This window comes from Pygocentrus nattereri, chromosome 15 (assembly GCF_015220715.1).
Source record: "Pygocentrus nattereri isolate fPygNat1 chromosome 15, fPygNat1.pri, whole genome shotgun sequence".
Lineage (NCBI taxonomy): Eukaryota > Metazoa > Chordata > Actinopteri > Characiformes > Serrasalmidae > Pygocentrus > Pygocentrus nattereri.
In genome coordinates this window covers 11361408-11505586 of record NC_051225.1, presented here as the reverse complement: position 1 = coordinate 11505586, position 144179 = coordinate 11361408, and the positions used below count along the sequence as shown (strand labels likewise).

Genomic DNA, 144179 nt, shown 5'->3' with positions numbered 1-144179 from the left:
GCAATAGATTATTTTAAACAAAGAATTTAAAATAAAGTACAATTTCTGATATTAATTGAGTAACCATAGTTATTGAACTCAATTAACTGAATTGTTCCACAGAAAGGGTACCCAATCCAGGTCCTGGAGGGCTACACCCTACAGAGTTTAGATCTAGCCCTTATATAAAACAGCTGATCCATTCATTAATAAACACAGTGTTGTTGGATTTGAACTCTTCAGGGTGGTGGATCTCCAGGACCAGTACTGGTACCCCTCTGTTCTACAGCAGTTACTTATTTAACTGTATGCATGCACCATAAAGCTTTGATTTCAATTAAAATCACACAAAAAATGAAGCAAATTTCTAATTCATAAGCACACTTTTCCAAGCCCCCAGACCCTGTGCAATAGGTTTCTTTCTGAATGTGTTTGGATAAAAGCGTCTGCTAAATGTAATGTAATGTGTCCCATTTTTACGACCTTGCATGTCTGTATTTGGTAGTTGTAAAATAATTAGTCTCATAAAATGTGTAAAGTGAATAATATATACAACATATATACAACAATAAAACTACACTTTCTGTGTTTGTATGGTTATTGGAGGAGCCTGTCCGAAACTGCTTACCAGGTGATCCAGGTTGGTTCCGTATATATGACTGTAGCTTTTCATTGTAGATAACATGCTATAGAATGGGACTTAAACAATACTTAAAATACATCATATACATTTTGTTTGTTACTTCAAAACTAGGAATATTTCACAGAGCTATATTTCACTGTGCATCATGGAAAAACAAAAATGAGTGCTGAGGAGGTAGTAAGATTGTTGCTAGAAGTCATTCCATCAGATTCTTCATGGAGTGAGAGCAGTGAACAGGATTTTGAGGGAGTTTAGGGCAGTTATGAAATCCAGGGAAATAAAACTGACAGAGGTAGTAAAAGTGACCAGGGCAGTGACCCAGGTGTAAATGCACATATTCCATAAAATGAGCAGTTTCCAAATGACAAGATGACCTTGAATGACTTCTGTTGCTCTGTGGTAACAGGTTTAATGAAGGCCAAGGCAAGTTCTAAACAGGACTGAAGACAGTCAGCTGAAAGAAGAGCAAGCCAGGTTGAGCTCCCACACTACAAAACATATATTTCAAGCAAGAAACATGAATTTGAAGCTACTCATGTATAAAGCACATCAAGTGATGTGCTGAGTGCAGTACATCTAGTGCACAGGGGTTACTCAGAAACCTCCTCAGAAATGACATTTGCACCACATAATGCAGTGTTTACTCAGGGAAACCACCTCAGACATGATCATTGAGCCTGAACCTAAAAATCTCACCCAAAATCTGTTTTAGTTGAGTGGTTTGCAACTTGGTCATATCAGTCTGGTATTTTGAAAGCAATTCTGTATTTGTGCCCACTAACTAAGACATAAGTCTTAGCCTGCAGGTTTGAGTGGGCTATTTCAATGAAGTGGCAAGTGTTATGGTGTGAGTTCAATGAGCTGCAGTGTTAGCTTGCATGCAGAAATGTTTGTATTTCAAGTCCTAAACAACCTCGTCATTCCAAGGATCCAGTACAATTTCGGGGGAAAATTACTCATTATACCTGTAAAGAAAAACTCTTAGACCTGGAGTTCCTTATATGGGCATAACACTGACTACAGAATGACAACATGACTTATGAGGTCTGTTCCCTGCAAGTAGTACTGATATCATCCGCCTTCGCAAACTTCAGCCATACAAAAAGAATAATAAGCTGGTTAGTTGTAAACTACAGTCAAGCTCATTCCATTTTTTCCAAAAGGCAACTCTGTCTATATGTGTCCAGTTGTTTTTTGTTCTCAAACTAGTATAAATGTAACTTAGTTATCTCAGTGTCTTTTGCACAAGTTGTGTCACAAAGAAATATACAAGGATCTGTATGAGGAAGCACAACGCTTCCCCAGAAAGAGGATTTCAGTGCAGTATCTCCACAACACCACAGCCTTTCATGGAGAGGAGTAAGATGAAAGAAGTTTTAGGAGGCCAGATATAATCACTGTGCCTTGTTCAAGTGATGATAGACAGACAGAGCAGAAGGAGCGAAGCTGATTAGATACAGTGGATGGGTGGTTTCCTCTTTTCAGCCATCCTTAGTCCAGCTCATAGCTAGCATGAGAATGAGCTCCTGAGAGAATCATGATTCAAAGTAAGTTCTGAATACCCTCAGCCCAGTTCATCAAGGTCAGCATTGTCAGTGAGTTTTCATTCCATGCCTACAAAACTGGAATTCATCCATTGTTTCTGTCTCACTTGGGTTCCATAAGGAGATATCCTCACACTATGGCCCCCACAGCATCAGCCTTCTCTTCTGAACTCTCCTTTTCTATTCTTTTTACATCTTTTTTATCTGAAAGCCATTAAAAAAAAACAGAATTACAGATGCCCCCTGATATACAAACATATAAGGCATCTCAGAAATGGCATAGCCTTATGTAGCAGAGAGCACAAAACACAGCTTAACCTTAAGCTCATTTCATACTCTACTCCTATAGATTCAATTTAATTCGATTTAAACTTTCAATCATTTAGCAAATTTATCACATTTGAAATTAGCTAACTAGCTCTTCACTAACATACTGTTTTAACCTACTACTGAGGCCTGAACCCTACTCACTCACACTTCTCCCCTCCCTGCCATTCTAGCAGGGTTTCATCTTCGCTTGGGGTTTGGGTCCTGTCTTCCTGCGTGGTCGTCATCGGAGCCCGGGGAATGTGCGCGTGCCACAACTGGTTTCGTTGCTCTATTGGTAAAGTGGCCAGTGAAGAACAGGGTAAAAGGGGGCTAACAAAGTATGCAGACAAACAGCTGGACTACAGTCTGTAATTGTAGAACTACAAAGTGCACCTATATAGTAATTGGAGCTGATAAAATGGACAATGAGCGTAGAAACAAGGAGGTTGACAATGTTATACCTGATCAGTGTGTGCAATGCTCTCAAATATAATAAAAACCAGCCTACTGCATAAATAATATTTACTTTAGCTACCTGTATCTAGCTATGCAAACTCAGCTTGATGGAAGATACAAGATGCAATACTGCAATATATTTAACAGAATAAATGGTGGTAAATAATAGAGGCTACTTTAAGGATGAGGCATAACAAACAGATACATTTATCAGGTTAGAACATAGAAATCAGCTGGAAAGAATATAAACATTCTTTCATGAAGGTGAAATTCGGTAGAGGGTGATGTGGCACTGGAAATTATCCATCAGTGCTGTTTATCACTTTGAATAGTTAAATGGATTGTACTGTAAATGATTTACATTTCCACCAAATTACAGCACAGAAGCTCTGCTCAGTTTGCTGTTAAGATGAACCACAGTTGCTGGAGCTCCAGGCCAATTTAATCAGCCTCTGGCAGTCTAAGAGGTGGTCTATATACCTGAAAAGCTTGAGCACTGAGATTATCTGAATGGTTATGCGTTACTGACCAAAATGAGAGCACTTAAAACCCACATGACCACCAGTCTAATGCAAGCACAAAATAGAGGTCATATAGAGGCACTGATTGCCAGTTTTGACAAGCATTTCCTATGACTTATAGGCTAAAACACAATGTGTAAATCATCACGAACAGAATGTTTAATGTGATGTCTACCTGATGATTGCTTGCCTTGATAGTCTTTAATATGTTAAGCTATTGCAAACAGACATGGAATCATATTGTTATTATAACATATCCAAACTTTTATGGAGCAGTTTACATACTGACCCCAGAGGATCATCACTATCATAAAAGTCTATGTCTGTAACCACTGAAATAGCCACTCACACTCTCCATCTGGCTTCTCCCCTTCTCCTTATTCTTATCTCTGGTGTCTACTGGCATTCGTGGCACATTCTCTTCTGCCTGTACCCACCCATTGCTTTCCTGCTGTCTTTTTGTTTCTGGAGATTGATGTGTTGGTTCAGTCACATACAGTCTCAGAGATATGACATTCCTGTGGGTTAGATTTGTGACATCTTTAGCAGACTCTTCAGTGCCCTTCAGTGCCCTCCCTCTGCCCGCTGGCATGGAGCACATTGTTTGTGTTGCTCAGGAATGCACATAAACACATGCAAAACACCTCTTCCCACAACAAATATACACTCACAGACACACACCGCTGAGAGCTGAGACGCCTATTCTCCGGCACATGTCCATCCACCCCCATCCCCTCCAAGTCTCCAGTACGTTTTATAGACCTGTTTATTTTCATCCAGCCTGCTAATGCACCCTTGTCATGCACAGCCTAGGTGAGGCCGAACCTTCTGTCCAAGCATTACGCAACATGGGCACCGCAGCGCCTAAAAACCTTCAGCACGCCCAGGTTCTTTGATATTCCAATGCTGTTCATTGTTCTAGCATCAAAGCAGGCTCAGAGAGATCCATCATCAAGCAGACATTGCATTAAACATTCGATTCATGTTTGATATCATTTACATATTTTGCTTCAGCTTGTTGCTTCATGATTTGCTGTTCCAGAACAAAACTGCTGTGGGAATCATCGGGGAAAACCAGCCTCAAAATGATCTCCATAATGATGTTGTAGTGTTGGAATGAAGGTCATGTGAATTGTAAAGGACTCATCATGGCAAAAGCAATTATTCATTGCTTTGTTAAAAGGATGAGCTTGATATCGATGCTGTCAGAAGAAAACCTTTTATCTCCATTTTTGTCCATTTTTTCCATTTTTCAGTTTTTGACATAGTTTGGAAATCCCTACTGCTCTTTACATTGTATGTTAATTTCATGAAGGATGGACCAAAACAAATGGCTGAAAATTACTTGAAAAAATGTCTGGTTCTATTGACTTACATTAAAACTAACTCAATAGAAGTAAGTAAGTTTTGTTCTTCTCTTCTGGTAAAGTTACCATTTTGGAGATACAAGGTTTTGTTCCAACAACTGTGATATGCTATGTAAACATTGTTAAGATTTTAAAGTGGATGTATGGAAATTAAGCTTTGAATTCAACATATGATGTCATAAACATGTGCATTTACATTTTATCCATTCAGCTTATAGCTGTTTATCCCATTCATTTACATTGAAGTGATAAGGAGTGTTGTAACTCCAGACATCACATTTGCTTCAGCCCAGGCATGTCACACTGATGACCTTCTGGGCCAAAGTGCTGCAGGCATTAGCGTTTGCCCTCATCTAACGTTCTTCAGTTTAAGAAAGGCTTGCCAATTAGCTGATGAGCTACATTAGACATGTTTAATTAGGTGGTGTGCTGAACTCTGCAGTGTTTTGGCCCACAAGGACTGGAGCCTGACACATGTGCTTCAGCCAGAAGGACCTAGAAAGATCCAGATATCCAAAAGAAGCGCACTGTTAGAAATAAAGGTACTGTGCTGGTACATTTTTCGTTCCTCAAGGTACCAACAATGTAAACATAAACACAACTGTGGTTTTAAGGTCCAACTGTGTACCTTAAGAAAATTTTCACAGGTGAAAAATGCATATTTGTATCTTTTCATAACCTAATATTCTAAAACAGAATAAAATAAAAAGTCTGGATTCGGGACGGGGTGTGTTGAGTCAGTACAACAAACAGTGGATTATAGTACAGTTATGTTCACTGACTAAAGTGGGGAGGGTTTTTTCAATATTTACTGCACAAACCCTCTGCATCCATTACAGCTTTCATTCTTTCTGGGACACTTGCTTTCAGTTCAGTGTTAAATAAATTTGCAGAGATATTTTTTCACACCTCCACAGTTCAGTCTTAGACGTTGGTTGCATTTTCTGACTCTCAGCAGCCAACTAATCCCGGACTCTGGTGTGGTCAGTCCATTGTTCTTAGAAGACCAGCAGCTTTCAGCAACTCCAGTTTTGTTAAATCCTGTTGTTTGACTTATTTTCATTTCCCTTTTTCAGGAGAAATGTCTCCTTTACAAATGAAAGGTGGTCACTGACTCAGTCTTGGACAGTACTGTATATATAATTGCACAGATTAAATACTATAGACATTATGCAATTCCAATGCAGGTCACTTTCTTTGTATGCTTCTGTGGAAAAAACTTTAAGTGCTCTCATTTTGGTTAAGGCCACTACCATTCAGATGATCTGTCTCTATTAAGGACAGATGGTGAGCAGCATCTATCAGTGTAATGTTCTTCTGGAGAGATCTGTACCATGTCACAGACAGGTCAGAAGTGACCCCAGATACCCTAGAGTTGCCCCTGTGTTAAGCTGGACCACACAGAACCTCCACTCCTCACTCATCCAGCTGGATCAACTATCCATCTCTACTTGTATTTCAGGGGCTGTGCAACAGCAGCACTTTCAGGTCCCATCTCTCCCTCTCTCTCTCTTTCTGCTTCATGTCAGAATGAACTTATGAACCTCCAGCAATGAAGTGCACACGTTTGCATTCACATGGCCACAAACCCTTTTTATCTTCCCACAGTTTATTCATGTCATTACTGTTTGTTCCCTTGAGAACATCATGTTCCCATAGGCCTACTTTGCCTTAATAAAACCAGTAAAAAACTGCTTTGTTCATTGGTGAAGTAATATAACACTTATTAAGTCTATTTATGTGGTTGACCTTGCCTTGACCCTATACTGAAACAGAAGTGCGACCTGCAGCAAACAAGAAGTGCAAGATAAAGCATGCTTGCTATAAATATGGACTCGCAACTCAACTCCAACTCACCCCTAACTGACACGATTTGACTCAGACCCGAGGCTGAAGACTAGAGAGCTGCACTGGGATGTAAATCTGACCCTTAACCTTACCAGACACCTGATCACAATTGATTGGTCAATTTTATGATTAACAAACAATTTCATCCACCGTGGGGATAGCAACATCTTCAAGTCTCTTGCAGTCAGCCACAGATTTGTCAAGATGATCTGGATTGAAGATTTGATTTTAATGAGCACAACACTAACTTATCTTGGGTGAGGTTTGCTGATGTCAGATCTGTGAAACTAGCACCATTTTAGCATTAAGTAGGCTAGGTATCAGCAGTTATGACAACTATGGCTTCAAATTAAGGCCAATATATTCGGAAACATTCATAAACTAGATGGCTGTCACTGAAGTCAGGGTATAAAAAAGGCCTGTAAGCATTTTAATTCTGCGGTATAAGCATTTGTTCATTTGTTGAATGTGTGCTGACTGATACATATGTGTATATATATATATATTTATATATATATATATTTATACTGATATACATATCTTTTCTTAGAGCTACATCACTTTCTAAGAAAATCCCCATGTGCTTCAAAGCTGCCCCCAATGCCCATTCATACAGTCCTCTACAGCTGATGCTATACAAACTACAGACTTACTTGCCATTTTAAAGCAACACTATATCAGATTTGGGGATTTGGAGACCTCTCTGGTGGAAATATTGCTAGCGATGTGACGAAGAACATGTTGTAATTTGCAAGTCAGTTGTGCTTCAGACTGGCACAAGCTTATGAATCTGACTTTTGTGAGTGTGTTGAAAGAGTATTCGAAGAGAACTCTGTCAAAACTTGGTGAAGGTTGGGTCTTTCGTGGATGTGAGTGCATTATCTACTACTGTCATCATGTCTTTTTCAGGATAATGTTGATATTACATCTGAGGCCTAAACATCGAGACAAACCTTCTTTTTGAGTCTATACTTATACAACGCTAATATGTAAAGACGTACGACATGGGTCGAAAATGTCCCATCAAATCTGTCCCAGTACAGTACAGACTTTTAAATGATTATTTCAGGCTTTACTGAGTGGCACACGCATGCCATATCTAAGCATGTTCTTTTTTCTCCACACTCAGGAATTTGTCTACTTGTTTCAGTTTACACTAAAAAAATGCATAGTGCTGTTAAATTGTTTTGCCTCTTTCCTTTAAACACTGCATGTAACACTGCATGTCAAATCCTAATTAAAGGCCTGCTATTTTTTGTAGGGGTTTGTACAACACAGTGCCAGCAGCGAATAACGAGACTGAACTAAAATTCCCTACTAAAGACTCAGGACCCAACTCGCATTCATACGAATCGACTCACTGCAAACATGCTGTTTTTCCCTTTTGTCTTTCAGAGAACTGTTAGGGTTTTTTCTTTTCCTGGAAGAGTCATCAGCAGGTGCTGACATCAAGTTAAAGGTCCTCCCTTAATGGCAGGAATGCATCACAGTTGCAGTAAAATGGATATTCAGCTCCGTTGTGTGCCCTGAAGTGCATGTTTCGGCTTTCTCGTGTAAATCCGTCTTGTGTAAATCTGAAACACAGGGGCCGGGGGGGAGACTTGTGTGAGAGCAATGTTCTTTCATAGAGGAACTCATCCTGTGATTCTGCTGACCTGGCTGACCCTTAGGCCACAGCGCTGCTACTGAGCTAATCACGCAACCAGAAAACCCCTTCTTTCATACTATGGCTTAATTCAGTTATATTAATAGTTGTTGATAGATTTCCCATGCCACACGTTCTGTTTAGGCTTCAGTTCTCCTTAATCATTTAGATATAATTTAAAACTCAGAGACTTAAAACGTAGAAAACATTTAGAATATTTGGTAGAAAATTACACAAAAGCTCTAATCTTAAAATATCCACAGGTGTTTCTCACCATCCTTACGCTATGTGAAGACAACACTATAGGTCAGAAAAGATTTGTAGCTGTCAGGAACCCCTTAGAAGAAAAATCAAACAAAGAAGCTGTTGCTGCTCTTAGAACTGACCACGTCAGAGTCCAGGCCTCAATACCACTGAATGTATTGGGAATACTTGAAGCTGAAAATGGAACAATATCTCTGCAGATTTCTTTAAAAAAAATGAAAGCAAGTGCATGGAGCCCCACTGGTGACATCCTGTATAAATAAAAATGATGTGTGGCCATGATTTAGTAAGGTGTGGGAATGAAATAATTAAGTCGTGGCCACGACTTGGTAAAGCGTAGGAATGAGATCCTAATGTGTGGCCATGACTTAGTAAGCCGTGATCACTGAAAAATGACTTGAAATTTGAAGCATTTCTTCTTTTTTACAGCCTCTTAGGCTGTAATGAGGCTGTAAAATGCTAAAATAATTAATGAAATACTAAAATCATAATAAAAAACAATTTATATGCAGAAACATTTGTAGCTTACTAATAATAGTCTAGACGTCTGAACGGCGGTGTATTGCCAGAAATCGACTTTGCTGCTGGGGCCAAAAGTTCAAAGACAAAGCTAAAGGAAGGTTCTTTCCACCATTGTGGTTTGTGTGTAAATGGAGTCGAGACTGCCGGTAAAGGGAGCGTTATGGGAGCTGCTGATGCACCAGCCTCATTTACTCACAAGAGACAGGAATGAATCTTACCAGACAGTTACAACAGCAGACAACAGTGCGTGTATGTGTGTGTGCTCTCAGTGCTTACAAACAGAGGAGAAGATTACAGTAACTCTTCCATTAGCGGCCTTATTAACCTGAGGCAGTCTGGCAAGCTAATGCTTCAGCTCAGAGTATGTGTGTGTGTGTGTGTGTGTGTGTGTGTGTGTGTGTCTGTGTGTGTGTGTGTGTGTGTGTGTGTGTGTGTGGTTGGTTATGAGACGCTGTATTGCATAGTATGAGCACTAACGTTGCAGTGAGGAGGGACAAGAGAGGTCACCATCCACACTGTCTGTCTGAACATGACGGCAGTAATGAAGCATTCAAAATACACTTCCACAGTAGTCAGACAGAATATTGAACCTCAAGTACTGTAAATACCCTTAAAAGTTTGCAGCCAATATTGTAAACAATATAAATTCAATTCTGGACCATCTGTCTGAGATGGATCTCATTTGTCCACTCTTGTTCTACCCCTAAGGCCATCCATCAGAATACATTTGTTTCTTGATCAAACTTTGGAAGCGACGGCAGAGGCGTGAACCTTTAGCTGTGTCTGAAAGTAAAAGCTGTCTTGATGCCTTCCTGCTCATGCTATCTCATGAGGCAGTGCCTTGGAAGCCAGTTTGTGATGAAGGTACCTTAACTTTGAAGGCGGCAATACATCATGCCTTTGATAAGATCCCGAAAGCTCACTGCTACCTGTTAGCATTTAGCTAAGTTCAATTTAGTTGTTATTGTCTTTTACACAGAAAAATGTGCTTTAAGAAGGCCTGCAACTTGACTTTTTATCACCAAAATGTGATATTTTATATAAATTTGACATTTGCCTCACAGAATGAAGCTGTAATGCACAAAAAAGCGCCAATGTTTTGCTGGGGTCATTGGCTAGGCTAACTAGCAAAAGCTTACCTTGACCACTAGCTTACATTAGCAAAAATAGCTACAAAAATAATATGAATGATAATGCTAAAAGAGCAGCAGCTATTTAAAGATCACAACAGTCAAACTGACTACATTATTAGAAATAAACTACAGCTAAAGCTAAGCCACTGATCAGATGTTCACACAACAAAACACTCAAGCACACTTAAAATAGAAAATCTTATAGTTTAGCAATAGAGCCACGAGGCTAACACTGCTAACACTAGAAATCAATAGTCACCCAATTTATTTCTGTAAAAACATGCCTTAATCTCACCTCACTCAAACCATATCCCTGTTTGCACTAAGCTCACATAGACTTATTCATGTGGTTTAGCACATAGTATGACTTTCTGTGGACTATAAAATGAAATAAAACTTCACTGCATAGCTCAGTGCATCAGGTGTACATCTAAAAGCTTCATTTACAGTATAAAAACAATCTGATTTGTCTTACCAGTATGACTTTTGACCAGCACACAAATTAAAAATCATGGCATAAGTCATGAGTGATGTGCTATAGGTTCTCATCAGGGTGAATGATGTTTCTGCCAACATTCTGTAAGGCTTGTCCAGTCTAGCAGCAATAACTACAAAAGAAAGCAGTACATGGACAGCTCAATTACGCCATTGAGTGATATGGTTTACTTCAGCTGATCAAAATATACATTTTAGAACAGAACAATCCTGTCATTTCTACACAGAGCTACCCACACGTTTTATATATGGAGCACACAGCTGTATAAAGAAGCAGGAATATAATTCATGCATTATACATGAAACAGGCACACTTCTACATTAATTATGATGGTGATGATGACATTGATGATGCTTAGCAAATCCACATCAGGATCCGAGTCACACCACACAACCACACATTCACACTGGAAAAAAAAACATATTTCATAAGTCTGCTTGTACACCAAAAGCACATGTGTATGAGCATGCAGTCTAAACACATGTGCTGTCAGGGAGTAATGTATTGTGAAAGGGAAAAACCCATGGAGCTCATGCTCAGCTGTGTAGTCTCCCCATATAGTCTGTGTGCTCTGTACAGTATCTGCTGCAGACCTTGCTGTGGTTAGCATGTGGGTGGAGGGCACGCAGAGATGATATCATTAAACCACATGACAAAATTTAGCAGAGTTGCAAGGCAAAGAGGCCTGGCACCAGAGGATGACCTCAGAGCAGGACAGCAGGCAGGAAAATTGTGATGCCAAAGCACAGAACCAAAGACAGTTGCTGGGCCCTGTCCTAATAGATCTATCCATGCTACTCCCACAAATACAGGGAGATTCACTCGAAAGAGGCCCCGAATATACTGTGATAACTCTCGCCAGGACAAAGCAATTGGAACAAAACAACAGCAATGTGCTTCACGGTATATGGAGCTTCGATCAAGCCAGGATGCACAAAGTCTCGGTTGCGCATCATAGGCCCCATTTTCTTTGACACTGCCATGAACTCTGATGTGTACCTGGACATTTTAGAATAGTCGATGGATGATTGTTGGACATGTTGTTTCCAGTAAGATGGAACAACATGTCACACATCAGCAAGGAACATGGCAGAAATTGAGTCCTTCTTCAGCAACAGGGTAATTTCAAAGGGGCTTTGGCCACCACGGTCACCGGATCTGACACAAGCAGGCTTCTTGCTTTGGGGTACACTCTATCGGAACAAGCTTTTCAACAGAATATTGATGGCTTCTTTGGAGTGAATCTCCCTATATATTCAGAAAGCTAAAAAAAGCACCATTCAAATTAAGGAGAAATTGCAGGGTTTAAAACAGATAGTCCTAAAATCTGATTTGCTAAGCCGCATTCGGAGCCATTGTATAATCCATGATATACGCACACCCATGACTGCATCACAACAAATGAATAGTGTATCACTGCGCCATGACACATAAAACCCTTGTGCTGTTAATCAATAATCTTTGACTCTTATGCTGATCACATGGAGCACCGAGTGTACTGATGAAATAAGAACCTGTGTGTTGTTTAAACTGAGCGACAGGCATCTTACGTTCTTAACTAGAACTAGTCTGATCAGCTAGCTAACAGGCTAAAAGAGCCAACAGCCTAAACAACAATTCCATCATTAGCATCACAGGCTTAAATTAAAGCACTGATGGTGTGATTTACTGTAAAACTGCAGTATAAACGTCTAAAAATGTAGCTTGGATGGATTAAGCGCTTTAAATGTCTGTGTTTCAGTCAGAAGTCGTGTCAAAGCCAGACTGAATCCCAAACGGCCCTGTACTCCCTAAATTGTGGGCTAACTTCAAACGTTTAGAAGTTCTAGCCTCTACAGCCAAATAGTGCATCATTTCCCAAATTACTATTTCTTAGCTACATTTTGCCCTGTTAGACTGCAGGATCCAGCAGCAGGGAGCCATTTGAGGTTTAGTCCTAGCACAAGAAGAGGGGCACGGCTAAATTGGTGCTAAATAAAACTCCCAATGATAATTTGGTGATCAAAAAGTGCTCATAAACGAAGGTATTTGCATTAAACAGTGCTATGTTATCATATGTTCATTGTTATATGACAAAAAGTAGCTATATACTTTTTTTTGTACTGTGCAAAAGTTTTAGGTATCTAAGCAAATTTTTAAACAATTTACCTCAGCAGTGAGTTTATCACTATACATTAGAATAAAGTCATATTCATAATTCAAATAAATATAAAAACAATAAAAAGTAACAAGAATTTCTTGGGTCCATATTTTTCCTTGACACCTTCACAGCCACCACAGAGACTTAATGTCATCAGTTACATCATGAGCACAATTTACTGAAGCACTGATTGGTCAAACCAGGAGCTGCTCTTTAACTACATATAATACTGGGCTTCCTCGAGGAGAGGTTTGAAAATGGTTAAACAAACACACTAACATCCAGAAAATCACTATATATATATATATATATATATATATATATATATATTTCTTTGCAGCAAGCTGAGTTTGCTGACTGCTGGCTGCTTTGGGGGCATGTTGCTAAAACGCAAGCAAAGTATATACAGAGTTTTAAGCTGTTATGCACATTGGGACACTTTCTATTTGATGTATGTTATCTAAAAATATAATGAAAAAGGCATGTTTTGCATGACATTGATGTGCACACCATATAGGCTTAAACTGCTTCAAATTTTAGCTCCCTCCACTCAAAACACTCTCCTGTGTGCCTGATGATGCATGCATGGCTGTATGTCATGACACAGTATTCTGCAGGTTTGTCACATATGCATGCATTTAAACCTAGCATCCACAGGAACTAAAGCGCCATAGGCACATACGCTGTTGACGTCACCAAAGGGCTCGCTTGAAGAAGTACTGCAGGGCTTAGGGCACCATGTGCAACAATTCTCAACAGGGCTTCTCTGAGGAGGACGTTTCCAAGCCAGCGGTAAGTTCACATGGAAATCCGTGATTGTATGCGGAGTCAGGCCTTGTTAAAATTAATCCCAGGGGTACAAATTGCACGATTTGTGTCCTGGCGAATCAGGAGCTTGCGTCAGTATAGACATCGGATGGATACCAAGACCCAGGGTGCTAATGCTGGTAATGATTGCTGAATCAGTATAATCTAACACACGCGCACTCACTCACACACACACACACAAACGCTCACTGTAGGTGGTAAAAGACGGAGAACGGTAAATTACACGGTCCTGACCTCGTCCTTGTAATGGCCTATTATCGTCATCATGGCCATCATCATTACTGAGTATGATGACTGGTATGGGTTTTCCAGAATTTCGGAAGTGCGAGCCAGTCTCTCTCCCTTCTGAACATGTGGCTCTGGAGCAGGAGCACAAACCGCAGCAGGGCCAGCTGGGCTCACTGCCCGCTAATGTGAACAAAACGCCAGGACCGCGGAGCCCAGGGCTCTATTAAAGTGAATGAGAGAAGCACATCTGTGCCAGTAATGCTCCGTGAACATCCACATGCAGAACCGATCAAAAGTTTGGACACAATTACTCATAAAAAGCCTTTACTTTTTTTTTTAACTGTTATTTCTTTTAGAATAATAATGAAGATCAAAACTATGAAATTACTTCAATAAGTAATACTGGCCTGCTGCCACATAGGGCTTTTTAGACCCAGCCTTCATCATCATAACAAGTAATTGACTCAAATGCATTACAAGGACAGACAAATTAAGCTTTAACAGGGTACAAATAGTAATTAGGACAAAATAATGCATTATCCAGCCCTGAATTAGACTTTGGACATGTTTGGGCTGATCTGTGCCTAATCTTGGTGGTCACTGAGAGCAGCCAGGTGTCATCAGGGAAGGAGTTAAAAAGCTAACCATTACTGGTTGCAACCCCCCTGAGCCAGTGGCTTTCACAGCATTTACATAAGTACTTTTTTTGGGGAAAAATGTCCATTTTAATTGTGACCAGCAACACAACACATTATAAGACACTACATACTGTATGCAGTATGGCTGGTATGTGTCTATCTGGTGTAGATGTCCACACAGGTATGAAATTGAAGCTTGAAACTGACCTGTACCTAGAACTTCGAGAATCCACCGATCAGGCCCAATTGGTATTGCTAAATCTGAAACCCAAACCTGACCCAAATCTACGATGGCATTTCAGAGCCATTGTTAATAAAAATAAAAACAGTAGACTTTGAGAGAAAAATAATAATATTTCAAGAAAAGAGTCGTAATATTTTGAGAATAAAGTTGTAATATTTCGAGAACAATATTCTGACGTTCCTGGTATTAATGCCACTTTAATGTTGTATTTTTATTTTTTTGTATTTTTTTTCACGAAATATTGCGGCTTTTTTCTCAAAACAGTACAACTTTTTTTTCTCAAAATGGTATGACTTTTTTCTACTTTTTGTTTCTCTAAATAGTATAGTTTTTTTTTTCTCGAAATATTTTGACTTTATTCTCAAAGTCTACTATTTTTATTTTTAGTGGTCCTAAAACACCGTCATACAAATCTGATCACAAACACTAACAGAGCTGTATTCTTGTGGACAGGTAATTTTACAGCATTGAAAATGAAAAATAAATCTCAACGCTCTCTTATCTGAAAGCTGAGCTATTGTTGCTGGTGACACATAACCCAAAATACTATTGCAGGTTTCACATTGTCCAGTGGGCTTTTTATATGATGTAATGACCAGATCGTGAAGTTGTCCTGGACTCATTTTGAAAGTTGAACGCTTCCTCTTTAGCAAGCTTGACAAATAGTTAGTAAGACTCTCTACTGTAGTACATGAACAGAGAGAGTGAGAGTGAGAGAGAGAGAGAGAGAGAAAGTGTGTAAGAGAGAAAATGCATATGCATGAGTGCATAACATTTACAATCCCAATTCCAATGAAGTTGGGACATTGTATAAAACATAAATAAAAACAGAATACGATGATTTGTAAATCCTTAACAACCTATATTCAATTGAATACACTACAAAGACAAGATATTTAATGTTCAAACGGATAAACTTTATTGTTTTTTGCAAGTATTCACTCATTTTGAATTTGATGCCTGCAACATGTTCCAAAGAAGTTGGGACAGAGGCAACAAAAGACTGGGAAAGTTGAGGAATGCTCAAAAAAATGCCTTTGGAACATTCCACAGGTAAACAGGTTAATTAGAAACAGGTGAGTGTCATGATTGGGTATAAAGGGAGCATCCCTGAAAGGCTCAGTCATTCACAAGCAAGGATGGGGCGAGGTTCAATACTTTGTGAACAACTGCATGAGCAAATAGTCCAACAGTTTAAGAACAATGTTTCTCAACATGCAATTGCAAGGAATTTAGGGGTTTCATCATCTACAGTCCATAATATCATCAAAAGATTCAGAGAATCTGGAGAAATCTTTGCAAATAAGCGACAAGGCAGAAAACCAACATTGAATGCCCGTGACCTTCGATCCCTCAGGCAGCACTGCATTAAAAACCGACATCATTCTGTAATGGATATTAACACATGGGCTCAGCACCACTTCAAAAAAACATTGTCAGTGAACACAGTTCATCGCTCCATCTACAAGTGCAAGTTAAAACTCTGCCTGCAAAGCAAAAGCCGTATATCAACAACACCCAGAAATGCCGCCAGCTTCTCTGGGCCCAAGCTCATCTGAGATGGACTGACGCAAAGTGGAAAAGTGTCCTGTGGTCTGACGAGTCCACATTTCTAATTGTGTTAGGAAATCATGGACGTTGTGTCCTCCGGGCCAAAGAGGAAAAGGACTGTCCGGATTGTTATCAGCGCAGTTCAAAAGCCAGCATCTGTGATGGTATGGAGGAGTGTTAGTGCCCGTGGCATGGGTAACTTGCACATCTGTGAAGGCATCATTAATGCTGAACGGTACATACAGGTTTTGGAGCAACATATGCTGCCATCCAAACAACGTCTTTTTCAGGGACATACCTGCTTATTTCAGCAAGACAATGCCAAGCCACATTCTGCACATGTTACAACAGTGTGGCTTCATAGTAAAAGAGTGCGGGTACTACACTGGCCTGCCTGCAGTCCAGACCTGTCTCCCATTGAAAATGTGAGGTGCATTATGAAGCGCAAAATACGACAACAGAGACCCCGGAATGTTGAGCAACTGAAGTTGTACATCAAGCAAGAACGGGAAAGAATTCCACCTACAAAGCTTCAACAATTAATGTCCTCAGTTCCCAAATACTTACTGAGTGTTGTTAAAAGGAAAGGTGATGTAACACAGTGGTAAACATGCCCCTGTCCCACCTTCTTTGGAACGCGTTGCAGGCATCAATTCAAAATGAGTGAATATTTGCAAAAAACAAAGTTTATCTGTTTGAACATTAAATATCTTGTCTTTGTAGTGTATTTAATTTAATATAGGTTGAAAAGGATTTGCAAATCATCGTATTCTGTTTTTATTTATGTTTTACATAACGTCCCAACTTCATTGGAATTGGGGTTGTACACAGGCATATTCCCTTTAAACGAAAAAAGTCAACTCCAAAAAAAATCTGTCCCTGACCTGAGCCTGATGTATATGAATATCAGCCCAAACCCAGCCAAAATCCTCATATTTTGTCAGGCCTCATTGGGTTCAGGTTGGTTCAGGCAACATAAACCGAAATACCCCATGGTTTGGGAGGGATTCCATGTTGGCTGCTAACTCATTTAACACATACTGATACTAGCTTCAGTGGCAGCAAAGTGTCTTGTTTAACAATTCCTCTTCTGTACATGCTCTTTACAAGTTTGGGCTTTCATACGTTAATTGAGATCATGTCTTCGATTTTAACAATTCACTCTGTCCACCAACGTCTTGAGGATTTAGAGCAAGTTTTCAGATTTACAAATACAAAAATTCCTCTAGAATTTTGCTTTTGAGACATTTCGAGAGTCCAAGAGATTATTTAGGGGATCCCGGACTCCTGGGGACCTTGCATGGAACTAAATTTCACTTGAATTGCAGCTCACTTCAGCTTCTTTCTCTTCTTCTTTCGGCTGCTCCCTTTAGGGGTCGCCACAGCAGATCACCTGCCTCCATCTTGCCCTATCCATTGCCTCCACTACTTTCACACCAACCATCCCCATGCCCACCTTCACTACATCCATAAACCTTCTCTGAGGTCTACCTCTTCTCCTTCTGCTCCACCTCCAACATTCTTTGCCCAATATATCCTCCTCAACACATGTCCAAACCATGTCAACCTGGCCTCTCTGGCTTTATCTCCAAACTGCTCCACCTTCACTGTCCCTCTGATCTGCTCATTTCTAATCTTGTCCATCCTTGTCACTCCCAACGAAAATCTCAGCATCTTCATCTCCACCAACTCCAGCTCAGCCTCCTGTCTTTTAGACAGAGCCACAGTCTCCAAACCATACATCATAGCAGGATGCACTACTGTCTTGTAAACCTTCCCTTTCACTCTTGCTGCTATCCTTCTGTGACACATCAGCCCTGACATCCGTCTCCACCCACTCCATCCTGCCTGCACCCTCTTCCTCACCTCTTTTTTGCACTGTCCATTGCTCTGGATGGTTGACCCAAGATATTTGAAGTCATCCACCTTTACGACCTCTACTCCTTGCATCTTCACCTTTCCACCTGCCTCCCTCTCATTCACACACATGTATTCCGTCTTATCTCTACTGACCTTCATTCCTCTCCTCTCCAGTGCAAACCTCCACCGGTCCAGATTCTTTTCCACCTGCTCTCTACTCTCACCACAGATTACAATGTCTTCTGCAAACATCATGGTCCATGGAGCCTCCTGCCTGACCTCATCTGTCAACCCTTCCATCACCATTGCAAACAAGAAGGGGCTCAAAGCTGATCCCTGATGTAACCCTACCTTCACCTTGAAACCATTTGTCACTCCAACTGCACACCTTACCACTGTCTCACTATCCTCATACATGTCCTGCACCACCCTAACATACTTTTCAGCTACACATGACTTCCTCATACTGTACCACAGTTCCTGTCTTGGCACCCGGTTATATGCCTTCTCTAGATCCACAAAGACACAATGTAGCTCCTTCTGACCTTCTCTGTACTTCTCTACCAACACTCTCAATGCAAAAATTGCATCTGTGTTACTCTTTCTGGGCATGAAACCAAACTGCTGCTCACTGATCTGAACCTCTCGCCTTAGCCTTGCTTCAACAACTCTTTCCCATACCTTCATGGTGTGGCTCATCAACTTTATACCTCTGTAGTTACTGCAGCTCTGCACATCACCCTTGTTCTTAAAAAGAGGGACCAATACACTGCTTCTCCACTCATCAGGCATCCTCTCACTCTCCAGGATTTTGTTAAACAACCTGGTTAAAAAGTCCACTTCCTTCTCTCCTAAACATCTCCATACCTCCACAGGTATGTCATCTGGACCAACTGCCTTTCCATTCATCATCCTTTTTAAAGCTGCACCACCTTACTAATTCTCGGCACTTCCTGATCCACTATCTCTCCCCCCGTTGTCCTCCTCTCTCTCTCGTTTTCCTCATTCATTAGTTCTTCAAAGTACTCCTTCCATCTACTCAACACTCTCTGTTCATTCACTAGTACATTTCCCTCTCTGTCCTTTATCAGCCTAACCTGCTGTACATCCTTTCCAGCTCTATCTCTCTGTTTAGCCAAACGATACAAGTCCTTTACTCCTTCTTTACTGTCCAGCCTCTCATACAGCTCATCATAGGCCTGAGCCTTTGCCTTTGCCACCATTCTTTTCGCTATGCGACTAGCCTCACAGTACTCCTGCCTACTTCCTTCATCTCTCTGGTTATCCCACTTTTTCTTAGCTGCCTTCTTCTTCTGAATACTCTCCTGGACTTCCTCATTCCACCACCAACTTTCCTTGTCTTCTTTCCTCTGACCAGACGAAACACCCAACACATTCTCTCACCACCTTAGCTGTATTTTCCCAGTCCTCAGGTAGCTCCTCACTGCCCCCAAGGGCCTGTTGCAATTTTTCCCTGAACTGCCTGCAACCATCCTTCTCCTTCAGCTTCCACCATGTAATCTTTGGCTCTGTCTTCCCTCTCCTCCTCTTCTTTGTTTCTAGTCTCATTCCACAGACAACCACCCTATGCTGCCTTGCTACACTTTACAATCTCCAATCTCCTTTAGGTGGCATCTCCTGCTAAGAATATAATCCACCTGTGTGCACATCCCTCCACTCTTGTATGTCACCCTGTGTTCTTCCCTCTTCTGAAAATACGTGTTCACCACAGCCATTTCCATTCTCTTTGCAAAATCTACAACATCTGACCTTCCGCATTTCTGTCTTTCACACCATACATACCCAGCACCTCTTCATCCCCTCTGTTTCCATCACAAACATGTCCATTGAAGTCTGCACCAATCACCAATCTCTCCTCTCTAGGGACACCATCTACCACTTCATCCATCTTACTCCAAAATTCCTCTTTCTCCTCTAACTGACAACCAACCTGTGGTGCATATGAACTGACCACATTCAAAATTAACTTGCTTCCTTTCCATCTGGTCTCCTGAACACACAGAATATCTACCTTCCTTCTCTCCATCATGTCTGCAAGCTCTCTGCCTTTACCAGTCATTGTCCCCATGTTCAGAGTCCCTACTCTAACCTCCACACTCCTGCCTTTCCTTCTCTCTCGCTGCCTTCTAACCCGCCCTCCTCCTCTCCTCTTTGATGGTCTTCGACCTACAGTAGTCCAATTTCCACCGGCACCCTTGTTAACCCGGGCCTCGAGTGATCCGGTATGGCAAACATATTTGTGATCCGCATGATAGTTATGGCAGAAGTTTTACGCCGGATGCCCTTCCTGATGCAACCCTCACCATTTATCCGGGCTTGGGACCGGCACCAGAAGTACACAAAGTACACCCCTAATGGCTGGTTTTTGCAGCTCACTTCAGCTTGACTTTGTGAAACCAGCTTTATGAAACAAAACACTGATAATGCATCACATGATCATGTTTCAAACAACTAATTTAAACAAATTAGTGGACGAGAATGGACAATGGACATTTATTGGGTGGCTGTTAAGGAGACCCCTCGACTGATTGCACACAAGGTTGGTAGTTTTTTTTTATCAGTTACCAGAGTCATGACCATAAAAACATATTTATAAAAACTAGCTAGTTATTTCAGTAACCATTTGAATTTCCTAACTGGCTAACAGTAACAGCTGCTTACGTCAGCATTCAGTCCTCTTTTTTATATTGCTGTTATTGTGATCTGTAGATGATTAATTTCCTCCTCTTTTCACATACTGTAATTTTACATAAAACACATACCTTTGGGATCTAAGTGATTCTTTCAGAGGGAGACAATGAGATGCAGCCCATGATGAACTTGTGCTTCTAGGACAGGATCAGCTAGAATCAGGTATAACTGTAATGGCTACTTTAACATTCTTTTTAAAAGGCTTAACATAGAACAGATTTAAACTCAAATACAGTAAAGAACCACAGATAAATATATAGATAAAAGATGGGTATTATTGTGTGGGGGTGTGGCCATGCAGTCAGTTCGTTGTCTTTGCTGTTGTTGTCGTCACTGGGTGTTTTAGTTTGTAGTTAGTTAATGTAATTCTAATGGAGGAGGGTGGGATACAGTGTGCTGGAGTGTCTGCCCTCCTTAGATGTTGTGTCCTCCTGCGTTATCCCCCTCCCTGTGTTTTGTTTTGGGATAGCACTGGACTGGACATTGCTTGATGCCTATTGAAGTGCCTGCTCAAAATAAAAGGGTATTTGCTTTTATGTGCAATGTTATCCAACGTAGAGACTTGTGAAAATGATATTGAATCACATATTAAATGTATGTGAATGTAAACAAGTCAGATGATAATGAAACTACACAATCTATTGAAAAATACCAGCTAGATTGGCTAACTAGTCGAGCAATAGAATGTGTTGTGCGCATCTTTAATGGTTTTTGAATTGCTTAATGTAACTATCAAGTTTCAGAGAAATGAGGTTGCATGCAACATGCAACAGCTAGTTGCATGGAAGTTGCACCATGTAAAGCCAGTCTGACATGGTTATGGGTGGAGCTTCTTGTCAAAGAGGATTGAGCTGTGTTGTCATTAAGCTGTATCACTGATTGGTCAGCCCTTGGAGAGCTTGGCATGCATTACATCAAATCATGCACTGATTGATCTGCACAGGCTGAACAAGCCTTTTTTCATGTTCAAGGAAATTGCATTACAGTTGCATTTTGTTGCTGTTTTGGAAATTAATTCAGGCATATGCTTCAATTTCAGTTTTTATATTTGTCTTCGATGCAAATTTTAAATATTAAAGCATAAGCTTTCAGATTGAAATGTCTTCAAAATTACACACACACACACACACACACACACACACACACACACACACACACACACACACACACACATACACACACACACACACACACTTTCCCTGTCCCCGCTCACCTCTCTTGCATCCGCACTGTGGGGTGGGCTTCCTGCAATTATCCTTGATAATATCTAAACGCTCTTCTGAAACAAGACATGAGCAAAGCCTCGCATATTGGACCTGAACCTGACCAATCATGGAAATTACTAACATTTGAAATGGGAGGGAATGCCCAGCAAGCGCTGGTCTCTCCAAACAGTTTCTGATTGCAGCCACGGCAAACAAAAGTGCAATTTTGCCATCATGTTTGGCCTCATACTGATGAGGTCAGCTGCTAGCACCGAAAGGCAGGCTTGATGCTGCCCTGCAGAGTGCAGCTCCTGCAGATAAAGGATACCAGCATGGAAGACGTTTCAGTTCATAGACAGGTCACCACACCCCCCGTTCATATTGCACTCTTTCATATAGATTCTACACTTTCTGTTTTCTCTTCATTTATGTTTCCTCAGGAAGGCTGAAGGCAGAAAGGAAGGCTGTCTGAAGCTGTCAAAAACTGTTCTCTCTTGCGACTTCCAGGGAAATTTAATTGAATCTCAGAGCCGAGAGCACACAATTGGCCCTGTCACTGTATGTGACCTCATGATTAACGTTAAAGAGAGGGTTTTTGGAAGCAGGTCAAAGATGCCAAGCTACACAGAGACAGGTTGAACAATGTGTCAAGCTTAGCTCTGGCTTTTGTTTCCGTGTCAGACTGACACTGTCCTGGTGCTTTCTGTAAAAGCACAGTGTGATTCTTTTCTCAGCTCTGAAATGCTAAAATACATTTTAGCTGTGTAATTCAACAGAGTGTGCAGCTGGTAGATGTTTATCCTGTGCTTTTTCTTTTTGTGCAAACATCCAGCTTTTTTGTGTTTATTAGGTCTATTCCCTCTTAGCCAACTATCCGACTAATCTCAGAATTCAGGGTCAACTAAGATTCTGTCAGTAAAACTCAAAGCCACAGTTGAGGAATCAGCCATCCCTTCTTGAGGGATGTCTATTTTTTGTTTTAGAAATCACAGCCACAAAGGCCCATGTTCAAAAAGAATGGCAAGACAGGATGTTATTTAATGTCTCCTGGTACTAGTGCACAAACTAGCACAGTCACTATGAAAAGCGAACAAGTTGTCACAGAGAAGTTGACAGTGATCTTGCATGACCACAGTCATAAGAATGGTCATCTGTGTCCTTTGTCCCTCTGACCACAACACATCTAGTGTTTACATACAGCTGCCAAGAGGGAAAATCCCACAGTTGTTAGGCTAAAATGGCCCACCAACAGGAGCACGACCACAGAGGAAATTCTGTGACAAACTCAAGCACATCATAACAGAAATGAGAGGAAAGTGAGTGTGCTTATAGACGATTGTGTGAAATAATGTTTTAATACACTAGATGACAATAACACAAGAGTGATATGAATAGAGGATAGGATTTGCAGTTAATACACAACATTGAATGTAGAGAAAAAGACATGAAACCTGCTTGTCAGTGGACAGAAGTGTAGTAATTAGATTAAAAGACAGTGGGGCCCTTCACACTGAGTCATGTAGCTCATCAAGACTGTAGAGATCAGTACAAGGATAGAAAAGCTCTGACGCATCATGTCGGTTACAAAAGACCCTTGTTACCCTGCGGGCTGGACTGGACTGGACTGTCATCCGCAAACATGGCTTCATCTGGCCTCGCATGTCCTACAGCACAGCTAGCTCTTGGATCAGCCACCTGTACAATTCAAGCCAAGTTAAAATTTATTTATATAGCACTTTTTACAACAGACATTGTCACAAATCAGCTTTACAGAAAGTCCATGGAAAAGCTCCCTAAGAGCAAAAAGAAGAAACCTCGAGAGGAACCAAGACTCCTCTGGTTGACACGGGATAGCAAAACAATAACACAAGAGCAACATGAATAGAAGAGGATATGATTCACAATTTATATATAGTATTGAATATAAAGAAGAAGAAAAGAAACCAGCTTGTTAGTGGATATAAGAATTTAGATTAACCTATAATTCTGAGATCATGTCCCAAATATCCAGTATCATACATTACTGTTTTAGCATAGACTTTTTTTCTGAGATTTGTATCCAACTTTTTCCCCGTTATAATTGTTTCCAATTCCACCCTCTAGTTAGGTCTCCCCCAAGCACACAATGCTACCAGTGCTAGGAGGGCAAAGGCAAGCACAGGCTTCAGGCCAAGACCTGTGAAGCGCCACCGCATCTTTTTGCTTTTCGCAACTGCTGCTAAAGTAACATCGACTCCGGTGCTGATTAGCATTGTGTTGAGTGAGAGAGAGCGAGACCAAACTCTTTAATTTAAGAAAAATTGGAAAAACTGTATGAAAAATGAATGGTTTAGGACCTATAAATTCAAAGAATTCAAATTCTATCCAAATGAGAAGAGCCACAAGCAGCACACTCATTTACATGCAGTTCAATCTAACAAGTATCTATTACATATCATTTATTGGTGTGTAATAAATGCTCATCTTTTTCCAAACATTTTGCAGAAAAAGTATACTTTTATTAGGAAAACAAAAAAAAGCTAATTTTACATTTACTCAGCTAACAAGCACTGAAGTTGCGTAAACTTGATTGTTTTTTTAGCATACTTGAGTGAGTAGCCTGAGAATTCCTATTATGCCGCGTATTCTTCTTCATATCAGTTGGTCAGACTAACCTCTCTGCTAGAGTCAGCGGAAAGTGACAAGCAGAGCTATTATGGTACGGGTGATGACCCCAGCTACCAAGGAGGCCTCAACTGTAATGAATTCCATTAATTCTACACCTAATCCTACACTCTCACTCAGTCTCCACATATCACATTCATACCTCACCACACGCATGCTCGCTAGCGTTCAAGTCGTAAGACAAGCCAGGGGGAAATATATGGTGTTAATATACTCTCAAGTGCCATACAATATATTTTTATGTGCCTCAGTATATTTCAATAATTAGACTGTTGCCTGACTGGGACACACAAATAGTTCAGGACAAACAGAGAATATATAGGCCTATGCAAAAGCTCTGGGCTGTCCCTGAATATTTAGTGAATCAGGCCTATAAACAAATAAAACAGACCATTCAAATGACTAATAAATAAATGACATGGTATAAGAAAACACTGGACTATAGAAATTATGACTAGTTTGCACCTTAAATAGAAGCTTTCATTTCATTTTATATGTCATTAAGTACCTTTTATTACACTTTTTAAGAGTTGCTGGCTCAATTGTCATCCCACACTCTTACAGTCGCATGCAAGAGGTTGAACACCCCGAGTCAAATGACATGTTTTGGTGATTTTCTTAGTGAAAATAAGTTGATACATCCTCTACAGAGAACACATTTAAAATGGCATTTCTACAAATTTTAGTGCACAAATTATATTTAATTGCTAACTTTAACATATAAAAACATGACACATAAAATATAAACTTTTGCACAGGAAACATTTTATGTTTTTTTTTTCTTCAATATGCTAATTTCAGCAAATAAACAGTAATTGTGCAGTAAAATATGCAAAAGTGCATTCCCTGCATTAACAAAGGCTACATTCACATTACCAGGTTGAAATGGCACAAATCTTTTTTTTCACAAATGTTTTGCCCTGATATGACTCAGATCTGGATTTTTCAGGGCAGTGTGGACACAAATCTGATCTTTTCAAATCCGACTTGAGCCACTTTCATATGTAGTCCTAGATCGAATACATATCCGATCCGTGGCCATATGACCTTAATGTCCTCAAGTTATTTTTCTTGTGCTTTTTTCCACTGCGTGTGCGCCATCATTCAGCGTTACCATGACAGCAACGCCAAGTATGTAAATGGTGGAAAAACAAAACATCTCATCTTTTTAATAATGAAGCTGAGAGCAGATCAGAATTAATCATCTTCTCAGCGAAGCTCGTTCTGCTCGTGATTCATTCACATGACATTACTGAGCAGGATGTGCGCATACGGGTCATTTCAGGACACTGGTTCGCTCACATTAATGAGAGATTTGACTCACTTACTTAAGTGTCTGTACCTCCGTGTCGGAGAGATTGGATTTGAGCAATGAGGCTTGTATTGTGAACATATTTATATTACTGTTATTGTGAACTGTAGATGATTCATTTTCTCCTCTTTTCACATTTGACTAGGGCACCCAAACTTTTGCATACAACTGTACGTCTGTGTTGGAGAAATCCCTGGCTCTGTGTTAAGAGCCTGTCTATTACTATATTAGCAAATAATGTGCAAGTGAAATTTGTTAGATGACCACTTAAGCAGCAGAATGTGAACTGTGGCTGAAATCCCCTTTTCAATATGGAAAAAACTAGAAGGAAAAACAAAACTTGGAAATACTGATTATATAAAAATACACTGATTTACTAGGGATTTTTTGTACCAAACTACTCCATGTGTGGCATAAGCGCTGATACAAATTTGCTACCTCATAGTGCTAGCCTGCTAAGACAAGGACAACACAGGAAAAAAGAAAGTTGTTGCGCTATGGATCTCTTTCGAGCTCTGCTGTTTTGGCCTGTCAAAGATGTTTTTCAAGCAGTACATGTACATTTCACTGGCATTTTCCAAACACAGTTTGCATTACTAAAAAAGCTTCACGCTTGCTAATCAGCTAACGAGGCTAGCATAGCTGATGGTGCGTTTCTATTGAAGACTGCTTGTTGTTGTCCCATCCACTTGTTAGAATTAAGGATCATTTGTCACTGTGAAATTAGACCTCTGCATTTAACGCATCCATGTAGTGAAACACCCACATACATGCACACTAGTGAACACACTCAATAGGGGGCAGTGAGCAGCCCTATCCACGGCGCCCAGGGAGCAATTGGGGGTTAGGTGGCTTGCTCAAGGGCACTTCAGTCATGGACCGTCAGCTGAGGGGATCGAACCGGCAACTTTCTGGGCACAGGGTTGGTTCAACAATTATTCTATTGTAATTCCCGCTAGGATGAAGCAATCTGAGCCAAAAAACGCTACATAATTTGATGTATGTGTAATCAATTGCATTGCATGTGATGCTGGAAGTGATCTTCGTTTTCTAACAGACACATGTAGGGGTGCAGGGGGTTTGCACCCACAAGTTGCAAATGGAAGTTAAATGTTGTGACGGCTGTCCGGTGCATACTTCATCGCTCCGACACAAGAACATCCTGACTTCAAAGCTCCATATACTGAGGAGAACATTGCATCTTGTTTCATTCATATTGCTTCATTCTACAGAGAGTTACTACAGAATAATTCAGGGCCTCTTTCGAGCAAATCTCCCCATATATATATATATATATATATATATATATATATATATATGAGCGTTTTGTTTCGATAGCATCCTGTTTGGAAATCAGTCATCATATATATATATATATACATACACACACACACACACACACTGTGCATATATACATAAATACTGTATATGTGTGAAGGCTTTTTCCAACTAGTGCCGGTTGTCATGACAGTTGCAGAGGTGTAATGACATCAAAATGAACAAAAGCAATTTTTATGACGACTGATATGATGCCAGTTGTCACGCAGAAAAATGCTCTCTGATTTCCAAACAGGATGCTATCGAAACAAAACCTCATATCTGAGTTTGTCATTTTTCAGTATTTGACATAATTTGAAAATGTCCGCTGACCAGACCAAAAGAAACGGTCCAAAAGTCTGGATCCAGTGACTTACATTAAAAGTAAAGAAGTTTTTTTTCCTTCTCCTGTAAAGTTATCGTTTTGGAGATGCGAGGTTTTGTTCTGATCGCAGTCAGTTAAACTTAATTTCTATGTCAGAAAAGAAGCTTTGTTTTGACTCTCATATTAATGTTGCCCAAATGTTTTGGGTTCTGATATGCTTAATCAAGTTTGTTGGCGTAGATTTAAGTGCAAACAAATGCATTACCTTGTGGCTCCAGCCATGTGTATTGATGGGATTACAGTTCTTATTATTTACACTCTTAAGCAGCCAGCACTTATCTGTGAGTCGATAAGGCTTACTGAATAATGAGCATTAAATTATAATGAGCCTAGGATTGTAAGGGCTTAAAGGGCCCATATCATGCAAAAAACTAATTTAGCCCAGTTTTCTGTGACAATAGCATTTGAAATAGCATGTAAACATGGTTATAATTTCAAAATATAACATTAACTCCCTAGTCAACAGGCAACCCATTTTGTGTATCTGTCATTTGTTTAATGGTAATATTATCAATAGTATTGAATATGTAAGGTAAAGTAAAGGTAAGTTAAAAAGATTTTTTAGCTCAGATGTAGTGGACAGATGTGGTGATGTAACCACAGGAAGAATGAGTGAAGACAAATGACCAGCACAATTCTTGCGATGGCTAATGCTGCCACGCTTACATCAACACTCTAGTTACCAGGATGGTGGGGCCGGGGCGTGTGAAGTGGGAGCAGCACCAAAAACCCCCAGAACAATAGGCTTCCTGTTCCTGTCCCAGCGGCATCTCCTCTCATGCCCTGGAGGAAGGCAGAAAGCGAGGAAGAGAGCGAGCAAGGGAGGAAAGGGGGTCACACTCCACAGATCTGACCATCCGGTCGGAAGAGCCATGGGTGACATCACTTCTGGTTTTTTGGGAACGGGTGTGAATGACCCTGGGCCAGATAGAGGGAGGGGTCCTGAGTAAGAAGGAGTACCGTAAACTCTTATACGTCAAAAAGCACTCTATCTGTCCTCTTCACACACTTGAGGGTAGAAGTGGGGCCTGTAATGGTGTTGATAGTTTTCCTGCCAGGCAGATTTGGGTTTGAGGTCAGACAGAGGCTCTTTGAAGCTCTTATTCATTGTTGATTTGACAGGTAAAGGTCTAGATTTTTAGCCAATAAAACAAAATGTGATTTATCTGATCAAAAAATGTAAGTTAATATTAGGTAAGCAGACATAAGGCACCTACAACCAACTCCTTTCCTGAGCTGCCAATCTTGTAAAATATGTCCATAAAATTAAAGAGCCCATATCCTACATTTTTTTGTATTTCTGGTTGGTGAAACTTTATGCCGTGAAACTGCTATGCAACTAGTTGCATGTTGTAAGTTGCCTGCAACATAATTTCAGTGCAATTTGATAGTTACACAAGGTAATTCAAAAACAAAGTTTCATCCAACATTTTAAATACCTCTGGTATTACAATAGTTCGCCAGTTAGTTGCTCCTAATTTTTTTATACATCATGTGTGCATAATTTTATTGGTTTTGTATATTTTTCCTGTCTTGTTATTGCCATTCTGTTTTCTGTTCCTATAGATTTATATCTTTTACATATGTATTTATTGATACGCACTATATCGATATATGTATGAGTTTTTTAATCTCATGTATTCTGTGTATGTTAAGCCATGACTCTAAATGAGTGTTTTATCAGTGCACTCAAGTGCACTGTGCAGGTTTCACATAGGTTTCATGCAACCAAAGTTGCACTGATGTTTCATAGCATGAAGATAAGCTTAGTGGTGTCCCAGAAGTCCGCTTATGGTGTTTGCATGGGATTATGTACCACATAACTCTTCATAACTGTTTTTCTTACTGTGTGTGTTACTAATTGGCTGCCTAAAGGGGGCCTCATTCAAAAAGCACTTTGGGCTGACATGCTATTTATAACTGCAATGTGAATGTGCTATAGGCTCAATAGGTGGATATATGTGTTGGTGACATCACAAAAACAATGGATTCAAACCAGCTTTGGCTGCCACTTAGTTTACATATATGGACTGTATGGACTAGAGATTCAATAGTATATTTTAAAAGAATGTTCACAATGTTTATATACTACATCAAACTCTCAATCCTATTTTAAAAAGTTTGAGGAAATTTGGTTTTTCCATAATTATGTTCCTTAAATGAGAAGCTGCTCAACATGAAAGACTTATATTTGTCCATAGCTTTTTTACAAGGACCCGTTCACGTTCCAACGTTCCGTCCAAATCACGTTCAGTGTCTTAAGATTGGATCCTACCACAGCAAGGTCTGTAATAAAATATGTTTGAATGGCCAACTCATACAGGATTAAGTATCTGTGTAATTTCCCCATAGTCTAGATGAGCGCGTCAGCGCAATGCAACGACACGCATATCCATGTCTATTAACAGATTGTATTACATTCCTGTGTGGTCAATTTGAACAGAACTACCATTACTGAAGGAGCTCAAGTAATAGCAAGCAGTTTTCTCTGGAATTATGACTGTCAGCGCTGTAAAACGACCTACGTTGCAGATTCATACTGAATTAAAATCCCAGATCTTCTCGGTAACCACTTTAATCATAGGACCTGACCTCTAGCTCACCTCCCCCACCTACAAAGACATGCATATGCGTACATATTCTCTCACTTAAGAGAGGCGGTGAGCAGTAAAGACAGGGGAGGGGAGAATGCTGTGCTTTTGATGTGCGTGCATTTGACCTTTGCCCTGCTCTCAATAACAGCCTGCACGTGAGTCTTGGCTCTGTCTAATGGAGCAATAACACACATGCCATGCTTTGCCTGTGAGGTCACGGCCAGAGTAATGAATCTTAATGCTTCCACTCAGGCCTACAGAGCCTGTCTCTCTCTGATCCTGCTTTCAAAGGAGCCAGTCCTCTCCACCACCCCTCTCGCTACGAGCTAAAGCTAGCTGACCCTTCATAAAACAAAAAGACAAACAGAGAGGAGCCATGGCGAATTGCAAAATCCAGCTGCCGTTTGATTATGCACCCTGGGGTCCCTTCCCACGGTGGCGTGCGGTATTTACACTGAGTGGTTTTATGTCTCTTGTGCTGTGTCCACTCTGATGCTCTTTGGACCGTATCTTGTTGACCCTGGAGAGGCACAGGCTCTGCTATTGTGTGCCGAGCACAATAAAGGTCAGAAAAAAAGATCAGAAAGGTGGGAAAGAACCGAAGAGCTTCTAAAAGCCAAGCCTACATGAATTACACTGGTGGCTAATAAGACTGCACATGAGTTTGCTATTTAGTCTTTAAGTCATGCAGAAATAGATGATGTCACCGCCTAAGCTCAAAAAACGTCATTGACCGTCAGACTTGCGAATAAAAGGGGTGAGATTGACAAGCTGATCTGCAGATGAGCATGAGATACATGTTTTAGTAGCATCCAGCATGTTTTCAAAAGGTGTTAGCTTGAAGCATCTGGCCTGTTTGGGGTATACATTGTGAGCCTAGTGAACTGGTGTGTCTAGCGTTTCATAGTCCCTGTTGCTCATCCCGCAAAGGGGGAATGCAGGCCTCAGACAAGCCCCCCAGTGCAAGCCACAGACGCCAACATTAGATTGTTTGCTAGCAAGGCTGTCATTATTACCCTCTACATAACTCTGTCTGCTGTCATTCTGCTGTTTGTCCTTGCCTTAATTGAGCAAGTCAGTGTCACTCGCTGAGGCTCAAAGACGCTGGCTTCATTCTCCAAATTACACACACGCAGACATTGTCTGTACCGATAATGATACATTCCAGCGACATTGTTGTCTGCTTGTCTCTCTCTCTTTTTCTGTCTCTTCCTCTCTCTCCATCCAAGGATCCAGATTCTTCTATTGTGATCTAATGACCATAATTTCCTTTGTAGCATCGTCTCCTCTCCTTCATAGACCTTGACTCATTAAATATCAGATGTCTCGTCTCTCCAGTTCTGTTTCCATAGAGTTTTCATTAGCTCAGGTCTCTCTGCTGGGTGTCTCTTTATAGCACTACACCAGTAAATGAGCTGAGCATGCCTGGCTATCTGTTATAGCGACCCTCAGTTTCTATCACAATACATTTAAAAAATTCACTTTGAATTTCACTTTGCAGTGTCCCAATTATGATGCTTAGCGTCAGCAAATGGAATATATAGATTTATTGTGCTACCTAATCTTGTGAAAACACAAGTTCTGGTAATCCTGGAAAGCACTTTGCAAAAGCATTGATATTGATCGAGTAAAACCACAGTAAAAGTGAGCTCTTACTAAATACATGGGAAATATAAAGGATTTATCAAGACCATTTCTATCAATATGGCAAAGAGAAAAGTAATTCCTTGAAAGGTAAATGGATTTGGGTATGAGGATTGTTTGCTATCCGGTGTCGACCTGAGGAAGCTGCGTTAGCCTTCTGAGTCTTGGTTCCTCTCAAGGTTTCTTGCTCCTGCTCTTAGAGAGTTTTTCCTTGCCACTGTCACTACTGGCGACGCTCACCATTGGCAACCCAGATTTGTTTCTGTAATGCTGCTTTGTGATAATGCCTGCTGAAAAAAGCACTATATAAATAAACTTTGACTTGAAATTGTGGAAGATACCTTATGTGTATAATTCTTACACATGTAACAACCAGTAAATTTTTTTGCACATTTACATTTTTTGGCTTAATATCCTTTGTTTTACTTGCATATATCAATATACACTATATTGCCAAAAGTATTCACTTGTCTCCCTTCACTTGCATATGAATTTGAGTGATATCTCATTCTTAATCCATATGATTTAATATTATGTCGGTCCACCCTTTGCAGCTATAACAACTTCCACTCTTCTGGGAAGGCTTTCCACAAGGTTTAGGAGTGTGTTTAGGGGAATTTTGGACCATTCTTCCAGGAACGCATTTTTGAAGTCAGACCTGATGTTAGACGAGAAGGCCTGGCTCACAGTCTCTGCTCTAATTCATCCTAAAGGTGTTCTATCGGGTTGAGGTCAGGACTCCACGGACAGGACTCCAAGTTCTTCCACACCAAACTCACTCATCCATGTCTTTATGAACCTTGCTTTGTGCACTGGTTCGCAGTCATGTTGGAACAGGAAGGGGCCGTCCCCAAACTGTTCCCGCAAAGTTGGGTGCATGAAATTGTCCAAAATCTCTTGGTGAAGCGTTAAGAGTTCCTTTCACTGGAACTAAGGGGCCAAGCCCAACTCCTGAAAAACAACCCCACACCATAATCCTCCCTCCACCAAACTTTACACTTGGCAAAATGGAGTCAAACAAGTACCGTTCTCCTGGCAACCGCCAAACCCAGACTCGTCCATCAGATTGCCAGACAGAGAAATGTGATTATTCACTCCAGAGAACACGTCTCCACTGCTCTAGAGGTCAGTGGCAGCACTTTACAACAACTGTATTTGGCACTTTGTATTGCACATGGTGATGTAAGGCTTGGATGCAACTGTTCAGCCATGAAAACCCATTCCATAAAGCTCTCTACACAGTTTTTGAGCTAAAGCCACATGAAGTTTGGAGGTCTGTAGCAATTGAGTTGGCGACCTCTGCACACCATGCACCTCAGCATCCCCTCACCCTGCACTCTCATGTTACTTGGCCGACCACTTCCTGGCTGAATTGCTGTCGTTTCCATTCACTTTCACCTTGTTATAATACCACTGACAGTTGACTGTGGAATATTTAGTAATGAGGAAATTCACCTGTTGCACAGGTGGGGTCCTATCATAGTACCGCACTGGAATTCACTGAGCTCCTGATAGCAACTCAGTCTTTCACTAATGTTTGTAGAAGCAGTCTGCATACCTTGGTTTTATACACCTGTGGCCACGGAAGTGATTGGAGCACCTGAATTCAATTATTTCTCTACCACATTTACAGTTAGTGATGTGTCCAGGACTTTCAGACTTCTAGAGCAAAATTCGTCCCACCTATTGAAAATTAAACATGATTGGTTAAGTCCACTGTTCCTTCCTAATTATGTTGGTTGGTAATCTATTGTGTAAGGCCTTCAGTGGGAGAGTTAGCTTGGCTGTATCTGTCCAGATACCATGGGGAAAAAGTCTCCCTGGACAATTTTCCATTGTTTCAAGATCTTAACCCTTATGTATCCAGTCTAAACTTTGTAGTGAAATAAGGGTATTCCTATAATACTTGTAGCGAAATCATTAGGCCTTCTCTAAAGGCCTGGAAGGCCCTGAGGGTCTCCCACTGGATACATTACACATATAGATGTAAATAATATGGAAAATGAATGCTTTCAGTACAAATGATCAACAAAGCATATAAAATGAGACATAACTTTAATTTAATCAACAATTATATTGTACATTGTTGGGATAAAAATAGGTTATCTAGCAGAAGACTGTTTCGTCAGCGGCCCACCTATGCAGCCAGATTAACACACACCCGCTGACAAGAACACGGGGTCCGAAACACACAAGACCAATTTAGAAATTCCTTTTGGCAGCGAGCAGACTGTAACATGCTGTCACTCCGCCTCATTGGCGACAAATTGCCGCTCTTGCCACCCGCTGCCCCCACCTCCAGCTGCCTGTCCTCATCTCTACTATACATCCCTACTTATGAGTCCTTGTCTTTTCCTGCTGATAAAGGATAATGACCCTCCCTCCGGCCTGCCTTTACAAATGAGATAAGGACAAATGTGATTGAGTCTTTTTCTCTCTAGCTCCCTCGCTCTCTCCCTTTCATTCTTTCTTTCTTTCTCTCCCTGATGAAGGAGGAGTCATCCATAGAATGCCTTGGCTAATTTAATAAAAATCCCATCAGCCTAATGGAGTCAGCGCATGTGGACTGACCAGGCTCTTCTCTTCCCCCTCCCCCTCCTCCAATCCACTCTACTTGAGCACCATGGGAACCTATTGACATTCATCAGCATGTGCTCCCTGCTCATTTGCTCAACGAGAGAGGCGAACACTGAGAAAGCGAAAGAGAAGGAGAACGAAGAATGGAGTAGAGACGAAGAAGAAGAAAAAGAAAAAAACGGGAAGAAAGTTGGTGTGAGAGACGGAGCTGTGTCATAGAGGAACTGCACTTGGTTGCTTAAAGAAGAAATCCAGATTTCTTTTAAATTTCTGCTTAATTCAGCTGGTATGATCTAATCAAGGTCATTCAGAGTGGTGTGCAGAATGTTAATGTAAAATACTCTGTTTGAGACAAACCTACCAAACTGTTCTCAGCAGTGATGATAGGAACCAGACATCTGAAGAGTTTAATGCCTCTAAAAGCTCCCTCACAGAAAGTTATTACAAGAAATGGTTATGAGTTCTCACCATGATGCCTGAGTCATTGATTCATGATCATGATTCAACTTCACAAATAGAAACTCACACATGTAAGTTCACTTTTTCGATCAGTGGTGGACAAAGTAAACAACCATGTACTTGATTTAAAGTAGAGATACCCAAATAAAGGTAAAATACTCCAGTAAAAGTAAAAGTTCCTCCCTATAGACCTAAAATGTACTTAAGTATCAAAAGTAAAAGTACTAAAAGATTCATTTTGGCTCTAATGTCCTGTTATCATTTTTATAACAAGACTGGCTTCATGAACTCATTTTAGGTGAAAATCCTCCAGTGTCTCTCTTGGTAAACCAGTCTTTTAATAGAATGTCATTAATTAGTGACGCTGATGTTTATTAAAATGATCATAAGCACAAAACACTGAAGGTAAACAGTTTCCATCAGGGAGAACCGAGTGGCTCTGAAATCACTTTTTACACACAAGCAAAGTTTCAGTTTAAGATTTATTTACAACTTAGTTCCAAGTTTAAATTTCATAAAGCTTGCTTTAAACTCAGGATTACAAATGAGTTTCCTTTACTATGTTGATCTGTAGGTCTCTGTTCATAAACATAAACCAGCCCAAACTAATTTACTATAAAATTAAATGGTGTACGCATAAATTTATAAAAAAGCCGCGTCAGTCACGACTGCATATGTGGACATATTTCTATATTGTGCTCTATTTACACAAAGTTAGGTTAGTTTATCATTTATGTTGAAAAGATTATGCCAAAATTTTACTCTGCTGCACTGATGTGGAACCGTGTGCTTACACTGGGACAGTATGTCCAACAGGTCAAAACAAGCTCAAAACAAAGTGAGCGCTGCGCCCTGATTGGTGTTCTTGCTTTGTGCTTTTTATATACATAGAAACCAAAAAGAACGACAAGTTTTGCAAAATGTAGTGAAGTAAATTGTAAGATATTTCACTTTGAAATGCAGTGGAGTCAAAGTGAAAAGACGCCCTAAAAGGAAAAACTTTACTAAAGTACGAATACATGAAAACTACTTAAGTACAGTAATGAATTACATTTATTTAAATGTACATATATTTAAATTGTGGGGATGGAACCCAAATCCTCTGGTTTCCTTCCCTACTACTCTAAAGAAAACCATAAAGAACACTCTGAATGACTTTGTTTATACCTCAACCATTGTATTGCATAGACCTTTTGAAAAATCAGTAGAACTCCCCTTTACAAACCCTTTCAATGGATGATTTTTCTCAAAGCTTTATGAGTGCAACGAACCTTTTTAAATATTAAAGTACTCAAAAATAACTCAAAATAGTGTAATGTGTCTACAGTATAACTGTATATTCAAGTCAAGAATTTTGAGGAACCTTAGGTTCTAAGAGTGTAGCATAAAATCAAATGATGACTAATTTCTGGTCCTCCTTCTGTGTTCCTCATATGATGAAATGTCAGTTTACTCTTGACTGCTGGTGAAGACTTGTAACACAGTAAGAGGAAATGCAGATATTCTGGGAGCATGTCAACCGTCCGAGTAGGATGTGTCCTCATCATGTTCTTCATGCATTTCCGCACCTTTCCTGCTTTCACTTATATCTATCATTTCATGTTCTGGTAGACAGCCTGAAGGAACCTCTATCACACTGACTTCCTTCCTTGTCTTAACATAATTTGTCATTTGGTCCCGTAGTGATTTATATACAGTGGTGTGAAAAAGTGTTTGCCCCCTTCCTCATTTCCTGTTTTTTTGCATGTTTGTCACACTTAAGTGTTTCGGAACATCAAACCAATTTAAGCAATAGTCAAGGACAACACAAGTAAACACAAAATGCAATTTGTAAATGAAGGTGTTTATTATTAAAGGAGAAAAAATATCCAAACCATCATGGCCCTGTGTGAAAAAGTGATTGCCCCCCTCGTTAAAACATACTATAACTGTGGTTTTTAACACCTGAGTTCAATTTCTCTAGCCACACCCAGGCCTGATTATTGCCACACCTGTTCTCAATCAAGACATCACTTAAATAGGAGCTGCCTGACACAGTAAAGTCCACCAAAAGATCCTTAAAAGCTACACATCATGCCGAGATCCAAAGAAATTCAGGAACAATTGAGAAAGAAAGTAATTGAGATCTATCAGTCTGGAAAGGGTTATAAAGCCATTTCCAAAGCTTTGGGAATCCAGCGAACCACAGTGAGAGCCCTTATCCACAAATGGCGAAGACATGGAACAGTGGTGAACCTTCCCAGGAGTGGCCGGCCGCCCAAAATTACCCCAAGAGCGCAGCGACGACTCATCCAAGAGGTCACAAAAGACCCCACAACAACGTCCAAAGAACTGCAGGCCTCACTTGCCTCAGTTAAGGTCAGCGTTCATGCCTCCACCATCAGAAAAAGACTGGGCAAAAATGGCCTGCATGGCAGAGTTCCAAGAAGAAAACCACTGCTGAGCAAAAAGAACATTAAAGCTCGTCTCAATTTTTCCAAAACACATCTTGATGATCCCCATCACTTTTGGGAAAACATTCTGTGGACCAAATTCTGTGGAGACAAAAGTGGAACTCTTTGGAAGGTGTGTGTCCCATTACATCTGGCGTAAAAGGAACACTGCATTTCAGATAAAGAACATTATACCAACAGTAAAATATGGTGGTGGTAGTGTGATGGTCTGGGCCTGTTTTGCTGCATCAGGACCTGGAAGACTTGCTGTGATAAATGGAACTATGAATTCTGCTGTCTACCAAAAGATCCTGAAAGAGAATGTCCGACCATCTGTTCGTGAACTCAAGCTGAAACGAACTTGGGTTCTGCAGCAGGACAATGATCCTAAACACACCAGCAAGTCCACCACTGAATGGCTGAAGAAAAACAAAATGAAGACTTTGGAGTGGCCTAGCCAAAGTCCTGACCTGAATCCTATTGAGATGTTGTGGTATGACCTTAAAAAGGCTGTTCATGCTCGAAAACCCTCTAATGTAACTGAATTAGAACAATTCTGCAAAGATGAGTGGGCCAAAATTCCTCCAGAACGCTGTAAAAGACTCATTGCAAGTTATCGCAAACGCTTGGTTCCAGTTGTTGCTGCTAAGGGTGGCCCAACCAGTTATTAGGTTTAGGGGGCAATCACTTTTTCACACAGGGCCATGATGGTTTGGATTTTTTTTCTCCTTTAATAATAAACACCTTCATTTACAAATTGCATTTTGTGTTTACTTGTGTTGTCCTTGACTATTGTTTAAATTGGTTTGATGTTCCAAAACACTTAAGTGTGACAAACATGCAAAAAAACAGGAAATGAGGAAGGGGGCAAACACTTTTTCACACCACTGTAAGCTCTGCTTATCCCGAGCTTAACAGATAGCACATAGAAAGCACTTAGTAATTAGTGCTGAGGGGATCACTCACTGTTGGTCTTTAAGTGCTATGTGTGAATGATGTAGGCTGGTTCTGTCCAGTACTTGTGTCACTGAATTGCTGCCAAGTCTTGAATACACCTAGAATACAGCTCCACTTACTATATAGGAGCACTTTGTAGTTCTACAGTTACAGACTGTAGTCCATCTGTTTCTCCGGTACTTTGTTATCCCCCTTTTACCCTGTTCTTCAGTGGTCAGGACCCCCATGGACCCTCACAGAGCAGGTGCTATTTGGTTGGTGGATCATTCTCAGCACTGCAGTAACACTGATGTGGTGGTGGTGTGTTAGTATGTGTTGTGCTGGTCTGAGTGGATCAGACACAGCAGTGCTGCTGGAGTTTTTAAACACCTTAGTGTCACTGCTGGACTGAGAATAGTCCCTCAACCAAAAATATTCAGACAACAGCATCGTGTGACCACTGATAAAGGACTAGAGGATGACCAGCACAAACTGTGCAGCAGCAGATGAGCTTTCGTCTCTGACTTTACATCTACAAGGTGGACTGACAAGGAGTGTCTAATAGAGTGGACAGTGAGTGGACACAGTGTTTAAAAACTCCAGCAGCACTGCTGTGTCTGATCCACTCTTACCAGCACAACACACACTAACACACCACCACCACATCAGTGTTACTGCAGTGCTGAGAATGATCCACCACCCAAATAGTACCTGCTCTGTGAGGGTCCATGGGGGTCCTGACCACTGACGAATAGGGTAAAAGGTGGCTAACAAAGTATCAGAGAAACAGATGGACTACAGTCCATCTACAAAGTGTACCTAGGAGGTGGTTATGCCTGATACACACATCGATATTCACACACATATATATCCTATATGGTTCTATATAGAACCCTTTTGCTTCTACAAAGCACCAGAAAGGGTTTTCCTGTAGTTAAAGCTTGACATTGAAACAATAGAACCATTTTTGGTGCCATATAAAACCATCTATGACACATTTTCCATCAATCTGAGACAGAAGCTTTAACAATCAAATTTAATATCACTTTTTGCATATTTCGTCTGTCTCTACATTTTCGAACACCTTCAAAGCTCAGAGTTAGACGTTGGATGTATTTTCTGCTTCTCTTAATCAAACTAATGTCAAACACAAAGTTACACTCAAAATAAATTACAGACAGATTTGTTATATTAACCTGTTAAATGGGTATGTTTTCTGCTTTTTGCCTCTTACACTGAAAGATAGATAGATAGGTTGTGCTCAATGGCCATTTTATCTGGAATGTATAAATGAAAGAGTGGCTTCTTTTGCACATTACTAGTAATGTTTGTGTTTCCTAACAATTTATGCTGAAAGAAGAAATGAAAACAGCAATGCTCCAAAAATCCCAGAGCAGAGAAAGGGTCACACACATTCTGTACAAAATCAGAGCTGTGCAATGAAACACATGGAGAGAGCACATAATTTAGGTATTTTCTAATACATTTCTAATTTCTAATACATCCCACTGATTTACCAGAATTGATGACATCTGTGATTAGTCTCAAGAAGGAGTTTTCCAGTCGTGGAAGATTAGGAACCTGCGTCATATATTATCTGATGGACTGTCATTTTTACTGGGTTAAACGTTTATAGGGCATTGCTGCTCCTTAATTTGTAAGTGTAAATTTTTACATGTAAACTTGGCCAACTTGGTCCTTAACTGTAGTGCATATGTTAAAAAATAAATGAAGACGAACCACTTTTTGGTTTTCTATTTTCAGTATTTCTTAAAAAAAGGGATTTGAAACCACTCAGCTGAATGTTTCTTTAGGGAACTAAAACTTATGTAGCATCACCCCAAGGAGCTCTTTTTGCTCCTTTATTTTTAAAGAAATTTGTAAAAAAAAACAGATACATCCTCTAAGTCGCTTCTTCTTCTGGGTCGCGGGGGGTGCTGGAGCCTATCCCAGCTGTCATTGGGCGAAAGGCAGGATACACCCTGGACAGGTTGCCAGTCCATCTCAGAGCGAAATTTGTAAAAAAAAAAAGAAAACCTGCACAATTTTCTACCTCAAATGTAGTCAATCAGCCAAGACATGGTAGATGTTGGAGTTATGGGGCTATCCATTTTTGGCACAACACCTTTCATCTCAATTGGCTGACCACAGTTTTACAGCAACTATGCTGTAAAATTTTATGTTTATAGTTCACAGTAAGTCTTAACACACTGCCAAATATGCACAACCCTAAAAACTCCAGTGCTAAACTAAGGAAGCATATTTTTGACAACAAACATGTCACCAAACCCTTCTGTTAAGAGTAAATTTGTAAAAACATTACAGAGTTGTTTGCTGCATTATTTTTATTACCTTATATTTGTATCTTTGTTCTTGACATACAGATTTGTGTTAAATATACACTATATTTCCAAAAGTATTCGCTCATTTTCCTTCACACGCATATGAACTTGAGTGACATCCCAGTAAAGTTCTTTCACACCAAACTCGCTCATCCACGTCTTTATGGACTTTGCTTTGTGCACTGGTGCGCAGTCATGTTGGAACAGGAAGGGGCCGTCCCCAAACTGTTCCCACAATGTTGGGAGCATGAAATTGTCCAAAATCTCTTGGTTTTCTGAAGCATTAAGAGTTCCTTTCACTGGAACTAAGGGGCCAAGCCCAACTCCTGAAAAACAACCCCACACCATAATCCCCCCTCCACCAAACTTTACACTTGGCAAAATGCAGTCAAACAAGTACCGTTCTCCTGGAAACCCAAACCCAGACATCGTCCATCAGATTGCCAGACAGAGAAATGTGATTAGTCACTCCAGAGAACACGTCTCCACTGCTCTAGAGGCCAGTGGCGGCACTTTACACCATTGCATTCAACGCTTTGTATTGTGCTTGGTGATGTAGGGCTTGGATGCAGCTGCTCGGCCTTGGAAACACATTCCATGAAGCTCTCTACGCTGTTCTTGAGCTGATCTGAAGGCCACATGAAGTTTAGTGATTGACTCTACAGAAAGATGGCAACCTCTGCGCACTATGTGCCTCAGCATCCACTGACTCCACTCTGTCATTTTACGTGACCTACCACTTCGTGGCTGAGTTGCTGTCGTTCCCGATCACTTCCACTTTGTTATAATCCCACTGACAGTTGACTGTGGAATATTTAGTAGCGAGGAAATTTCATGACTGGACTTGTTGCACAGGTGGCGTCCGATCACAGTACCACGCTGGAATTCACTGAGCTCCTGAGAGCGACCCATTCTTTCACTAATGTTTGTAGAAGCAGTCTGCAGGCCTAGGTGCTTGGTTTTATACACCTGTGGTCATGGAAGTGATTGGAACACCTGAATTCAGTGATTTGGATGGGTGACTGAAAACTTTCAGCAATTATAGTGTATTTTGTTTTTGATAAACCACCTTATTTGGTTGTATGTTAATTTATTGATGAATATGGCATATTCTGATAAGACATGAGTCTCACTGTCATAAATGACAACATGATCATGCAAAACATTCAAAGTGTAAGAAACCGTAATGGCTATTAGGTCTGAGATGGTTAACCTCTCAACATTCATGTGCTTGCTTGCAGGTTCAGACTTCCAGTCCTCACTCCTGTAAGTTTTTGCAGTGTTTTCAATTTAGCCATTTTCCATTTTGCTGTTGATCATCTTTCTTTTCAACATTGGTGCTCCATGTTTGCTCAAACCATTACTGACAATGGCCTTCAACTCTCAAGAGACGCAGCATTCAACATGTTAAATGCCTGGACCAGTTCTGATGAGCTTCAGCAAGTTGGAGAGCTCATTTCCTCAAGCAGTGTGATGCACTAAGGGAGAACTGAGGTCAGCATCAATGTCCCTGTCCAGTTGAGGAACGAGGACACACACAGAGACCACAGGCTCCTGGAGACAGAGGTGACAGACAGAAAGCCTGCACCACTGGAGTCAGAGGGCTGACGTGCTTTAGCTAGAAGGCACAAAGGCAATCCCCATTGCCTTTGTGCCGCTCTTCTGCAGAGTCAGCTGGGGAATGTCAAGCAGCGGCTTGGAAAAGCTACGCAAAAGCTCTCTGCTGAATAACTCTGGCACTAATCTGTTTGTTAGGCCATGGGTGACCCTGGTAACAAACCGTCGCTCCGTTTCTCTTCATGAGGCAGTCCTTCCAGTCAATGTGCAGCCAAGTTTAGAGCATCAAAGATATATACTAATAGGCCCATATATACACATGCACAGGCACACATGAGAGAAATCTGCCTCTGCTATTTGCCGCTAGGTTACTGTTGTTAATGATGGCAGTGGTGTTCTCAACAAACAAACACAGCAGTGTTCATATAGCAACTGACAGGGTCACTCAAGGCTGGGATCAAATTTCGGGGCAATAAAATGGGTCCATTGGAAACTGGGTAGATCGAGCATAAAGCGTATAAAAAGCTCCCTCCTCCCTGACACCAGCGTTGGCAGACATGCAAAGCTCACTGCTGAAGAGACAGAGGGATATTAGGGTATATTTGATGAGGGAGAGATCATTGGGGGAAGAGAGGGACAGAGTGACTCAGGGGAAGAGTGCCACTCTGCTGTGGTGAGTGATAGATTATGCAGTCACTATAGTGGCACTAGTGCCATGACTAGACCCTTTTTTTGTGCTCTTGCACAAAAGCAGCACTCGACTCAGTAGGAAAGAGTGGTGCAGAACCTGAATTGTGGTGTAAAATGTCACACAAATGTTCATATAGTTAAACCGGTTCAAATAAAATGTGTTTTTAGACATCTTTCTGTATTTTACCCAGCAACCTCATCTGCAAATGTATAGAGTTACAGTTATAGTTATGTTTTGTTTAGTTGTAAATTTGGGCATCCCTGGTCATTTTTCTGATGATTTACTACATAAATTTAACACATTTATGGGGGGAAAAAACATAAAACGTGTGTGCTACATGTGCATAGGTTTGGATACCCTTTCAGTTAGTATCCCTTCAGCTGAGTTCAGTCTCCAAATGTTTCTACGGTACTTCATAAATATTCACAGGTTGTCTTGCATGCACACCATGTTCAAGATCTACTCACTCTTTTCAGTGGTATTTTTAAACCTCTATCATTTGCTTTTTTTTGCTTTTTTGAAGGAGTCCAAGGTTGATTTTGATGTACGTTTTGGATCATTATCTTCAGTTTTTTCGCTGACTGTGGGATATTAGCTTCTGGGATGTGCTGAGATTTAGAAGAATCCCTTCTTCCTTCTATCCCCACAACATTTCCTGTGCCATAACACAAATGTTTATATAGTTAAACCAGTTTTTATATGTGCCTTAACACAAATGTTTATATAGTTAAACCGTTTTTTATATGTGCCTTAAAACAAATGTTTATATAGTTAAACCGGTTTTTATATGTGCCTTAACACAAATGTTTATATAGTTAAACCGTTTTTTATATGTGCCTTAACACAAATGTTTATATAGTTAAACCGTTTTTTATATGTGCCTTAACACAAATGTTTATATAGTTAAACCGTTTTTTATATGTGCCTTAACACAAATGTTTATATAGTTAAACCGTTTTTTATATGTGCCTTAACACAAATGTTTATATAGTTAAACCGTTTTTTATATGTGCCTTAACACAAATGTTTATATAGTTAAACCGTTTTTTATATGTGCCTTAACACAAATGTTTATATAGTTAAACCGTTTTTTATATGTGCCTTAACACAAATGTTTATATAGTTAAACCGGTTTTTATATGTGCCTTAACACAAATGTTTATATAGTTAAACCGGTTTTTATATGTGCCTTAACACAAATGTTTATATAGTTAAACCAGTTTTTATATGTGCCTTAACACAAATGTTTATATAGTTAAACCAGATTTTATATGTGCCTTAACACAAATGTTTATATAGTTAAACCGTTTTTTATATGTGCCTTAACACAAATGTTTATATAGTTAAACCGGTTTTTATATGTGCCTTAACACAAATGTTTATATAGTTAAACCGGTTTTTATATGTGCCTTAACACAAATGTTTATATAGTTAAACCGGTTTTTATATGTGCCTTAACACAAATGTTTATATAGTTAAACCAGTTTTTATATGTGCCTTAACACAAATGTTTATATAGTTAAACCAGATTTTATATGTGCCTTAACACAAATGTTTATATAGTTAAACCGTTTTTTATATGTGCCTTAACACAAATGTTTATATAGTTAAACCGGTTTTTATATGTGCCTTAACACAAATGTTTATATAGTTAAACCAGATTTTATATGTGCCTTAAAACAAATGTTTATATAGTTAAACCAGTTTTTATATGTGCCTTAACACAAATGTTTATATAGTTAAACCAGTTTTTATATGTGCCTTAACACAAATGTTTATATAGTTAAACCGTTTTTATATGTGCCTTAACACAAATGTTTATATAGTTAAACCGGTTTTTATATGTGCCTTAACACAAATGTTTATATAGTTAAACCAGATTTTATATGTGCCTTAAAACAAATGTTTATATAGTTAAACCAGTTTTTATATGTGCCTTAACACAAATGTTTATATAGTTAAACCGTTTTTATATGTGCCTTAACCCAAATGTTTATATAGTTAAACCGGTTTTTATATGTGCCTTAACACAAATGTTTATATAGTTAAACCGGTTTTTATATGTGCCTTAACACAAATGTTTATATAGTTAAACCGGTTTTTATATGTGCCTTAACACAAATGTTTATATAGTTAAACCGGTTTTTATATGTGCCTTAACACAAATGTTTATATAGTTAAACCAGTTTTTATATGTGCCTTAACACAAATGTTTATATAGTTAAACCAGATTTTATATGTGCCTTAACACAAATGTTTATATAGTTAAACCGTTTTTTATATGTGCCTTAACACAAATGTTTATATAGTTAAACCGGTTTTTATATGTGCCTTAACACAAATGTTTATATAGTTAAACCAGATTTTATATGTGCCTTAAAACAAATGTTTATATAGTTAAACCAGTTTTTATATGTGCCTTAACACAAATGTTTATATAGTTAAACCGGTTTTTATATGTGCCTTAACACAAATGTTTATATAGTTAAACCGGTTTTTATATGTGCCTTAACACAAATGTTTATATAGTTAAACCGGTTTTTATATGTGCCTTAACACAAATGTTTATATAGTTAAACCGGTTTTTATATGTGCCTTAACACAAATGTTTATATAGTTAAACCAGTTTTTATATGTGCCTTAACACAAATGTTTATATAGTTAAACCAGATTTTATATGTGCCTTAACACAAATGTTTATATAGTTAAACCGTTTTTTATATGTGCCTTAACACAAATGTTTATATAGTTAAACCGGTTTTTATATGTGCCTTAACACAAATGTTTATATAGTTAAACCGTTTTTTATATGTGCCTTAACACAAATGTTTATATAGTTAAACCGGTTTTTATATGTGCCTTAACACAAATGTTTATATAGTTAAACCGGTTTTTATATGTGCCTTAACACAAATGTTTATATAGTTAAACCAGTTTTTATATGTGCCTTAACACAAATGTTTATATAGTTAAACCGGTTTTTATATGTGCCTTAACACAAATGTTTATATAGTTAAACCGGTTTTTATATGTGCCTTAACACAAATGTTTATATAGTTAAACCAGATTTTATATGTGCCTTAAAACAAATGTTTATATAGTTAAACCAGTTTTTATATGTGCCTTAACACAAATGTTTATATAGTTAAACCAGTTTTTATATGTGCCTTAACACAAATGTTTATATAGTTAAACCAGATTTTATATGTGCCTTAAAACAAATGTTTATATAGTTAAACCAGTTTTTATATGTGCCTTAACACAAATGTTTATATAGTTAAACCGTTTTTATATGTGCCTTAACCCAAATGTTTATATAGTTAAACCGGTTTTTATATGTGCCTTAAAACAAATGTTTATATAGTTAAACCGTTTTTTATATGTGCCTTAACACAAATGTTTATATAGTTAAACCGGTTTTTATATGTGCCTTAACACAAATGTTTATATAGTTAAACCGTTTTTTATATGTGCCTTAACACAAATGTTTATATAGTTAAACCGGTTTTTATATGTGCCTTAACACAAATGTTTATATAGTTAAACCAGATTTTATATGTGCCTTAAAACAAATGTTTATATAGTTAAACCAGTTTTTATATGTGCCTTAACACAAATGTTTATATAGTTAAACCGTTTTTTATATGTGCCTTAACACAAATGTTTATATAGTTAAACCGTTTTTATATGTGCCTTAACCCAAATGTTTATATAGTTAAACCGGTTTTTATATGTGCCTTAACACAAATGTTTATATAGTTAAACCGTTTTTTATATGTGCCTTAAAACAAATGTTTATATAGTTAAACCGTTTTTTATATGTGCCTTAACACAAATGTTTATATAGTTAAACCGTTTTTTATATGTGCCTTAACACAAATGTTTATATAGTTAAACCGTTTTTTATATGTGCCTTAACACAAATGTTTATATAGTTAAACCGTTTTTTATATGTGCCTTAACACAAATGTTTATATAGTTAAACCGGTTTTTATATGTGCCTTAACACAAATGTTTATATGGTTAAACCGGTTTTTATATGTGTCTTCACACAAATGTTTATATAGTTAAACCGGTTTTTATATGTGCCTTAACACAAATGTTTATATGGTTAAACCGGTTTTTATATGTGTCTTCACACAAATGTTTATATAGTTAAACCGGTTTTTATATGTGCCTTAACACAAATGTTTATATGGTTAAACCGGTTTTTATATGTGTCTTCACACAAATGTTTATATAGTTAAACCGTTTTTTATATGTGCCTTAACCCAAATGTTTATATAGTTAAACCGTTTTTTATATGTGCCTTAACACAAATGTTTATATAGTTAAACCGGTTTTTATATGTGCCTTAACACAAATGTTTATATAGTTAAACTGGTTAACAGTTGGCAAGGTGTCCTATTCATCAAATGCTGCTTTTTTGCTGGCTTATCTGGATGTTGTTTTACATACTTCAGATACTGACATTTTTGATGAGATCACAGACGGCTAGCAACACTGTACTGTTGAGCATGTGCATGGCTATTCCAATGCCTGCCAAAAATTTCTTTAGGTCCTTGCCAGTGATGTGGGGGTTTTGCTTTGTACCTGACCAGTTTCTAAATAGTTTTTTTTAGAGATTTTACTTGGTCTTCCAGACTTTGTCACAACTTCAATAGTTCTTAATGACATTTTGGACATTCCTTAGGATAAACACCATTAAACAAAAGGGAGACTAAAGATACAGGTGAGACAAAGGAAAGGTGACTGTTTAGATGGAAATGAAGATGAGTGTTATTATTGAGTGGGTAGCGCTGTCGCCTCACAGCAAGGAGGGCCTGGGTTCAAGTCCCCAGCTGGGCGACTGGGGTTCTCTCTGCGACCCAGAAGGAGATTTAAGCAAATGTGTCCTTTGTCTTTTCATCTGATGTCATGGTTGTCTAGAAGAAACATGTCTAGAAGAAACAGGAAAACTGGGTTTTTTGTTTCTTTGTTTGTTGATTTTCATATGGGGTACACTTTTCTTCCCTGGGCCTATGACATCTAGTTTCACCATTGTATCAAAATATCAGATCACACTCATAGACATGCACTTCACTGTAGCACAAAGAGTGAGTTATTCTGTGTTATGGTGAGGAGGAGGTGGCTTTTTACTCACCCTTAGTCAGCTGCACTGGCGTGCAATTGGATACTAAAGGTGTGCAGAGGCAGTCAGGCCATTCTTTTACCCTGTCAGCACTCCCCACCCCCCACCCCGAGAACACACACATGCTCACGGATGTTGTTTATCCTTTAGCATCTGCTAATTTAGGGACTGATAATTCTATTAACGTATATAAATCAGGATTGCTTGTCACAAAAGAGGTGACAGACAGAGGGTGTAAAAATGAAGCTTTCAGCACCTGGGTCTATGATTAAAGTTGCTGTCCCACTTCATGGGAGCAGCCAAAATTAATTTGAACAGTCCATTTAAAGGCACTGCTTAGACATTTTAAAGAGGAAAAATAAAGGAATGTGATCTTTCATGAGTTATAGTGTGTTGAAGTAATAGCACTTCCAGACCCACCATAAAGGTCAGTATAAGTAAGGGCATAGTTTTGGCTTCAGCTGCTGGGAGACACCATATGAAGTTGGACCCCACAAATGCACACTAACATAATTCATGAACACATTAGTGAAGCTTATATAATTTCAAACTCTGTGGGAGCTTTGTGCTCTGCTACTGCACCTAATATAAAAGACTATATCGATTAACAGTAACAGTAGATTCCAGCTGATTTTTAAGGTGCACTTCCATGCTGTCTCCCATTCTACCACATCCCTAAGGTGGATTCTGATCCAGTGACTGGGAAGGCCACTGAGCTCATTGCCATGCATATAAAACAGTTTGACTTTTTGCTTTGTGACATTAGAAGATTGGTAAACTGTGGCCATTAAGGAATGCATACAATCAGCAATACTATTTAAATAGGCAGTGGCATTCAAGCAATGACTGATTGGTATTAGCAGGCCCAAAGTACTCCAAGAGCATGGACTTTTGACACAAGCCTGGTTGGATTCATTCTGTTGGCACCAAATTCACCATTTGTGTGCCTTAGCAGAAACCCACTACAGCCTCAGTTTCCTGTTTTTGGCTGATGGAAATGGAATTTGACATGGTCTTCTGCTGTTGTAGCCCATCCTCCTCATATTGTGCATTCTGAGATGATCACCACAATTGTATAGAGTGGTTATCCGAGTTTCTGTAGCCATTCTGTCAGCTCAAACCAGTTTGGCCATTGACCTTTCTCATCAACAAGGTGTTTCCATCTGCAGAACTGCTGTTCACTGGCTGTTTTTTCTTTATTGCATCATTTGGAATATACTCTAGACACTGTTGTTTACGAAAATTCCAAGAGATCAGCAGTTATGAAATTACTCAAACAAGCCTGTCTGGCACCAACACTCACGCCACGGTCAATATCACTGAGATCACAGTTTTTCCCTCTTCCGATTGTTGAGTGTTCTTCATTGCCTGAAGCTGCTGACTCAAATCTGCACTTCTGCTACATGACTGGCTGAATAGATAACAGCATGAATGAGTAGGTGTCCAGGTGTTCAGAGTAGCTACAGTATGTCTGTTTCCCAACTCATAACAGAACTGTAAAAGTAGGTGCAGCCCTCTTTAGCTTGTGTGGTCACGTGATTTATTACACAACTCAGTAAACACAAGCAACAGTACTGACAATGGAGGAGCTTCAAGCTCTGATTTACCTTTTACTTGCTGTTTATTTTATGTCAGAGACACTGACAGCAATTCTGGTAGCAGTCATCAGCAGGTAGCACAAAACTTTGTAGCAGTCATCTATCACCAGTGACAGTGGTTCTATGATGATTATGACCAATCTGTAGTCACGAAACATGATTAGCTCCACCCATATTCAACTCGGCATGCTTTGTACCTTAGTGAGGCGGGTAACCAAATACAGGATCAGGAATCAGTGCTAAGGTATGGTACAGTTAACTTGCCAGAAAACAATAACAAAATGCATCACTACCTACACTATATTTCCAAAAGTATTCCGCCTTCACACACATATGAACTTGAGTGACATCTCATTCTTAATCCACAGGGTTTAATACGATGTTGGCCCACCCTTTGTAGCTATAACAGCATCTACTCTTATGGAAAGTCTTTCCACAAAGATTAGGAATGTGTTTATGGGAATTTTTGACCATTCTTCCAGAAGTGCATTGTGAGGTCAGACACTGATGTTGGACGAGAAGGCCTGGCTCGCAGCCTCTGCTCAAATTCATCCCAAAGGTGTTCTATCAGATTGAGGTCAGGACTCTGTGCAGGTCAGTCAAGTTCTTTCACAGCAAACTCTCTCATTCATGCCTTGGACATTGCTTTGTGCGCTGGTGTGCAGTGATGCTGGAACAGTGGAATAGTGGCAAACAGTGGAAACTATGCCTATGGGTATTGGTACAAAATAGTGACTGCTAGCCACCTTGACTGAGCTGTTAATGTGCTTTCTGGGTTTTAGTCTTTGCTCCTGTCTTTGGTGTCTCACCATGCCTGGTTATTAGTTGTCTGTTGCTGTTATGTATAATTCTCTCTGATGTTCTTGACAGTGCCATAAAAATTCGAACAATGTAAACTTGAAAGGAGCTCGGAGGGAGTTTTACTCACCAAACATTTATTCCCCTGCCAAGCTTTTCATTTACCCCTCCTTCACAGCTCACTTTTGTCCAAACCCGTTCTGTTTATGGAAACATGCTGCACTGCATGGAACTCCAGCCAGGCACCACTGACACCAGAACAAACCTGCTTTCTAAACTAACAGCAGCGTCACACTTCATCAATGAGGATTAGCCCTGTCATCAGACGAGAGGCTTTGGAGGTGTATGGGGGTGATCACACACCCACACACATACATGCTAACACCTTTGTATTCCTGTTCTTGTGGGGTGTTTCCATTGACTTCTGCAATGCTGTGGCTAAATGTTACAAAATTGTTGGAATACTTTTTACTTGGCATGCATTCATTTGGCATTGGCATTGTGTTAAGGAAATACTTGGGCTCTTTAATGTTTTAAGTCAAAGCTGCATTCATTTGGTCCCCATAAAGAACTAAAAATATGGCCCCACACACACATTCTGGCTTATAACGTTAGATCTCAGGGACTACATTTTTAAAAATAGCCTGTTAGTACATGTACCTTTGTCATGTTGAGTAATATGCTCTGTCCCTGATAAATAACTGAGCATGCACACATTTAAAGCATACATGCTGGGCCAGCATTCTTCAGTCAGACACATACATGCTGACAGTAAACTATGGAAATGCAATGATGAAACAGAAGGAATGCAGTGGCAGCATTAGTGTGCCACATTTGGAGGAAGTGTGGAAGGACAGCAGGAAGTGAACTGTAATCTGAAACAATGCAGTCGAGGGGCTATGTGTGTATGGGGACAGGCAGAGGAAGGCCTCAACATTAGTGTGTGAGCACCTGGGGGCCTGGAGGGGTCTGGAACCCTGAGAGAAGCTATCTGCCTCTGAATCAGCAACACCAAACTGGTCCTGCGAAATATCTGGTTTAAAAATATTTACTACATAGTTTTCCTGATCTTCTCACTGGATTATTATTTGTATTTTCTTTTCCAATTCTATTTTACTTCTTTTACTGGATGTCCACTCAATTATATATTTTTTGTAAGTTCAGACTATGCCATTAATGTATGACTGAAGGCTAAGGCTGTGACTGTAGGAGGGGAGTAAACTCTGACAAGACAAGGTGGTGGTAGGCTTCAAAAACACAGGTCACAGGTAATGCAAGGTAAAGAAATGTATGGGTATTATATTGAAAGGAGGAGGAGCTTTAAGCATGGACCTCCTCCCAAACTTGGTCTACTGTTTTAGTTATTTAGTTATTTTCTTTCTTACTGTTGCAGTTGGAGGCCCAGTCAGTTTCCAATACCGCTGTAAAAATCTGCCAGCTAGTGGCCTAGTCAGACTCCAGGCTGAACTATGAACTACGCCAAAACGGCTTCCTGGACCAAGGCCCGGTCAAACTTCAGTACTATACTGAAAAGTATCTTAGCCCGAGGCCCAGTTAAACTTCATTATTATGCTGAAAAGTCTCCCAATGTAAGGCCTAGTCAAACTGTTACTGTAGTCAAAAGGCCCAGTCAGTCTTCAGGCCCAAGGTCTGATCATTCTCTGCTACCACCATGAAAAGTCTCCCTCCCCAAAGCTCAGTCAAGTATCCTGACCTACCATGGTGAAAAGTCTCGGCTTGTGGCCCAGTCAATCTCTGCTACTATAGTAAAAAGTCTCCCAGCTCCTGTCCCAGTTAAACTCCAATTCCCCAGTAAAAGTCTCCCAACCTGAGGCTCAATCAAACTCCACTGCTATGCTGAGAAGTCTCAGTTAGCAGCCCAGTCAAATTCTATTGCCAGGGTGAAAAGTCAGCTGGCTCATGACAGACCTAGTCAAACTCTGCTACCATGGTGAAAAGTCTCCTGGCCTAAGGTCCAGTCAAACTGCGCTACCACAGTGAAAAGTCTTCCAGCTCACAGCCCAGTCAAACTATACTAGCATAGTGAAAATCTCACAGCTTGCAGCCCAGTCAAACTGTGCTACTGCATTGCTACTGCAATCGACACAGACACACACAATAAAAACATAACTATAAATTCAACTTGAAATTTCAACATTTGAAATCAAACCTAACGTAAGATAGCATAGTTAGAGTCTTACAACAGATATGTTTAAAAATGTCACCCACTAAGTCACACACAGTAATGCTATAGCCTACTACATGTATGGCAAAGGATAAGGATACATTTAGCTTCCTAATTTATTTTTGTTACAGTATGGTTATTCTATTTGCCCTCGCTGAGATAAAGGCTTGGCTTCTTTATTAGAGTTTCAAAGGTTAAGAGTTGGCCTTGGGCCATGATTCAAAGTTGCAGCTGGCACTGGAAGGCCCTGGGCAGTGGGGTAAAGCATGGAGACACTGTCCAGTAAGAGGCTGTTTAAGAATGGACCTCACGTATGCCTCTGTAAAGCTCACAGACCCAGTCCTGACTGATCGATGTGCCGCTTGCTCATCAGCAGACACAGGGATGTTTTATTTCTAGCTCATGTTGAATAAATCGTCCGGTCTGCTTGTCCTTCCAAGGGCCTACAGCACAGAGCAGGCCTGGCTGCTCATAAAGCAAACGAAGCATCTCTGCTTGGAGCTCTCTTCTGAGCTCTGCTGACAACGATAAATTCCCCAGCACTGAGATTTAATCACCGTGTCTAATGTTACTTTGTGTACCTCCTAGCCACATTGCATTTAACCCCTTTAACTGCAGGCTTTTTAGCCAGTTATTAATCTACTGATTATTAAGTAACTTCAAGGGGTTAAATGAGGCCAAAACGAACCAGAACAACACTCCACCATGAATGAAGGGCCAAAATGAAGGGCCAATCATGTTTCATTGTTCCCTTCCATTGCCCATTGTGTGGTGTCTGATTGCTTGAAGTCAAGTTGATTCTGACCATGATCTGAGCTCACTGTCAGGAGTCCATCTAACCAAACTTTGACAATATTATAAATATATATTTGGTATATATTTTGGTAATCCTCCCTTTAACTCAAACTGCACAATCCATAGATTTGTGCCTGATTATGTGTAAATGGAATTAGCTAACAAGCTAGTGATATGTACATGGTGTTGGGTAACTAAGTTAGGTGATTAGCTAGCTAAGTCAATTTTATACAGCTAAACATACACCTTTAGCAAACTTAGCAAACATTTTCCTTGCTTCTCAATTCCAATTGTATCTCTTATAACTACTGTAGATATTAAGGCAGTCAAAATTATTGGTTAATAATGTGTTAATGCTGTACACTATAACTGTACATTTCTAACTGCAAATAATAGAAAATACCTTCTGTCCTTTATATTATTTGTCAATTTCATCACCATGGAATTGACCATGGTCATGACCATGGACCGTGTATCAATAGAAATGTCCCAAAATTACTTGGAAAATTTCTGGTTCCATTGACTTGCATTAAAAGTATGTTTTTGCCTTCTTCTGTAAACTGACCATTTTGTACAAGGTTTTGGTCCAACAGCAGTGATATGTGACACTACATTCACATGCACAAACATTCTGACAATTGCGCTTTGAATGTAGCTAAAACATAGCCACCACTTTTCAAAAACTAGCTGAAAAGTAGCCACTACCTTTTCTGGAAAAGTAGCAAAAAGTAACTAGCTAATTTGGGAAATTAGCTAAAAATTTAAATCTACATACTGCATGAATATCATCAGAGAGCACATATATTTGTCATATCCATGTGCTTTCGATCTTTTGTGTAGTCGGTTTTAGGCCATTTACTTCTTCTTTCTAATACTTCTGTTTCATTTTCATTCTTTTTTTTGTGTTTGCAAATGCAAACTCAGCTAGATGACCTGACCCCATTCTCTCTCTCTCTCTCTCTCTCTCTCTCTCTCTGTTTTCAGGCCCTTTAGAAGTAGGTCAAATGAAGATACTGTGAAATAGATGGAACATATTGTAGGCATTCTCATGGTTATGGACTCTCAGACTTCTCATCAAGTACTCGCAATGTGGAGTTGCTATGGTGAAAAACAGCCCTGTAAAGGAAAGCACTGTGGGAGTGAAGATGATGATGGTAAAAGGACTGAGAAAGAGCCATGTAAAAGCCATGAAGGCTGAGTAAGGGGAAATGTAGGGGATCTCCAGGGTTTCTGCAGTTATGGATGTGTAATGGGTTCCTAGTGTGGCGATCTAATGGCTTGGCTTGGGCCGCAGAGGTACAGAGTTTGTGGGACGTCAGTGTTTTAACGAGTATTCTGGGGAAGGAATCTTATGGGATTTGAGATGATTGTGCTGATGGTGTGAATGTTTCTGCTGTGCATTTAACTTTTGGTTCATGTTTTGTTTTTATGTGTTGGGGTGAGAGAGAAAATAGAGAACAAGGGAGAAAGAGAGAGAAAAGAGAAAAAACACTGTTGATTAAGCCATCATGGCTTCACAGTGAGGAATTGTGAAATTTAAAGAATTGTTTTTCATTCTGGTAAATCTGTTTACCCTTATTAGTGTAGACTTATTGTCATTTTGCTAATAATTAAATTTATATCTCATCATTTTTATATATAATTACCTAATTGTACTAATTACATACACCCTTTAAAAAGATGGTTCTTCAAGGGTTCTTTAGTAAACAAAAAGATCATATATAGATCATATATGCCCATGAACACTCAAAGATCTCTTTATTAAAGGGATTAAAGGGTTCTTTCCATTTCTTAGCGTTCTTCAGGTTGACTGAGAATGTGCTGTAGATGGTTCTCTATATAGAACTTTTTTGAAAAGGGTTCTATATAGCACCAAAAAGGGTTCTTCTAGTGTTTCGATATCAAGCTTGTAACAATAGAAGAACCTTTTTAGGCCCTATATAGAACCTTTTTCAAAAGGTTTCTACAAAGAACTGTTTACAGCACATTCTCAATCACTCTGAAGAACACTTTCACAATGCAAAAAACACTTCAGTTAAACCAGAGGGTTCTTTGAGTGTTTGTGGTTCTATATAGAACCATTTTTTGCACAAATACCCTTGAAGAACCATCTTTTTTAGGTGTGTACATACAATACATGTAACACAATGAATTACATTCACGTTCAATTTGCATGTTATACATTTCCATGTTTGAGTCTGTAAATCTGTCTTTTGTTTTTGTTTTGATGTCAGAAAATTGCAAAAACACAACAAAACTGTAAAGAATGGATTTTCTTTTCACAAAGCAAGGAAAAAAAAATGAAATTCCAAAATCAGAATTACAAAAAAATATATTAGAAAACTAATAAGGCTCCTAAAAACCATGCAAGACCTGGTGGATCATCAAAAACTACCACCATCAGGTAAAAACCATGTGTTAAACACAGATCAGGCCCGTGGCACAAGCCACTCTGGCCCTCTAAAATATTTTGATTTTCTATTAATATTTGCCACAAGCTAAATTGCCCCTAGGTGTGTGTGTGTGTGTGTGTGTGTGTGTGTGTGTGTGTGTGTGTGTGTGTGTGTGTGTGTGTGTGTGTGTGTGTGTGTGGATGTATGTCTGTCTCTCTGCCTTGCAATGGATTGATGACGTGTGCAGGATGACTTCCACCCAGTGACTACTTGGATAGGCTGCAGCTCCCCCCAGGACCCAGAATGAGAAGCAGCTTAGAATATATGTGTGTGTGTGTGTGTGTGTGTGTGTGTGTGTGTGTGTGTGTGTGTGTGTGTGTGGATGTATGTCTGTCTCTCTGCCTTGCAATGGATTGATGACGGTGCAGGATGACTTCCACCCAGTGACTACTTGGATAGGCTGCAGCTCCCCCCAGGACCCAGAATGATAAGCGGCTTAGAATATGTGTGTGTGTGTGTGTGTGTGTGTGTGTGTGTGTGTGTGTGTGTGTGTGTGTGTGTGTGTGTGTGTGTGAATGTATGTCTGTCTCTCTGCCTTGCAATGGATTGATGACCCGTGCAGGATGACTTCCACCCAGTGACTACTTGGATAGGCTGCAGCTCCCCCCAGGACCCAGAATGAGAAGCAGCTTAGAATATGTGTGTGTGTGTGTGTGTGTGTGTGTGTGTGTGTGTGTGTGTGTGTGTGTGTGTGTGTGTGTGTGTTATTATTTGCTCATTTTACAATCAGCAGTGCAACAATCCCCACCATCCCCACCATAAACACTATAAAGCAGCTCTGAAAATTAGTAAGAAGTAATGAACTCATGTAATGAGTAATGAACACCCTGCATCCTGGGGTCATTTAAAGAGATTAACAGTTAACAGTAGCTAATGTAGCCTAAATATAAGAAGTAGTCAAAAGTGGACTACAAGTGGCTATATTGTGCTGTTGACGTTTTGCAGTATTAAAATATGAACACTGTCAGGACCTCGGATGTGTAGACATTTTCTAATATGGCCCTTAGTGGTTGAGTTTGATGCCCCTGAAATAAACAGTACTTAAAGCTCCACTCTTGCCTCAGATCTGAAAAACTCCACTGGTGCTTCTGTCAATCCTTCAACTTTGAGAAGACAACACAATGCTGTGGGTCTGAATGGATGTGTCACTGTCAGGAAGCCTCACTGAGAAAAGAAAGCAGACCAAGAACACTTGCAAATCAAGCAAAAAAGCTGCTGGTTTTCTCAGAAATATAGACTGACCACTTCAGAGTCCAGACTGCAGCATTACTGAACACGTTTGGGATCATTTAGACTGTGAGAAGCAGAAAATGCAGCCATATTCTAAGACTGAACTTTGTAGGTGTGGAAAAATATCCCTGCTGATTTCAAGTCTCCCAAAAAGAAAGGAGTATACCAAAGTCTTTCGACGTCTCTGCTTGTTTTAATGAGTTCCCTTTGAAAAATGAATGAGGGAAATGTGAGGAGGGGTGTTTTGTGGCGTCTACCACAGGGGGACCTGCTAGGGTTAGTGTTGGTGTGTGTAGCTGTGCTCTGTCAGTGACAAGTTCCAGGCCTTTGCCAAAGCCGCTGCTATTCTGGGCTGAGAGGTGTGCTGGCCCAAGCTGCGCTGACCTTTTTACGCCCGCTTTCTCTGCCAAGTTTGACAGGCGGTCCGGGTGGGTTTTGTGCTCCGTTTTCTTTCACTAGCCCTGTGAACAGCTGGCCATCGCCCCCTCACACTCCACCCCACCACACGCCCATTCCAAACAAATCTGTCTGTCAGTCGCTATGGAACCTGGAAGACATGTGTCTGTCCACCACCTCCCTCAGGAACCTTCACACCTGTTCCCTACTGAGATAGAGAGAGAGAGAGAGAGAGAGAGAGAGAGAGAGAGAGAGAGAGAGAAATAAATAGGGTGAGAAAAGGAGATGAAAAGAAAGTCTTAGAGAAAGAGAGAGAGGGAGAAGGATGAAGGAGAAAGATGGATGATGATAGAGGAAAGAGAGAGTAAGTGATGTTGAGAAGGAAGATGGAGAGGAAGACGGGCGAGAGAGACAAAGTATGAGAAGGGGAGAGAGGGAAGAAAGAGACAAAGTTAGGAAAAGAGAAAGAGAGGGGCAGAAAGAGACAGAACAAGATAGAGATGGGTAAAACATGGAGACCAAAGATGGAGAAAGAGAGATAAGAGGGAAAGAGAGAGAAATAAAGAGAGTAAAAGGAGAGGGAGAGGGAGATGAAAAGAAAGTCTGAGAGAAACAGAGAGAAGGAAGAAGGGAGAAGGAGATGCGCGAGAGAGATCAAGAACAAGAAGGGGGGAGAGAGGGAAGATAGAGACAAAGGACAAAGAAAAAGGGTGAGAGAGAGAAAGAAGAGAGAAACAGAGTGACAAGTAAAAGAAGGAGAAAAACAGCGAAAGCGTCTGAGAGAAAGAGAGAGAAAGACAGCAAGAGAAATAGAGGTTAAAAGATGAAAATAAAGTCTGAAAGAACAAAGAGAGAGTAAGTGATGTTGAGGGGGAAGATGAGAGTGAGAGAGAGAGCGAAAGAAGAGTGATGGATGAACAGTGGGGGAGGGAGTTGTTAAAGAGAAAGAGGGGAAGACGATGGGAGAAAGATGGATAAATAGAGGAGAGAAAGAGAGATAAAGAAAATAAAAGTGGAAAAGATGGAGAGGAGAATGGACACAGAGATAGAGAGAGAAAAGAGCAACAGAGAAAAAGAGTGAGGATAAGAGGAAGAAAAGGAGGGGGTGACAGAGAGAGATGGATGGACAGAGATAAAGACTGAATGAGTGAAACAGGGAGAGAAAGGGCAAGTGAGAAGATAGAGGGATAAAGAGAGAGAGAAAGAGAGCGAGATAAAGAGAGGGAGGGATGGAATAAGCAGGAATAACCCGAGCTTGCGTGAGAACACACCCTATCCTCTGCAGCACAGTGAATGAGGTGGGCTGTGGTGGGCTGTTGAGGCAGCTGATAGTGCTCTGTGAAAGGTTACAGTCAGGGCAGTCAGTGTGAACATGTGTAATGGAATGTGTGCTGGAGGGAGGGGTGTATAAATGTGCGTAGGAGTGTGTGGGGGGGCGTGTGAATGAACATATGTTCATGCCGTGGGGAAAACCAAAATAAATCAGCCATTGACGTGTGTTTAGACATATGCCTTTGATCTGTCTGTCATCCTTTGCATCACCTAATAAACCCCCACATCTTCATTTCCACTCTGTTATATACAGCGGGGTGTAAAAATGAGGGTGGTGCTTAATTAATAATCTAATAATCGGTTAGAACTTTCAATAATGGTTGGCCTGAAATAACATTTTCAGCTAATTTCAATGTGTTTATATGGTCTTCATTCTACTACTGTGCGAATCCAGTTAAACTCAAAGATGTCTATAGTTTACAAGAATTTCTATGATTTTGCGACAATAGCAGAACTCTTTTTTGATCCACGGTAGTTTCTTTGAAAATGTTCAGTATGTATTTAAGTAACAATCAACTTAATAGTCATTAAATGCCACTGAACCTGAAGTTGAATGTAAGTTGATGGTTCTCTGTAGATGCTTTGTAAATGCTCAGTCTGCCATTCAGTAACATTCAACTAAATATCCATTGAATTCAACTAAACTAAATGTTCAGTGTGGAAAAAGTTTATTAAATCTAACCCTAAACCCTAAACCTAACCTTAACCTCAAGGCAAAACCTACAGCTACTCCTAACCCTAATCATAATGTTGTTAATAATCCATTCTGAGGATCACCAGAAAGTTTGTTAATGATTTACGCAGCCGTAGAGCATCTATAAGGGACCAACCAAATAAAGTGTGACCCTTTTTGGTGCTACTCAGAAGCTTAAAAGGTTCTTTAACCCCTTAAATATCCAGGGTTATTTCATGCAAAGGCTTATTATTCAGTTCCCTCAGGGACATCAATGCAAACCAATTGAGCTATTCTTAGGTTATGGAAGTATGTCATAAAACTAAGGGGTTAAAGTAGCACATACATTTGAACATATACATGAAAAAGGACCTTTTAAGTTTTCAAATGGTTCTTTAACTGGTGATGATACTATATAAAGTCTCCGCCTGTTGTAAAGAACCCTTGAAGAATCCCTTTTTAAGGGGTTTAGTCAGTGTGGAGCCCTCAGGCCTTCTAGACCTTCAGAGAAGGCCTAATAAGTTCTGTAAAGTCAAAAGGAAACAGAAAGGTCTGCCATTTTTAATTCATTTTTGGTTAATTTTTATGTAGCTTAAACCTCATGTTGGCTGCATTTGATCTTAGTAATACTCCCATTTTGTTGCGTAGCAAAAGGGTTTAACAAGCAGTGTGAAATTATCGTACCTAGATAGATAAAGCCAAGGTAGCTCTCCTATTGGTTGAGATTGACCGCTAACAAACTTAGGCACTGACAAATGAATCAACCAGTGTTTTCATTTTCAGTAGGTGGGACAAATTTTGTGAGGAAGTCTTACATACATCACTGACTGTGTATGAGAACCAGTCTAACCAAAGTGTTCCAGTCCGTTTTAGAGATTTAAAACAGCAGCAGTGAACATCTTTTACCAGCATCAAGTGTCTACATTCTGACCAGAACAGTCAAAAGTGTTCATGCTAATTGCTGCTAGCTTAGCGCTAACATATTACTTGAATTCGATAGGGACGCTAGCCAACGTTAGCATTTCTGTTGTTTGTTTTTTTCCCCTTGTTTATGACATGAACTGAAGGCCTAGCTCTTTGTTTAAGGCAATGACAGAACACATGGCTGCTGTCGGAAGAAAACCTCGTATCTCCGTTTTCAACGTTTTTGACATAGTTTAAAAATGCCTCATGTTGTTTACATTGTATTTAAATTTAATGATGAACCAGAAGAAATGGCCCAAAATCATTTGGAACAAAATCTGGTTACACTGACTTACATTAAACTAAAGTATGTCACCATTTTGGAGATACAAGGTTTTGTTATACATTGTTTTATGGAGGGTGGGCTACGGTTGGAATGGCCCAGTGACCTCTGGGGTAACATGGTCAGGGAAGAAAGAGAGAGGGGGAGAGAGAGGGAAAGAAAAGGAGAGAGAGACATAGAGACAGAGAGGGAGGGGAGGGAGGGAGGGAACGAGAGAAAGAGAGACAGAGAGGGAGAGAGACAGAGGGAGGGGAGAGAGGGAGGGAATGAGAGAGAAAGAGACAGAGAGGGAGAGAGAGAGAGAGACAGAGAGGGAAAGAGAGAGAAAGAGAGAGGGGCGAGAGAGGGAAAGAAAGGGAGAGAGAGAGAGAAAGGGAGAGAGAGCGAGAGATGGAGGTAGAGAGAGAAAGAGAGAGGGGAGTAGAGAGGGAGAGAGGGAGGGAGCGAAAGAGAGAGAGAGAGAGAGAGAGAGAGAGGGAGAGCAAGAGAGAGAAGGAAAGAGAGAGAGGGAGGGGGAGAGAGGGAGGGAGCGAGAGAGAGAGAGAAAGAGAGACAGAGAGAGAGAGAAAGAGAGAGGTTGAATGAGATAAAAAGGGAGAGATAGAGAGGGGGAGAGAGGGGTGCAAGAGAGAAAGGGAAAGAGAGAGAGGGAGGGAGCAAGAGAGAGAGAGACAGAGAGAGAAAGAGAGGGAGAGAGAGATAAAAAGGGAGAGAGATAGAGAGGGGGAGAGAGAGTGAGAGAGGGAGGTAGAGAGAAAGAGAGGGGTAGAGAGGGAGAGGGAAGGAAAGGGAGAGAGAGAGACAGAGAGGAGGGGGAGAGTGAGAGAGAGAGGGAGAGAGGGAGAGAGAGGGGGGGCAAGAGAGAGAGGGAAAGAGAGACAGGGAGGGGGAGAGAGGGAGGGAGCGAGAGAGAGAGAGAGAAAGAGAGCGACAGAGAGAGGGAGAGAGAGAGGTAAAAAGGGAGAGAGAGAGAGAAAGAAAGAGAAAGAGAGAGGGGGAGGGGGAGAGAGGGAGGGAGCGAGAGAGAGAGAGAGAAAGAGAGCGACAGAGAGAGGGAGAGAGAGAGGTAAAAAGGGAGAGAGAGAGAGAAAGAAAGAGAAAGAGAGAGGGGGAGAAAGAGAGGGGGGAGAGAGAGAGAGAGAGAAAGAAAGAGAAAGAGAGAGTAGAGAGAGAGAGAGATAAAAAGGGAGAGAGATGGAGAGAGGGGGAGGAGAGAGTGAGAGAGAGAGAGGGAAAGAAAGAGGGAGGGGGGAAAAAGGGAGGGAGGGAGCGAGAGAGAGAGAAAGAGAGAGGGGGAGAGAGAGAGAGAAAGGGAGAGAGGTAAAAAGGGAGAGCGAGTAGAGAGAGAGAGATAAAAAGGGAGAGAGATGGAGAGAGGGGGAGGAGAGAGTGAGAGAGAGAGAGGGAAAGAAAGAGGGAGGGGGAAAAAGGGAGGGAGGGAGGGAGCGAAAGAGAGAGAGGGAAAGAGAGACAGGGAGGGGGAGAGAGGGAGGGAGCGAGAGAGAGAGAGAGAAAGAGAGCGACAGAGAGAGGGAGAGAGAGAGGTAAAAAGGGAGAGAGAGAGAGAAAGAAAGAGAAAGAGAGAGGGGGAGAAAGAGAGGGGGGAGAGAGAGAGAGAGAGAAAGAAAGAGAAAGAGAGAGTAGAGAGAGAGAGAGATAAAAAGGGAGAGAGATGGAGAGAGGGGGAGGAGAGAGTGAGAGAGAGAGAGAGGGAAAGAAAGAGGGAGGGGGGAAAAAGGGAGGGAGGGAGCGAGAGAGAGAGAAAGAGAGAGGGGGAGAGAGAGAGAGAAAGGGAGAGAGATAAAAAGGGAGAGCGAGTAGAGAGAGAGAGATAAAAAGGGAGAGAGATGGAGAGAGGGGGAGGAGAGAGTGAGAGAGAGAGAGGGAAAGAAAGAGGGAGGGGGAAAAAGGGAGGGAGGGAGGGAGCGAGAGAGAGAGAGAGAGAGAGAGAGGGAGAGAGAGAGAGATGTAGTATCAGGGAGGGTCTCTGAGCTGACAGAATGTTTGTCTTGACGATAGGTGGGAGTGGTGGGAGAGGGAAGTGAAACAGAATGCTGTTAGTTAATATTATGCTCCTGCTCGCTGATGCACAGTGACATAATCAAAACACTGAAGAGTTTTGCTTATTAAGTGGTGTGATATGATGAATGGTGCTCTAGGTGACTAATAAGGTCGAAAAGGCCTTTGATTTCAATGGTCAGTGCTGGTGAAGCTCCGTTGAGCTGAAAGTCTCTTTCTAGCAGATCAGTCAGTCGTCTCATCCACACAGAGACTTTACAAAGAGTGGATTACACTGAGAGAGGGCATGCTTCCCCCCTCTCTCTATCTCTCTCTCTCTCTCTCTCTCTCTCTCTCTGTCTCTCTCTCTCTCTATCTCTCTCTCTCTGTGTGTGTTGACATACCAAGGTCACTCACCTCCACCAGAGTAGAGTAGAGCCCCCTCTCTGCCCTCACACACAATGGCCTCATGGGAATGCACTCAGAAAGCCTGCACAACACCGTCCAGAACTTTTATTGAATCCTCAATTTTTTCCTTTTCTTTGCTTCTTTCCTTTTTGGAATCCAGCCAAACTGTGAAGATTTTACAACCTTACATGCACTTTTAAAAACAAAAATCAAGTTCTTTGGGGTCTGTCTATTTTCTCTCCTTTGCTCTCTTTCTTTCTCTCTGTCTTTTTTCTCTCTTTCACTCTTTCTCACTCTCACTTTCTCTCTTTCTATTGCCTTTTCTCTCTTTCACTGTATTTCTCTCTCTCTCTCTCTCTCTCTCTCTCTCTCTCTCTCTCTCTCACTTTCTCTGTCTTTCTATTGCCTTTCTCTCTTTCACTGTATTTCTCTTTCTCACTCTCTCTGTCTCTCTTTCTATTGTCTTTTCTTTCTTTCACTGTTTTTCACTCTCTTTCTCACTCTCTCTCTATTGCCTTTTCTTTTTCACTGTCTTTCTCTCTCTCTTTCTCACTCTCTCTTTCTTTCTATTGCCTTTTCTCTTGAAGTGTCTTTCTCTCTCTCTCTCACTCGCTCTGTCTCTCTTTCTATTGCCTTTTCTCTCTTTCACTGTCTTTCTCTCGCTCTCTCTGTCTCTTTCTATTGCCTTTTCTCTCTTTCACTATCTTTCTCTTTCTCTCTCTCTGTCTCTCTTTCTATTGCCTTTTCTCTCTCACTGTCTTTCTCTCTCTCTGTCTCTCTCTGTCATTCTGTCTTTCTCTCTCTCCAGTGTCTCTCTGTCTTTCACTTTTTTACTGTATCCCTCTCTTCTTCTGCATCTCCTTCTCTCTCTCTTTCTCTCTCTTTCTCTGTCTCTCTGTTTCTCTTTCTTTTGCTCTCTGTCTCTCCTTCCCTCTGCCTTTCTGTCTCTCTCTGTCTCCCTCACTCTTTCTTTGTTATTCTATTTTTCTCTCTTTTTCTCTGCCTGTCTCTCTCAATCTGTCTTTCTCTCATCTCTCTCTCTCTCTATTTTTTCTCTCTTCCTTTATTTCTCTCCTACTCTTTTTTGTGATTTCTCTCTTACACTGCATCTCTCTCTCTTTCTCTCTCTCTGTCTCTCTTACTTACTCTTTCTTCTTCTTTTGCTCTTTCTGTCTCTCTCTGTCTCTCGCACTCTGTTTCTCTCATTCTGTTTTTTATCTCATCTGTCTATTTCTCTTTCTCCCTCTCTCTCCTTCTGCTTTCCTGTCTCTCTTACACTGCATATCTCCCTCCCTTCTTTCACTTTTTCTTTTTCTTTTGTTGTGTCTTTCCCTCACTCTATCTCTCTGTCTCTCTCTCACAGTCTGTCTCTTGCTCTGTCCCTCCCTTGCTCTGTCTCTCTGTGTCTGCCTCGCTTTCTCTCATTCAGTCTCTCTCTCTCTCTCTCTCTCTCTCTCTCATTTGATCTCTCCTCTCCTAAGTAAACATGTGTTGAGTAGCATGTTTGATTAAGCTGAAAAAAAGGCAGATAAAATAGAAAGGAGGAAGCAAGTGGAGGAAAAACAACAGTGACCTTTGCCCTCTTCTACTGTATGTTGGTGTAGTGTGTCAGTTAATAACTCACTCACATCGAAACCACTGCCAGGCACAGGAACCTGGTAAACTAACCAGTGACTGTGGACATGAACAGATTTAGTGATAAAGTATGTAAAGTATGACCGGCTACTTCATCACACATCCCTGTAGCTACACTCAATGTCCATTTTATCAGCTCCACTTTTCATGTAGCTGAATTATGTTGTTCTACAATTACAGACTGTAGTCCATCCGTTTCTCTGCATTCTTTGTTAGCCCCCTATTACCCTGTTCTTCAAATATCAGGACCCCACAGGACCACCACAGAGCAGGTACTATTTGGGTGGTGGATCATTCTCAGCACTCTTGTGACACTGACGTGGTGGCAGTGTGTTAGTGCGTGTTGCGCTGGTATGAGTGGATGAGATGCAGCAATGCAGTTGGAGTTTTAAATACTATGTCCACTTGCTGTCCACTCTATTAGATGCACCTACCTTGTTGGTCCACCTTGTATATGAAGTTAGAGACAGTAGCTCATCTGATGTGGCACAGTTTGTGTTGGTTATCCTCTAGTCCTTCAGAACATGGAATAAAAGTATGTTACATTAATGTACATTGAAGATAAACACGTTTATTCATTTTCCCATGAAGAACCATTTCGGAGACAAAGTTTTGTTACGACAGCCACAGTGTCAACTCATAGCATCACCCAGCTGACCAAAATGAAGACACACTTAATTTTAGCATTTGTCTCCCTTTTTCACTCATTCCATTCACAATCATGAAAGTCCAGACAGCCATTTGGAGTAATGCAGCATAGTGAGAAGGATTTGCTACATTTAGCATTAGTTTGTAAAAAAAATGGGGTGAATCAATACATATTCTATTACCATAACCCACTTATGTCCATTATGGTCAGTGTGAAGCATCTTATCAGTGGTTTGGCCTGGTCAGAAGCTGCTCACTGACAGGGAGTAATGGAGAGTTAAGACGTGTTCCTTGGCTGATCAAGTGCAGGTTTTACTCTGGTTTTGCAGTAGGGACAAAAAGAAGTATTGTGATTATTTATGAAAGATGAAAGTGAGTTCTCATGAATGACTTATTTGCAATAACACACCATTTTAAATGTTCTTATATACAACAGATCTGCAAAGTAAGAAAAAGCAAAGCAAAAAAAGCCCCAAATGTTCAACCAAATTTATTTGCTAAGTTGCAGCTCCTTCTGCCAAAAAAAGTAGTACCCTTTTGCATTACAGATAGAATCATAAAACTGTTGCAGTATCACATTCAGCTCAGCTTTTTCAGTACTTGCCAGATCAACCTTGTTCTGCAGGCCCTCTAGAAGCCATTGGAGATTGACTTGAATAAGATGCCCCTGTTACTCTGTTATCAGCTTATCAGACACTGTTAGCTCTCTATGTGAAGTGCTAAGACTCTATGTTGAGCTGCTAATGAGCATTGAGCTGCAAAAGCAAAACGTCAATGGACAGCTTCAACACACTTGGAGGAGAACACTAACTGCCAGTACTATGTCAGTTTGCATATGTCTATGCTGGCTTGCACTGAGCTGAGTAATGGGGTAGAGAGTGCTGTGCCATCAAAACCAGCTGTTTGCATAGAAATTGTTATATACTGCAATTGTGTAATTGACTGGCGACCTGTCCAGGGTGTATCCTGCCTTCCGCCCGAAGACTGCTGGGATAGGCTCCAGCACCCCCCGCGACCCTGACGGAGAAGCAGCTTAGAAAATGGATGGATGGATGGATGGATGTGTAACAGCTTGCAGTACATTAAAATGCACTGGCAAATGAATGAGATGTGATAAAATGGCATACCAGGTAAGGGGAAAGGAGCCCACCTGCCTCAGGTGGAGGAGTTTAAGTATTTCAGGGTCTTGTTCATGGGTGATGGGAGGAGGGATGGTAGAATCTGTAGTGGTGAAGAGGGAGCTGAGCCATAAGGCAAAGCTCTCTGTTTACCGGTTGGTCTACATCCTGACTGTCACCTATGCTCATGAGCTTTGGGCAATGACCGAAAGAATGAGATTATGAACTCAAGCAGTGGAAATGAGCTTGCTTTGCAGGGTGGTGGGCTACATTCACACTACTTGATAGGGAAACAAGCTCGGTCATCTGGAAGGAGCTTGGAGTAGAGCTGCTACTCCTCCACATTGAGAGAAGCATAGTTGAGGTGGTCCGGGCATCTGATCTGGGTGCCTCCTGTCCACCTCCCAATGGAGGTTTATCTACTGAGACGAGGCCCCAAAGTTGTATTATGACCCACTGGAATGATTATATATCCAAGTTTGCCCAGAAGCACCTTGAATGAGCAGGAGGAAGTTGCAGGGGACAGGTTCATCTGGGATTCTCTGCTCTCCTGACTGCTACTGCAACTCCATCGGGATTAAATGGTTTGAGATGATGATGAAGATGATGATGATAATTAAAAGTTGGCTTACATTTTTTTGACCAGAATACATTTGTCGAATTATATGAAGACCTTCAGCATCAAAACACCCAAAGAAACCTTCATCTAGAACTGCACTATGAATATTGTAAGCCAATATCACTATAACTATTAACAAAGGATACATTATGCAGCCCTACTTTGCTGTATGCCTAGTTAGTGCTGTCCATCATTTAGCTTGGCAATGCATCAGGGACCTGCGGTAAGTGCTTCCCTGTTGTCCTAGAAAAGGAGGCAGAGTGAAACTGCAGGCTGTTGATTTATAATCTGATCGGTCATGCATTGTAGCCAGTACACACATGCTTATTTATGAGAGTTGGGCAGTGCTGGAGAGCATATTTATGTGTGATGAGGGAGTCGTGGATCTTGAACACTGTTTGTGTGAGTGTCTAAGTGGTGCACCGTGTGTCTGCTTTAGTGAGAAAGGGAATATGTTGTATATTACCCAGTGCTCATTGAGTTAAAATGAAAATATTTGTCCATATGTTCAAAATTTCAAGGAACAGTTTCTGAAAAAAGCAACCTTTTTCACTGGAGGCTGACAGCTAAAAACAGTAGTCCATAAACAACAACTAGCATTGTGTTAACTGCATTCCTGAATCATCACACTTGCCTCAAGCATCTACTGTTACAAATAACAGCATAAGAAAAAACATAAGCAAGTCTTGTTTACCACATGCAGCAAAAGTGACGATTTTCAAAAATGCTATACATGTTTGTCTTAAGCCAGGCTTATACTACACGACTTTTACCCCTATTTTAGTGCTGAATCTCAGTCTGGCCAGGTCTGCGTTAGCTGGCTCTAGTTGTCCGAGTCGACGGTTGGAGAGAGAGTTGAGTCGTGTGTGAGGGGCGCAGACTCGCATTTCATACCAGTCAGAGTTTATCAAATGTTTGATTTTTTCACCTTGACTAATCTAGTGTAAACTGGTCAATGACTTAATCTAATGAATTCCTACAACAGCCAATGAAAACAGAGCACAAAAGAAGAAAATACAGCAAATAGTCAAAAAAGAAAAACGGTCAAGTCTCTCATGTGTGGAGCGAAGCTTTTTAAAGAGTTTCAGGCACGAGCCCAGTCGAGTTTATGTACGTTTACACACACACAAACATTTTCTAAGCCACTTCTCCCTCAGGGTCGCGGGGGGGATGCTGGAGCTCATCCCAGCGGTCATCGGGCGGAAGGCTATTTACGTTTAAAAGTCTAACAATACCAAACTGATCTTTCAATCCATGATCCTCACTTAAACATGTTTACTTGCTTCTTTACTGCATCAGTGCAAATAGCCACAGAAGCTCCATGTTCATATTTTGGTCTCCTAGTAATTTGTGTTCCGTTCGGTTCACCAGCTGAAAAGTTGAGTAGTATGTGACCCCTAATTGTTTAGTGTGTGATCCCCTGTATTTCAGTTGGCCAAAAAAAAATCTGCAAAAGCTAGTGGAACAGCGTGAGATGCATTTTTATAATCTTCTCAGGCTCTAAAAGGCATGTAGTGAACCCAAGGCTTTAGTGAGCCAGCGCTCCTAAGCTGGGCATGACACTGACCACAGAATGCCGAAACAGTTTCAGAGGTCTATAGTAGGTTAAGCTAATCAAAACTATCAAGATTCACCAGATGCATTGTGATTGGCTATCCACACGTCCATGTATAGGCACTTCTGTGTAGTAGGTGTTACTAGTCCAATGAGAAACAAACTTTTGCGAGTAGTTGCCCGCTCTGCACAGCATGACTGAGCCTTCTGGAGCACAATGGAGTCGATGGATTGAAAAACCTCACAGCATCTTGTATTTATAAGTTCTTCAAGAATTTTCCTTGAAGCATTTAGCAGCTTTCATGCAAGATATCCTTGGATGTTCTGCCAACAAGGAAAGACCAAAATGACTATCTTTTGGGAGATCAAAATTTAATAAACAGAATTATTATTGTTCTTGCATGTTTAAAGTTCATCACTTTTAACTTTTTCCTGCAATATTATGTGACCTCATCGGAAATGTACAGTGGATACAGAAAAAAAGCTCCACTTATAACATTGTCCTGTACCATTTTGTGAATAAGCAGTAAGGCAGAGTGGATAGAGCTAAAAAAAAAAGGTCTACTTTTAACTTTGCCCTGCGCTGTTATGTGACTTAAGCAGTAATGTAGAGTGGATACAGATAAAAAAGTTCTACTTTTAACTTTGTCCTGTGCTGATATATGACTTAAGCAGTAATGTAGAGTGGATACAGATAAAAAAGTTCTACTTTTAACTTTGCCATGTGCTGTTATGTGACTTAAGCAGTAATGTAGATTGGATACAGATAAAAAAGTTCTACTTTTAACTTTGTCCTGTGCTGATATATGACTTAAGCAGTAATGTAGAGTGGATACAGATAAAAAAGTTCTACTTTTAACTTTGCCCTGTGCTGATATATGACTTAAGCAGTAATGTAGAGTGGATACAGATAAAAAAGTTCTACTTTTAACTTTGCCATGTGCTGTTATGTGACTTAAGCAGTAATGTAGAGTGGATACAGATAAAAAAGTTCTACTTTTAACTTTGGCATGTGCTGTTATGTGACTTAAGCAGTAATGTAGAGTGGATACAGATAAAAAAGTTCTACTTTTAACTTTGCCATGTGCTGTTATGTGACTTAAGCAGTAATGTAGAGTGGATACAGATAAAAAAGTTTTACTTTTAACTTTGCCATGTGCTGTTATGTGACTTAAGCAGTAATGTAGAGTGGGTACAGATAAAAAGTTCTACTTTTAACTTTGTCCTGTGCTGTTATGTGACTTAAGCAGTAATGTAGAGTGGATATAGATAAAAAACTTCTACTTTTAACTTTGCCCTGTGCTGATATATGACTTAAGCAGTAATGTAGAGTGGATACAGATAAAAAAGTTCTACTTTTAACTTTGCCATGTGCTGTTATGTGACTTAAGCAGTAATGTAGAGTGGATATAGATAAAAAAGTTCTACTTTTAACCTTGTCCAGCACTGTTTTGTGACTTAAGCAGTAATGTAGAGTGGATACAGATAAAAAGGTTCTACTTTTAACCTTGTCCTGTGCTGTTATGTGACTTAAGCAGTAATGTAGAGTGGATATAGATAAAAAACTTCTACTTTTAACTTTGCCCTGTGCTGATATATGACTTAAGCAGTAATGTAGAGTGGATACAGATAAAAAAGTTCTACTTTTAACTTTGCCATGTGCTGTTATGTGACTTAAGCAGTAATGTAGAGTGGATATAGATAAAAAAGTTCTACTTTTAACCTTGTCCAGCACTGTTTTGTGACTTAAGCAGTAATGTAGAGTGGATACAGATAAAAAAGTTCTACTTTTAACCTTGTCCTGTGCTGTTATGTGACTTAAGCAGTAATGTAGAGTGGGTACAGATAAAAAAGTTCTACTTTTAACTTTGCCCTGTGCTGATATATGACTTAAGCAGTAATGTAGAGTGGATACAGATAAAAAAGTTCTACTTTTAACTTTGCCATGTGCTGTTATGTGACTTAAGCAGTAATGTAGAGTGGGTACAGATAAAAAAGTTCTACTTTTAACTTTGTCCTGTGCTGTTATGTGACTTAAGCAGTAATGTAGAGTGGATATAGATAAAAAACTTCTACTTTTAACTTTGCCCTGTGCTGATATATGACTTAAGCAGTAATGTAGAGTGGATACAGATAAAAAAGTTCTACTTTTAACTTTGCCATGTGCTGTTATGTGACTTAAGCAGTAATGTAGAGTGGGTACAGATAAAAAAGTTCTACTTTTAACTTTGTCCTGTGCTGTTATGTGACTTAAGCAGTAATGTAGAGTGGATATAGATAAAAAACTTCTACTTTTAACTTTGCCCTGTGCTGATATATGACTTAAGCAGTAATGTAGAGTGGGTACAGATAAAAAAGTTCTACTTTTAACTTTGCCATGTGCTGTTATGTGACTTAAGCAGTAATGTAGAGTGGGTACAGATAAAAAAGTTCTACTTTTAACTTTGTCCTGTGCTGTTATGTGACTTAAGCAGTAATGTAGAGTGGATACAGATAAAAAAGTTCTACTTTTAACCTTGTCCAGCACTGTTTTGTGACTTAAGTGGTAAAGCAGAGTGGATAGAGGTAAAAAACGTTTTACTTTTAACTTTGCCCTGTGCTGTTATGTGACTTAAGCAGTAATGTAGAGTGGATACAGATAAAAAAGTTCTACTTTTAACCTTGTCCTGTGCTGTTATGTGACTTAAGCAGTAATGTAGAGTGGATACAGATAAAAAAGTTCTACTTTTAATCTTGTCCTGCACTGTTATGTGACTTAAGCAGTAAAGCAGAGTGGATAGAGGTAAAAAATATTTTACTTTTAACTTTGCCCTGTGCTGTTATATGACTTAAGTGGTAATGTAGGGTAAATAGAGGTAAAAATGCTCTACTTTTGACCTTTTCCTGTGCTGTTACAAGCAGTAATACAGAGTGGACAGAGGTAAAAAAAAAAGCAGCTTTTTTAAAAGAGTGGCTTTTTTACAGGTAAGGAAAAAAAACTCTTCTAGATGACCTAACAACTTTTGACTCTGGCCAGACTGAGATCATTGAATTAGATCAGGTTTTATAAGTTGGACCTTTCTGCCACCTGCTGGCAATATCTGGTAAAACTCATCACTCAAGAAATGAAACCAGAAGAGGCAAGGCCGGAGAAAGAAACTTTAAAATAAGATTTGTTTAAGATCTTGGAACCAGCTTATAGATTTATTGTTTAAACACACAAAAGTAGCAAATGCAAAATGTTCACAGCCTGGAAACTCTCTGTTCAGGTGTTATAAAATAGCAACTCTACAATATGTAAAAATAAAGGATACATACAAAGTGAGTTTTGCCCTGTAGAATGTTTACATCCCTTGTGGCCACAAAGGTGGGGAATATTTCAGATGAATGATAGAAAAGGTGAAAAAGGTCTAGTTAAATTAAAAAGTTCTTCAATGCATTTTCAGAAAATTTGAGCATCCATTCACCAGTGAAGAAGTGGCAGTATGTATGCAAGCTGTGTGTATAAAACGGCAATTTGCCTTTAAGTGCCAAGCATCACGTTGATAAGCATGTAATGAACATATGCACACATACTACAAAGTAATCATAAAAATATGTCATTTAAGTTTGACTCTGACATATCGTCAGTTATTTTCCATGAAAGCTTGAAAAGGTAGTGTAATGAGGTAGACAGCTTTAAACAAAACTGCACTAAAACCATAAACACCTAAATAAAAGTCATTCTGATTGCTACTGAGCAACTCACAATAATTCACTCAGCAGCATCAATTCCAGGGCAAACAAAAGGCAAATATTCACTGATACTCTTCTGTAAGGGTGTCCAGTGTCCACCACAGTTAAGTGATTTCCCTGTGTAAACACTAAATCTGGTCATTAACTAATGAGTTGACTTTGTTAGTGTGGGGAAATCACTAAAACTGTGCTGAACCTTGTGACTTAAATGGCGATACCACTGACTTTCTTTTTGATCCAATACAGAGTGATATGATTGCTAGCATCTACATACCCCATACTGATTAGTGTTAAAAGTCTTCTTGTGCACATTAAAGGGGAAATAGTTGTTATTATTAAAGCATAAATTGTTAAACGACGACATCAATAAAAGCAAATTTGTATTCGTTTTAAATAAGCTCTCTAATCTAAGCCCCTGTTTGTGCCCGTTCTTCAACATGCTATTGTAAAACTGTGCTCTTCCAGAAATGACAGGTGTGGTTCAAGACATTTCTGGTGTTAAGTAAATAAAATAATCTAATATTTGTGATAATATTATCACTACACACCTGGATGATGCATTAGATTGATATCTTATACAATTACCTGCTACAATCTTTTTTTTCTTTTTCATTTTTGCAGCATCAAATTCATTGAAACAAACTTGTGAAAGGCAACATTGTTATATGCATCTGCATATAGTTAACCTGATCCTCTATGATTGTGGTTCGGCCATCCCTAATTTTCTACAGCAATCTGAAAAAGAAAACGTTTCAGAAGAAAGTAAGCACCCCCACACCTCCTTTTCCATTTCCACTGTTTCTAAAAGATGCCTGGGAGGAGGCGCTGGGGCACAGCATCTGTGTAGCGTCTCCAGTCCTTGCCGTACTTGTTGCTGCAGCGGTGCTCATCTCGGATGCAGCGGTGCACCAGCAGGATGGTCATGTAGACGATGTAGAAGTAGGGCAGCAGTTGCTGGCCACCACAGGCCAGGCAGTAAGCCAGAGAACCCATCAGGTCACCTGTGTAGTTCATGTGGCGGGTCACCCCCCAGAAACCCGAGGTCAGCAGCTTGCTCTTATGGATGGTGCTGTCTGCCGAGCGGTACGAACACTCGATGTAGCTGGGCTTACGGCCCCAGATTTTACAATTGCCATCAGAGCGGCGGAACAGGTCCTTCTGGTGGTTGGAGGAACGGAAGATGTAGTAGCCTACCAAGCCGAGGATGAGGACCCCTGCAGTGTGAGGGGTGGAGAGCTGGACGGGGTTGTAGACCAAGTATAGGCCCTGCAGAACCAAAGCAAAACTCATATATTACTGTATAGTTCCAAAGGATAGTTTTGAAAATGATCATATTTACAGTTTTAACCCTTAGCACAAATGATGTCAATCAGACAAGATATGGTTGGTGTCCAAAGTTTCTTTGGACACCAACTTAGGTGGCACTGAAGGCTAATGAAGCTAACAAGTAATGCAAACCTATACGTCACCAATTAGCATTGTGCAAATTGAACATCTAAATATCTCACCAGGGCCGGCGCAGGGGTAGAATGAATGGGATGAATGATTGAGTCATACTTTGTAACTACCCAGGTGACCTGACTGGAATCATTTATATCAGTCGCATGAAATGGTAATATAGCATTGGCTATAAATGAATCCAGGTTTCAAGTTATTGTGGCTACTATTAACATACTGTCAATTTTACATTAGCTTCATAGCAAAACTAAAGAAGCATATGATCAACTACGAGTGGAGGAAAACTGTGTACATTCGTTTTTTTGTGCTGTTGCTTTATGGCTTTAAAACGTTTAGCAGAGCAAGACCTGTAGCGTGTAAAGGAATGGCAGCCACACACAGTCGCCCCAGCCCAGGTACCAGCCGAAGTGGTCATGGCAGATATCAATAGTCTTCAAATACCAGGCTTCATTCCAGAAGAAATCCAACACATAGATGGCCTGTTGTAGGAGAGAGATTCATTTGAGATAAGAAAAAGGCCAATAAATATTCCAGGAGTCATCATGGTGACATTACTGATGCATATTATATAATGCACCTCGTCCAATCAATTAAAATCTCCTGTATGAATGACTTACACAGAACACTGCTGTCATTACAGTACCCACAGTGTGGGGTAAAGTCAGTTCAACTGAATACACACTGCCATCTAGTGGCAGAATGGCTCACCTGCAGCACATTGACCAGGATCATAGAGTTGGTCACATAGCCATAGAGCTCCTGCTGTTTGGCAGCATAAGACAAATTAATCAAAGTCCAGGCTACAATACCAGGCCGACCATTGAAGAAGAGCTTGAAGTCGAACCACTTTCCGATACGTGGATTGAACTCAATCCCCATCATGTAGTTGTAGAAGATATTTCCTGTGAATTTGCTGCAAAAGGCCAGATAGCAGATTAGTCAGTCATTACAGGGGAATTATGGCAATTTATTTGAGCATTTCCATATCACAGAGTCATTGTTATATAGTTAACTGTATAGAATCTTGCTGACACATATTTTCTGAGTGAAAAGTGCTATTTTTTTTGTTATTTTGCCATGCAATGCCTTTGATGCACCTGTTGATTTACATTTTATGGCATTTTTGACAGACGTTCTTATACAGAGCGACTTACAGTTTGATTATTTTACATAGGTAGGCGAAGGTAGTGTTAGGAGTCTTGCCCAAGGACTCTTATTGGTTTAGTGTTGGGTGCTTACCCAGGTGGGGATTGAACCCCAGTCTACAGCGTAGAAGGCAGAAGTGTTACCCACTACAGTAACCAACCCCCTTTCGATCATAAAATCTCAAGTATCTGACAGTGTATTCATAACCATCATGCTATAACTTTATGTAAGACAGCTCATAGAGACATTAAATGCTTCAGACGTCTGGTTCCCATCACCAACTCTGACTCGAAGTTTCTCTATGATCACACCCCTCCACTTTTTAATGAAGCAGAAATTTTGAAAAATTGGTGGAATTCCTCTCCATTGACATAGTAACTGGATGGCGCCATCTACAGTAAAACAACATCCTGAATTCTCACCAGTCCTCTGGATTGGTGGGGAACAAGTAGGCCTTGACAAAAGCGAAAGTGGACACAGCATAGCCAAGGATGTTGGTGCACCACAGCAGCGGGATCCAGTTGTCGAAGATAATGGTCGGAGGGAACCAGTGGAAGTAGTAAGCATTGGCCGCCCATAAAGCATGAGTTATGATCCAGCACTGCAGACCATTAATCTCATACTTATTTACGAGGCCTGAAAGAAAGCAATACAGGAGATGTAAGTTTCAGTTTTAACTTCGAACCTAAGCAGACTGAGTAGCCTTACAACCAATCAGATGAAAACCAACCCCAGCCTGTTAATTCTCTCATGTCTGCATCTGGCACTGGTATTGAGGATGTACTTAAAGTGACAGTACAGCAAAAAAAATGGCACTGTTTTTCTTTTAGACTGCTAGGATTGGCTCCAGCATCGCCCCCGCGACCCTGAGGGAGAAGCGGCTAAGAAAACATGTGTGTGTGTGTGTGTGTGTGTGTGTGTTCGCGTGTGTGTGTGTGTGTGTGTTTTTTCTTTTAGTTCAAACATAATCAATCAGATCTGCAATGGAGCAAAAAGGCTATTTGGCTATAAAGTTATGGAAGCTTATATATTATAAATTAACTGTCACATATTATTAACTATAAAAATGGACAAAATTCTGTTGCCTTAAAACAGCAGCAGCAACCTTCTTGAAGCTTTTTTGTATGGTGCTGTATAAGATAAACATGACAATGCTAACCTGTGGGGTCTTTTTTTTTTATTTTTTTTTTACGTCAATTACGCCAAATTATGTCTTTAAGCCCTCTAGGTAAGTGTGGACATCGCCTCATGATACGTCCATTGCAGAACCAGCCTAAAAACAGACCATTTCCACATTTTCTTACTGTTTTATTCCCAAACTTGTTAGAAAATGATACTACTAAACCCTCCACCTGCTGGTGTACGTGCTCCCTCCTGAACCCCTCCTACATAGCCTGGCAGGAACTTATGGGTAACATCTGGAATGCACATATACAGCACCACCTAGAGGAGAGAGGCCAGATTCAAAGTTTCAGATTCCAGTCATTTTTCATTGACAACATCATAGTGGTATTTCCCATAATTCTACTATACCTGGAAAGTAACCCAGGAAGCGTAGATTTTGGCAGCAGTCCAGGTGAAGGAAGGGGCTCGGCTCCAGATGCTCAGTGGGGAGGCGTCTCCGTTGTATATGTCCAGGAGAACGTGGCTGATGGAGCACTGGTACTGGTCACAGGTCATAACGAAGAAGAAAACGATGAAGGGGGCAAAGCAAAGCAGCAGAACCACCCCAGTCAGAGAGAACCAGTCCACCTCCCTGGCATGTAAAGAAAACAATGATGAAAGAGGCTTAAATGAGATGCAACGAGCACTTTGTGTAATAGAGACATTTCAAATTGCACAACCGTTCCAGCTTGAGTTTGTGTCTCGTCTTTTAAAACGTATTTAGTGAACCTTTTCCCGATACTTTTTCCATGAACAAGAACTGCAAATATTCTCATACTAATTCTAAGTTCTATAACATCATTGGGGCAATCATGGGCTGGAGGTTAGGGATCCAGCCTCGTGACCGGAAGGCCGCCGGTTCGATCCCCAGAGCCGACAGCACGTGACTGAGGTGTCCTTGAGCAAGACACCTAACCCCCAACTGCTCCCCGGGCGCTGCGGATTGGGCTGCCCACCGCTCTGGGCAAGTGTGCTCACTGCCCCCTAGTGTGTATGTGGTGGTTCACTTCACGGATGGGTAAAATGAGGAGGTGAAATTTCCCTGTTGTGGGACTAATAAGGGTCACTTAATCATTTGTAATGGATGTTACTGACCAGGTCATATAGGATAATATGTCTGTGTAATTTTCCCAAATTCCCAGATTGCAAGTTGTTCGCGTCTATGATGGACAGAACATTCAATAACAACTACACAGCATGCTGCTGTGTCTATCACTAGGTTTTGTTATTACATTGCCGTGGGGTTGGCTCAAGACAGGACTGTTAGTACTGATGGTATTAACACCTGTCTCAAGTGACTTGATTGCATATGTGTCATGAGACAAATAGCTGCTTACACCTGCCATTTATCTGCATCTCAAACACAATTCCAGGGAACGCTTATACTCAGATTTCATGTCTGGAGGAATGGTGCCACACATACAGCAATCACTCGCGGCATTTGGTGTCAATCAAAAATACCCAAGTAATCATTTCTGTACACTCTCCAAAAGCACTTTGCCATAGAAGAACCACTTTTACTGCCCTATAAACCATTCAGTGTACGGTTCTTTAGGGGACTATTTTTTATAAACTACATGTACGAGGGCGAAGAAGCTTTCTGAAGTTTAAAGAACCTCTGCACAATGTAAAGGCCTTAGGAAGACCCCTTAAATGGGTGCAGTACCTTTATATTACTTGAAAGTTCTTCAGACCTTATTAAAGGTGCATAATCTCATCTTAATATAAAATGTAATTTATTATTAATATATGTTACCATGATTGAGATGTTAACATCAAAGTAAGTATGTAAGCTGCGTGTAAATCTGAATCAAAAATAATTAAATAAATAAAAAGACAGTTCTTCCTTTAAAGGTCTCGTCATACGTCCGATCAAAAATGACTCTTTGGGATTCTTCTATGGTGCTGCTCAAAAAAACCCACTACCCGCCACACCGGTATCCATTAGTATTCCTCTACAAACTGGTGGACCTGTGCAGTTCGGATCAGGTCACAGTGCATCTCCAAGACACACTGGACCCCATTCACACCCTGCAGTGCTGTCCACTTGCGGCAGCATCACCCTAGACATACGTCAGTGGCAGGCGTGAGCGAGGCCTGAGGGTGCTCCTGGTTCAGTGAATTTCGGAAGGTCATTCATTCCATGATGATTACTGTTAGACTATGGACATTGCAGGTTTATAAGACATTTGTGTACTTTGGTTGGCTCCTCCCACTACTCCATGTGCTGTTTCTGTTTACCCACTGACCCTCCACCTGCCCCTTTGTTTTGATCTTCCACGTGCATTTGTTTTTCAACTAGTCCGGCCCCTTGCTTCGTGACTCCGCCCTTGATTGTTTCCACCTGTCCCTCATCATCCCTGTTGTATTTAAGCCCTGTGTTTGCCCCTTGTCTTTGCTGGTCTTTGTTGCTAGGATGTTTGTAGTGTTCGATTCTTGTTTGAGGTTCTGTGTTTCTGTTTGTCATGTCTGATCTGCATTCTTTCCGTGTTGGCTGTTTGAACCTGGACCGTCTCGACTATGAACCTGGATTTGCCCTTAATAAAAGTCCCTTATCTCAGCACATGCGTCCGCCTCGTCGCTCCGCACCATTACAATCAGGGCATGGCTTGTAAAGTCATACGGGAGCAGCAGTGGACTAAAGCAGGCCAGGCGATGCAAAATAATGTTGAGAACTTTGTAATTTCATTAAAGTAAGTTGATTTTTATTAAACATATGGACAGAAGAATTACATGAAGAAAAGTGCCATCAGGAACAGTGAGGATCAGTGTGAATTTGATCAAAATTACAACAGCAGAGGTTTTCCATTATTATAACATGTATTATCAATGTATTCTGAATATCCCTGCTGTCGGAACACCCTCGTATCTCTATTTTTGTCGTTTTTCTGTTTTTCACATAATTTGAAAATACCTGTGGCCCTTTACACTGTATGGAAATTTCATGATGAATGGACCAAAATAAACAGGCCACAATGACTGGGAAAATGTCTGATTCCATTGACTTACATTCAAATGAAAGAACTGTACTTCTGTACAGTTACTATTTTGGAGATACGAGGTTTTGTTCCCACAACAGCGATATGTAACTTTGTGTATTGTACTGGAATATGTTAATGAAACATTTAGAATAGTGTGTTCAGTATTTCATCCCTGAATTCTGCCCAACACTGTGACTTACCATGCCCTTCCCCACTTTCCAAGCTCCTCTCTCTTCCCTTTCGGACCAGTGTCGGCGCCATTGGACCTCGCCTTATTGCGCTTCCTAACGGACTCCACAGTAGTCATGGCTGTCTAGTGGAGAAAGAATGAGAGAAGCGCAGAGAGAGTTATCTGTCTTGGGGTAACTTTTATAACACCCTCCGGGGTAAAGAGACATCAAAGGGCATTGCGTGGACTTGAGAATTGAAGAGAACACATCAGCCTGTTACAACATGTTAATATACAGCTATACAGCTAATATATAGCATGCAGCTAATGACACTAGCTTAAGAGCTATGGCAAAGCCAGGAACCAGAACGTAAGATTGTAAAGTATTCTGATGTATTACACACAATACAGTGAAATATCAGTCTGTCCAGCTTCACAATTTCCAATCCCCTGACCTTTGACCAAGTTTTGTCCTGTGGACACTGTGCACTGTGGACACTGCTGTTTTGTAAGGTTTTGGCACCTGGCCACAACGAGAGCAAGTGAGTCCGAAAGCAAATCTTCCTTTGAGATACTGCATCAGCTTGTTCATTAAGACCACAGACACACCACCACCACGTCATGCCGAGAACAATCCACCACTTAAATAATACCTGCTCTTTGGTGGTCCTGTGGGGGTCCTGACCACTGAAGAACAGGGTGAAATCACATTTACATCCACACCTAAACTAAATAAGAGAAAACAACCTATTTAAGCTTCTTAAAGTGCTGGCTTAGTCAAATTTCATTTCAATTGAGGTCCAAGCTTCAACTAACATGCTGCATCCCCCTTGCCTATCATTGATACATTGGATCCAGCCAATCGAGATCAAGGCAAATTGTGGAATCTGTAGGAAGGTCCTGCGATGGACTGGTGACTGGTGGGGATAGGAAGGTCAAACTTCAGGTGTAAGGTTTGTGACGACTGCTTGAAACATAGTTCGATCAGCCAAGATATGTTCGGTGTCTGAAACTCTTGTAGCCGTCTTGCAAAACTACTGCAGCAAACTACATACACCAAACATGTCTTGGCTGAGTGACTGGGTTTGGGGTACAAGTAAATTGGGAGAATGTGCTTCTTCAGTGAGACATTCCTTTAACGCTGTCTATTTAATGTATCTGAAGTGCATCCACCGGTCAGCCATAACTTTTAAGAAGGTCATCACTGCTCGCTCTGGGACAGTTTCTGTGGGCATAACATTATGACCACCTCCTTGTTTCTACACTCACTGTCCATTTTATCAGCTCTACTTACTATATAGGTGCACTTTGTAGCCCTACAGTTACAGACTGTAGTCCATCTGTTTCTCTACATACTTTACTGGCCTCCTTTCACCTTCAGGAGTTTTTTAACACTGTGTCCAGAGATGATAGCTCACCCATTGCTGCACTGGTTGTATTGCTCATCCTCTGCTGCTTCATCAGTGGTCGCAGGACACTGCTGGCTGGATAGTTTTGGCTGGTGGACTATTCTCTGTCCAGCAGTGACACTGAGGTGTTTAAAAACTCCAGCAGCACTGCTGTGTCTGATCCACTCAGACCAGCGCAACACACATTAACACACCACCACCACATCAGTGTTGCTGCAGTGCTACGAATGATCCACCAACCAAATAGTACCTGCTCTGTGGTGGTCCTGTGGGGGTCCTGACCACTGAAGAACAGGGTAAAAGGGGGCCCAGAACGAGCAGTGATGAACTTTTAACTATTTAAACCTATCGACTAAGAAATAAACGTATATTTGAGGAGGAAAAATTCCAGACTGTGCAGGAATCTAGTCTTCCAGGATCGGAGTTCCGCATGCTGCTGTAAGGTTACAGCGTACTCTGACAGCATTTACTGCAACCTCCATTCATGGTCATGTCACCAGTCGTGAGGAATCTACCATGATACACAGTCTCTAATCAGTCCACTCGAGCATTACGGCTCCCCTTCGCTCTCAGTGCAGGGACTGGAAAAACGTTACCTGCCAAATCAGCGCAGATCAGCAGCACAAAGCATTACAACAGTGTCATTTCACCCTTATTTAGTTAATATACTCTAATGATCTCGATAATGCGAGGTTTATAATCTCACTTGATTTAACTCACTGTGATGTAGTAGCGTCGGGCTGCACGTCCTTCGATGTCAGTGTTGCCCAGATGTTGACGATGTAGCGCAAAAAAGGACTGGACACAAATTCCAGCTTCGCACTTACGCAGTGTAGGAGGGCTTTTTAGTCCAATCAGGATTGAGCGCAGCTGACATCGACATCAGTGATTGGACAGCGGTGGCCTGAAGCCATAAGCACCTGATGAGGCTTTTGCGGTGCTTCATCATGAGCGCACATCTGCGCTAGATTTACGCAGAGAAATAATAATAAAAAGTTAGGCTAAAGAAGCGGCTTAGAAAATGGATGGATGGATGGATGGATGGATGGATGGATGGGCTTGAAGGCTATGCTAATTGATGTGTGTGTGTGTGTGTGTGTGTGTGTTTGTCTGTGTGTGTGTGTGTGTGTGTGTATATATATATATATATATATATATATATATATATATATATATATATATATATATATATATATATATATTTATATATATAATTACCCTTCAACATCAGTATTGAGTGATAAAGAAGTGAGAGAAAAGTCCCTAAATAAAATATAATTAAAAGTCTTTTTCTTATCCTCATTATACAGTAACGTTAAGTCCTTAGTGGATTTAAAAGAATGAATTTAGAATGAAAGCCTACAATAAAATATATATTTTTATTGTTGGAAGTAAAATGTTAAAAATGCTTTATTTATTCATGATGATGATTACTTTGTTTGTTTGTTTGTTTTGTACACCCTATTCTGAGACCGGAGCTGGTGGTGCTGGGAGGGAAGGCTTCTCTCATATGGAATTAGCCTCACGTGAAAATAATAATACAGAGCATAAAAAAGACCCTCCATAAACATTTTTCTTCAATGTGTGCAAACGTTTAGCTCACTCAGTAGTTGTGCTGACTTGGGAACATTTTGAACAATCTGTTTTAAATTGGAACATTCATTCATTCGTTCATTCATTCATTCATTTATTTATTTATGATGTCTTTGGTCAGGGTTAAGGTGACGTCAGTGGCTCGGCTAAGTTTGAAAATGTAGCAGCTCTAATGTTTTGTTTGCATATATGCACCTTATTCAAACGTTATTCAAACAATAGCGTCCCAAATATCATAAAACGCGCCTAAGCGCTAATAGCATTTCAATTGCACACAGAAAATCAAATCTTCTGAAGATCTTAGACAAACTTTAATGATATTTCAGGGCGAATTCCACCATTTTTTCAACTTGTCCCTTAAATCTGTCCCTCAGGTGTAAACAGAGACATTCAGAGTGGTTTGATGTAAAAAAAAAAAAGGTTCAATGTAGGGAATCCTATAGACTGATGATGTCCATTTTATTGACATATCTACAAATCTGAAAAAAAAATAAAGACATTTAATTTAGGAACTTTTTTGCCATATAACGCCCTGCCTGTACACCTCCGCCATAAATGAGTCGATTAAAATATATTTTACGCCAAAACAATGTATCAGGCAGAAATCAGGCAGTGTATACCTAACCATGTAATGTAATAACTTTCTGTGAAGGTGCTTTGGCATTTAACTCCGGTTCCTATCACCACCACTATCAACGGACGTGTTAGTGTGTGTTGCACTGGTACGAGTATATCAGACACAGCAGCGCTACTTCGGACATTTCTCTAAAACGGAGCTTTTCACAAATCTCAAGCATTTAATTATGTAGTTTTTTTAAACTACAAGCTATCTTTAAACCAGCCGAAGGACTTTTACTGTGGCGTTCAGATGAGGGAAGCGGAGGGCGGAGAAGCGGTTGTTGCTGGTACAGGGAGGAGGTCTGAGCGTTGCTCTGTGTGTTTCAGGCTCCGCTTTAAATCTTTCTAAACTGCCAATTTTTCGACAGCATGGGTCGCAAGGTTACAGTGGCCACTTGCTCCTTAAATCAGTGGGCTTTAGATTTTGACGGCAATGTGTTGAGAATACTGAAAAGTAAGTTTTCAAAGCTCGTAAGTTTATGTTTGCGAGGAAAAGACGAGGACTGGTTCGGTTTGCATGCTGCACGTTTATATGGCTGCTTTATTGTAAGAGGACCTTTTTCGAGCTGTGGGAATATAATATAGCACCCTGACCTGATTCACATGGCTAACTTGGACCTTGCTCTCCATAAACAGGTATTGAGATAGCCAAAGCCAGTGGGGCCAAGTACAGACTGGGACCAGAACTGGAAATCTGGTAGTTTCCTTATTATCTAACTTAGTAGCATATGATCACACCGATTATCCACAGGTCTGATTTACAGTAAGCTCCTGTTCACTCCTGCTTGTGTGATTAAATGATGCATGTATCATGTATATCTTTCGACCAGCTGCATGTTTCATTATTAACAGAGCAAAATTAGCCCTGTTTAACTGGATTTAGTTCAACATAATGTGCCAAATGTTGAATAAAAATCACTGTGTACCTGCTTTTGATAGCATTTTTAAATTGTAGCACTGCTGATCCTTTTTCTTCTGTTCCAAATGACCAAATGTGTGAAAAATAAATATGGCATATCATGTGTCGTGAGAATTTCTTGAAGTACTGCAGCATATTTTTGCCATATCGCCCACTTCTATGTCCAATAACTACATTTAGTATAATAATAATAATAGTAATAGCAAAAAATCCCTTTCCTGATTGCACTTAAGTGACATTTTGTGAAGTTATGTCTCGGCTGAGTTTCTAACAGTGCCCGTTTGAAAGGGGAGCTCCACCGATTTTTCCAAATGTCTTCCTAATTAAATGGTTAAGATGGAAACAAAGTCATTGAGAGTGGTTTGGTGTGAAATGCCCCGTTCTAGAGAAACTTGTAGGGTCAGACATGCTCACAGCGGTGGTGATAGGAGCCAGACATCTGCCTCTAAAAGCTTGCACGCAGGAAGTCATTACCTGAGATGGTTATGAATGCTCAGCCTGATGTCAGAGAAATTGTTTTACTATAGTTTTGTGATAAAGATTTGTATTGTAATCAATTTATTTCATTCTATTTATGGTGGAAGAATGTTCTAAGGCTAAATAGTGCCCAAAGAAAACTTCACCCTTATTTTACCGTCAAAAATACATATAAAATCTCAGTTTTCACGTGTAGGTTCATTGGTTGTTTTGGATAATAAATAAAATGGTTATACTTGTGTTGTGGACAATGGGACCCCTGGTTCCTATCACCACCACTATAAAGAAATCAGAGCCTTGAGGTTTCTCTACAAAGGAACCATTTCACATCAAACCACTTTGAATTCATTTGTTTATGTCTCAGCCTCTGAATTATGCAGACATTTTGAGAAATTGGTGGTATTTCCCTTTAAATTTGATGCAGTTAATCTCATATGATCAAAAATCAAATGCAATATGGTATATTAAGTTTTAAATATTTGTGTGGTATTTCTATTATATGTTAGATTTGTGCTTAGGCAAGTCCAGAGAACATAATATAGGACATGTTGACATTAATGGGTTGAGTGCTCAGCTCTGTTCTTTAGCTTAGTTTTAGCTTAGTTTATTTAATTTATGCTATTCATGCATTCATGTTAGAAGTGACTGCAGACTGATCCTTTTTTTCTGAGCACAGTTTGCATTTAATCACAGTTTAAATCAGTGGTCACTAGTCCTGGTCCTGGAGATCTACTTTCCTGCAGAGTCCAGCACCAACCATGATGTGCTACGTGTTCTCCAGCTAATTAACTTCTTTAGAAGGCCTTGATTGGCTGGATCAGATGCATTGGTATCAGGTAAAAAGGAGGGGTGTCATGTTAGATGCAGGTTGAAACTAAACCCTGCAGTAAAGTAGGTCTCCAGGACCAGGGTTGGTGACCAGTGGTTTAAACAGTTTTGCTGGACATAGCCTTTCATTGATGACCATCTGTTTGGAATATCTAGAATAGACTTAAACGCAAGTCTAATTGCCTGTTTTGTTGACAGTGAATTGCACCATTTCTGTTTTTTTATTGTTTTGTTCTGTTTTTTAGTGGATACGGATGTGCTGACCACTTCTATGAATCAGATACGCTCCTCCACTGCTTCCAAGTTCTCAAACAGCTGCTGGAGTCCCCAGTGACTCAGGATATTATATGTGATGTTGGCATGTGAGTCTCAAACCTATACTAATATGTTGATTGAGTCTAAGGTTGTTACTGTATATTAATGAACGTGGAACCTCCCAGTTATTTTGTAGTTAATTTGCTAATTTATTAGTTTTTAAGACCAAATGATGAAAAGAACTGAAAAGTAACAAACCATGCATAGCCTTGGAAAATTCCAGAAGATATTATCAGCAAAATGGTTCTCTCTTTTAGGGTGTTTCTTACTGTAAAAGTAGTTCGTAGAATTTAAGATATAGATATTATTAATATACAGACAGCCAGATAGTCACTGCCTCTTCACCAAGAAGGTCAATTTGATGCTCTGGGGTCTACAAACTCGCCTATGCATCAAAAATTGTGTTTGTCTAATAATCCAGTGAATAAATACAGTTCAAACAAATGAATCTGTTGCCCTTTTGCGAGATCTTATCTGACTTACATCAGGAGTTATGAGCCTATGAAGAGGGGTTCAGAAAAACCCCAGTGGACTAAGGACTGACCCATCATGTCAGAACCCCTTCATTCTTCATTCAGTTAACATTGGAGACACATGAAATAGTGTGTTAAAAGTTTACAGCTATTAAAATGGTTGCAAAGTAGCGACAAAGAAAACAATGCACTTTGATTTGAAACATATGGGTATCGTGTTTAGAGCAAGTGCCTTTAAAGGTGAATTTAAGAACATATGCACAGATTGAGAAAAAGCAGAAGTGGCATTCATTATCGTTTTTAGGAATTAAAGTAAGTGATCGACTTGATCCGTGATTATTCGTGATTAATCGTGAAAACCCTATAACACCTTTTAATGCAGCACTGATTTGATTACATATCAATGCAAAGTAATGCTTATTTCTTCTCTTTGCAGGCCTGTTATGCACCACAATGTCCGCTATAACTGCAGAGTCCTTTTCCTGAACAAGTTAGTCTTTGGTATTGACAAATCAAATAAGTGTCAGTTCTCTGTATTTTTTTGTACTAAAAAAATGTCACCGTATCTCATTGATTGCTTAACTTATAACCCTAAGCCGATACAGGTCAAGCTTTACACAAGGTAAACTGTACTTTTGCTGTTGTGACAGGAAGATCCTACTGATTCGGCCAAAAATGCTTCTGGCTAATCATGGAAACAACAGGGAATTCCGCTGGTTTTCAGCGTGGAGTCAGCCCAGGTACATAAAATAATGAGTGTTATGCACTGATTATTTTTACACAGCACTTTTTTAAGGCGGCATTGCATAGCATAACCCATGTACAGAGGACTCTTAAAGAATAATCCAGCATGAGCAATGGGCCTATCTTTTATTTTCACAGACATATTGAGGAGTACTTTTTGCCTAGAATGATCCAGGATGTGACTGGACAGGTAAAGTATGCCATTCCACCGTAGGCAATGTGGTTACAGTAAAGTGCATTGTGCAGTTAATAATGCCAGTAGCAAAGCCTGCTTGAGGATCGTCTGTTTTCCACACTGAAATAACTTGCAGCATTTCAGCAAAACAAAAGACTGGTAATATGTGGCTCATTTGTGAAAAGGGATTGAAAGTGAAGGCTTTAAAATGGACTCAATCAGCCAAGCCGTGTGTGCTGTCCAATGTTTGCCTCTTGTTTTGCACTGGAGCTACATGGCTAATGTACATGCTACATATTGATTGAAGCACATACCACATCAAATAGAAAAAAATAGTAATAGTAATCATTAGTATTGTTGTTATTATTATCGTCATCATAATTATATAAAATTTTTAAAAATTTGGTCTGACAACATTGGTTGTTAGTAAAAACTGTTAGCAGTTGCATCTCTTTATTTTATTCGAAGGCGACCTAAATAGAATTAGAATAGAATAGAATTCAACTTTATTGTCATTGCGTATGTCGCAGGTACAAAGCAACGAAATGCAGTTTGCATCCATCCAGAAGTGCTTAGCAGCAATATAAATATGTATGTTACAATGTACAGTAAGTATAGTATATACATGTTAAAAAAATATGAGGGGGTATGAACATGAAGGGGGTTATACAGTTTATAAGCAAGAATGTACAGATTATAAATATGAAGGGGTATAAATTACTATGAACAGGTTATAAATATGAAGGGGGATAAGTATGTACTTATGAACAGGTAGAGTATTTACACAGTATATACAATAATGGGCAGTATATACAGCAGATGTAAGTGCCGGTAAGTGGTGTTGAGTGGTGTGTAAGTCTGTGTGTTATTGGTGTGTGTTAGGGTACAGTCCATTGTTATTTGTTTAGATGTCAGGAGGCAGAGTTCAGGAGCGTGACAGCTGTTGGAAAGAAGCTGTTCCGGTACCTGGTGGTCTTAGTCCGGAGGCTCCTGTAGCGCCTCCCAGAGGGCAGGGGGGTGAAGAGTCTACAGAACAGTAGTAATACAGAAACAATACAGAAATCATAACGCATTAGCACTGACTAAAATATTTTCAAAGCAGTACTTGGATATTTATCAGTAGAATACGCCTTTAATCAAGAGACTTCTTCTTCTTCTTCTTTTGGCTGCTCCCTTTAGGGGTCGCCACAGTGGATCATCTGCCTCAATCTTGCCCTATCCACTGCCTCCTCTACTTTTACAAGAGACGTCATAAGATATTAAATGAATGACGTTATATTGACAAGTGCCTTTAAACTAAACTAACAGACATTTGTTCCATGTAAACCATCACTACCATGTAGCGGAACTTATGAGAGTTGAATAGAATATTTATAAAGCAATATTTAGATATTTATGAACAACTTAAGCCAGTGATCACAAGATGACACAAGAGGTTTTATGTAGAAAATGACACTATATTGTCATAAGGGGCCATAAACCAAAGTGACGGATATTTGTTCGGTTTATACCACTGTTATCACTCTCATGTATTAAAACTGGTCCAATTACAAGCTCCATGTATTGGTGGTATTGAAGATTCTGATTGACCTTTGTGATGATTTTTTCATACATGTTTTTTTTTTGTGTGTCATGTATAAATAGACAAGTTAGTGTACAAAAATCAAGTACTTGAATGGATGAGAAATACTCTCGGTAAAATACTGCTTAAAACTGCACTATGTATGATTTGAAGATTTGGAGACCTCTCTGGTGGAAACGTGTAATTGCATGCAGCGTACTGAAGAGCATTTTGTAATGTTAGTTGTGTTTCGGATCCATTTTTACGAGTGAATGAATCTGATGATTGCAAGCGGGCTGAAAGAGTGTTCAAAGCGAAAGAAGGATGTGTCTTCTGAGGATGCAAGTGAATTATCTACTAATATCATCAAATCTTCACCAGCACAATCTTGATTTTTGCATTTTTGAGCCTGGACGTATGACGTAAATGTGTGAAGACGTATGACATCGTTCGAAAAACTCTGACATCGGCTCTACACGGTGACTTGCACCATGTTTCATGTGTTTTTTTTCCCTTGACTCATGCAAATGCTACTTCTTTCAATTTTTTAAAAAACTAAATCTTACATAGTGCGGCTTTAAGGGCCCTTATATTAATATAATAGCGTTTTATTTAAGTCTTCAAATTAAGTGTTACCTCCATCTTAGAAACAATCAAATCAGTTTTTGAATCTGTATGTCTTTAGAGCTAAATGGTACAAGTATAGGTGCAAGTTGACAGCGGGGATTTGTTTCTTTTCCATTTCTTTCAATATCAATGTGACTGACTGAAGCCCCATCCCAGACTATGACTTCCACTATGAGCTGATGCATGAGTATGTCAGAGATCTCAGGTCTTTTTTAACAGACAACAGAGCATGATTTTCATAAAAAGAAATTACACAAATGCAGCCTAATGTTGATAACAAGTGATGAATGCTTATACTGCACCTATTAGTAGCCTCCAACATGCAACTTCCAAACATAAAAATGGACGAAACAGTATTGATTTGATCCACGCTAAGCTACCATTACTTTCTAGCTGCACTGGCCTCGGTGTAAAACTAAGGAAGGAATCTTCAGAGACCAACTGAAAGTCTAGGCTGAATGACTAAAGGGGAAATTGTGTTCATTTGATTTGACAGTGTTTTTAAGGAGATTGTTGGTTTACAGTTAACAGCCTCATGAAGTAATCAGTTATTATCTTTATTGAAATGGTGAGATTTCTGTCAAATTATGCTCTCCTTCAGGTCACAGTGCCGTTTGGAGATGCAGTTCTCTCCACCAAGGACACCTGTATAGGAAGTGAGATCTGTGCTGAGCTGTGGAACGCAAGGAGGTACTGTAGCATGCCGAAACTCATGTGCTGTGCACACATGAAACCTAGAATCTTGCACCTTCTAATGATTAATTATGCTAATTAATATCGCTGTTGTCAGAACAAAACCTTGTATCTCCATTTTTGTCTTTTTTCAGTTCTTGCCATAATTTGAAAATACCTGTTGTCCATTACATGTTGTGTAAAGTTGATGATAAACGCAGCAAAAGAATCAACCCAAAATGACTTGGAAAAAATTCTGGTTCCATTGACTTACATTAAAAGTAAGGTAGGTTTTTTCCTTCTCCTGTAAAGTTAGCCATTTGGAGATATGAGGTTGTTCTGACAGCAGTGATATACTTAAATGGTGCAAAACATGTTTATGTATGTATGTAACGTTATAGCAGCTGTTGCTGTAGTGTTGCTTTTGGTGTGTGTTTTTCAGTCCTCACGTTGACATGGGTTTAGATGGCGTCGAGATCTTTACGAACTCCTCTGCCAGCTATCACGAACTTCGCAAGGCTGACCAGAGGGTCAACTTGGTGAAATCAGCCACCACAAAGGTCAGTTCCACATGCATACGGCTGCTTTAGTAGAGAGAAATGTGTTTTTACTTTGTCACCACTAGCTGGCTCTGCTGACCACACAAAGAACAGCTTTAACTATATTTTACAGTCAAACTGTCCTTTTCAGCTAATGGAAATGATGTATTATTGAGCTTATTTGTTCCAGAGTGGAGGGATCTACCTGTTTGCTAATCAGAAAGGCTGTGATGGAGATCGCCTGTACTATGATGGATGCTCTATGATTGCCATAAATGGAGACATTGTGGCTCAGGGCAAGCAGTTCTCCCTTGATGATGTGGTAAGATCAAGTTTTGTAAGTTTTGGTTGAGTTGACTTGTTGAGTGTTGATCTACTGAGCTGCTTTTTTAAAAATATTGACACAATATTGGCCGTGATCTGTATGTTTTTCTCTATTTTATATACAACTACCATCAAATGATTCTAGCCAAAATTTTATATCATTACATAATTCAATTTTCTGAAGGTTTTGGGATGTATATTTTTGAATAAAACAATTTTAGGTGCTCAGTAACTTATTATTTTGGGATATCCTTTTATTTTTAACCACTAAAGTGCATCTGAAATATGTTATCATGCGATAATGTGATTGGGGGCAGCTTTTTTGAATTAGTTTGAATCTTCTGTTCCACCTTAAATGGAGCAGCCGTTACATTCTAGCATTCGTACAGGCACCTGCATGTCACTGCTGTACCATTTAAGGTGGAACAGGAATTTCAAATGAAATCCCAACTTTCAGCTTTGTTGAATTTCTCAAGTTATTTTTCTCATTCGTGCATCCCACACATTTGTGCCTTGACCGCAGCCTCGTCTGATGCAGCGGACCAAGACAGGTGACTTCTCAGGCGATACAAGAGGAACCACAGCAGTTGCTGTGGTGTTAGGCTGTGTTAGGCTGGGGCTAACCTTTAAAGTCTGGCCATTCATTTAGGTCCGCTGCCTGAAAAGAAAGTGGACTGCTTCAGATGCATTAGACTTGACAGTAGGGGGTGATTGAAAGTTTGTGTGTTTTTTTTTTTTTCTTCATTTGAAATGTGAATGAAACCTTATATGTTATATGTGATTATTTGTAGCATACTTATGTAACGGCTCTGACAAAACACATACCTGTGGAAAAATTTCAGCTGGTATAGCATATGAACCAGTAGCTGTGGCCTGATATCTATTATAGTTTATAGACAACCCCAATTCCAAAAAAGTTGGAACGCTGTGTAAAATGTAAATAAATGTCATTTATGATTTACAAATGTCATAGACCCATATTTCATTCACAATAGAACATAGAAAACCTATTAGATGTTGGAAGTGAGACATTTTACTATTTCATGAAAATACATTTACTCATATATATATTATAACTTGATGACAACAACACATCTCCAAAAAGTTGGGATAGGGGCAACAAAAGGCTGGAAAAGTAAGTGGTACTAATAAAAAACAGCTGAAGGGGCAATTTGCAACTAACTCACATGACTGGGTATAAAAAGAGTGTTTTAGAGAAGCAGAGTCTCTCAGAAGCCAAGATGGGCAGAGGTTCACCAATCTGAAAAAACTGATCACCATCTACAGTACATTATATCATCAAAAGATTCAGAGAATCTGGAAAAGTCCCTGTACGCAAGGGGCAAGGCCTGGTTTGTACTAGGCTTGTTCAAAATCTAGTTAGAAGGTGCTTTATTCATTTGTTTCTGATGTTCAGGAGGTCATCACAGCTACTCTTGACCTGGAGGATGTGCGCAGCTATCGAGGAGAGAGATGTCACCCACACATGGTGAGGCCCTGTGGGGAGCATTTCAAAGTTCACACATTATTGTCAGATGTTACAGTAATTCTGTGCTCTCTCGTGCTCTCTCTCTCTCTCTCTCTCTCTCTCTCTCTCTCTCTCTCTCTCTCTCTATCTCTATCTCTCTCTATCTCTATCTCTCCTCTCCCCTCTCCTCTCTCTCTCTCTCTCTCTCTCTCTCCTCTCCTCTCTCTCCTCTCCCCTCTCCCCTTTCTCCCTCTCTCTTCTCTCCTCTCTCTCCTCTCCCCTCTCTCTCTCCTTCCTCTCCTCTCTCTCTCTCTCTCTCTCTCTCTCTCTCTCTCTCTCTCTCTCTCTCCTCTCCCCTCTCCCCTTTCTCTCCCTCTCCTCTCCCCTCTCCCCTTTCTCTTTCTCTCTCTCCCTCTCTCTTCTCTCCTCTCTCTCCTCTCCCCTCTCTCTCTCTCCTTCCTCTCCTCTCTCTCTCTCTCTCCTCTCCCCTCTCCCCTTTCTCTCCCTCTCCTCTCCCCTCTCCCTTTCTCTCTCTCCCTCTCTCTTCTCTCCTCTCTCTCCTCTCCCCTCTCTCTCCTCTCCCCTCTCTCTCTCTCCTTCCTCTCCTCTCTCTCTCTCTCTCTCTCTCTATCTCCTCTCCCCTCTCCCCTTTCTCTCCCTCTCCTCTCCCCTCTCCCCTTTCTCTTTCTCTCTCCCTCTCTCTTCTCTCCTCTCTCCCCTCTCCCCCTCTCTCTCTCTCCTCCCCTTTCTCTCTTTCTCTCTCTCTCCTCCCCTTTCTCTCTCTCTCTCTCTCTCTCTCTCTCTCTCTCTCTCTCTCTCTCCCCTTTCTCCCTCTCTCTCCTCTCCCCTCTCCCCTTTCTCTCCCTCTCCTCTCCCCTCTCCCCTTTCTCTTTCTCTCTCTCCCTCTCTCTTCTCTCCTCTCTCTCTCTCTCTCCTTCCTCTCCTCTCTCTCTCTCTCTCTCTCTCTCCTCTCCCCTCTCCCCTTTCTCTCCCTCTCCTCTCCCCTCTCCCTTTCTCTCTCTCCCTCTCTCTTCTCTCCTCTCTCTTCTCTCCTCTCTCTCCTCTCCCCTCTCTCTCTCTCCTTCCTCTCCTCTCTCTCTCTCTCTCTCTCTCTCTCTCTCTCCCCTTTCTCCCTCTCTCTCCTCTCCCCTCTCCCCTTTCTCTCCCTCTCCTCTCCCCTCTCCCCTTTCTCTTTCTCTCTCTCCCTCTCTCTTCTCTCCTCTCTCTCCTCTCCCCTCTCTCTCTCTCCTTCCTCTCCTCTCTCTCTCTCTCTCTCCTCTCCCCTCTCCCCTTTCTCTCCCTCTCCTCTCCCTTTCTCTCTCTCCCTCTCTCTTCTCTCCTCTCTCTCCTCTCCCCTCTCTCTCTCCTTCCTCTCCTCTCTCTCTCTCTCTCTCTCTCTCTCTCTCTCCTCTCCCCTCTCCCCTTTCTCTCCCTCTCCTCTCCCCTCTCCCCTTTCTCTTTCTCTCTCTCCCTCTCTCTTCTCTCCTCTCTCTCCTCTCCCCTCTCTCTCTCTCCTTCCTCTCCTCTCTCTCTCTCTCTCTCTCTCTCCTCTCCCCTCTCCCCTTTCTCTCCCTCTCCTCTCCCCTCTCCCTTTCTCTCTCTCCCTCTCTCTTCTCTCCTCTCTCTTCTCTCCTCTCTCTCCTCTCCCCTCTCTCTCTCTCCTTCCTCTCCTCTCTCTCTCTCTCTCTCTCTCTCTCCCCTTTCTCCCTCTCTCTCCTCTCCCCTCTCCCCTTTCTCTCCCTCTCCTCTCCCCTCTCCCCTTTCTCTTTCTCTCTCTCCCTCTCTCTTCTCTCCTCTCTCTCCTCTCCCCTCTCTCTCTCTCCTTCCTCTCCTCTCTCTCTCTCTCTCTCCTCTCCCCTCTCCCCTTTCTCTCCCTCTCCTCTCCCTTTCTCTCTCTCCCTCTCTCTTCTCTCCTCTCTCTCCTCTCCCCTCTCTCTCTCCTTCCTCTCCTCTCTCTCTCTCTCTCTCTCTCTCTCTCTCTCTCTCTCTCTCTCCTCTCCCCTCTCCCCTTTCTCTCCCTCTCCTCTCCCCTCTCCCCTTTCTCTTTCTCTCTCTCCCTCTCTCTTCTCTCCTCTCCCCTCTCCCCCTCTCTCTCTCTCCTCCCCTTTCTCTCTTTCTCTCTCTCTCCTCCCCTTTCTCTCTCTCTCTCTCTCTCTCTCTCTCCCCTCTCCTCTCTCTCCCCTGCCCTCTCCCCTCTCTCTCTCTCTCCTCTCCCCTTTCTCCCTCTCTCTTCTCTCCTCTCTCTCCTCTCCCCTCTCTCTCTCTCTCTCTCTCTCTCTCTCCTCTCCCCTGTCCTCTTTCTCTCCCTCTCCTCTCCCCTCTCCCCTTTCTCTCTCTCTCTCTCCCTCTCTCTTCTCTCCTCTCTCTCCTCTCCCCTCTCTCTCTCTCTCTCTCTCTCTCCTCTCCCCTCTCCCCTTTCTCTCCCTCTCCTCTCCCCTCTCCCCTTTCTCTCTCTCTCTCTCCCTCTCTCTTCTCTCCTGTCCCCTCTCTCTCTCCTCCCCTTTCTCTCTCTCATTCTCTCTCTCCTCTCCTCTCTCTCCCCCTCTCTCTCTCCTCTCCTCTCTTTCTCTCTCCCCTTTCTCTCTTTTCTCCTCTCCCCTCTCTCTCTGTCCTCTCTCCTCTCTCTCTCCACTCCTCTCACTCTCTCCTCTCCCCTCTCTCTCCCCTCTCTGCCCCCCCCCTCCCCCCCTCCCCTCTCCCCCCCTCCCCTCTCCCCTCTCTGCCCCCCCCCTCTCTATTTGTCTCTCCTCTCTCTATGACTTCACTCTCTATCTGCAGGAGTATGAACACAAACCATATCAAAGGATCAAGGTCGATTTCTCCTTGTCAGACTGCAAAGACATCTTCCTGCCCACCCATCAGCTTGTAGAGTGGGTCTTCCATTCCCCTGAAGAAGAGATCAGGTGCTCCAGCCTTCATTCCTCTAGATCAGAGGTGTCAATCTCAACCACTGAAAGGGCCTTATTAAAAAATCTCAGCAGATCCGTGGGCCAGCTGTGTTTTTATTTCATTTTTACTTATCTTTTTGCCATGACCGGAACAGGCCATTTTTTATTCAAAATATGCCAAACAGTAAAATAGGCATTAAGTACTTATTCAGAAATAATTCTACATAATAAAAATTAATTGTTTATTTAAAACTGCCTTCTAGTTTCTAGTTGGGGGAAGGGGGGCAGATTGCACACTATGTTGCAATGCATGCTGGGGATTGTAGTGCATCTCAGGGTGAAACGGGCTACAGAGAACACACACACACACACACACACATTTTCTAAGGCAGGATACACCCCGGACAGGTTGCCAGTCCATTGCAGGGCAGGCTACAAAGAATACAAAATTCTAATTATTTTGTGGTCTAAATAGGCCTGTGTTACAGGCCTGACCTGTATTTGACACATGGGCTCTAGTGTATAACTGACATGCCAAAAATTGTATCATTTTTCTATAACATCCAAAAAGATGTATAAACGTGATGTTTTTTTGTTTATGGATCTAGAACAAACATACACAAAATGCAAATGATAAATTATCATGCTGAAAGTGTCATTTTGCATTTTGGTTAACCGTCTAATACACAGTGTAATCTCACATATTACTCAGTGCTAGAGTTGTTATTTTAGGACCTCTGTGTCTGTCACTGCCATTAGACATTTTCAGTGATCTTGCTTTTGATGTGCAATTTGGATTAAACCTGCCTAATAATGATGAAATAGTTTGGCAGGGTTGTTTCACTGTAGTATTAATCTCTAGTTTTGCACCTGAGCTGTGAGGCTAATGTTGCTAATGAGTGACTGAAACAATAAACCCCAAGAAAACTACATACCTAAATTATCATTTAGTTGCCTCAAACTGTGACAAGGTGTGAAGTAGGATAAAATGTATGTGCATATTCTGCAAAAGTAGAGACAAAATGCAGGCTTCATAATTAGCTTACTTTGAAGTAAGGGACCTGTCCTATAAAGTATTGCTTTAAGATATCTACCACTGCCCATGCCAAATGATTATTTCCCCTAAAGGGGAACCACTTTTTTCTGCATAATTAAATGTTTAAGATGTAAACAAAGTTATTTGTGGTTTGATGTGAAATACAGCGTTCTACAGAAACTTTCCGAGTTAGAATTGTTCACAGTGGTGGTGATAGGAACCAGACATCTGAAGCGTTTAACGCCTCTAACAGCTGCTCTACAAAAAATAATGTCACAAAATGGTTATAAATTCGCTGTCTGGTTTTTGAGATGTTATTGTGCGATAGTTTTTTGATTAAGTTTTTGCCTAAAACATCTTGTTGATCCATTTATTTTAATTTTAATAGTCATGAAGAATCTATAGAAAACAAGATTTTCCACTATTTTACTATCGTGAGCATTTACATATAAGACTTAGGACGTGTGGGTTCACTGGTGGGTTAGAATAGAAAATAAAATGGCTGTATTTGTGCTGTAGATGCCGTTACCCTTGGTTCCTATCGCCACCACTGTAAAGAATTCTGAGTCTGTAAGTTTCTCTACAATGAACCATTGATTTCAATGAACCATCACTCAAATCACTCTGAATGACCTTGTTTACATTATGGTGATGGAATTATGCAAAAAATTTGAAAAATCACTGGAATTCCCCTTTAATGTTCTTCATGAGTACTTAGTCTATATTTGTCACTTGAAGGCAAATTAGAGGTTCAGGACTTGCCGTGTGACACTTATTTCCCCCTGACTGCCTTTTTTGTATGTTGTATGGGTTGAAGAGGATTTCAGACAGACAGGTAATGGGAGATCAATGTAAGAGAGGGGAAGTGGTGTTTTATATGGGGCACAAACAGCTACATACAGTGTACTTGAATTACACTGTCAAAGCAAGATAAATAGTTGTGTATGGGTTGTTGTGTGCAGTGATTGCATGCCTGTATTTATTGTTTCATTTTTTCTTTAGTCTTGGTCCTGCTTGCTGGTTATGGGACTATTTAAGGAGGAGTGGTCAGGTGAGTGTCTGTGTGTGTGTGTGTGTGTGTGTGTGTGTGTGTGTGTGTGTGTGTGTGTGTGCGCGTGTGTGTGTCTGTGTATATGCATTGATATGTGCGTGAAAGCCTCTGCAAGAGCATTTCTAGGTGGGTACAGTATTGTGCAAAAGTCAGAGGCCACCCTTTATTCATTTAATTAGATTATGACCATCTTTTTATATTGGTTTTAGATATAAGTTAATCGACTTGCACAAGGAAGGAGAAAGTCAAAGGATAGTAAATGAAATAAATGAAGGTAGGTCAAAAAAAATACAGAGAAACCAGGACACCTAACTAGACCTGGTAGACCACCAAAAGAGAGAGAGAGAGAGAGAGAGAGAGGAGAAAATCAAGCTTCTTCAGATCTGAAAACATCCACAGGTGTTTCTGTCCATCCTTCTACTGTGAGATGACAACTCAACGCTGTGGGTCTGAAAGGATATGGAGCTGTCAAGAAGCTATTCCTAAGAAAAGGAGATAAACCAAAAAGAAGAACAATTGCACATCAAGCAAAACACTGTTGGACTTCTCAGACTCACCACCCCAGAGTCCAGACCCCAGCATCATTAAATGTGTTTGGGTTTACTTGGATCATGAGAAACATAAAACACAACCAACTTCTAAGACTGAACTTTGGAGGTTTGGAACAATATCCCTTTGTTTGAGGTAAAACTAAAAGCAAGCTGGAAGCTGTAGGGATGAAGGGAGGACACAGTGAATGCTAATAATAAGCTTATTATCCATTTTGCCATTAGGTCTCTGACTTTTGCACAGTGTTGTAGATGAACAGATAAAGGATGAGTAGATATTTTGAAATGCTTGAGGGAAAATTAGTTAGAACTTAACAGACACTGTTGTAAGACCCTAGACAAGAAAGGCAGCCAGAACAATATAGTAGCAGAACAACTTTCTGAAAAGTAGATGTGAAACTGAATAGGTAGTAATTAACCAAAATGTATAAAACACTTGTATAAGAACAGACACAAAGCCCATGCTAAGAGTAAAGTACCTACACAGTTTTTCCGCAAGTTTTTAGGAATAGAGTACCTATGCAGTTTCTTACAGTTTTTAGGAGTACCTACACAGTTTTTTGCACAATTTTTTAGGAGCACCTATACAGTTTATATGCATTTTTTTGGAGTAGAGTACCTATGCATTTTTTTACAAAGTTTTTTAGGAGTAGAGTACCTACACAGTTTTTATTCAGTCTTTTAGGAGTAGAGTACTTATGCATTTTTTACGCAGCTTTTAGGAGTACATATGCATTTTTATGCAGTTTTTCAGGATTAGAGTACCTCCACATTTTTACGCAGTTTTTAGGAGTATCTATGCATTTTTTCAGGAGTAGAGTACCTACTCAGTTTTTATGCAGTTTTCTTGGAAGTAGAGTACCAGTTTTTTGCGAGTACCTATGCATTTTTTACTCAGTTTTTAGTAGTAGAGTACCTGCGCAGTTTTTACACTGTTTTTTGGAGTACCTACTCATTTTATAGTTTTTTAGGAGAAGAATACCTAGGCAGTTTTTATGCATTTTTTTATTATTACCCATGCATTTTTTTAAAGCAGTTTTTTAGGAATAGAGTACCTGCACAGCTTTTTAGGAGTAGAGCACCTATGCGTTTTTTCTTCCGAATTCTAATATATGTTGTTTAGTCTCCTGAGAGTCATAAAGCTTGCTGGCTTCAAGGATCAATTCTTTATCTGTTTGTGCTTTTAGGCTGGCTTCCTTCTTCCTCTCAGCGGTGGAGTAGACAGCTCCTCCTCAGCATGCATCGTCTACTCCATGTGTGTGCAGGTCTGTCAAGCTGTCAGAGATGGCAGTAAGTAAGATGTCAAGCTTACACACTCATAGGCCCTGTTTATACTGTCTAGGGTTATCTGATCACAAGTGGACAAAACATTTAAGTGTTTATACCGCATGTAAATTTCTTGAAGAATGGACCAACATAAATGGCCCAAAATGTCTGTAAAAAGTCTGGTTCCATTGACTAACATTAAAAGTAAAGTAGGTTTATTTATTCTCCTGTACAGTCGTCATTTTGGAGATACAAGGTTTTGTTCCAACAGCAGCGACATGCTTCTTCAGTTTCTTGTTACATTTGTTGAAACAAATTATTCTGCAAGTCCGTGTTCATATAAGGCCATAGACATTGTCTTTGAACATGAACATTTAGAAAACACCCATTTGGAACAATTTGGAAAGTATCTTTTACTATGCCTTTTGTTATAAGCATTTCCCTATTTTGGAAAGTAATTCATTACAGTTTACAATACTTAAAGTATAAAGTATTTTGGTAAAGTATAGATAGTATAGGCCTGACTATTTAAAACAACTATATCAAAGTAAAAAAAAAATCTTAACGTCTAACCTGAAAAATGAAGGTAGCTAGCTGGTTGGCTAAACTGAAGCAAAATAGAACTTCTTCTAGCTAAACAGAAATAATCTTGTCCAAATAACTACTGTGTTTTTAGGTTCTCTTAGATATTCTTATTTGTTTCGTTTAAGAGTGATGGCAGTTCATTATTACATGTAATGTGAAGTTATTATCTATTTAATGTAAGCATACACAAGTAGGCTAATGGATTTGGTAGCCTATAAACTTAGTGAAACCTTCAACATTGGACATTCTTTCTCTAAGGCAATGTTAACTAAAAGCAATTTAAATAACTGCTGGAGACGTTTTTTTAAGTGATCAACATGAGTAACACTGCTTCTTAATACTTTATCGTCAGTAGCAGTAACTGTCCTCTTATTGAAGTTTTCACTATATTTTTTCTCCCACCACTTGCAGATGCACAGGTGTTGGAGGATGTTCAGCGGCTGGTGTGTGACGCGTCTTACAGGCCAGAAGAGCCACGAGAGATGTGTGGACGGCTCTTCACCACTTGTTACATGGCCAGTGAGAACTCCTCGGAGGACACCCGCAACCGAGCCAAAGAACTGGCAGCCCAGATTGGAAGGTAAAACAGGCTAGAATGGACCTATTTGGGTGGATCACACTAAAGGATTAATGCTCCAGATTTATGCCCATATTGGCACATGTAAATAATGAGTAATAATGACAAAATCACCTGGGTCTAAGTCCTAAGTGTTTAGCTGCGCCCTGTACTGTTTTCCCTTTTAACACACCTAATTCAAATCATGAGCAAACTGCCGAGGCCTTCATGACTCCATTGGCTCCACCAAATGTGTACTTGGAGGGCTGGGCGGGTGTAGATTGACTGGGATTTAGAACTGATCTTCGTTGTTTTTACTTTTTTACACCACTAAAAGATGCTAGCTGCCCTATTGTGTGATCATCTCATGAGGATTGGGTCAAAAATCTTACGTTTTTATTACATACTTCTATACCTTAAGAACAGCTTGTAGTGTAACAATGCAATAACTTACAAAGTTGCAGAAAAAGAAGACTTAGGATGTAATAAGTGTGGGATTAGATTAAGAGACCCTTATTAGTCCCACCATTGGGAAATTTCACCTCTGCATTTAACCCATCTGTGCAGTGAAACACCACATGCACACTAGTGAAGACACATACTAGGGGGCAGTGAGCACACTTGCCCAGGGCGGTGGGCAGCCCTATGCGCAGCGCCCAGGGAGCAGTTGGGGGTTAGGTGCCTTGCTCAAGGACATCTCAGTCTGGGACTTTCCAGTTGTAAGGCTGGTTCCCTTAACTTCCAGCCCTCGACTGCCCCTAATTTTACTTAATTTAGATGGTCAATGTGCAATAATGTGTTGTCGTGTTGTCCTTTTACAGTATTGTTTTGGAGAGGTGTTGTTATGACTGTGATGATATGCTGTGTAGGTGAAGCCCATGTTTTTCTTCCTCCTCATAGCAATCATCTTAACATCAACATTGACATGGCAGTGAAAGGCATGTTGGGAATCTTCTCCATGGTGATGGGAAAGTGGCCTAAGTTCCGTGTAAATGGAGGAAGCAGCAGGGAGAACCTGGCTTTGCAGAATGTGCAGGTGAGATTGTGTTTTTCTTCCCAAATCCCTCTCTTAAATGAATCCTAAGTAAAACTACATCTGCCTGTTATGGAATTTGAAAGCAAACATTTCCAAACCAAGCATTTCAAAATAGAGCATTTAATTAAACTTGGATATTCTGTGAAGGAATGTGATAGCTAGACCCTTTTTTTGCTTATGTCATATGTCTTATGTCATATGGCTTATGTCATGCTCACATCCTTTTTTGTTTGGAAGCTTTTTACTGACAGAAGGAAAAAATGACTGGGTATTCGTAGTCATGTTTTCCTTTCTGTTTCTGGGGGCTGTATGTAAATATCTTTACTTTTAGGATTGAAAGTTTGACTTTTCAGCTCAAGATAGTGACTTGTATTCTTAGTGTTTTGCCTGATTTTTTTTTTCTCAAAATAATGACTCCGGATGAAGTTTCCTTGAGATTTTAACCTGAAGAAATGGCGTACATTGTTGAAGTTGTTGAGAAAATGAGTCATAATAAGTCAAACATGTGAGAGTTCAAATATTAGCCATAATTTGACATACAACTGCCACTTTTTAAAAAAGATTTTGATGTAATATGTAAATATTGTCAAAGATGTACTGTTCACTCTCCAGTCCATAGAGTGCATATGGAACTAAGCTACTGAAACATCTTGTTAAATTTGTTGTTTTTTTGTTTTTTTTTTGATGTCATGAAGCCAACTCTTGGAAAATGGTCATGTCAAAGTGTTTTTTGGTGCATAAAACCACACACACTTTGTGAGTGGACCTAAAAAATACAACACAAGGAAAATGTAGGAAGTGAGTCCTTAAACAGTTTTCACAGTAGGGTAAGGCTGGCGTTAGACGGAGAAACTTTTTTTCGTGAGTTGCCTGCAAATTTATTTTTGTGCAACTTGACAGTTACAGAAAGCAAATGTCAGTTTAAATAAAAAGTAAAACAAATCAAATTTGCATGTTGCACATTCAGTCACTCCACCAATAAGTGTCCTTTGCTTTTTGCAGCATTTTTATTGCCTTTTTGTGTCACTGCAGTTTACTTGCTGCATTGCTCATCCTGTCCTAGAAGTACAATGCAGTCTGTCTCCTCTTCTGTTATTTGGATTTCAAATAAATCTGAGCTCTGTGTAGAATTGGGGGACATGAAGAGAGGAGAAAATGAGTAATCTATGTAATCTAAGCAATGTAGATCACAGTAACAGCAGGTTAGAAGGATAAATGCTTCGATTCCACAAAGCTCTGATGTCTGGAACTGTTGTGGCTGAATTTCAAATGAGCTGCTGGATGCTTTACATCAGTGGCCATCAACTCTGGAGATATACCATCCTGTGGAGTGTAGCTTGAACCACAATCTACCATTCCTGCTTAAGATAATCAACGACTTCAGGTGTCATTGACTGGCTGGATCAGGTGCATTAGTGTTGGTATGGGAGTCGGCAGCATGTTAGATGCAGGTTGGAATCTCTAGGAGGAGGCTTGGTGACCACTGCGTTAACTCAAGTGCAGTTTACTTTCATGTAGGTTTAACACATAAATTGCACAAATGTTTCACAATGTAAATCCAGCATGACAGATGTCAGAGTGTATTTGAACAGGGGACGTTGACTGAAACACTGTCATTCATTCTGTAAAAGAATAACATCACTTTACTTCCTATAGAGAGCGCAAACAGTTTACTGCTGTTTGCTGACGTAGTAAGATTTTTTTTATTAGTTAAGGTACTGATTGCAATTTGTTGTATGTTATGTCATTATGTCAGTAGTTGAACAGCACTGTATTTTGGTAATAGTCAGTGTAAACCATTTTTTGGTTGAATTTTTACTGAAAACTCAAATAAACATTGACATGCTTGGCTGCATTATTATAGACTACCTTCTCTCTCTCTCTCTCTCTCTCTCTCTCTCTCTCTCTCTCTCTCTCTCACTCTCTGTCTCTCTCTGTCTCTCTCTCTCTCTCACTCTCTGTCTCTCTCTCTCTCTCTCTCTCTCACTCTCTGTCTCTCTCTGTCTCTCTCTCTCTCTCACTCTCTGTCTCTCTCTCTCTCTCTCTCTGTCTCACACTCTCACACTCTCATTCTGTCATCAACGCAAAACAGATATATCCTGTAAGCCAATATTTAAGTTCACATGGCCTATCTTGAGTGCTCATTGCAGGATGCATCTAACCTGAATCCTGCTGCAGTTGACCCCTTTGCACTGGCCTTATCTTCTTATCTTTTTTTTATCTGACATATCCCATCAGAAAAGCCCGGGCAAATTGTGCTGAGTGATTGTCTCTTACCAGGATGTTTGCTTGCTGGGTAACACAATCACACCGCATTGTTCACATGGACATTGGTCAGTTTGACACTTTTGACCTCAGAGATTTGGGTGTCCAAGCAGAGTTTCTTCACTTGCACATGCACAGCATACTGTGCTGCGCTGTAAATGGAGGAACATGTGCACCACATGTCTGTTCTGCTTTGCTTGTCAGCATTATTTGAATGTGGCGTAATAGCTGCATTTGCAAAAGAGATGTGTATATGTTTCAGCACAAACTTAAAAAAAAACTGTAGTTTTCTTATTTTTTTCTTCTTTTTTGAAGTTTCAAAACGTACTATTTGCTCCCCAGACCATACAGTCCATACAGTTAATATATGGGAACTAAGCTGCAAACACAGTACGTTTTGAATGAATTGGTATTGAATTATTTTAAAAGTGAGATACTATGTGTATATGTGTATATATATATATAAGTGTGTGTGTGTGTGTGTGTGTATATATATATATACACACACACACACACACACACATATATATATATATATATATATATATATATATATATATATATATACACACACACACACACACACATATAATACCACTGACAGTTGACTGTGGAATATTTAGTAGTGAGGAAATTTCATGACTGGACTTGCACAGGTGCCGTCCGATCAAGTCCGATGGACACACTGTGGCGTCAAATTCACTGAGCTCCTGAGAGCGACCCATTCTTTCACTAGTGTTTGTAGAAGCAATCTGCAGGCCTAGGGGCTTGGTTTTATACACCTGTGGCCATGGATTGGAACACCTGAATGTGTGTGTGTGTGTGTAAAAATATATTTGGTTTAAAAAATTTTTTTTTTTTTTTATCATCTGATCCCAAATGTAGTTGATCAACCAAGAAGTTTGTTTATTTGTTAATTGCTGTGTATATTACTTGCTAGCTGCATTAAGCTCCAGTGCAAAACTAAAGGAGTAAACGTCAAACACCCAGCATGTCTTGGCTGATTGGCTGTGGGGGAAAGTTGTCGAAATATATTTTTTTCTCCAATTTCTCACTTTAACTAGTCTTAAATATGCCATTTTCCCTGTAAAGTTTAGTGCACAGTTTCTTATTTATTTGCTGAGTTTAAAAAGCTGAAAAAAATAAAACCAATATAAAATGTAACCCTCACCCCTCAGGCCACATTTTAGTTTTTCCACATAATATGTTTAGCAAATAGACAGTATTTGTGCATTAAAAATGTTTTCTCTGAATGTGTATATATATTCATATAGGAAAATCAGTAGCCAAACTGACATACACATTGACTCTATGTCTGTGTAATTATGACTATATATTGCAGAGACTTCTAATCCAAACCTCCCATATTCAGTGTGTGTGTTTGTGTTGTTTTTAACCTCACAGGCTCGTGTCAGGATGATTTTGGCCTACCTCTTTGCCCAGCTGTGTCTGTGGGCTCAAGGAAAACCTGGTGGTCTGCTGGTCCTTGGCTCAGCCAATGTGGATGAAAGGTTTGTCTTATAAAGACAGTGTAACTTATTTAACATTTTAGAAGGCAAATATTGACAAAGCAAATTTACTGTTTTTTGCTATTTTTTCTTGTTATTATTATTCTGTGCTGTTTTATAGTTTTCACCTTAGCAGCTGCGTGAGATACCAGGCAGAGGCTTAGCAACACATTAACACCATGGCAATGCTTAGCAACCTGGAATAACATAGCAACAGCCTAGGAACATCTCAGCAACCACATGGGGTACCATAGCAATGACTTAGCAACACCTTGACAACCATATAGGATACTCAGGCAACAGCCTCATCAACTCCCAGAGTTAATGTCGCAACAGCCTACGCTTTAGCAACCACTTGGAATACCAACAGTCTAACAACACCTTAGGAACCATCTAGGATACAGTAGCAATGGCCGTGCAACACTGAAACAACTATTTAGGATAACATGGCATTGGCCTAGCAGCACCTTAACAGCCACCTGGGATACTGTAGCTATGGCATAGAAATGTCTGAGCAGCCACGTAGGCTTACATAGCCATGACTTTGTCAAGCCAACTTAAAGCCCATTCATAAACTTTCACTATTTACTTATTATTGATGTATTGCTAAACTATTTAATTTTAATTACATAACTTACACACTTTTTTATTAAATGTAATTACATAATTGACATGCTTTTTTATTAGTAACACAATAAATTATGTTTACATTAGGGATGGTATGTCTGTATTGATGGATACTGGTATCAAGCAGAAAATGCTGGATTGCTGGAAAAGCTAAAAATTGCTAGTTTTAAAGCGTTTAGTTGATTTCGTTCAGTTTTTAGCTTGAGAAATAATTCATAATGAAACAAACTGTGGTTTTTGTATAAGTGGTGGTAAGTGTGATTTCTAAAGGTTAAGTTACAACAGCGCATTTACTCACAATGCTGATGAGTAATTGCATAAAAAAAAAAACGTCTTCTGTTTTCTCAGTTTGACTGGCTACTTCACAAAGTATGACTGCTCCAGCGCTGACATAAACCCCATTGGAGGTGTCAGTAAGATGGACCTGAAGCGCTTCCTACAGTACTGTGCAGAACACTTTCGGCTCACTGCTCTTAAGAGGTATGTGATGGATGGAAACACAGCTACACGCCATCACACACATTAATACAGCAGAGCTATGTGTCATGCCTTTGAGATGCGGTGAAAGACAGACTGTGTTTAGTGTAGCGACAGGGTGTAAAATGAAACAGCAGTGGTCTTCAGTCGCAGACCTGAGAACTGAAAGCACTGCACATTTAGGATTTCTCTGATCTAAATCACCTGATTTAGCTCATGAAGGACTTGATATCTGAGGTGAATCATCCATGTTAGGATGACAAAAATAGCCACTGTAATCTGAATCAGAATGTTTTAATACAAACTAAATTTTTTCGTTGTGTCATAAAGGTGGCCTTTTGGAGGTTTTGTTATAACAGCAACAATAGCATTTGCACTAGGGGCTGGAAATATGGCTAAAATACAGGTTGATTCAAAAAGATTCATCCAGTTTCAAAGCACCATATTTTTACCATTATGAGGTACCTAGGAACCAATCACACACGAAAGAGGAGGTCATAGAGTTTCTGACTGTCACTGGAAGATGGTTCCTTTCAGTCTGTGAGGAGGTGTGACCCCTGGGCAGAAAGCATTCTGCTTTCTCCACTTCAATTAGAATGAAGCCGTCATAACCATGCAATGTGATTTTCATGGTCGTCAAGACATTTGAGTGATATTTGATACTTGTCATGATATTTAGGTTAGAGTTTAGATAAGTTGGAATGGACAAAAACTGTGAATACAATCAATTTTATTCAATGTTTAACACACAGCACAACACTAAATCTAATTAAACATGTAACCAAACCAATAAAACTAAATAAAAAAGTATGTTCTCTGTAGATATTCAAAGCTGTTGTTGCTCCTAGGTGCTTCCATTTCACAATAATAGCACTTACTGTTGACAGGGGCAGATTTAGCAGGACAGATATTTCACAAACTCACTTGTGTCAGAGGTGGCATCCTTTGACAGTGGCATGTTGAAAGTCACTGAACTCATCAGTATGATCCATTCTATTGCCAGTGTTTATCTATTGAAACTGCAGGTCTATGTTCTTAGCAGTGGGTGTTGCTAGAACACCTGAAGTTAATAATTAGGAGGGATGTCCCAATACATTTGTCCATATAGTGTATCTGTCCGTCTGTCCGTCAATGACTCTATCTATTTATCTATCCATGTCACCAAACTTCAGTGTACTATATGATATAAAACGGCTGGTCAGTACAGACTGACTCTAAGCTCAGCCTTTGAATGCTGGGGTCATACTGAGATCTGTCTTGTTCTTTGTCCTTTACAGTGTCCTGGCCGCCCCTCCCACTGCAGAACTCGAGCCCCTGACCGAGGGCCAGGTTTCTCAGACGGATGAGGTAATGAGTCACAGAGAGAGAGGAATTAAAACACCATTTTACAGCAGCAACATAGAAATATGTATTCCTCATAGGAGAATACAGGCAGGGCACATTTATGAGCACTGTAACTTGGCTAGTGTAATATAGGAACAACAATACTGCTCCAAACATTGTCTCTATTATACCATTAATTCACGTTTGCGCTGTCGGCTCTCTCCTCATGAAATATGACTTTCTTCTTTTTCACACCTTTATGAACTAAACTCACCACTTCTTTTCCTTTGTGGATATGCAAATAGAGTCTACTTGCACATGTTGTGTGTGTGGTGTGATACTGTGATGATATAATGCCACCTCTTCCTCAGTCACTCTTTCCTCGAATATCTCTCTCAGGCTGATATGGGGATGACGTATTCGGAGCTGTCTGTGATTGGCAGGCTCCGGAAGATCTCCAAGTGTGGTGCGTACAGCATGTTCTGCAAGCTCATTCACTCATGGAGAGAGACCTGCTCCCCTTCTCAGGTCAGACCCCCACTACACTAGAGTTTGATGTATTTGTACAAATCTGATGAGATCCTGCTTTTCATGTCAGGGGTTGAACACTTTGCTTCTCAAATATCTTCCAGATTCAGGTCTAGTTCATCTTTCCTGCCAATAATGGCCTGTGTTTACTTCAGCTTTAGTTTTTTCTTCTTGCTTTATGTTTCACTTTTTAATCTGGCACACTGGAATCGTTTGTGCTCCACTGACGTCCACAAGGTCAGCATGAGAACAATAAATACATTATGCCAGGTGTTTCAGACTGGGATGTGGTTTGAAGGAACTGATATTGCATAAATGTGTTAAAGTGCAACCTAAAGGGGAACTCCACCTGTTTTTACATTTCTGCATAATTCAGTCTTTGAGATTTAAACAGGATAATTCAGAGTGTTTTAAAGTGAAATGGTGCATTGTCGAGAGGTTGCGATGTCTACAGCACAAGTACAGCTACTTGTATAACAAGAACAGCTACTGTCTATAAAATGACAAGTACGTGTAGAAATGCCTTCTCAGTTTTATATGTAATGTTAATAATGGTACAATAGTGGTTACGTTGGTACTAATTGGCTATAGAAAACCTTCCATCCATCCTTCCTTGGGGGATTCCGAGGCGCTCCCAGGCCAGCTGGGCGATATAGTCACCCGCCAGCGTGTCCTGGGTCTTCCCCGGGGTCTCCTCCCGGGTGGACTTGCCTGTGACACCTCCCAAGGGAGGCGTCCAGGAGGCATCCTAACAAGATGCCCGAACCACCTCAACTGGCTCCTCTCGACATGGAGAAGCAGCGGCTCTACTCCGAGTCCCTCCCGGGTGACCAAACTTCTCACCCTATCTCTAAGGTAGAGTTCAGACACCCTGCAGAGGAAACTCATTTCGGCCGCTTGTATTCACGATAGAGAAAATCAAGAGCCTTGCCTTATGGCTCAGCTCTTTCTTTACCACAACAGACCGGTAAAGAGCCCACATCACTGCTGACCCAGCACCAATCCGCCTGTCAATCTCCCGCTCCCTTGTACCATCACTTGTGAACAAGACCCCGAGATACTTAAACTCCTCCACTTGAGGCAAGAGCTCATCCCCGACCCAGAGAGGGCTCTCCACCCTTTCCCGCCTGAGAACCATGGACTTGGATTTGGAGGTACTGATCCTCATCCCGGCCGCTTCACACTCGGCTGCAAACCGATCCAGCGAAAGCTGAAGTTCACGGCCTGATGTCCCCAATAGGACCACATCATCAGCAAACAGCAGCAATGTGACCTTGAGGTCACCAAACCGGACACCCTCCATCCCCTGATTGCGCCTAGAAATTCTATCCATAAAAATTATGAATAGAATCGGTGACAAAGGGCAGCCCTGGCGGAGTCCAACTCTCACTGGGAACGAGTCTGACTTACTGCCGGCTATGCGAACCAAACTCCTGCTTTTTTTGTACAGGGCCTGAGTGGCTCGTAGCAAAGAGCCATGTACCCCGTATTCCCTAAGCACCTCCCACAGAATACCCCGGGGAACACAGTCGAATGCCTTCTCCAAATCCACATAGAAAACCTCTCTGACTTAAATAGATATTAAAAAAAATATACATTTTAGACCAAAAGTTCTTCTCAGAATCTTTAGAGAACAATGTTTTGGTTATCAGGCATTGTACACTATATTTCCAAAAGTATTCACTCATTTGCCTTCACATGCATAGGAGTTGACCTCCCATTCTTAATCCATTGGGTTTAATATAATGTTGACCCACCCTTTGCAGCTATAACAGCTTCAACTCTTCTAGGAAGGCTTTCCAAAAGGTTTAGGAGTGTGTTTATGGGAATTTTTGACAATTCTTCCAGAAGCTCATTGGTGAGGTCAGATACTGATGTTGACGAGAAGGCCTGGCTCGCAGTTCTAATTCATCCCAAAGGTGTTCTGTCGGGTTGAGGTCAGGACTCTGTGCAGGCCAGTCAGGTTCTTCCAAACCAAACTCGCTCATCCATGTCTTTATGGATCTTGCTTTGTGTACTGGTGTGCAGTCATGTTGGAACAGGAAGGGGCCATCCCCAAACTGTTCCCATAAAGTTGGGAGCATGAAATTGTCCAAAAAAAATTGTTCTGTGAAGCATTAAGAATTTCTTTCACTGGAACTAAGGGGCCGAGCCCAAATCCTGAAAAACAACCCCACACCATAATCCCCCCTTCACCAAACTTTCACAAATGTTTGTAGAAGCAGTCTGCAGGCCTAGGTGCTTGGTTTTATACACCTGTGGCCATGGAAGTGATTGGAACACCTGAATTCAATGATTTGGATGGGTGAGTGAATAGAAATTGTCTATGATATAACTTTGGATTATTAAATGATGTCTGGTTCTATCTCCACTGCCATGAATGATTCTGACTTAGCAGTTTACTCTGTCTGTCTTCACATCAAACCACTCTGAAAGACTTTGTTAACATCTTGATGACTAAATTATGCACAAATCACTGAAATTGTGAATTTCAGATAATTAGGCTATTCTTGTTTTTTGTTGTTGTTCATTAATGGAGTAATGACAGCGGTCACTGTCGCTAAAAGGCGTTTGGAGAGTTTTAAGTCTCTAATTTGGGTCTCTTGTTGTTTCTGGTATTAGTCTAAATTGGATCAGGTTTGGACAGAATTTTGTTGGGATACAGTCAATTTTAAATTCAAAATGTGGTGTTCCTTTTTTTTATGAGTTCCTATTTGATTCTACTATTTTCTCTCTCTTATCAGGTGGCTGCCAAAGTAAAGCACTTTTTCAAGATGTATTCAGTCAACAGGCACAAGATGACTACAGTGACACCGTCCTATCATGCTGAGAGCTACGGCCCTGATGACAACCGATTTGACCTCCGTCCCTTTCTCTACAACACACGCTGGTCCTGGCAGTTCCGCTGCATCGATCATGAGGTTTGATATGCCCATGTTAATGTTTTGTCAACTTTTAAAAAATGTTTTATATTGTTCCAGTTTTGTCCCCAATTAAGGTGTAAGCAATTGCACCCACATACCACTAGGACTAGGAGGGTGAAAGCTAGCACAGGCTTCCTTTGAGACCTGTGAAGCACCACAGCATCTTTCTGAGCTGCCGCTGATGCCATGTAATTATATTTGATTGAGTAGACAATCACAGAGTGATAGCCATATATAGTGCACAAGCAGCTGCTCCTCACTTTGGAATTACAGATGGTTCTGTCTGTGTAAATGTGTAAATACTGTTAAAAAACATTAGTGTTTTAAGTCATTTATTACATCACTTTGAAGGCACTAGTTTTAACAGATTTTGTGGTTAACTGGACAGAGAAATGTGCTAACAAGTCATCAGAACTGTGGTTCTATCTAAAAGATGCTTCAGAAGTACTGGAAAAAGTTAGAAATTGTCTTTAATATTTTATTAATGTTGGCAATTTTTTACTTTCAGTGTTTGTTTATTGACGCCTGAAATATTGTGAAAACCTGCATTGAAAATATCAGTAGGCTGGGGGAAGTCAGGGAAGCTAAAGTTGAAATTAGAGCTGTCAGATTTTTTTTTGATAAATCAAAATTGTGTTGTGAGTGTGTTGTTTATTGTGGTTGTTAATAATAGCCTATGTATTGAATGTTGTTGTATTTTATCATATAGCATTTTGTTGTTGTTTTATCAAAGCAATAATCAGCAACAGTAAGCTGTCCGCACCCAAACAAATTGCCACCTGCATCATGTCTTCTGTAATGCTCGGTTAAACATTCAGTGGTCTTGATGTCAGCACCACTACTGTCAGTAAAGGATTATCCCAGTCTGTTGAGATATCTCCCCATTTTAGCCCACTTTTCCACTAATTTTCTGCTTCATGTCCAAACAGAACAACATTGACATTCCCACATTCCAGGATGATGTCTGTAGGGTGTCTGTATGTAACCAGGTCTATAGACTTAGCGATGAAACACTTGGGCAGTTTAAATGACCAGCACAATCACTAGACATCAGTACCAATTGCCACTTAGGAACAGCACTTGAAATGCTGATATAGACGCACACTAAATCTGCCTGAAATGTGCAGCCAGTTATTGGTTGGGAGAGTGGGCCAGAATTGACTTAAGAGACTGATGCTCTTATTAAGACAAGGGAGCACATAAGTATTAGAAAAGAAATGGTGCATGTAACTAATGTTTTGTCCAAGATAGATCTAAAAGGATGATGATGGGTGTTTGCTTGTGTTTGGAATTTTTCCTCATGATCTCAAACATGCTCTCTCTTTCACAGGTTTCCATGATGGAGGGTGAATATGTGGAATCTGTCTAACGTCCTTGATTAGTGGCGATCATTTTAAGGTTCTGCTCACCTTGTAAATCCTGTTAACTGTAATCCATGTAACATTTTTACAACTGTTTTCCTTACTTTGATCTCCACACTCAGTTTTACAAATCTTTTATACTGTTTTCTACAAGGTTAATACAAAATAAAAGAAACAAGCAAAACATCTATGTTGCGGTTGTTTAAAGATTTGTAAAAAGTATAGGCAAAAAAACAGTATAAATAGAAAATAATAAAAAAAAATGAAGCTACACTCAGATTTGGAGGATTTGGAGACCTCTTTGTGACCACTTTGTCATGTCAGTTGTGCTTCAGACCCCTTCCCCGAGAGGATGAATCTGATGATTGCGAGTGTGTTGCAAGAGTAGTCAAAGTGATCTTTGTCAAAACTTGGTGAATGTCGAATCTTCCAAGGACATGAATGGACTGAGTCTTTGCACGTAACGTTGATGCGTAAAGACATATGACGTGGTCTAAAAAACGCCCACAGAATCTGACCCTCTGGGTCTGACTTTTAAATGATTATCTCAGGCTTTACAGGGTGTCTAGTGACAGCACATGGACACCATATTTAGAATTTTTGTCTCAATTATGCTACTTCTTACAAAATCTTGCATAGTGCTGCTTAATTTGTAGTTATGGTTCTAGAGCAGGGGAGAACAGTATTATCCACAAAGGGCTGGTGTGGCTGCAGGTTTTCACTCCAAACAAGCTGAAGCACACCTGATTCTACTTGTTCAATCAGTCAGTCTTCAAACATTTCATCGGAGTGAGAACCTGCAGCCACACCGTCCCTCTGAGAAAAAGACTGGACACCCTTGTTCTAGAGGAAGGAATATTAAACTGGTGGTTAATCAACTTCATCAACTCTGTTAGGTCATTTGTGATTTACTACAAACGCCTGTCACCATCACAATGCTTTGTCTGAGATACGATCTACTGAGTGTGAATGCAGGAAGTCTTGATTTGATTGACTCCAAACCACAGTTGTACAAAGATAATATAAATAGCTGCAGTGTTCTATGTGAGGGGACCTCTAAGCACACTTTTCCCCAGGGCCTTGTGAGACCACGATCTGGTGGTGAACAAGACCTTTATGATGAATCATGACTCGAGAGTCACCCCTGTGTTAGAGCATGTTATTTATGTCCCTCATTTGCTTTAATGTTTCCATTATTTGGTCCATTGCTTATATATTCATCACTGATTGAATAGAAACTCAATAGGTTTTCAAAGAAGCTACAACGTGTGTATGTGCGTGTGTGTGTGTCTGTGTGTGTGTCTCAGTCTCAGGATGTGGATGATTGTGGTTTTAAAATTGACTTCCTTCACAAAGACGTGTGAAACGGTCAGGACCCCTGACATTCAGCCTGAGAATGTCATGCAATGCGAACTCTTACCATGCCTTCATACTTTCCTACTACACTAGCTTGCTTTATTTATTTCTTTGTTCATTTTCTTGGCCAATTCTCCATATGAGCAATTTATTAATTTCATATGTAAACAAACAAGGCTTTACTGGCATTTTTACAGTAGAGACATCATAACATTTACAAGTGCATAGAAATACTTGCTAATCTTGTAAGAAGGTTACACAAAGTTCAAAGTTTATTTATATGAAAGTTTTTACAGTGGAATTGCAGATAACATCTACAGAGCTCCTAATCAGAATCAGAGTCAAGCTTTATTGGCCAGGTATGCTATGCATACGAGGAATTTGGTTTTGGTTACAGGAGCTCACAGTGCACAGTATCAGACAGACATTCCCACATAGGGAATAAGATAAAATAAATACAAAATAAAGTAAAACAACATCCTGCATTCCTACTCACTCACTCAGGCACACACACACACACACACGGGCATTAAGGTGACATGGAGATTATTTTTAATAAGGCGTCACCACGAATTAAGCTTCTCATAACTTGTTGCCTTAATGTATTAATTTGTGGCCTCAATATAGTAATTAGTGTACTCAATACAGTAAATTGTGTATATTAACTATATTTACTTGTGGCCTCAATATATTCATTTGTGTCATCAATATATCAGTTTGTGGCTTCAGTGTAGTAACTCATGGCCTCAATGTATTAGTTTGTGCCTTCAATATAGAAATGTGTGGCATCAAAATATTAATTTGTGGCCTCAATATAGTAAATTGTGCTAAATATATTCATTTGTGGCCTCAACCTAGTAACTCCTGGCTGCAATATATTAATTTGTGGCTTCCATATAGTAACTCATGGTCTTAACTGATTAATTCCTGACCTTAATATAGTAAATTGTGGCCTCAATGTAGTAATTCATGGCCATAAAATATTATATTGTGGTCTTAATATAGTCATTTTTGGCCTCAGTATATTAATTCGTAGCCATGCCTTATTAAAAAAATATTCGCCATGTCACGTTAGTGGCTCTGTAAACATTTACACTTTTTAAAAATGTTTTGGATGAAATTTCGAGGGAGACACTTTTCTCCACACTGCCAGCGACAGACGTTATTACGACAAGCGGTAAAAGTTCTTGGACAAACGGGTCGCGCGCCAATAACACTGAGTCACGCGGCGTTTGTAAGCACTACAGCGCGGCCAGGTTTCTCAAAAAACCGAGGAGGTACACCAGCACAAACACAAGCAGGCAAACGTGACACATGAGACTGGAACAGGGGCGGAGTAGACTAAAAACAGCCCTCTCGCTGCTGTCCTGAGCAGAACGCTGGAGTTGCCGTCGTCAGCAAAGGTAAGAGCGAAACTGTCCCCGTCCTGTGAGGATCCCCTCTTTCTCTCTCACTCATTTCCTCAGCTGACGAAGGAGTGATATATCCCCCTTTTTACGATACATGCCCCACGTCCGGGAGTGACCGCTGTTACATTCCTCGTCCTGCAGACGCGTTTGACGGTGTCTGGATTTCACAGAGTCCATGGAGTCGGAACCGCTGTTGACGGGGAGCGCGAGCCAGGGCTCAGTGAACTACGGCTCTCACCACGGCGGTCATTCCGACGCGGAGTCCGAGGAGCCTCCGACGACAAGAACCCCCTCCTATACGGCCGCTGTCCACGAACGTAAGTTCGCTTTAAGAGACTACCTGAGGCGAGTAAGCTCAGCTACACCTGGCAGTGGTTTCAAACTGTTGATGTGTTCAAGCTTATCGTACCGTTCACGGCGAGTGTGAGAGAACTCCTCAGACTTCGGCGGCAGAGCAAATCAAACGTTTCGCTCTTTCCAGCTTGTTTTCTCTTTTGGCTTCGTATTTCAAACTAGCATAACACACGCACAAAAACGTGGCCAAAGTTCACCTGCACTGGTTGTAGAGCCAAAAAATCCTTCCCGTTGGTGTTCAGAGAAAAGCTTTGTGAATTATGAGGCTAAAGTTGGCTTCCTATTCACCAGCTTCTTGTTCGAATTTCCCGTTCCACCTTAAATGGTGCAGCAGTTACGCTCTAACGTCTGAGGTGCAAACAGGGAACTGCAGCACCATTTAAGGCGGACCGCGTAGCTGACTTAAGCATCGTTTTATAATTCCAACAGGCCTCAGCAAGCAGACACACGTTTCCTTGTTTTTGAAAATGAGATGTTGTGTCCACTTCTGAGTTGTGGCGATAGAGTATTACCAGTTTAATAACAGAGCGACACTTTCTGTAAGAGGTCGTTTGACAAGTGAGGAACCTTTAAGCTGTCGTAAGGAGCACCGACGGCTCAAATGCAACATGGGATGAAGTAAATCTTTAGATTACGTATTGAAACTGAACCCACTGCACTTCTAGCATGTTTTCCTTGCTGTGTACTTGGATAAAGTGACCTTGATGCATATCTGGCAGAAGTTACCAAAGGTTAGAGACATTATTTGTGAATCTTTGAATCCTGATATGCTGGCTAAAGGTAGAATTACTGTCTGTGGATTAGTTCTCATTGTTACCAGTAGAGACATGCCAGGGAGGAACGCCTATTTCCATGTGGAAGTGGCTGTTCTGTCAGCAGTAATGCTTCCAGTGTGAATCTGGGGGAGGACAGTGACTCATACAGTAAGATGAGAGGGCAAAGGCTGTGTTTAACCTGTTTGTTAACTGCAGTGCATAAGCAGGCAACCCTAATCAGAATTGTGGTGGCAGCTTGTGTAGATGATTTGTCTACTCATCCTCCAGAGGCATAGTATTATCCGTGCCTGCCTTATGGAAAAGTAGCAGTTATGATTTTTGCATCAGCAGCACTGAGACGTTTGTGTTGTGTTCTGCATATTCAATGCTGTCAGAATAAAAAATTGTATCTCCAAAAAGGTAACTTAACAGAAGAAGGAAAAAACACGCTTTACTTATAATGTAAGTCAATGGAACCAAGCTTTTTTTCCAAATATATTTTGCCCATATCTGTTGGTCCATTCTTCATGAAATTTCCACACAATGTAAAAAGCAACAGGTATTTTCAAATTATGTAAAAAAAAAAAAAAACTGAAAACTGACCGCAGCGATATTTAAACCCAGCCCCCATCTGACAGATGACACAAGCAGAGCTACGTAATTTAGTTTCACTTTGAATTAATCAAACACTCTACATTCAACTTTGGCACACCGGTCAACTCTTAACCTACTGTAAAGAGAGGCACAGAAGGCAGACAGCGATGGCTTTTAGAGGAAATGTTTGCTGTATTGCATGCTCTGCTCTCTTACTGTCTTTGTGCTTGAATGCATTTCGGGAGCTCCGTTCAGCCTGGTTAACTGTAGAGTTCAGATCTTTTACCATTGGGATTTCATCATTATTCTGTGGTATATTTGCAGTTCTCTGTTGATCAGTTCATGGTTTACACTGGTTACAGCAACACCATGCCAGAGACCTGGAGTTACATCCTGTTTTGAAAGCAAAGCCTTTGATTTCAATAGGTGCTTTTGGACTTCCTGGTTGGTGATCTATACAAGCTATCCAGGAGTTCATAAAGCTCTCGGAAACCTTCTCTTACAGTGCATACTTGAAGACTTGAGACCAGTGTCTCTGAATTAAAGCATCTCCAAGGGAGACAGGACTGAAGGTCCTCCACAGCGATGTGAATTATTAACTGATATTGAACTATAGGCTGAGACAGAATATAGTCATTGAAGTTAAAGGTCGGAGCAGAGGAGATGAATATATACATACATACATACATAAATAAATAAATAAAAACTATGGTAATTTGCAGCGGCACTATAGAAGTCATCTCTCCATCTGCCTGTCTGTCTGTCTATCCAAGTTTGTTTTTCTTGTAGTCCTTTTCCCCAACTATACCAAGACATAGCATCAGGTCACTTGGCTATGTTAAGTCACCTTTATGGACTTTAAATAACTTATGGAAGTGAGCCTACAACCTATATAAATAATATTTGTTGAGGTCCAAGATTTTTACTTGGCCGTGGTGTGTGCCACACTTGCCCGTTACTTGCCCGTAATGTATTCTTTAAAAGATATTATGTAAAAGATTGTTACAATTAGCTTATCGAATATAGTACTAAAATGAGTGTTTATCAGAATAGGGTAGCATTCAAAGGTTGTAGAATTAAAATTGTTGTTAACAAATTTTTCTGTTGTTTATTCATAATTTTTTTTTTGGTAAGATGATGGAGACCTTTATATCCAGCAAGCGGTTGTGTTCATTGAGGATGCCATTCAGGTAATAGAAATAAAATCCCTAAGGCTACGTTCACATTACCAGGTTGAAGTGGCACAAATCTGATTTTTTTTTTTTTTGCCCTGATGTGACTCAGATCTGATGTTTTCAGGGCTGTGTGGACAAAAATCCGGTCTCTTCAAATCCAACCTGAGCCACTTTCATATGTGGTCCTAGATTCGTGGCCATGCGACCTTAATGTCCTCAAATCGGAATTCATGTGCTTTTTTTCCACCGCGCGTGTGCCATCATTCAGCTTTAGCCTGGCAGCAGCGCCAAACAGAAGCTAAAGCCTGTAAACAGTGGAAAAGCAGCTCATCTCACCTTTTTCACCTTCGTGTCACTCTAATAATGAAGCTGAGAGCTGATCAGAGTTAATTATCTTCACAGCGAAGCTCGTTCTGCTCGTTAAGTTGTTTGTTAATGATGCACATAATTTATTCACGTGTCATTACTGGTCAAGATGTGCACATGCAGGTCATTTCAGGACACCAGTAATGACTGATTTGAATCACTTACCTAAACCAGTGTGAACCATCGTTTCTCGAGAGATCGGATTTGAGCAATGAGGCATGTAATGTGAACGTAGCCTAAAGCTGTTTATTTTGGGTCGTTTATTTTGCTCTTTGTTGTACGTCTTTGTGGTGTGTTGATTGTGTGTTTTTCTTTACAGTATCGGTCCATCAATCACAAGGTTGATTCTGGATCTTTACGGTTATACAGATGGTACTACTCCAGGATATGTCAGTGGTAAGCAAGCAGCACAAGAAATGCAAAATTTTCCTTCTATTGTTTTTATTTCAGATGTATCTACTTGTCATCTTGGAGACACTGCTTACTTCAAAATTCAGTACTGACCTCTGAAGCCATTTATTGGTTAGATCAGGAGGACTGTTAGTGGCCAATGGTTTTATTCAGTGTTAATATTTGTTGACTGTTGACTTTAATCAGCAAATATTATCTCTCCTGCGTTTCCTTGTAAATGTAGTTTTCCCTAATCATGTAGATACTCATCACCACCAATCTCAGGTGAATTTTTGAAATGCGTTTTTTTTTTTTTTTTTTTTTTGACCACATTAACCCATTTTCTGTATGTGACGCAGGGGTCTTGGTTTCACAATTGCTGTGATCCTTGCTTTGGCCTTTGTGGAGAAACCCTCGTCTATCACTTACACGTCGGACCCTCGCTACAGGCCTACACCGTGGGAGCCCCCATGTGGGCTGACAGAGACTATAGAGATAGTCTGCCTCTTAATCTTCATCGCAGATGTTGCTGTCAAGGTGCACTTATGAAAGTATTCAATTTAATTGTAAATAAAAATTCTCAAGCAAAAATGAAGCAAAATAATTACACAGACATTTATGCACATGCATATGGTAGCACTTTGGTTATGTGGCATGCTTTTGGTGAACTTTCTGTTTCACATTCCACAGAGTTATGTGATTGGATGGGAGGAGTTCTGTATCAATAAGTGGCTGATTGGCTATGTGGTGGTAATAGCTGCATCAGTCGTTGATTGGGCAATAACTGTTAGTATGATCTGTAATGAGGTGAGTGAATCAGACAGTGCTCAAACCTTTTACATCTGATCTTTCACAAAATCTTGGTAGCATTTAACACTTCATGTTCCCTCTATGTCCAAAAGTATCCAGACAGTCCTTCTAATGAGTGAATCAAGCTGCAGTGGTGGTGTGTTGCGCTGGTCTGAGTGGATCATACACAGCAGTGCTGCTGCAATTTTTAAACACCTCAGTGTCCGTGCTGGACATAGTATAGTCCGCCAACCAAAAATATCCAGTCAACAGCGTCTTGTGGGCAGCGTCCTGTGACCACTGATGAAGGACTAGAGCCGGGGTGCACAGTACGTCGATCGTGATCTACCGGTCGATCACAATAGTAGTATGAGTAGATTGCATGGCATTAAAAAAAATAGACATCAGCCTATCATCCGTCCACGCTATAAAATTTGACACTTGATTGACATACAGGGCAGCCTGTGAAACATCTGACTTTCTGACACATGAGTCGCCGCGCATGCGCATACAATGATGTTAAGTGCTGCAAAACTCTAGCAAGCTGGTGAGTTGCCCAGTTAGCCTCCAATTTATTTCTTTTGAACTTGAGAAAGGGTTTAAAAATGAGTAAAGGAGCTGGACCAACTAAGAAGCCTAAAACTTATTTCCATACGAAGTGGGAGGAGGACTTTTTTTTTTTTTTTTTTTTTTACTATGTCATTTGCTTGAGGCTGGCTGTCAGCAACTACTGTCCGGACTATGCATCCCTGACTGATTCCGTTCAGTGCAAGTCATCAGAGTAAGGTAGGCTAATGACAAAAAAATGTACACAGTTGTATTAATAATAATAATAATAATAATAATACATTTTATTTCATGGCGCCTTTCAAAAAACCCAAGGTCACCTTACAAAACAGGAAAAAGTATTGTGCAATATGGGTTCATGCAGTTATTCAAGGTACACCAGCATACATTGTATACATAAATAAATATATGTCTTGCATTTTTATAGTAGGTAGATCATTTTGACTTAGTCATTAGATAAGTATCTCACATGACCAACAACGCAGATGTGTCTAATAGAGTGGACAGTTAGTGGACACATTGTTTAATAACTCCGGCAGCACTGCAGTGTCTGATCCACTCAAACTAGCACAACACACACTAACACACCACATCAGTGTTACTGCAGTGCTGAGAATGATCAACCACCCAAATAATACCTGCTCTTTGAGGGTCCATGGGGGTCCTGACCACTGAAGAACAGGGTAAAAGGGGTCTGCAGATTTTAAATGTGCCGGTTTGGTATGCTTGGTACCCTGCCAAGAAGGGTAACCAAATTTAATGCAGGTACTTAGTAATGGTATTGGTCACTTGACAAGAAAATTCTGCCAATGTGAGATCCTGCATTTGTAACCCAATGGTGTTGTACTGCACTGTTCAATGGAAAAAGAGCTTATCTTGCTTTAGTGGTTTGGTGGACAATATAATGTTCCCTTTTCTCTATGATCCTGCAGACCATACGAGTCAGAAGACTGATACGGCCCTTTTTTCTCTTGCAAAATTCATCCTTAATGAAGAAAACTCTAAAATGTATCAAGAGGACTCTTCCAGAGATAGCAAGGTAACAGGGTTCCATCATTAACTGACATTGTTTACTGTTTGCCAAATCCTGCTTCATATTGCACTATATTTTGTTTTTATAGTGTGATTCTGCTTCTGGCACTACACCTGTGCTTATTCACCATGATTGGTATGCTGATCTTCCCCAGATCAGAGGTAATTATGGATCGAATCATTATTTACTCTACCTTCAGTTCGCTCATATAGAGACACCCAGGCACACTTGATGTGAGTCTTGTCTGCCAATAACAATGTCATTACAGTTGTGAATGGCCAATTTCATTTTCTTGCTGCAAGTGAACATTTCCATTGTGTCCTGTCTTGTGAAAGTCAGAATACTTGATTATTTAAATAGAAATGATGAAAGTAAATGACAGTGTATAGTTTCTGCTGTCTGATGTGTCAACAGGATCCGAAGAAGAATGGAGAATGGGAGACTTACTTTAGAAACCTACCTCGAGCCTTGTCCTCTCTGCTTGTGCTGCTCACAACAGCTAATAATCCAGATGGTAAGATTTGAGTAATATTTTAAATACGGGTGAGTCGTTTATTGGGTGTCATGACAGTCATGTCAGGTGGCAGATGAATTATGTGTCGTGCCACAAAAAACTTTATTACTGTCATGTGATCAATCGTGACTATGGCTAGTTTGTCTCTGTGTTTCAAACGGAGGAAAAAGTGGGAAATTTTACTTGTAAGTCAGATTTTCTTATTCCTTCGTCTCCAAGCCAAGTGTTGAGAATGGAATGAAGTACAGTTCCTCTGGAATATGTTGCTGTATGTATTAGTGTATATTTTCCTGACCAGCAGTTTCTCTTAACACTAATATGGGTAGTAGGCCACTCAGTAGTTCAGACTGCTTTCCAGCATCTAATGGTCAGCAAGCTAGCAAAAATATCGCAGTACAAGGTGGAAAAGACGTGAAGTTTGTGAGTAAACGGACAAAATGCACCAGCAAAAGTAGTGTTATGTTTCATGTCATTCCTAAATACAATGACTTTCTTTTCAGCTGATCATTTGTGTTCAATTTGGTGGTTTAGTTTATTATTAAACTGATCTTCTCACTTATAATGTTGCCCACTCCTTTTACCACTTAGGAGGGAAAGGCACATTGGAAGGGCTGAAGAGCAGCACCCTGCCCATAGAGCTTTACCATTTTTGTCTCAAAACAGGGTCTGAAGCCCTATTTCAGTTTAGGAGTCTGAAACCGGTGTCATTTCCTCTTGAATGCATGGTTTTGTAATATTTCCCCTCCTATTTTTTCTCTCAACAGTGATGGTCCCAGCATACTCTTTGCATCGGGGTTATGCCCTGTTTTTTATACTTTTTAGTGTATGCGGTAAGTTTACCAGATTCTATTATTTATTACTACATGTAGTAACTCATTTAGTTTTATTCATCATCTTAACTGCTCATTAATCATATTTAACATCTATGTTCTTTTCTTTCAGGAACTTATATCTTGATGAATTTACTCACTGCTATCATATACAACCAGTTCAGGGGTTATCTTCTGGTAAATGTGTTTTTCAGTTTCACTTACTTCTGCTGATATTCCTTATAAATATCAGCTTGAAACATTCCCACAAACATTGCGATATATTTTTTTTAAGATGTCGGTGCAGACGTCCATAATAAGGAGGCGTCTGGGGATCCGGGCTGCATTTGAGGTGCTGTGCTGCAAGAGGCAAGGCCACAGCAGTAACTCTGAAGACCATGAGTAAGTCCCACTGTCCTCTCTGTTTGTACAGATACAGTGCACCCCAGGACTCGCTCAGCCTCCTAGCCATGATACTCAGCAAGGCTACCGGATGTACAGCTTTGAAGAAAACAAGCGTAATTAGAAAAAGATACATTAGTAAAATGCTGTACTTAATGGAGAGCAGTTCAGTTTGTTATGGGGAAAATGTTGCATGGGCTTTAAATTGAAGCCTGAGCCCACCGTGTAGACCTGATGAGGCCTGACAAGCACTGCTAAATGCTGAAGCTGCTTACATGCACTAAGTAAGAAAGATTGATGTCACAGATGCTTTACTTTTTTAGTGATAGAAAATGAACAAAAAATGTACAAACTTCTCAGAAAGCTGGCTTTCTCTTTATTTAACTGTAGTAAGACGCTCTATTCTCTGACACTTCACACTACTAGGTGCTGCAAGATGACTGCATCCATGGCAGTTGCGTTGCTGAGATGATAACTTGCCCTCCCTCCTGTTATCAGAGTTCAAAAGACTATTGAAGGCTGTACATTGTACATGACCAGTGTGCTCTTTATCTGATTTCATAACCAGGTCATAATGTTTCCACAGTGAAGATATCCCTGACTCATATGGAATTTTAAATAGTTCCCCTTTAGCAAGCTTTCTTCTCAATATTGTCCATGGTGAACGTTTAGTAAGATGGACTTTGATGCACGCATACTAGACCAGAGATGGAGAGAGTGAGAGAATGAGAGAGTGTGCATAAGATACATTTTCCGTTCTCCTCGGATATTTCATGTTGACATGTTCCTTCAAAAAAAGCAAGTCAGCTACATTATCATTAGAAAACACACTGGCCCACGAGAGGTAACATAAGAACATTTGATACCTCACTTTAAAAAGATTTCTTTATCTAAATTGCTTGTACCTTTTTGTTAACAGTTGACTGTTAAATCCAGTATATTTAAAATAAACAGGGAAACTTTTATTTTGAATCTGGTTATTAGTTCATTATATGAATTCAGAGAAAGCCTTAGTTTACTATAACTTGCATAGTGATGTTCTGAATTCGACGTTGAACGATTTTATCAGACACGATTTCATACGATTGAGACGCTGTTGTCTAGATAATAATATATGTCTACATGATAATAACACATCACATAAAAATGATCATTCCACAGTTGTTCTTTTCGTTGATATTTGTTGATTGTTCTGACAGGCAGACTTTTCTCGTGACTATAAATGTATCTCAGAATTAGGCCTGTCGCAATAATTACATTATCGACTTATCGTACGATAATTTTTTTAACCGTGATCATTTTTGCCGATGTCGATAATTGGCCATTGGGTTTCCGCGCAAATTTGTTTACATGAGAATAAACCGCAACTACGTTAGATTTCAGAAAGTCACGCAGTGCTGCCCCCTCCCCGCCCCCCCCGCAGTACACGGAGAGCGCATGCGTCAATAACAGTGCCTCCACACACACAGGTGGAGATGTGTTAGCTCGCGAACATATTCGAGGCTAATAGGACTTTCTTAAAACTAAACAGCTGCAGGAAGAACGTTTAGAGTCGTCCAGTCCAGATGGACTTTGTTTCAAAGCCACATTCCACGGCTCCGATGTGGGAGTATTTTGGCTTTAAGCCAAATGAGCGTGGAGAACCCATCAATGTGAATGAGCCGGTATGTCGACTTTGTTTCAAAACGGTGTCAACGAAAGCTGGAAATACAACTAACCTGAGGTCACATTTAAAGCACAACCATCCAGCCCAGTTTTCCGAGGTAAAAAACAAAAACTTCAGCTGGAGAGGGGTCTTCCCGAGCTGGAGAGGGGTCTTCCCGTCAGGTGGCTATTACGGATGCCTTTGCTCGGCAGTGTAAATACAAACGCGATAGCGCAAAATGGCGCACACTCACAGATAGTGTAACTCGCTATATAGCCAAAGAGATGCTGCCGTTAAATACGGTCGAAAAGCAAACCTTTATAAACATGCTGCAAAGATTTGACAAGCAGTATGAACTGCCAAAGAAAACATATATCTCCCAAATTGCCATTCCAACCTTATATAATGAAGTGAAAGATGGCATTCTGAAGGAGATTAAAGACATCTCATTTTACTCTGCCACTACAGATATGTGGTCAAGCTCAAATATGACCCCATACATGAGCTTTACAATACATTACATTACTGCAAACTGGACGCTGCAATCAAAATGTTTAGAGACCAGATTTGTGCCGGAGAACCATACTGCTGATGTCCTTGCAGAAGCCCTTCAGTCTGCTTTAGCAGCCTGGGGTTTGGATGAACATAAGATGGCCTGTATACATTGTCTTAAAGCTCCTTTGGGGAGCCCAGAAGCAAGAAAAAATTCTATAATGGCACTTTAAAATGACAATATTATCGTTTATCGCAATAATTTCTGGGACAATATATCGTTCTGAAAATTTTGTTATCGTGACAGGCCTACTCAGAATACGTACACTATATTGCCAAAAGTATTCGGTCACCCCTCAAATCATTGAATTTAGGTGTTTCAATCACTTCCATGACCACAGGTGTATAAAACCAAACACCTAGGCCTGCAGACTGCTTCTACAAACATTAGTGAAAGAATGAGTCGCTCTCAGGAGTTCAGTGAATTCCAGCATGGGAACGCCACCTGTGCAACAAATCCAGTCATGGAATTTCCTCACTACTAAATATTCCACAGTCAACTGTTAGTGGTATTATAACAAAGTGGAAGGGACGGAACGACAGCATCTCAGCCACAGAGTGGTCGGCCACATAAAAGAACAGAGCAGGGTCAGCGGATGCTGAGGCGCGTAGTGTGCAGAGATCACCAACTTTCTGCAGAGTCAATCACTACAGACCTCCAAACTACATGTGGCCTTCAAATTAGCTCAAGAACAGCGTAAAGAGCTTCATGGAATGATTTTTCAGGGTCGAGCAGCTGCATCCAAGCCTTACATCACCAAGTGCAATGCAAAGCATTGATTGCAGTGGTGTAAAGCGCTGCCACTGGACTCTAGAGCAGTTGAGGCTTTATCTGAATATGGCTTTTCTGAGGCTGCATATACTAAACTGGAAAAAGCGATTGTGGGCCAGATGTAAAGAAATGTGTTTATTAGAGATGAAACAGATTGAAAATGTAATATCACAAAATGTTATCAGTATTATCACAGTATTGTTAAAATATGCTGCAAATGATCAAAAATGAACTGATACACAACCTGAAGTCATTTCACAAAGTTTTATATTGACACCAGAAATAAAATTAGCTGCATTGTGCACTTTTTATTTGTATAAACATAAAAGTAATAACATGGTTAACAACTTACATAAATATTTGAAAACCATATCAAATATCTTTTAACATTAAAGATGGCACTGTGCGGCCATGAGAAGCTCACACAATGAAAACATAAGGGCGTGTGTTATTTTAGGACAGACAGAGTTTAATATTACTACTTACCCCCTGATAAGCTAAAATAGGCTTTCAAAATATCCTTTTTTTTACATGAAAATGACATTTTCACTGTCAAACTACCCTACCTAGAGTTTTATTACAGGGCTGAAGTCAACTTCCTATTTGCCAGGCTATTAAAATATCCTACCCAAGGTTTTATGTAGGACATTGCAACAAGGTAGCACAACTCCTCAGAGCACAGTTGCAAGCCTTGAGAGCTGAAGTGCTGTTATTTCTATTGGTAAATCTTCAGCATGTCTTGGCTCTGCTTCCATTTGCCTGCTGCCTTTGTTAAAGGAACCTGCCTTTGAAACACTGGTACTAATTTATACATAGTTTTGAGAGGAAGAGAAGATTACATGCACATCTGGCATCCTCTTGTTGCATCAGTAAATCACTGAATCTTGTGGAATATGTAATCAGCTGCATTGTCTGTGTCTTCATCCGTTTTTTGCACAGTCCTCCCTCAAATGCACATGCATGAAATGCATTTGCATCTCGCCTTGTATATAAACTGTGTGTAGGATAGTACAGCAGTTTCACGACACACTAGGAGGATGTGTCTTCTTTGTGCCTGAAACTGGCACAAAAGGCTTAGTACAACTGGGCATCAATGTTTAGTTAAAACATCATGTGCCATTTTGGAGACTATGCTAGCGGTCCTTCAGGTTAGGGAACAGTTAGGTGGGCAAATTAATTGTAATTCCTTGGTTTTGATTTTCAGTGTATGAATGGATAATGATTTGATATTTGATTTTTGGATTCATGCTTGGATATAAAGCGAGTGAAATGTAGAAATGTCTTTTCAGATGAATAGCATGGGTCAGCTTCTGATTGATGTCTACGTCCGGAAGTAAGCTGTTTGCACCACTAAGAGATGTACACATCTCGATTTCTTGTCTGTGTTTAGAGAGAGGGTGCAAGTGAACACCGTGTTGGAGGTCATGAGCAGAGTGCAGATGAAGTCTTTCTACAGACAAGCTGTCATTAAGGTGAGCCCAGAGTTTAAATCTTGATCGTTTTCCTGTATGTAGGCTCAACAAAGCTGCTCTGGAATGGGCTGTTCCATTTGTTATCTTGTTCTTTAGGCTGCTCAAGAGTTCCGTGATGGCTTTCTTGATGGCGAGGCTTTCCAGAGACTGTTTGACGAACTGGACAAGGATCGTATCAGAGAGGTAGGGATTTCCCCTTTAAACAGTCTCTGTTTTGGGGAAGTCATTATTTCATACAAAAAAACACATCTAGATACCATAATGGAAACTTTGCGTGTTGTACTTTTTCCAGGTACATCATTTATAGTGCAGAGAACTGGAAAGTCTTGGTTATGAAACACTTGGAATAAGGAGTGCGCAATATATTGTTTGTTAACTGTTAACATGAAGTTGGCCTTTACTGTACTGATATCACAGATGGCAGCAATATACAAATGACCACTGTGTGCTGTGAGTATTTTGAGTAATGGCAGCTTCAATGTAGTCCCAAATCTGAAAGTAAAATATTTCAGCAGAAATACTGTAGGCCATTTTTAAATCATGCATCAGTGCATTCTTACAATGTCACCTACAATGTCCATCACAGTTGCAATTTTTTTAATTTGACAGGGACAGTACAGATAAGCAATGTTACATAAAATACAGCTCATGTAATGTATATAGGGCATCTGGCTAAAACTAATTTGCAGGCCCTGTCCCTGGTTGGTCTTATAAAATGAAAGCAAATAAATCCAAAATAACTGTAGACACACTAAGTTTAAAACTTGCATTATTTGTGGACATATCTTATCATATATACAGATGAGCTAAAACATAATTTGCTTCATCCCAGATGTTGAACATCCAAGGCTTATCGATGCACAAGGGGCAATCCTGTCTGGTCTGAACCGACAGAAGGGCACAAATCACAGATATGTTTAATGATAGCTGTAGGAGACAAGTGTCGCAATGCATCCTGCTGCCTATGGGGCTGTGTAGACACAGATCGCTTAGAGTGACCATGCCAACCCTTGTCCACTGCTAATGCACTGTGGGGAGAAGCCGGTGGAGGGAATATGATGCTCTGCTGGAAAACCCTGTTCCGTGCGTTCATGTAGACATGTGCCACCCACCAGTTGCAGACCAGGTACACTTCTTCATGGCAGTAGTGGTCCATGATAGCAGTGGCTTCTTTCAGCAGGATAACGTGCTCTGTTGTACTGCATACCTTGGACTCATATGCCAACTGTTCTTAAGAGAAATTTCTTCTTAAAACCCATTTAAACAGTTTTCACGAAGATTCTGAGATTCACTGATTTTTTTCTAACTTGACATTTGTTCTTAAATAAGAACAGAAACTACACACAGTTAAGAGCACAAATCTGTGCACAGTTGTGCAGTTGAAAAACACATCATGAATCAATGAAACAGATTTTTTTTTTTTTTTTTTTTTAGAATCCATCTCACAAACACATTTAAGAAAAAACTTAAAATGATATTGGTGAATGAAGCCCGTTGTTCAGTAATAGTTTGAGAAACATGAAGAGTTCAAGGTGTTGTCCTGGCTTCCAAATTCCTCAGATCCCTATCGATTGAGCATCTTTGTGGTGTTCTAGAATAACAAGTCCGATCTGGGGTGACTCCACCTCACAGCTTACGGGACTTAAGAGATCTGCTGTTAACATCTTGGTCCCAGATACAGGGCATTTTTAGAGGTCTTACAGAGTCCAAAGCTAGTATTTATATATTCTAATTAGGTTTCTAATGGCACTGCATTCTCTATGTGTGCCTTTAGCTGTGAAAGCCTGACCAGAGTTGTTCTATGTACATGCATTGTATAGTTGTCATTGCTGCTCCCCAACTGGCAACTCTACATCTGCTTTGTAATAAAAATACAGAGTAGTTCCTGGACATGGTATCAGTAATTCCTTAAACTCCTTAGCTTTCTCAATTCTTTAGCATATATTATATATCCTTCCTGTTCTTTTTTAAATTATAAAACACATTTGAACTGTTTTATTCTAATATTCTGAAGGTCTGGTAATATTTATTAACCCACTGGGAAACGCTAACGATTTGCTCATTAAACAATTCTGCTGCCTTCTGTGGAGTCTTTGTTGATACATAAATGATGGTCATTTTCCTTACATTTTACACTCAGTCCCTTTCTTTTTAAAAAAGTTATTTATGTACAACCCCAATTCCAGTGAAGTTGGGATGTTGTGTAAAACAAATAAAAATTTGCAAAAAACAAAGTTTATCTGTTTGAACATTAAATATCTTGTCTTTGTAGTGTATTCAATTGAATATAGGTTGAAAAGGATTTGCAAATCATTGTATTCTGTTTTTATTTATGTTTTACACAACGTCCCAACTTCATTGGAATTGGGGTTGTAGAAGCAAAAAAGCAAAGGACCCAGAACTCAGCCTTGTGGAGTGCCCATACTTTAACTTTGAGGAGATAAATGATGTGAAGTAATTTTAACACTTTGGCTTCAACATTCCAAATATGATGTACACCAGCCTATGGATTGTTAAGAGAAGCTTCTTAAGTTTCTTTAATAGTATTTTATGATTTATAGTATTAAACACTTTCCCACTGCTTTACCTTCATCCACTAAACTTTTAATAACCTTTAATAATGTAACTGTGATTTCTTTCATAACATGCAGTCCTATTTGTTTTTGCACACCAGCACCCACCAAATCCAGAATACAGTTTGCCAATACTACAGTGGATCCAAAGTACCTGTAGTCATTACTACCTCACTGTGGTGGGAAATGTGGTAGCACTGGCAAACGTCATCTGCATCTGTGTGAGTAGCGTCTTTTTTTTTCTTTCATATTATTAAAATACAGATCCTTAGACATTTTCTAGTGTCACAGCAAACATTGGTTATGTTTTTATTTTTGAAATTGACGCAATGAAGAGAAACAGGAATTGAGCTGTAATGTTTAGTGACACCTTGTGGCTATTGTATGACACTACAAACATTATTAACAAATGGTTGAGCACTTTTTTTGTGTGTGTGTGATTGTGAACACATGTTGCTTGGCCTTTCTAATTCACACGTAGTTTTAAGTAATAAGGGGCTTTCCGAGAGACATAACAAGCAGTTGTCTTTAGGTAAGCTCTTGTCAACCGGTTGCTAAATTGCGTAAAGTGGGTATTTTCAGAGGTTTGGAACAACAGAGGTTGAGAAACTAAACACAACTGACCATTTTATGAAGTTCCTTGCTTTTGCTGGAGGCATTTGAATTATTTGTATATGAACAAGAAATTAAATCAATTTTATAGGCACGTGTCTTTATGTGTGTGCGAATAAAACTTTACACAGTGTTATTATTTAGAAAACTCTATGAACTATGTTTTGCAGACTGTCTTGGTTCTAGATTCAGAGAAGGTTGTGTCTCAGAGGGATGGCTACTACATGGAGGTAACTGACTAAATGACAACATACTGTATGTCAATAATAATTTTATGCTAAATTTAGGATTTTGTTGACAGAAAAAGAATTTCTTCAAAACATTTTTAGATGTTTTAGACAAACATCACATGCTAGAAATGATGTTAATATCCTTTTTTGTTTTTTAATCTAGGTCATAAATTGTGCTTTCATCCTGTATTACGTATTAGAGATGGTATTGAAGCTGATTGCCTTTGGTTGGAGAGGTTACCTCTCTTACAAAAATAACATCTTCGATGGGCTCTTCACTGTCCTCCTGTTGGTATGTTTCTCATATATATGTGTGTGTGTGTGTGTGTGTGTGTGTGTGTGTGTGTGTGTGTGTGTGTGTGTGTGAATGTTTTTTAAATTGTTTCTTATTGAGACAAACTGCAACAATGAAAAGCATAGAATATCTCCCTATTTTTCAAATAGGTTCTCCAAATGGCTATTTTTCTCACATACAGGATTTCCTATAAGATGTGAGTATCATTAATTTTTTAATTTACAGTATGTGCAAAACTGTATGATATAGTAATGCACTTGATCACAAAATGGACATAATGATGGTAGTGTTGTGATGACAGTGGGACATTGCGTTATGCTTTGCAATATACTAAGAACACATTATTGAATCAATAATGTGACTTAATTAAAGATCAGCTAACGTTATTTTACCTTTAATATCTCAGTTCATGATGCTCATAGTTCACAGTAAAACATGCTGATTGGTTAACAGACTGATTTTCATTATGCCAACTGTGATATATATATCTGTTAAATTTTTTAACTACATTTTCAGTTTAAAATATAGTGACTGTTCTTCTCAGGATACCAGTTCAGAGGGGCTTGTTGTCCTTGTGGGAGATGGTGCGTCTGGTCAACATGCTGATTGTCTTCCGCTTCCTTAGAATCATCCCAGAAATCAAGGTTAGGAGTAAAACCTTCAAATGAATGACTTGATCAAGTTTGTGTGTAAGAGCACCTGGGACATGTCTGTCTAGTGGTAGTGTTTTGTCACCATCTAGTGGTTAAAAATGTGGATCGTAGGTACTTAGTAAATTAAGAGCAGCCAAAGTGCTCAGCTCTTCAGCAGTTTAACCACATTTCATGTTATATATTATGGATATGATGCTTTCGTTTAAAGAGGAATTCTGCTGATTTTTAAAACATACTTATTTTTTCATTTCTGCATAATTCAGTCATTTAGACATAAACAAAGTTATGTAGTTTTTTGTAATAGTTGCTTGTAGAAAAACATATTCACTTATATTTTCTTCATAACGGTGGTTATAGGAACCAGGGTCATGATTTAGTAAGTGTGTAATGTTAATGGTGAAGTGGTGATAAATCTGGAAAATGATGTTTCTTAGGTGACTTTTTTGCCTTACTATGCCTTCCATGTACATGTCTGCAATACTGTTAATTTAAAAATGTATGTTCTATGACAAAACCTACTGAAAACTATTATAAAACAGTGTCTTTGGCATTAGGCAGCATATTTGTAAGCAATTTGTGTTGTAACTTTCTGTTAGGGAGCGTTTAGTGGTATTCACCTCTTCATATGTCTGGTTCCCATCACCACCACAGTGAAGAATTCTGACTCAGTGTTTCTCTAGAATGGACTATTTCACATCATCTCTGAATGAAAATCTGAATGACTTTCATTATATCTTAACCCATTTTTATTTTGCTGAAAATTTGTAAAAACCGCCGACCCATCCAGGGTGTGTCTTGCCTTCTGGCCAGTAACTGCTGGGATGGGCTCCAGCAACCCCCGCAACCCATGAGGATGAGCGGTTTAGAAGATGTGTATGTGTGTGTATGTGTGTGTATGTGTGTGTGTGTGTGTGTGTGTGTTGAAAAAAAATAGAATTTTCCTTTAAGTTCTATGGTATGATGTGTTCTTTGAACCATCATATTGCTGCTGTTGGGAAAAAATCTCCATTTTTGTCATTTTTCAGTTTTTGACATAATTTAAAAATACCTGTGGTTCTTTACATTGTGTGTAAATTTTAAGATAAATGGACCACGAGGAACGGCCCAGAATTACATGGAAAAAGTTCTGATTCCATTGACGTACATTACAAGTAAAGTTTTTTTCAGTCTCCTGTAAAGTTACCATTTTGGAGATATGAGGTTTTGTTCTGACAACAGCAATATATATTTTTGTAATTTGCATAATACTACTGGTACTACTATAATTACTAGTCCTACTACTAATAATAATATTATACTTTTAATTTGCATTTTTCTTCTGTTTGTAGTTGATGGCTCTGGTGGCCAGTACTCTTGTGGACCTTGTGAAAAACCTGCGGGCTTTTGCTGGCATTCTGGTGGTGAGTGACCTCAGATAGCAAAGGCAATGCTTTAATGCCGTCGGGGGTCAGCAGTGACTGTTTAAGGCTCCAGTCTTCACACATATGACTCCCCTCTGTTCTGTGATGTAGGTGGTGTACTATGTGTATGCAGTTATTGGTATCTGGCTATTTCATGGAGCTATTCCCCCTCCAGGAGGCTCAAGGTACAGTCTAAGTAATACACTGGTTGGAAACAGTTACTGTGTCATGTATCATAATACATATCTGAGCTACAACCCATGTGTTTTAGTTCTCTTCTAAACGTTTAAAGGGAATTCTCCTTTTTTCCCCCCTGAAATTTCAGAAGAAGGTAATTCAGAATGGTTTCATGTGAAATGCGCCATTCTAGAGAAACCTGTCAATGGTTACCAGACGTCTGAAGAGTTCAGTGCCTCTAATAGCTACCTCACAGAAAGTTATTGTGTGAAGTGGTTACAGAAATGTTTCCCTAATTCCTGAAATGTAGTTTTTTGGTAGTTGCGAGAAGCTTTTGGCCTAAAAGATATTTTTAAAAAACCATTAACTGTAGAGACAAGGTGTTTTAAGGCAAAATCATACCCCAAGAAAACATGTGGCACTTTTTTTTACCTTTATCTGCATTACACTGCATTACATATAAAATAAAGTATTACATAAAAAGACAGAAGTAGGTTCACTGGTCATTTTGGGTAATAAAAAAGGCTATATTTGGTTTGCAGACATTACAATCCCCGGATCCTGTCACCGCCACTGTAAAATTAAAAAAAAATCTGTCAGTGAGTTTCTGTAAAGTGCACCATCTAGCATCAAAACACTTTTCAATGATTTGAAATTCTCCTTAAATGATGAACTGCCAAAACACAATCATGAAAAAGCCAAATGAAATGCAACCAGACACTGTAGACCTTAGACAGACAGTACAAGAAGTGGTTTTTAGATGCATTAGAGATAGAGCTGAGGGCATGAACAGTGCAGTACGCTGTCTGTTCAAAAGTTTGTGAACACCTGCTCATCTGACATCTCTTACTATTTTAAGGGTGTTAATGGGGCCTTTGTCCCAGTAACAGCTTGTACTCTTTTGAGAAGACTTTACTTTAAATATAGCATTGTTGTGAGGATTTGATTGCATTCAGCCACAAGAGTGTTAGTGACGTCAGGTACTGATGTTGAATGACTGGTTCCAGATCACAAATGCCACTCCAACTCACAGGTTTTGGACAAATACTGAATGGAGCTCTACCACTCTAAAGAATGCAATTCCACTGCTTCACAGCCCAATGCTGACACGATTTATACATGCAAAGGTTTACAGATTTGTACAGAGCTTTTCAGTTTATAAGATTAATGACTGCATACATGTCCCGTCACCTTTTCCACCAGAAGCAAAAAGCTGCAGCCATTTATTTTTTTCTCTCGCCTTTATATAAAGTACATAATTGCAAAGATCAAAATTTCTTTGGCAGCATCGATACAGAACAGATTTCTGTCTGTCTGCATTATCTGGTCATTATCCAGATATGAGATGCGTGAATCTACCAACAGAGAACATAAGTACATGCTGTACATTTTATTAACAGTGTTGTCTGAAAGACTCTTATGTGGTGCTTTTACCAGTCGTTCCTGACTGAGGCTTTAACATCTAATACTGCTGTGGCTTGTAACCATGTGAGTGGTCTTGAATCCAGCACATTTATATATTTCAATTATGTATATCCTCCTGTAGTATGGGCTCCAATTCAAGTACCGAGAACAGTACATCCAACATTACCATGGAATGTGGCTCCTATGAACAGCTGGAGTACTGGCCAAACAACTTTGATGACTTTGCTGTAAGTATAGCAGCATGAGATCAGATAATGAACTAATACAGACTGGGATAGTGAGGTTAAAAAGAAGGTGAGAAGACAAATCAGAGGACGTATTGTTTTTGTAAAGTTTAATTTACATTAATTGTTATGTATATAATTCTGTAGTTGAAATATTCTTTGTTCTATAAACATTGATATTTTATGCATTAACAGATTTGAGTGTTCTTGCTGATCAGTATTTTTTTCCCTCTTTTTCTTCAGTCATCACTAGTTCTTCTCTATGACGTCATGGTGGTGAATAACTGGCAGGTCTTCATGGACGCTTATACTAGATACACTACTGAGTAAGGCAACAGCTCAGAAGCGTAGCGGTTTTACTTTTATGGTCTTTGCAACATTATAGTTAACTTTGTCTCTGCAAACCTGTAATGACCATGACTCTGCTTGTCGTAGGTGGTCAAAAGTGTATTTTGTGTCATGGTGGCTCACCTCTTCTGTCATGTGGGTCAACCTGTTTGTGGCACTCATTTTAGAGGTAAGATAATATTGGCTGCTATGAATGCTATTTTATAAAGAATACATTTTCATTTTATTTTGTTTTTAGGTCTACAAACGCAATGCAGAACAATGCTGTTGCCATTTTTGAAGCACTTAAAACTGACTTAGGCTTTGTCACGTTATTAATATTGTTTATAATTAGGGCGGTCATGATAGCGCCAATAAACTTGAATAACTGATTAATAAAGACAGTCAGCAGTTAGAATTTAGCACTTCAGTGCATCAGAAATGATTACTTAGCAGTTTGCATCAGTTTCCTATACTGTAAGAAACTGAGCCTGATTAGCGCACTCATCTATATACTTTTTTTTCTCCCACAGTGTGTTTATATATACAGTACTGTGCGAAAGTTTCAAGCATCTATGCAAATTTTAAATAACTTACCTGAGCAGTGAGTTTATCACAATATACATTAGAATAAAGTCATATTCATAATACAAACAAACATAAAAACAATAAAAAGTAACAAAAATTTCTTGGGTCCATATTTTTCCTTGACACCTTCACAGCCACCACAGAGACTTAATATCATCAGTTACATCATGAGCACAATTTAATGAAACACTGATTGGTCAAACCAGGAGTTGCTTTCTACCTACATATAATACTGGGCTTCCTCGAGGAGAGGTTTGAAAATGGTTTAAACAAACACACTAACATCCATAAAGTCACTGTGTGTATGTGTATGTGTATGTGTGTGTGTGTGTGTGTGTGTGTGTGTGTGTATGTATGTGTGTATATATATATATATATATATATATATATATATATATATATATATATATATATTGTTATTAATGAATATTCTATACATTTTGTTTATTCAAATATTAACACTTTCATTAGCACATAAACACAAACTACACAAATAAATAGATTTTGAAAATGTGTCTTAGATGCCTAAGACTTTCGCACAGTACTGTATTGCAATAACATTTTATTAAGGCTCCTAGTTCATCTTTTTATATTCATTTGTATTGTTTGCGTTTCTTTAAGAGAATTAATCTTCTGAGTAATCACTTTATTGTTTAATGTTCCAGAACTTCACCTACAAATGGGACAAGTGTCATGCATTAAGTGTATCTGATGTGGAAAGGACACGCTATGAGACCACAGTACAGCGAATGTTCAGGTAGGTTCCTATGGATTTTATCGCTGCTGTCAGGGTACCCTGTGTCGTGTGTGTCAGATTCTAGTCCTGGCAGGCCGAAACACTGCAGATTTTCACACTACATTTTATCTAACACACTAGAGTCAGTTCACCTGCTAATTAGCAAGGCCTTCATGCAATAAATTTTGATTGAAAAAGCTAATCTCTGCAGAACTGTGGCCTGGAAGGACCACAGTTTGCCATCCCTGGACTTTTGCATCTGTTGCAGTTTCTGTCCTGTGCTTGACAGTTACTTTGTCTGAGCATGATTTATACAATTTACTTCACTATGGATTTTATGTGCCCTCTTATTCTGAGGTATATTTGCAGGCTCTCAGGCTGCTTTCGCATTATGGCTAATACTGGCTAAAGTTTTTGCTGGAGGCTGTTATGCATGATACTGTTTTTGTGCTTGAATCATTCATATGTGATCTGATTTACCTAAAGAGAGAAATCTTTGGCATTGCCACCTGTAACTGAGGTACAATGTGATTTCAAACATATGTCTATACACCGATCAGGCATAACATTATGACCACCTCCTTGTTTCTACGCTCATTGTTCATTTTATCAGTTCCACTTACTGTATAGGTAGACTGTATGTTTTTAAACACTGTGTCCACTCACTGTCCACTCTATTAGACACACCTGAGTTGTTGGTCTAGCCTGTAGATGTAATGTCAGAGATGATGGCTCATCTCTTGCTGTACAGTAAGAGCTAATCATCAGTGGTCACCAGGCGCTTCCCACAGGATGCTGTTGACTGGATATTTTTGGTTGGTGGACTATTCTCAGTCCAGCAGTGACACTCAGACCAGCGCAACACACCACCACCACCACCACCACATCAGTGTTACTGCAGTGCTGAGAATGATCCACCACCAAAATAGCACTTGCTCTTTGGGCAATGCTCCATGGGGGTCCTGACCACTGAAGAACAGGGTAAAAGGGGGCTAACAAAGTATCAGAGAAACAGATGGACTACAGTCTGTAACTTTAGAACTACAAAGTGTGCCTATACAGTAAGTGGAGCTGACAAAATAGACAAATGAGCGTAGAAACAAGGAGGTGGTCATAATGTTATGCCTGATTGGTGTATATCTTAATGTACATACAACACATCTAAATATATTGATTGTTCAGAGATGTTTAGTGGCAGGTTGCTATTGTTTAGGCTCAGAATATCTGCTAAATAACCATAAGCAAGTGTAAGATTAACATATAACACAGTGATTCATTGCCTATTTAATTGAGTTAATTTTAGCCTTTAGTTTTAGTAATTAAATCTGAAAGCAAAGCAGCTGCCTGTTTGCAGTTTATCTAGTCAAAAATGATGCATAGAAAGCCTCTTTGAAATCATTTTGTCCTTGCGTTAAGGCATCAGTAATTGAGATGGAATGGCTTTCTTACATGTTGCACTTTCACTGGCATCTTATTCATCACTGCGCTTGCTTGTTTACGCAAATGAAGGCCGTTGATTTAGTCTCCTTTTGGCTGTTTTGTTTGTTGGACTGACTATTGACCACTGATTTTCCTGATTCTATGAGACAAGAAACTGTTTCCAATCCCAACATGCCTAAGACACTTTCACTCACGCTGTAATGTCTTGTCGTCTTAGTTACCTCATCCTATAACATCAAGTGATATAACCACCTTTATATTCTCACACCTCCCACTTCCTCCTCAGAGAGCATGTCCAAGAGCCGACTCAGGAGGAGTTACTGGTCCAACTTCAGCAACACCCCCATCTCCACCTCATTCGGTGACCCTAAGCCCCACCACACAGCCACAACTACATGTGCCAAATACTCCAGCTCTCCACCATATCCCACTCACGGATGCACGTTTACATTTCAACCGTGGCCGTGTTGGGAAGTGTAGTGTTTGTACCCATTATGGGTAAAGACTGCTGTTGTGAATTTCATCTTGATGTCTTTAAGTGGCCTTGATGCTGTCATATGCTGCTGGGTTTTCATTTTCATGTGACTTGTTTTGTGTTGAACACAGGACTGAAATTATGAGACATGCTAATACCTTGCAGGCACTTTTTTGTGTGTTTTTATTTATTTATTTTTTTAATGCTTTTAGGATAAAATCTGTTTGACCTTTTCATTTTGGCTCAGTGTCCAGGGCCAGTTCAATGTGAAATGAGCCAATTTAGAATTTTCTGAGATTTTGTAGGCAGATTAAGTTTTAATACCATACAATTCAGTGTGGCGCAGGTTTACCCAAACTAAGGAAATGACTTCTTGATGTTTGTCAAGCAGAGTATAATGTCATTACATGGTCAGCTTGAGTTCACATCCTACTGACAAGCAGAATGCTAGGAGCAGCTTTTGGCTCCATGCAGGCAAACAGCATCTAACAATTACACAGCAACAGCATGCTGCTGTATCACTGCTGAGAGGTGAATAACTCAGCATCTCTTTTGCAGAGCAGCTCTGTAAAAGTACATGTTTAAATGCTTGTGAAGGGACTTTAACCTGGATCTTTTGCACATTAATGTTACCATGCTGTTATATAAGTGGCCATGGCCTCAGAAAAGCAGATGTTTTTTAGTGTAAGTTGTATGATGTCTAGGGAGGAAACACTGACCTGCATGTAGTTTCCCTGCTCCTGCCCACTTTGGCCAAGCCAACATTAGCTTTTAGAAAAGGAGTAAAGCAGTGGGTGGTGTGCTGATGACCCTGCTAATCCATTCCCAGATAACAGTGAATAGCATACCATGCAGTGTAAAAGTAGTGGAATGCAAAACGAGCCTTAAATCTTTTTTTTTTTTTTTTTTTTTTTTAAACAAAATATTTATAACTGCTTGGTTGCCAATTCGTTAATGAGCAATTCATTACTTTTACTTCTCCGTCCTTGGCAGATTTTTAGCCAAACTCAAATGTAAGCTCTGAAATATATATAACTTCAGAAAAAGAACCACTGTGAGTGATTGCTTGACATAGATGTTGATCTGACAGGTGTAATATGTCAATGTAGCTTGTGTTTACACTGTAGGCTATTACATAATCAGACCTTTTTCAACAAATAATGTCGAACAGCTGGCCCCTGTTTTGGAACACAGTTGCATTTCTACAGTTGAGGCTGGAATGAAAAGGAAAAGAGCTTTTACTTCCTTTCTACAGAGGTGCCATTAGTTTGTTTGGTGAGTCTGTGTGAATGTAAATAAGATTTTAATGCAATTTCTTTTTTATTTTTTAGCTAAAAAGTCAGTATGGATATACTCATTAATTGTAATGCCTTTATGACTTTCTTTGAAGACTGTAATATACCTGGTATATGTCTTTGATGCCATCACATGATTGACATTGTCATGAAATACTTTAACTAAAATTTGATTCCTGTAACAACTGGTTTAATTTGTCTGTTGTGGTTCCATCTTTTATCCTTACACTTTTCTATCCAACCGACTCACATAAGAGTTTGTCTCACTCTGGTTGCAGTACATGCATACATTAGACTTCTGTCTTAACTATTGTATGTATGTATTTGTATGTATTTAACTATTATACACCGATCAGGCATAACATTATGACTCATTTCTACGCTCATTGTCTATTTTATCAGCTCCACTTACTATATAGGTGCACTTTGTAGTTCTACAGTTACAGACTGTAGTCCATCTGTTTCTCTACATACTTTGTTATCCCCCTTTTACACCTGATTGGTGTATATTATAACTATTTCATTACATGAAGTCTGCCATCTTATGGATGCTCTGATAAGCCCAGCATAGTGAACCACAGGCAGCCTAGTCCCCAAGACAGATTAAACATTGACTATTACAATTGAGTCAACCGGAAATCAAAGCTGACCTTTTTTTTTACCTTTTAAGCATAATAGTTTTCCCATAATCTATCAAAATGGAATTGCTTTTGCCCACATCTTCTGATTTCTGATTAGCATTATTATTATTATTATTATTATTATATTGCAAATCATGACATGATTTATAGTTATTCAAAAAGCAGAAAATATTAATGTAATTGCTTAACATTTTGTTTCAGTTTAAACCCCTATTTTGTCATCATGATATTTAGTGTTTTATGGCAGGTGGGAAATTACTGAATGTTTGTTTTTTGTTTATGCTGAAAAGTGGTTTGCCCCAGCAGCGCAGAAAAGCTGCCATTCAAAACAGCTGATGGCAAAACGGTATAATTACACCAAATATTGTGACAATAAGCTTGTGTATTTTAAATAGGACATTTCCTACCATGTATTATAGTGCAATCCACTTATGTCCCTCACCTCACCCCGTTTTCATTACAGTTGACTTAGAGGACTAAACACACAAACACACCATCTCGCATGGGGCATATTTACCCAAAACAGTCTGTGGTTGACAGCCTGACATCCTGAGGGGCACACATCAAAGTGCCTCTTCCACCCTAGCCCCGGTGTGCATGCCAGTTCCCGCTATCATAAATTCCCCTTTGTACACAAACACAAACAGGAGGAGCAGTTGGGGGTTGAGTGCCTCGTCCAAGGGCACCTCAGTCACGTCCTGCCGGCTCAGGGAGTCGAACCGGCCACCTTCTGGTCGCAAGGCTGGTTCCCTAACCTCCAGCCCACGACTGCCCCCAGTTAGGCAGTCAGGATGCTTTATATAGATAATGCAGATTGAATACCATCCAACATAGTTAAATATTCATTATTTTTTATCCAAATTGTATTACATTTACATTTATTGGTGTAAGTGAATGTCCTGTTTGTGCACTGAAGGGTTTTGTGATTAAAAGTGCAGAAAGCTCACTCCTCTGCCTCCCTGTGCTCTGACAAGTACTCCAGAGTGAACCACTGCTAGAATATAGTTTTAGAAGCACCCTCAGCATTATTTACTGATTATTCTTGTAGTCTTAAAATGTGAAACAAAAATGAAGGCATGGTTTAATGGAGAGAAAAAAGCCGTAATCATAATCTACTGTGCTGAGTCATTATATTGTATTATATCATGATGTGTGTGTTGTGATAGGACAGCCGTGTCAGAGTGTAGGTTTTATTGAAATTTACTTAAGCTGATGTTTTTTTTTTTGTTTTTTTTTTTTGTGTGTGTGTTAAATGTTTTGTCATGTGTTATATGAAGCTTTCATTCCTCTCCAATGCAGACACATTGACAACATTTTATTTCTATAGTGATACATACAAGAAAAAATATAATAGAGGCTGAAGAAATTCAAATTTATTATAAAATAGTATTATGGTGGTAAGCTTAACATAAACATTAGTAATAATTTAGAATTGTATAAGAAAATGACAGATTCAATTAAAAGATAAATACCACAAGATGTAGTTTTAATGAACAGCTATGTTAAAGAGATGTTTTTAGAAGCTTCTTAAAAGTGAGTTTCTGTCGAAGTTGACTGTCTAATTAAAGGTGAACTGAGCTCCACAGTTTGGAAGCAGAATAACTGAACGAGTCTCTTCACGTTTTCTGTATTTGCAGAAGGTCAGTATCTACAGATCTTAGATTACGTGCAAGTAGATAAACAGACAGACACTCTGTGATGTTAGTGGTGTTTTAAGGTCATTTTGAGCTTTAAAAAGTAGGAGAACTTTAAATCTATCCTGGATGATATAGGTAGCCATTGCAGTTCTTTTAAAATGGGAGTGATTTGATCTCGGTGTTGTTTTTGTTAGGATGCTGATGCATTTTGTATGAGTTGGACAGCATGTATTGTTTTCTTAGGAAGTCCAGTAAGAAGATCATTACAGTGATCAACTCTGCTTGTAACAAATGTATGAACAAGTTTCTTTGCGTCGCTCTGAGACAGTAAAGGCCAAACTGTAGTGGTATTTCTCAAACGGTAAAAGCTACTTTAGTGCAGTGGTGGACAAAGTACACAAATCATGTACTTGAGTTAAAGTAGAGATACCAAAGGTAAAATATTACTCCAGTAAAAGTAAACATTCCTCCCTTTAGACCTCCACTTGAGTAAAAGTACAAAATTATTTGCCTTCAAATGTACTTAAGTATCAAAAGTAAAAGATTAATTATGGCTCTAATGTCCTGTTATCATTTTTATAAGACTCGCTTCATGAACTCATTTTAGGTGAAAATCCTCCAGTGTCACTGTTAACACCAGTATTTTAAAAGAAGGTCATTAATTAGTGACACTGATGTCTATTAAAATGATCAAAAGCACAAAACACTAAAGGTAAACAGTTTCCATCAGGACGAACCGAGTGCCTCTGAAATCACTTTTTACGAATTTACTATAAAATGAAATCGTGTTTGTATAAATTCCGAAAAAAGACGCGTCATCCACGACTGCATATGTGTACATACTTATATGTGGTCTATTTACGCAAAGTTTGGTTAGTTCATCCCTGCGACCCTGAGGGAGAAGCGGCTTAGAAAATGGATGGATGGATGGATGGATGGATAGGTTAGTTCTTCATTTAAGTTGAATAGACTCTCCCAAAATTTTACGCTGCTGCACTGACGTAGAACCGTGTGCTGCATTGGGTCAGTATGACCAACAGGTCAAAACAAAGTGACCGCTGCACCCTGATTGGTGTTCTTGCTTTGTGCTTCCTTCATTTTGACATGTTACGTTTTCATACACACAGAAACCAAAAGGAACCACAGATTTTACAAAATGTAGTGGAGTAAAAAGTAAAAAGTCGCCCAAAAAGGGAAAACTTTAGTACAGATACAGGCAAAACTACTTAAGTACAGTAGGGAATTACATTTACTTAGTTACTGTCCACCACTGCTTTAGTGACCATGTTTACATGCCAGATCAAACAGAGCTGAAAGTCTAAGATCAATGGGGTGCATCAGGAAATAAACTAAATGATGACATTCCTAGATATTCCCACCTATGCTTTGTTTTGTGAGCTGTATTAGAAAATGATTCCTCTAGTGTTTGGGGGTTATTCCAGGGCTGAGTCTGTCAGTCAGATGCATGTCACCTGCCTGTTTGCCACCATCAGAAGCTGGAATGTAGGCTATGCTTGTGATGACAGCTGTATAGTTGTGTCAGACTCTGTGCTATGTGAAATATTTGGTCGATAGCTAGTTCTCCCATGCTTATCTTGCCTCAGTACGGTGCTTCTTTGATGATTGAGATGTTTCCCACCGTTACCTCTGCAGAGATGTTCACCTGTGGAATTCTGAGCCTGTAAGGCCTTGCCTCCCACTGCATTCTTTTCTTGTAAAGAGAAAGTTTTAACTGTTGAACAGTTTTGCATACGTTCTCTCCTGTTTGGTGGTTATTTTCTTCAGGCGTTTATATTGGTAACTAGAAGTACATGCAGTGACGGCATCTAGATAACCTCAAATATGAGTAAACAGTAATGGCCAAACCAACTTTGTCTGTGCAGGTGCTTGGTCTTCCAAACTGAAAGTTTTTATATGTGTACAATTTTTTTTCACACTTGAAATAACCTGTGTGATACTTCTTTCTGATTATTATTGCTTTGGGGGAAATTTTTTTAGACAAACATCTTAAATTAAGTGGATGTTCCTTCTTGAAAATCGCATACCAAGTTGGCATTATAAGGTTCTATCTGCAGTCCAAGGCAGGTAACTAACAAATGTTTGGAAGATCAGTTGTGGTTAATTAGCTTTTCTACTAACAAACAATTTGGTAAAGAATTGGGAGTGATAAATGTATGTTTTTAGATTTTTCTTAAAAGTAAAACTGCAGTAATACTGCTGACTGATCAAGTAGTTGAAATATAGGCTACTGTTTCAACAGCAGTGATTTAGCCAGCTATACTCA

The 144179-nt window shown here is 39.9% G+C and overlaps 3 protein-coding genes across 11 annotated transcripts; 2 read left to right on the top strand and 1 right to left on the bottom strand.

Moving 5' to 3' along the window:
- Positions 1-72015: 72015 nt before the first annotated feature.
- dhcr7 (7-dehydrocholesterol reductase) lies at positions 72016-81710 on the bottom strand. 5 transcript variants are annotated; one of them, XM_017709778.2, is made up of 9 exons: positions 81622-81684; positions 80146-80220; positions 79524-79636; positions 76712-76934; positions 76531-76621; positions 75601-75814; positions 74741-74945; positions 74380-74511; positions 72016-73840 (listed from the first exon to the last, which is right to left on the bottom strand). In XM_017709778.2, exons 3-9 carry the CDS (start codon positions 79628-79630, stop codon positions 73376-73378), a joined length of 1437 nt encoding a protein of 478 aa, XP_017565267.1. In that variant the 5' UTR covers positions 79631-79636; positions 80146-80220; positions 81622-81684; the 3' UTR covers positions 72016-73375. The 5 variants fall into 5 exon arrangements, with proteins under 5 accessions (XP_017565267.1, XP_017565265.1, XP_017565266.1 ...); XM_017709776.1 differs by lacking the exon at positions 80146-80220 and having other exon boundaries at positions 81622-81710; XM_017709777.2 differs by lacking the exon at positions 80146-80220 and having other exon boundaries at positions 79524-79632; positions 81622-81710.
- Positions 81711-83395: 1685 nt separating this feature from the next.
- Positions 83396-112399, top strand: nadsyn1 (NAD synthetase 1). Of its 4 annotated transcripts, XM_017709780.2 has the most exons (21): positions 83396-83566; positions 83749-83809; positions 85582-85698; positions 86561-86614; positions 86775-86864; positions 87007-87058; positions 89833-89921; positions 90346-90463; positions 90633-90764; positions 92184-92255; positions 95013-95137; positions 97161-97209; positions 98945-99047; positions 100020-100188; positions 101065-101200; positions 104870-104976; positions 105949-106080; positions 107355-107424; positions 107800-107928; positions 110673-110849; positions 112183-112399. In XM_017709780.2, the coding sequence occupies exons 1-21, from the start codon at positions 83482-83484 to the stop codon at positions 112219-112221; spliced, it is 2106 nt and encodes a 701-aa protein (XP_017565269.2). In that variant the 5' UTR covers positions 83396-83481; the 3' UTR covers positions 112222-112399. The 4 variants fall into 4 exon arrangements, with proteins under 4 accessions (XP_017565269.2, XP_037400938.1, XP_017565270.2 ...); XM_037545041.1 differs by lacking the exon at positions 112183-112399 and having other exon boundaries at positions 83482-83566; positions 110673-110855; XM_017709781.2 differs by lacking the exon at positions 83396-83566 and having other exon boundaries at positions 83749-83875.
- A 2492-nt stretch (positions 112400-114891) lies between these two features.
- tpcn2 (two pore segment channel 2) lies at positions 114892-139807 on the top strand. Of its 2 annotated transcripts, none has more exons than XM_017709786.2 (26): positions 114892-114972; positions 115149-115295; positions 117816-117871; positions 118542-118618; positions 118972-119149; positions 119303-119419; positions 120901-121007; positions 121090-121162; positions 121416-121515; positions 122280-122345; positions 122458-122522; positions 122620-122726; positions 127086-127167; positions 127264-127350; positions 129842-129961; positions 130523-130582; positions 130746-130874; positions 131027-131073; positions 131422-131521; positions 132859-132930; positions 133042-133115; positions 134654-134759; positions 135000-135082; positions 135192-135273; positions 136337-136428; positions 138134-139807. In XM_017709786.2, exons 2-26 carry the CDS (start codon positions 115154-115156, stop codon positions 138210-138212), a joined length of 2301 nt encoding a protein of 766 aa, XP_017565275.2. In that variant the 5' UTR covers positions 114892-114972; positions 115149-115153; the 3' UTR covers positions 138213-139807. The 2 variants fall into 2 exon arrangements, with proteins under 2 accessions (XP_017565275.2, XP_017565273.2); XM_017709784.2 differs by having other exon boundaries at positions 114898-114972; positions 115120-115295.
- Positions 139808-144179: the final 4372 nt, after the last annotated feature.

What these genes read in the sequence shown, in the direction of transcription:
- dhcr7 (XM_017709776.1), bottom strand. Translation starts at nt 79,630, where the DNA reads ATGACTACTGTGGAGTCCGTTAGGAAGCGCAATAAGGCGAGGTCCAAT. An exon ending in CTTCCTGGGTTACTTTCCAG is followed by an intron (nt 76,622 to 76,711) that starts GTATAGTAGAAT and finishes TCTCTCCTCTAG; the next exon opens with GTGGTGCTGTATATGTGCAT. An exon ending in GGGAGCACGTACACCAGCAG is followed by an intron (nt 75,815 to 76,530) that starts GTGGAGGGTTTA and finishes GCTTTCTTTCAG; the next exon opens with GCCTCGTAAATAAGTATGAG.
- nadsyn1 (XM_017709780.2), top strand. Translation starts at nt 83,482, where the DNA reads ATGGGTCGCAAGGTTACAGTGGCCACTTGCTCCTTAAATCAGTGGGCT. An exon ending in ATTATATGTGATGTTGGCAT is followed by an intron (nt 85,699 to 86,560) that starts GTGAGTCTCAAA and finishes TTCTCTTTGCAG; the next exon opens with GCCTGTTATGCACCACAATG. An exon ending in CGGCTCACTGCTCTTAAGAG is followed by an intron (nt 106,081 to 107,354) that starts GTATGTGATGGA and finishes TGTCCTTTACAG; the next exon opens with TGTCCTGGCCGCCCCTCCCA.
- tpcn2 (XM_017709786.2), top strand. Translation starts at nt 115,154, where the DNA reads ATGGAGTCGGAACCGCTGTTGACGGGGAGCGCGAGCCAGGGCTCAGTG. An exon ending in ACAAGGATCGTATCAGAGAG is followed by an intron (nt 127,351 to 129,841) that starts GTAGGGATTTCC and finishes TTTGCACACCAG; the next exon opens with CACCCACCAAATCCAGAATA. An exon ending in CTTTTGCTGGCATTCTGGTG is followed by an intron (nt 132,931 to 133,041) that starts GTGAGTGACCTC and finishes TCTGTGATGTAG; the next exon opens with GTGGTGTACTATGTGTATGC.